Raw genomic sequence first — 144,179 nt, 5'->3', positions numbered from 1 at the left:
CTCTCGCCACCTCCGCTGGCACGCAGACTGACTAGCTGCACGTGGCAGGAAGTGTTTCCACCTACATTCCCACAGGGATGTCATCCACCACCTTCCCCAGCAGAGAAGGACAGACACCATTCCTCAGTTCCAGTTTCAGAAATCCCAGGGAAAGACTCTGACTGGCTCAACTTGGACTAGACACCCACCCCTTAACCAATCAACTGTGACCGGGGGAGGGGATCATGTGGGTTGTGTCACTTCCCACAGAACCACGTGGATAGAGCAGGAATATATGCAGTCTCCAGATAGTGAGTGTGCAGCTCCCAAAAGACAGGGGTGTAGGCGGGCCACAAAATAGCAGCACACTCTAGTTTCATCGCCAGTAAGTGGAAGAGGCTGGATTGGTGCCCAAGTCTGCTGGGCTCCAAAGCCCACATTCATACTTTGAGGCATACTGCCTCTCTGAGGTTCTAAATGTCTACTCCTGCATTAGGAAATCAGAGCTGGTCAATCAGACTCTCCAGAAAGTTCAAATTTATTGCGTTAGGCAACATAATACCCATGGATACTTCTGGCATCCAAATCCAGATGAAGCACATCGCTAGACTGGAAGCCGCCTCTTCCATCTTCTATTCCATGGTCATTGTCATCACTGCCTCTATCACCGCCTGCTTTTTTTAATCATCTTTTTTACCAAATTCTGTCCCCAGCCTGGCTGGAGAGTAGGGTTATCTGGTGAATTGAGTATTTCTGTACGTGTGATATTATTTGGGTTCCCAATTTTCTAAGTATGGAAATCATAGACTGTTAGCTAAAAAGGGATCTCAAAGCTATTAAATAACTCCTTCTTTTTCTTTTTTGTAGACGAGGAAATGCTGGCCTGGGAGGGAAAGTGATGTTCCAATGGGAACATCCACATCTCCTCATTCCTGGTCCAGTGCCAGCTCCTCCCCCACTGAATCTTTTCTGGATCACACTGCAACACAATATTGAATTGCATTATGATATACCAAATATAGCTCTGGTACGAAATTTTATTTTTAATGATGCAATAAGCACTTCTGTTTTTAATGGGTAGGAACAAATGCCATAAATTCCTAACTTACTCAAAGGAGTTCATAACATCCTACACCTCCTAGCCCTAGCTAAAATACTGCCGGCTGCTGAGAACACTTCCTTGGAACCCTCTTAAGTAAAAACCATTCATCCTCACACCCAGTGGACCTGGAACTTGAAAGTGTTGACAGTTCTCCAAGGGTCTTTCACTTTTCAGTATATGTTGCCAGCAGATACATTGACGGCTTTCATTCTGGACTTTATTTTCCAAGTGTTTGTAGAATGAGCAGGCTTGGGGAATAGAGATGATGTCTCTCTCCAGAGCAGAGGGCAGGCCATTTTACTGTCCATTATAAAAGATTCAGAGTCTAAGCCCAGGATTCCTCTCCTGAAACATAACCTAGTTCATATACATATATCACTTAAACCTCTTGGCATCACCCTGTAGGAATTGAGGCTCAAAGAATCCATGCAAGTGTTGTGAGTAATAAACTGTCCCTTGTCTCTGACTCAGGGCTTTCTTCCGCCAGCATGCATGAGACTGTGGCAGGCTGACTTGTTGTAAGATACCAGACCCTGCACAGTTCTTGAAAGAGAGGTGAACTCCATCCCTGCACTCCTTGATGCCACTTTCAGATCACTTCTTCTACCCTCTTGTTAGAATCCCTCATGCCATGATGCTTTGATCTCATCTGGCAAGACCACTCTAACTCTCTCCATCTCCGTCATCTACTAACCTTCTTCCAGTCCAGTAATATCTTTGACACCTGGCCTCCCCCACCTCAAGTTCTGCCATAATTTTGGATGACTTCACAGGTCACATGAACAACCCACCCAATCCCCTGCCTCTTAGATCCTCCATCACACCACCTCCTCTGAAGAACTCCCCTCCTCCTTAGCCACAGGCTCCTCATGGCCACACTCTGGACAGTGTCAACACTAGTAACTGCTCTACTTCAGAAGCTAGACCATTCTCTACTTTGATTATTGTCTTTTTCAGTTTTAAGAATTCTGTTTGATTTTCCAATCTATGTTGTTGTTTATAGTTTCCTGTTCCTGTAGATATTTTTAAGCTACTTTTTATTTCTTTAAACAGAATAAACATAGTTTTTTATAATCTGCGTCTGATAATAAAAGTATCTGAAGTCAATGGGTCTGTTACACCTACAGGTTACTCATTTCTCTTATTTCCACCCTATATATAGTTTGTTATCTTTGACACTGTATTGGTCATCATATTTGAAAAATTATTTATAGAGATATGTGTCTGGAAACCTTAGTCTAGAACACACCTTTAAACCAAAATTGAGACTTGAGTTTTCCTGAATCACCCAGATGGTACAAATCAGCTATAAGACCATGTAAGAGTTGGTTTAAATTAGCTCATCCTGCTTTAAGGCTTCTTAGGAAGCTCAGCTTATAGTGAGAAAAGCTTCCTATTAGACATTATACTTTGTGCTGGTCTTTGACTTCAATTTTGGTAGACAAAACAAAAGTTCAGTTTCACTAAGATGTGAAATTCTCTCAAGACAGAAACATTCTGTGTTCACTTACCTCTCTGACTTCTTTTGTCCCTTAAATCCTGGCCTGATAAATCCTTACCATCTTGTCAGCTCTTGTCACTTTTAAGAAGATTTTTTTGTATTTTACCCAGAATTCTTGGCTGTTTTCAGCATGCAGGATAGCCTAATTAACCTAACTCCCCATTACCTGGAAGCAAAGTTCTCATAGTCCATTCTCTATCAACAATCACCTGCATCTTTCAGCACTTTTCCTCCACTATTCTCACAGCATCTGTTTTTTTTTTTAATTTTTATTTATTTATGATAGTCACACAGAGAGAGAGAGTAGTCACACAGAGAGAGAGAGAGGCAGAGACATAGGCAGAGGGAGAAGCAGGCTCCATGCACTGGGAGCCCGACGTGGGATTCGATCCTGGGTCTCCAGGATCAGCGCCCTGGGCCAAAGGCAGGCGCCAAACCGCTGCGCCACCCAGGGATCCCACAGCATCTGGTTTTAACCTTTTGAGACCTCCAGGCCTTTGGCTTCTTCACTTCTCACAATATATTAGCCCCTCTGTCTCCACTCCCTTCTTTATATCCCGTGACCAATTATTTAGCCTGTCTTACAAAAATTCTTAATCCCTTTGCCCCATTTTCCTTCCCTTAAATCTACCTGGAAAAAAAAAATTAATCCTAGACCCAGTCCCACCTTCTCTGTTTCTATATTCATAGTGCTGAGTGCTTCTGGGGAAATCCACCCAACCACTCATTTTGATACTGTTCTTCTCTCATGGTCCTTGACAACTGCCATGCCCCCATCACTACCCATTAGGCATCCTTTACAACACAATCAGCCACCATACCGTACTGCCAGCAATTTTATTAAATTTTCCCCCTCATGAAGACCCTTACCTTCCCACCAACCCCCACATACTCATATCATAAGGTGCTTACACCTCCTGGTTCAGCCAAAGCAGCTGCATCTTCCTATTTCTCCACTAGCCTCCTATCTGCCAGCTAACCTACATCTATGTCCACCCTTGTCTCTTCCTCATCTGCTTCACAAAAAGGATTCTCCCCCCTCCTAAGGATCATCCTCTCACCTGGCTCCATCCCCTTCCACCTTCTCAGGAACCTCAGGCCAATAACTGAACTCAATCTTTCTCTTTCCTATGGCACCTTCCCATCATCATCTTGTAAACACACTCAAGTGTTTCCTGTTTTATAAAGGAGCTCTTTCCTTCAACTCTCCAGTCTGTCCAAGGAAGTGTTCTTGGCTCTGCTCCCCTAACATGGAGTTGTCACTCCTTCTACAAGTTCCCATTGTACCCCAGGATTATAGTCTGTTTCCTGGTACTACAATTCCGCCCCCTGCTCCCCCAAAAAACAATGAATTCCTTGAGGGCTGGGACTTTGTCTTAATCACTATTAAATCCCCAACATCTAGCATAGAATTTGTGAGAGGAATGGAAGAGGAAGCCCTGGGGTCATTGTTAGGCCCGGCAGCCCCCATTAATCTCTGTGTACTGGTTACCAGGGAATTCTGCTTTGATGGGAGGCCAGTTGGCAGAGTGCTAACTTTACAGTATTACTGATGCTATGCAATTCTTTTCAGTCTATGGAAATTCTGGCTTTATTTAGTTAGTATCTAATTTGCGGGTTAATAAGTCTTTGTCTGAAGGTCTTGGTGCACAGTGCAGGGCTAGGATCACCTTTCCCAGACTCCCCTGGGGCTTAGGGTGGGGAGATGAGTGTGTTTTGAGGCGCTGGCTCTTTGTACAACTTACAGGATCTCAGACTGGGTGTATTACTCATTAGGGTTTATTTACCTTTTGTGGTGGCCTAGAAAAAGCCAAACTTAATGAAGTGGTTACCAAAAGTCTTTAACATCATATTTTCCACAGAGTTCATAAAAATGTTGACAGTGGACTTTACTGCCACATGGCATCTTTCAAGGAGATGAACAAAAATGATATTAAGCCTATTGCTTTGGTTTTTTATAAAGTCTTCCCAGCAAGAAGCCCGGTGTGTTCTCATTCTCCACAGTAGCAAATAGGACCTTCTAATGGTTAATGAGTAAGTTGACCACATAGCCTTGGGCATGCCACTATCCTTCCCTGGGTCTTGGCTTTAGCACCTTAAATAAGAAGCTTGGATGAAACGAGCTTTAAGGTTATGTCTGTTTCTGAATAGAATGATGCTATTCTTTCTAAATTCACTCCCAGGACAACACACTGCCTTTGCTTTAAAGGGAAAGACAACAAAGAATATTCTTTTTTTCTCTGAGACATGATAGAAAAATGGGGGTGATAATAATAGCGCTGATCTCATAGAGCAGTGGTGGAGATGAACTGAGATATAGATACAAGTGATCCACGCCAAGTACGCAATAGGCATCCTCAGGTCACCCAAGCAGGTGCTAAGGGCCTGCATTAGGCAGGAAGATGTCCCTACCATGTCCCGCTTACCAAATACACATATTATCTGTCACATCCCAGGATGGCACATCCAGCAGGACCAAAAGGGAAAGAGGAAGAACACGCTGGGCTCCTTTCTCTGCCACCAACCATGGTTCCCTGCCTGGCCGTAGGCCCCCTTGCATGTATACATATGCCCACAGACATACACACATATCTCTGGAATAACACTGGACTTGCTTGGGGATTAAGATTCAAAGGAAATTGGAGTCCCTGGATGCCAACCAAGGGTCAAGCCCTGCGTCCTGCAAGGTTGGGTTCCTGATCCTGAATACCTTTCTCATCTCCCTCAATAAAGCACACATACTGGGGTAGGCCTGGTGGGGTCTACCCACTATTCATCTCTATTTCCTCCAGCTAATAGAACCAATTTTATTCAGGTGACTAAATTTATTTAGTCCTCCAAGATGAAAACTGATTCAACTAGTGGCACCTGGTTGGCTCAGCGGCTGAGCGTCTACCTTTGACTCAGGTCATGATCTCCAGGTCCTGGGATCGACTCCCACATCAGGCTCCCCACAGGAAGCCTGCCTCTCCCTCTGCCTATATCTCTGTCTCTCTCTGTGTGTCTCTCATAAATAAATAAAAATCTTTTTAAAAATTAATCACTATTTATTAAGGTGACAGCAGAGGCAGGAGCCTTTGAGGAGCATCAAGACATATCAAACCTGGTCACTTCCACCAAGGATCTCAGGGATCAGTTTCCAGGTGAGGAGCTATTCCTGTAAAAGGGGCAACCTCAGATGAATGGCCCCAGGAACGGTGCTCAAGCAGGCAGAATTTCACTCACTGAGCAACCAGATCTGACACAGAGCCCACAGAGCTCTGCCCTGCAGATACAATGGTGAACATGCTGGGAAGATCTGCCCTTCGTCTAATATGGGAGACAGACCAAACAAGTACACCCAGAAATAGGCAAAATAATAGCAAACTGCATTGAGTGCTACAGAAGACCCAAACAGGTTGGTGTGGTAGGACCCCAATGTTCATAGCAGTAACGCCCACAATAGCCAACCTGGAAGGAGCCACAATGTCCTTTGACAGATGAGTGGATAAAGAAGCTGTGGTCTATATACACAACAGAGTATTACTCAGCCATCAGAAAATACGAATACCCACCATTTGCTTCAATGTGGATGGAACTGGAGGGTATTATGCTGAGTGAAATAAGTCCATCAGAGAAGGACAATCATCATATGGTCTCATTCATACGTGGGATATAAGAAATAGTGAAAAGGATTATAAGGGAAAGAAGGGGAACTGAGTGGGAAAAATTAGAGAGGGAGACAAACCATGAGAGACTCCTAACTCTGGGAAACAAAGAAAGGGCTGCAGGAAGGGGAGGTGGCGGCGGGGTGGGGGGGGAGGTAACTGGGTGACGGGCATTAAGGAGGGCACTTGATGAAATGAGCACTGGGTGTTATGCTATATGTTGGCAAATTGAATTTAAATTTAAAAAAAAAAGGATGGTGTAGTACGTACTTAAAAGAGGGGTCTCATTTGGAAAAGTCAAAGAACACCACTGTGCAGAGGTCTCATTTAAACTAAGGCCTGTAAGGTAAAAAGAAACTGGCCAAATACCAAGTGGAGAGCATGTTTCAGGCACAAGGGACAGCATGTGTGAAGGTTCTGAGGCAGGAAAAAAAAATGACTTATTTAAGGAATCCAAAGAAAGCCAGTGTGCCTGGAATAAAGGGAGGAAGGGAGAAAGCTAAGGGCAGAGCTGGCCAGGCTCTGTGAGCCATGGCGAGGAGTTTAGCTTTCATCCAAAAAGAAGCAGGGATCTACTAATGGGTTTATGAGGTGATGATAGTCCCTAGGTAGAAAGGAAAAGAAGTAGCCTTTCAGGAGAAAGCAAAGGAGTCATAGAAGAAAATAGTGGCTGAAAACTAACCAAAGAATTATCCATAAAGTGCTTAAACCCTCCAAAATGCACAGGAACTATAATGAAGGGGCCATTTTAAAGTTCTCCCTCTCTCTGTCTGTTCTAAAAAATCCTTGAGAATTTTAAGCACTAATTAAAAGGGTGGCGGGGAAGGACACTGAGGAATTTTAGGAGACTTTAAACAGCTTGCACAATTAAAAACCACCCTCAGATCCAACGCCCACATGCCTCCTGATAAATGTCAGCTGGACAGCACTTTACATTGAAGCCACACAGGGTAGGAGTGGGAAGGGTCAGTTTAGCTTGGGGATGGCCATCCACAGACATCCCAACATGGCAAGTGACAGGGGCTGGCCGCCCAGAGAGTATTACAGGAAGGCAAATGCCTCTCCCCATCAAACGAGAACACAAAATCCCCCACCCCATTGCACATGAAAAGTTCAGTGAGAGTTTGAAGATATTAAGCCAGGATTTCTGGAAGCTGAGTAAAAACGACCTTGAAAATAAACCACATGCTGCTGCTAATTAATCTTAGTTCCTAGTTCTTTCCAATCAGACCCTGAACTATAATCCATCTTCATTACACTTCTTTTAAAGCAAAAATGGTGCATTTCCGCAAGTCTAATTAAGGAAGGAACATTATAAGACCTTGGGTCATAACTCTCTTTCTGTCACATACGTGTACATAAGTCTGCTACACACACACACACACACACACAGACACACGGAAGTAAATTATTTTTAAAACCCTCCATAACCTATTTACTTGCAGCTACAGGCAGGTCACTCAAGAGCCCAAATGGAGATGAGATGACCAAGCTGGGTGCCATCAGAGTCATGTCAGCCAGTGGTTCTCCCCACTCCAGTATCTCCACCTTGCACACATCTACCCAATATATTTCTGTACACACACCTAGTTGGCAGCCACAGACTCAGAGGAGGGCTGCCTCCACAACCCCACCCCTGGCCCCAGAGAATGAATCAGATGAGACTGAACCAGTAATGGCAATTGAATGGCTCTTTGACAGTGACTGAATTTAGAATGACATTTGACCCACTTCTTCTGACCAATTAGACAAAAGGAAAGGTCTGCTGGGGGGTTCTGGGAAATATTCTCTTCCATGATGAAAATGATGAGCCCTGAATGTGATTGGGTGTGTGAGGGTAAGATGCTCATCTCCTCAGCAGCCAACATAGTGAAAAACTAGTGACCCCAGAGAGGAAAGTGACCTACCAGTGTGGACCTGCCAAAGATAGGACTTTGGGAGTTTGGGAGAACTTGAGGAGAAAGTATTGGGATCGAGCTGTGTTATTTCCAAGGGCTTGTCTAGTCATCATTGTCTAAGCCCAAGATTTTTTTTAAAAGATTTTATTTATTTATTCATGACAGACACAGAGAGAGAGAGGCAGAGACACAGGCTGAGGGAGAGGCAGGCTCCATGCAGGGAGCCCAATGTGGGACTCGATTCCAGGTCTCCAGGATCACGCCCTGGGCCAAAGGTGGCGCTAAACTGCTGGGCCTCCAGGGCTGCCCTAAGCCCAAGATTTTGAGTTGGAATCCCAAAGAAAGATTGGAATGGTTCAGGATCCATCTTTGAGTTGGACTTCACATCATGGGTGGGGACCAAGTTGGGGTTTGAGGGATCTGGTCATAGGTGTTTCCCAGCTGGGGATGGATCCATTCCATTGACACATTCCTCAGTCCCATTTCCATCACTACCCCCACATCCCTGGATGAACCATAAGATAGATTTGAGTTTTCCCAAACTCAACTTGTTGACAGTTGGAGGGTTCCTACAGGCCTGTCAAAGATTAGTCATTGAAGTTCAAGAACCTATCAACCTTTAAGTGGCCTCTGAGGCTTACTGAAGTCTCTCTCATTTACCTACAACCTCTACTCCAACCCACTTACCTCTTCCCATCCCCCACTTATTGCTGCGGTAACTATCAGTCAAACCCGGGAAGAGCTTCTAATTCCAGTCCTAGCCTAAATTACACCAAAAATTATAGATTATAAAGAGAGATACATGTGCCTTTGAATTTCTTGCTTAGAAAATTTAACAATCCATCTAGATGATTCCCCATTGTCACATGATCAGCTCAACACAGAGAGAGCTGATTCTCATTAAGAGAATATATGCCAGTGTAGTTTAGAAAGTACCTAAGTTCACAGGTATGGGTGATACTCTCTTAAAGACTGAACTCACACACATAGATTCGTACGTATTCATGTACACGGTGTAAGACCCAGCCAGGGAATCTCTTATAGCAGAGCAGGAGAAGAGGGCTGCTGAGTGGCACTGCCAGCAGGTTGTATTAGAACTTGAAGGTACAAACCCTTCACTATACAGATGAAAAGCTAAATCTCAAGAAGGAAAGGGTATTGGCCTGAGTCCCAAAGCTCCAAGCTTAAAATAAGTGAAAACAAGTGAGTTAATAGTGGTGTTAAGGATGCTGGTTTCCTGCATAGTAAAATGGTAGGAATGACTTTGTACACTCTTCAAGGTTAAGCCCTGCTGGTGTGGTGAAGTTTCACAGAGTAGCATAGACACCTCTTGGATAGCCCCCTGAACTCCTCCATCAGTGGTGGACACAGCCAGGCATTCTAAGGTAGGCCCCAAAGGCCATGACTACTCTATGTGATGCTGGCCACTGGCCACAGCTCATTGATCATTGAGGACACACAGCCCAAAAGGGGTCAGAGACGTCCTGCTTCCCAGGACTTTGACATCCATATCAGCACACATGGACTAGAAATCTTTGGGGCTAGATTGCGCCAGTGGGAACAACCCAGAAGAGGATCTGGAAACTCGTGCTCCTGAGCCATCAGGGGCTGCCCCATTTTGTTCCAAATCTTAGTTGTTCAAGCCTTCCTTTGATTTGTGAGGTACCCCATCATCTCTCTAACAAATCACCTTTTTTCTTTGCTTAAGCTAGTCAGTGAGGTTTCTGTTGCATGCAACTAAAAAAACAAAACAAACAAAAAAGCTGAACCACAAGTCTGGTATTCCACAGGCACCCCCAGTTTGCTGATTCATGGACAGCGTGTCTGAGAGGTCCATGAAGATAACTAGTTATATGGCTTTAAATCCCCCAACACTGTTCACTGGGGCAAAATAAATTAAATGAATCAGGCTATACAGAGCATCAGCAACCCATGTTTTAAAGAGCATGCTGAGTTTTATTGAGAATATTTGACACTGTACATAAACTTTGTCCTAAATGGATGACATTTTTATTTAGACATCAATCAAACTCGGGGGGCAGAGGCTGGGTAAGGGGTCACTCATGCAGAAACCTTGGGCCAGATGTCTGGATCCCAAATGTAAAGTTCTTTCACTGTCCCAAGCACTGCAGATCCAGGAGTTAAGAGCTTGGATCTTTAATCTTTATCCAGCCACAAACTCACCCTTGAGCCTGAAACAAGTCATTTTGCCTCTCTGGAAATAATTTCCTCCTCTGTAAAATGGGAATGTAGAGATACATCATTTCTAAGTTCCCTCTTAACTACAAAATCCCCAAATTCTATTCAGCTAGTCATCGGATAGTTTTCTGTTTATTCATTTTTAGGCAATGATTCCAAAACTGGTCCTTCTAGGACTCATAGAAAGGGTTATATCTCAGGGTACCTGGGTGGCTCAGTGGTTGAGCATCTGCCTTTGGCTCAGGGCATGATCCTGGGAGCTTGGGATCGAATCCCACATCAGGCTCCCTGCTCCATAGGAGCCTGCTTCTCCCTCTGTGTGTGTGTGTTATATATACATATATATATGTATGGAATATTACTCAACCATCAGAAAGGATGAATACTTACATCGATGTGGATGGAACTGGAGGGTATTATGCTGATTGAAATAAGTCAATTGGAGAAAGACAATTGTCATATGGTTTCATTCATACATGGAATACAAGAAATATTGAAAGAGATCATAAGGGAAGGAGAGGAAAATAAGTGGGAAAAAATTAGAGAGGAAGACAAACCATGAAAGACTCCTAACTCTGGGAAACAAACAAAGGGTTGCAGAAGGGGAGGTGGGTGGGGCAACGAGGTAAGTGGGTGATAGGCATTGGAGAGGGCACTTGATGGGATGAGCACTGGGTGTTGTACTATATGTTGGCAAATTGAATTTAAATTTAAAAAAAATGTCTTACTCTTTAATTGTTTGATTTTAGGAGTCTATTTGTTATGCCAGCTCAGCTTATAACTCACATTATATAATTATAACTATATAGTTAAAATTATAACATCATATACCTAACATTATAACTGTCCATATTGCTCACCCCTTCATGTCATTCAGACCTGCTCAAATGGCATGTGCTCAGAGAAGCTTTGCCTGTCTGCCAATCTAAATCGGCTCCTCCCCTCCCTTTACCATATCACCCTGTTTTCTTTGGCTTCATAGCAGGTGCCTCTACCTGAAATTATACTTGAGTGGTTTTTTTAAAGATTTTATTTATTTATTCATGAGAGACACAGAAAGAGAGGCAGAGACACAGGCAGAGAGACAAGACTCCATGCAGGGAGCCTGATGTGGGAATCGATCCCGAGACTCTGGGATCAGGCCCTGAACCAAAGGCAGACGCTCAACCACTGAGCCACCCAGGCATCTCTACTTGAGTGTGTTTAGACAATGATCAAACTCTGGGGTGGCAGAGGCTCCTTGTCTGTCTCTCATACCAGAAGTTGAGCTCCATGAGAATGCATAGCATATAAGAGGAACATGCTCAGTAAATACTTGTTGAATAAATATAGTAAGCCAGGCCATGTTGGGAACCCAGGCTAGGAGGTCCTAAAGCATAAACAAACTTAACCAATCAGTTTCCAAATCTTGGGGCCATGTCACCTTGGGGAGCTTATTAAATGCACAGTTTCTTAATCTCAAGCCCAAAATTTCTACCCTGTCAGGTTTGGGCATGGAGTAGGAACCAAACCTCTGTGTGTTCATGCATGATCAGGTTTAAGAGTCAGTGTTCTGGCTCCCCTCGGGATCTGCACATGCCCCTCAGATACAAACTCAGAGTGTCCACACAGTGGAAATGAGGAGGCCTTCATCTAACCTCCAGTGGCTGGGGGAGATTGAAGAAAGACTGGCTCCTGGGGAAAGACAGTGTTCCTTGTGGGCAAGTGGGCATATTATTTAGGATATAGACTTGGCTGCAATGGACAGAGACCTCACCCCGCAGTGGCCTAAGCATCAGGGTAGATGTCTATTCCTCTCTGAAATCTGAGCTGGAAGAGGGGCATGCTCACCATTCCCTCTAAGGGAATGATACTAATGAGCCCACAGGGAACACAAACCCCTACCAATCACCATTGAGTGCCAGCTGCAGTACTTTCCGGAAAGACCTCCAGTTTGCTCCAGGGTGGGCAAGGGCGCAGCCTCCTGAATGACTCATAACCACCCTGTTGCACTCCATTACCACGTTTTATGGCAAGCCAGGGAACAGGCCTTCCACGTGTACGCTCTCCCCAATGAGCAATAAAAAAACGCCCAAGCACAAGAGTCAGATGTGCTGTATGTTAGGGGTTTTCTGTCCTCCCTCAGCCTCTGAGTGTCTGCCAAGTCCCATAAATTAGGCCAACATCTCCGGGCTCTGAAGCCGCAGAAGGAGAATCACCAGCAGCCAAAGCAGCAAATCCAGAGAAGAGGAAGACTAGATCAACACGGGGAGGAAAGTAGCTCATCCCTGAATTTCCCAAGCAGCCCTCAAGAGGGTTTTGTGCCACTTTGCAATTCCCTAGGGTGGTGATTCTCAAAGTGTGGTCCCTGGATCAGCAGCATCAGTGTCACCCAGGAACTTGCTAGGAGTGCATATTCTGGGGCCTCTATGCAGACCTCCTGCATCAGTAATTCGGGGGCTCGGACTAGCAATTTATGCTTTAACAAAGCCCCTTTAACCAGCCCTCCAAGGGCTTGAGTGCTCATAGAAGTTTGAGCACCCCTGCATTAGAGGCTTTCTTGTCTAACCAAAACCAGCCACACATTGGCAGGACAGGCAGGAGGAAGGTGAGGCCAGAGGGACACAACGTGTAAGGCTGTGCGCTTGCATGGCCCTGAGAGCGAGCACCTCATAGTCCCAGCCCTGTGTGGCAATGATATACGGATGGTCAGCGGCTATAGGGGGTGGTAGCTGGAGCCAAGTTGAGGCATTTGGACCTGGGAGAAGCGGTGATCTACAGGAACCAAACTCCACGGAGGCCACCCTGGGGGAGGGCAGGAACCCGGCAGGGTATGGACTTGTGCCTGGTAAGTGCTCGTGGTGGAGTATACCTGGGCCAGCTACGTTGTTCCCACTCTCCCGCTTGATGCCCTGGGCCAGCAGGGAGGAAGGTACCATGACCCCATCTAGCCAAGAAGGAATCTGAGGCCCTCAGAGCCCATCGTTTACGCAAACTCATCTGGCAAGTGAATGGTGGTGATGGCTTGGGGAAGGGGAGTGGGGACAGCACCAATGCAGGGCAAAGAGAAGGTGAAGGAGGGAAAGAGAGAGCTTCCCCCTTGAGGATTTTCCAGAGCCTATCCTTCTGTCCACAAAGCCCAGCCAGCAAATCTCTAGTTATAGCTTTTACAACTACCATGTTGGAAGTCAACAGCCTGAACAGCAACTATTTCCTTCTCTTTGCTTCCTGCTCAATCAGGCTTCATCCCCAAGAGGCAATAGGGACCCCATTGTTGCACAAGGGGGAGGTCCAGGCCAGGCACGCAGAGGGAGTGCAGATCAAGAGGTCAGGAGATCGACTCGCTAGATCTGTTCTAAAACACAGGATTTTGGAGCTGGAATGAACCTTAGAGATGATCCTATCTAACCCCATTTTATACACAAGGCACAGAGAGGGACAGTGGCGTGCTCAGGGTCACCGAGCAGATTGGTGGTTGAGCTAGAGCTGTAGTCCAGACCAAGTGCTGTCCTGCTCTTCAGAAACACATGTGACCTGGGGCGCCTGGGTGGCTCAGTGATTGAGCGTCTGCCTTTGGCTCAGGTCATGATCCTGGGGTCCTGGGATCGAGTCCTGCATCAGCCTCCCAGCAGGGAGCCTGCTTCTCCCTCTGCCTGTGTCTCTACCTCTCTGTGTGTCTCTCATGAATAAATAAGGAAAAGAAAAGAAAAGAAAAAAGAAGAAAGAAAAGAAAAGAAAAGAAAAGAAAAGAAAAGAAAAGAAGAAAGAAAAGAAAGAAAGAAAAGAAAAGAAAAGAAAAGAAAGAAAAGAAAAGAAAAGAAAAGAAAAGAAAAGAAAAGAAAAGAAAAGAAAAGAAAAAAGAAAAAAAGAAACACATGTGACCTGGTCTTGCTGGCCAGGGCTCTTCTGTGGACTGGGTGGGACCCATCACTCCTGCCTCCATATTTTCATGATTCTATTATCCCCTAATTCTATCACATTATTAGAAACGTCTTTCTCTCTTCTTCCAAAACCTGAGCTGCATATTAGTTGACATGGCTTATTCTGTGGTACCAAGCACCCCCACCACCTCAGCCTTAACACATACAGGCTTGCTCTTCCCTTCTAGATCCCTCTTCAGTGGGAAGTGAGCCTTCTCTGAGCCCAGAAGGAGAGAAGAACTGGCTATATTTGGGTACTGGTAATGTTGCCATAATCCATGACTGAGGTAGCGTGTGCCACAAAGCAATCACCCACTAACTCCTAGAAAGTGTGAATGAATGAACAAATGAGACAAAACAAGGAAGGAACAGAGAGGACAAGGGAAATATGGGCCTGGTTGTCCTCTGCCTATCTGATGGCATTCAATCCCCAGGCAACAGGGAAAAGTAGAACGAGCAATAAACACAGGGGCAGGAAGGCTGCCATAAAATCCTGGCTCTGCCAGCAGCCTGGCTGTGTGGCTTTGCACAGGTGTGCAATCATAGCTAAAATATAATGGGTCTCTCCTCACAGTTCCTGGCACCGATCTCCTAAAACCCTTGTAATTCCCTAAGTGATAGGAGCATCTTTAGTTCTTGGTGGGCTCCTGGGTAGGCGGCCAGGCACCAGAAAGACCAAACCATGACCAAAAGGCTGAAACTTCCATACCTGCTCCTCATTCTCTGCCATGCAGAGAGGGGCTAGAAACGGAGTTAATAACCCATCAGGCCTACATGATGAGGCCTCCATAAACATCCCAAAAGAATAGGGTTCTGAACGCTTCCAGGATACCCTACACATGGAGGTGCTGGGAGGGGGCCGCCCCTGGAAAGGTCAGGGAAGCTCTGCACCTCCCTCCCCATAGCTCACACTTTGTCTCTTCATCCGGATCCTTCATCATATCCTTTATTAAACTGATAAACTGACAAACAAGTGTTTCCCTGAGTTCCATGAGCTGCTGTAGCAAATTATTGAACACAAGGAGGGGGATCGTGGGATCCCTGGTCGGTCAGTAGTACAGGTGACAACGCGGGACTTGTGACTGACTCTGAAGTGGGGGCAGTCTTGTGGGACAGAAGACTAGGGGTTCTGGTACAAACTCCAGGTAGACAGCGTCAGAGCTGAATGGAATCGTAGCATACCCAGCTGGTGTCAGAGAACCAACGGGTGTGGGGAACATCCACACATTCGGTGACCAGCAGTGTGAGTGTGAGAGTAGCAGTTTTTCCTCACAACAGGTCATTTCCCTTATCTGGGCTCTGGTTTTCTTACCAGGAAAGTGATACAGTTGGGCTATCAGAAAATCAGCTCTAAGGTTTCTGCCAGCAACAACATTCCATCAGGCTACAACATCATACGACCAGGACAGAGCGCAGAAGGGGTCCTGCTGCATGAGTGTGTAGCTGGAGTTTGAGTGGAGCAAGTATAAGGATATGCTTAGGGAAAAATGACCCAAACTCAATGCTTTGTAGACTGAATTAATCATCAGTTGTGACTCAAGAATTCCTAAAGATGATGGCAAATGTGTTCTTTGCCCCCAAAGACATTATCTGAAGGAGTACTGGAGATTGTATCTCTCCTGGTCCAGGACCCTGGGCAGCCAGGCTTGCAACACTGAGTTGCAAGGGACTTGCACTTGGAGCCAGCTAGAGAGGGAAGTGGCTGGGTCTGCCTTCATTGCAACTCACCTACTCTCCACCCTCCCCCATACTTAGGCCCCAGGGAACTAACCATGGGCTTCATCAATGACCCACCTGTCCTCTGGCTTCAACTGATGAGGGGCTCTGGCAGCAGCCAGAGGACAGAGGAGAGTGAGGCTTGGGTGCCCATGCATCTCTTTCCCTCCCTGCATCCCCACCTCGGGCAGGCTGCGTCCCTCTGCTTCTCTAGATGGCTCTCCTTCCAGATACCAGTAACCACCCCTCCTGCCTCCCTGAGGCTTAAGAGTGGTAACAGCTCAGCCTGTACGAACCCCGAGCACAGCACAATCCTTCATGGCTCCCCTACACCTTCACCTTTGCTCCAAGACCCTCCTCTAATTGTCCTGCTATTAGTGGGCCACCAGTCTCCAGGAGGAACATAGACAAGGGCACTGATGGGAAAGGCAGACCAAAGAGATAAGCACCCCAGACTGGAGGGGGAAGGGGAAAGGAGACAGCATGTGGTCTACAAAGGCAGATCTTGGAGGACATAGACTTGCTCCCAGACCTCAGAATACGAGATCAGGGGAAATGCCCCCATCAGTAGGATACAGGCTTGTGACAATTATGGGGAAGAGTCATGTAGATGACACATTGCAAGGTCTCTGCCCCAACCAAGCCCTCTTCTCTGGGTACAGCCGAGCCCATAATGTCTGCTGAAGGTGGGCCTCAGTGGGACAGGCTGTGTGTGTGTCCCACCCCCTGCTGCCCCTGATTGGGTCAGGCACAGACAAGTGACACAAGCTGGACCAATCATATTTGCTCCATCTAGGACCACAAACAAGAGTCCCAGCCACTGAGTCAGTGAAGGACAGGTCAGAGAGAGCACATCCTATCCCATAGTTACTAACTTACAGAAGTGATCACTCTAGAAGATGGGAAAGACCAAAAACATAATGCAAGACAAAACGACATATCCATAGACCATTTACTATCAATGGATTTGGATTTTACCGTATCTTTTTATATATATATATTTCTTACATATATTTAGTTTATTAATATTTTACAAATTAATACATTTTTATTGATGTATATAATTTTACACATATGCAATTTCTTCCCAGCCTTTCTTTTTTTTTTTTAAGATTTTATTTATTTATTCATGAGAGACACAGAGAGGCAGAGACATAGGCAGAGGGAGCCTGATGAGGAACTCTATCCCAAGACCCCATGATCATGATCTGAGCCAAAGACAGTTGCTCAACCACTGAGCCACCCAGGTCCCCCTCTTCCCAGCCTTTCTAGAAGAACAAAGTAAAGCAGCTGGTTACTGGGAGTAAGGAGGAATGTGGGGGAGAAGGACCGGAGATTTACTGAGCACTGTTCTATACCAGGCTCAGTGCCATGTACTATATATAAACCTCACTTGTCCTCGCAACCCTCTAAAAGCAACTATAATTGTCCTCATTTTGGAGTTAAGAAAAACAGGCTCAACGGGGTGTTATATGCAGCTGACAAATTATTGAAGACTACATCTGAAACTAACGATGTACTATATGTTGGCTGATTGAATTTAAACTAAAAAACAGAAGAAGAAAAAGAAACTCAGCCTCAGAAAAGTTAACTTTAGGAGCATCGGACAAATGGTTTTTGAGCTCCTACTCTGTACGCAGCATGGTTCTAGGCTCTAGGGAATGTCTGTGAACAAAACAAATCAAAGGATCTGCCCCCATGAAGTGACACCTCACACCCCATGGAGGAGAACTGAATAGCTGGAGTGTATGGCCATCAGTTGACAAATGTCATAGAGGCAAGAGCAGCAGGGAAAGGGCAGGGGAGTATATACAGAGGGATGAGAGGACAGAGAAGAGCATCACTCGGTGCCAACAGGTACAGGGTTTTAAAGAGGTGGCAGCATGAGCCACACAGCCATCTGGACGAGAGTGTTCCAGCAAAAAGGAGCAGCAAGTGCAGGCTGGATGGAGGGGCCACAAGGAGGCCAGTGCTTCTGGAACAGAGTGAGCCATGGGGAGGAGAGTGGGAAATGATGTTAGAGAGGCTGCCAGAGGAAGCAGGACTCAGGTGCAGGGGAGCCTTTGGAGGGTCCTGAGGAGACCCGTGGTCTAAGTTGGGCTTTACAGTTGGGCTCTTTCCAGGCTGCTGAGCAGAGAAGAGACTGAAGAGGGGTGACAGGAGGCTGCTGTAATCATCCGGGGGGAAGATGAGGTGACAGCTTGGCCTAGAGAGACGGCAGGGGAGTCGTGAAAAGCAGACAGATTCTGGGTATGGCCTGTAGATAAAACTCACAGAATTTGCATGCAGGTGGGACGGGTATTGGCTAGAGAGAGAAAAGTCAAGGAATATGGCTCCGGAAACTTTTTGGTCTGGCGACTGGAAGATGGTGTGTCAGTTACCCACTGCTGTGGAACAAACCACCCCAGGACTGAGTGGTTTGAAACCACCATCTGTTCTGCCCGTGACTTTGTGGGTCGGGACTTAGGAAAAAGCCGGCTGGTAGTTTGTTTCTGCTCCTTGGGGCGGCAGCTGGGGAGGTCAGGGCAGCAGATGGACCTCCAAGGTGGCTCCTCTCTCCTGCTCAGCGCTCCGGGCTCCTTAGCCCCTCTCTCAATCTTTCTCTCATTCTCTCTCTCCCTCTGTCCCTCTCTCTCTCTCTCGCTCTCTCTCCTCTCCTCTCCCACCCTCCATCTCTCCTCACAGCATGGCAGTCCCCTCTTACATGGAGGCTGCCTCCCACGAGGCAGGAAGTAGAAGCTTCCAGGCTACCTAAGGGCTATGCCCCAGACTGGCACGGCGTCATTTCTACCATGTACTATCATGCAAAACAGTTGCAGAACCTCACCTATTTCAAGGGGGTGGAAAGTTAACTCTACTTCTTGATGAATGAGTAGCAACATCACATCGCAGACGAGCATGGCAGGGGCATCGGGGATATTTTCCAAGCCATCTCTGGTAAATACGATCTGGCCCAGAGGAAGTTAGCATTTTCTAAGACGGGGAGGATAGCATGGGTTGGGGGGAGGTCAGAACTCCAGTTTCAGGCATGTTAAGTCTGAGCCACCCATTGATCGTCTAGGCAGGGGTGGAGGATAAGGCCCCGAATCTGCCTTCATCCATCCACCCACCCACCCACCTATTCATCCGCCAGGCCTTTAAGGAACAAGCAGGATCTCTATGGTTGGCCTTTCAGTGCCCAAAGGGTTTAGAGAACTTTTATAGCTTTCTGCTTGGGAGGACAGGAGAGTGGAGATAAGATGAGAGCTCAACACAGCCTCCTCCCTGGCAATGTCAGGCCATTTGTAGTTATAATAAACCCTTCTGCTGGCTCCATTCAAGGCCCCAGCACCAAGGTGTTATAAAAAAGGCTCTGAGTCAATGAGAGGCAGCTGGTTGAAGCATTTCCCAGTTTTTCATATGACTCATAAATTTGTTACACGGTGAGGAAATTCCCTGAAAGCTTTTTGGCAGTCTCATCCAGTCTGACCAGTAGCTAAGAAACACATAACCTTCCAGTTAAGAAAAGGAAAGAAAACACACAAGGCTTTGACTCAGGGCTTAAATGGAGGGTCACTTTGAAAGCTTTCCTTACACTGAGTTCACAACAGCTTTCCCAGAGAGATCAGAAATTTATCAGGACGGTTTGCAGTTGCAAGCAGACTTCATGCTACGGATAGATCACCTGGAAGTGTGTGTGGGGGGGGGGGGGGTTGTCAGGGGGGTGATGTGTGTGCTTGTGCATATGCACACGCACATGCCTAAAACACAAGCCCCTGGATGGGATAGATAAAAAGAGAGTTGCTCCGCTGACAGGCCTTTCTCTGATGGCTGAGAAATGCATGGCCTTCTTCCCAGACACACAAATGCCTGTGCCTATATCCAGCAAAGCCAGGGCCAGGACAGTGCAGAAGCAGGAGTCAGACCTGTCTCCTGTCACTGCCCTCAAGAGAATGCTGCACACTTTGGGAGCTCATGTTATGGGTTGTAGAAAGTCACTGGTCTCTTCACTCAGGGACTAAGCTCAGACCAACTGCCTCATCTGTGTGTTAAAAATCAGATGATGGGGGATCCCTGGGTGGCGCAGCGGTTTGGCGCCTGCCTTCAGCCCAGGGCACAATCCTGGAGTCCCGGGATCGAGTCCCACGTCGGGCTCCCTGCATGGAGCCTGCTTCTCCTTCTGCCTGTCTCTCTCTCTCTCTCTCTCTCTCTCTCTCTATCATGAATAAATAATAAATAAAAAAATCTTTAAAAATCAGATGATGGTTATCTTTGGGAGGGAGAGCAAGGCAGGAAGGGGGAACATTTCTGGCACACTGGTGGTATTCTAGGTCTTGTTCTGGGTGGTGGCCAATAAATGTGTTCACTCTGTGCTAATCTGTCAAGGCTTTCTTTTTTTTTCTTTTTTTTTTTCTTTTTTTTTTTTTCTTTTTTTTTGTCAAGGTTTTCAATCACCAGACCTGATTATTCTCCTTTTTTTTTAGGCAAGTGACCTACTACTTGACCTCTTGGTGACGTATGATTCTTCAACCAATCTCTGCTCTCACAGCTTTCTCTGTAGAGGATATGTGTACTTCTCCATATGTATATTTCCATAAAAAGTTTATTTTCAAAAATGACCTTGTTAGATCATTATATTGTACACCTTAAACTTCTATGGTACTGTACGTCAATTATATCTCAGTAAAACTCGGGGGAAATTACCTTTTCTGTCTGAGCCTCAACTTTCTCATCTGTCACATGGTGATGGTAAAAAACACCTCACACCTCCAGGGGGTATGGCAAGGATTAGAGACATTGAGGAGGAGTGTTCAGCAAGACATCATCACATGGTAGACATTTGACACCTGCTGAAGCTACACATGACAAAATGTGTTCCTGTGTTAATCTCCTGCGATGTGACATGATTGTCACAATAAACCATGGCTTCTTTTTTCCCTTCCTTCTCATCTACCCCCAACCATGGACCACAAGGTGTCTGTTGGTTGTTTGGCACTGGTATTATTTCCATGGGTTAGACTTTCAGAATTAAAATACTAGGCCAAAGGATAAAGAAAAAAGATTAAGATTTGTAATATATCAGTAGCTTAACATATACTGAAAAACAGGACCCTTTGAAGACCTAATGGATGTCGCTAATGTTGAATAAAAACCACTACGGCCATGCTTAGTGGAAGGAATTTCTTGAGAAAGCCCTGGCGGTATGGAGGTAAGGAAGGGCCTGGAACATACGCAGACAGTAGTAGGGCATTAGTAAGAGCAGAAGCTAATGGATATGAGAGGACAGGGAAGCTTGCATTTCCTGGTGTGGCTTCAGATTTTAGCCAGAGGCAGAAGGGAGGAGACTCTGAGTTTTAAAGTAAGTATCAGGGCTGGAGCCACATCTCAGGAAGAAAGCAGCATGGAGGGTGGGGACTGAAAAGAGGGGCAGGCCAGAAGATTCTTAAATCACTTTCTTAAATTGTGGTAAAATATATAAAGTTTACCATCTTAACCATTTTCAAGTGTACAGTTCAGTGGAATTAAGCATATTCGCATAGTTCTGCAAGCCATCTCCAGAACTTTTTTCTCTTGCAAAACTAAAACTCTACTCATTGAATAACTCCCACCACTCTACCACCCTCAGATCACTTTTATAGGGTTTATTGACCTACTAGATGTAGAGTTGAAGAATATGGAGAGAATAAGATGACTCCCAGGTTTGGGGTTAGAAGGCTGGTTAGGTGGCAGGGCCACTAACCAATTTGGGGGATATAGGACACTTCACTTATCTCTTGCTCATAACAAACACCTCAAAACTTAGGGAATTCAAACAACAAAGATTTACTATTGCTCGTGATTCGGGGGTTAGCTGGATGCCTCCTCTGCCGGCTTTGTCTGAGCTCACTCATTCAGCTGTAATGAGCCAGAAGATGTGCCGGGCTAGAAGGTCTGAGCTGGCCTCACTCATGAGCCTGGCAGTTGGCACTGGCTGTCAGCTGGACCACTTTGGTTCTCTCTCAACTCACACCCTCCAACAGCCTAGACAGGCTTCCTCATATGGCAGCTAACTTCTTCCAGGCCTAGGCTTCAGACTCTCATAGAGTCGCAAGGTCAGCCCAGATTCAAGAAGAGGAGACGTAGATTCCACTTCTTGATAGGAGGAGCTACAGACAGCCGTATTTGATCTGCAACAGAAGAGGAGGACCAGGTTTAGCAGGGAAAATGAGTTTATGGCCACAGAGATAGAAGAGGAAGTTGACATCAACTCAAAGGAAGAGACTACCCAACCTAAAGGGAACATAACACTACAAGGAATGCAAAAGATAGGGTAACAGATGGGCCCAGACAGACCTAGATGAGGTGGCCAGAGGAGTAGAAAGAACTGGGAGAAAACTCAGTCTAGAAGCTGAGAGAAGAGGGTGGTTGACAGAATCATATGTTGCCCGCACGCAACTTATCTAAAATAAAGAAAAAACAATCACTACATGTGATGCCTGAGAAGACTCTAATGATCATGGTAAGGGAATTTTGGTAGAATGTTAAGAATGGACACGAAACTACTCCAGGTAAGCCCAAGGGTGCTGAATTTTCCCCTGTATACCCACGACACCTCACACCATGAATAGAGATGCTTGTGGTAGCACTCCTGGTGAGGGGGCCTTCCCCCTAGCCTGATGCCCCCGGGCTTGGTCACATGACCTGCTTCAGCCAATAGGAGGCAAATAGAAGTCCTGTGTGCCACATCCAAGCATAAGTTTGCAGAGCCACGTGCAGTTCCATCACTGCTCTTTTTCCTTCTAGGTGCTGCTGCTTCAGCCTGGATCCCAGAATGAACCACTGAGGAGTTGGAGTTGTTAGTTAACACAGTATAACCTAGCAAAAGCGGACTCATCCGGTGCTCAGTAAATGTTCATCGAGTTCCATCAACTAAAGACAAAATGAGGGGCACCTGCGTGACTCAGTCAGTTAAGCATCTGCCTTTGGCCGGGGTAATGGTCCCAGGGTCCTGGGATCAAGCCCCACATTGGGCTCCTTGCTCTGTGGGGAGCCTGCTTCTCCCTCTCCCCCTCTCCCTCTGTCTGCCGCTCCTCCCTGCGTGTGCTCACTCTCTTTCTCTTTCTGGGTCAAATAAATAAAAATTATTTTAAAAAAAAAAGACAAAATGATAAGAGCCCAGAATTGGAAATGCTCAACTGTGACTGAGGTGACAGAGAGAGGCCCCAGAGAAGGGAACATTTGTGCCAGACCCTGAAGTCTGGCCAAGATTTAAGAGGAAGCAACTGGAGAAGTGGTATGTTAGTGTCCCAATAACCAAGACCACGTATACTCTTGGGAGATTTTTTTACATTACAAATTCCGTATAAAAACTTTCTAGTTCCTATGAATTACTCATTTAATAGTCTGCTTTGGTTCTCTTTGGAAATATGCTTCAAAAACCTGTAACAGCAAACAGGGGCTGCATATTAATGGCTTGGCCCCGCTTATGCATAGGAAGGAGATCCAAATAAAATTGGAGTTACAGAGTAGAGAAAATAAAGAGGGATCTGAAAAGAGCCCCAGAGTCTTGCCTGAAAAAGACTGTTCTCCTTTTAAGAGACAGACATCCGACACCCAGGAGAAGCTCAGCAGAGAAACTGAGCCCCTGGAGAATGTGGACGACTGGGGCCTTGCAGTAATGATATGGGCCCCCCTTACGCTCCCCTCTTCCTCCTTGGGGCCTGGCTGTCTTCAAAATGTAGCAGGAAGGACACCTGAATGGCTCAGTGGTTGGGCGTCTGCCTCCAGCTCAGGAAGTGATCCCACATCGGGCTCCCCATAGGGAGCCTGCTTCTCCCCCTGCCTCTGTCTCTGCCCTTCTGTGTCTCTTGTGAATAAACAAATAAAATCTTTTTAAAAAAAAAAATGTGGCAGGAGAAGGCAAGCTGTGAACAGGTTGGGAGTGGATACCCTCTGGAATTCAAAGGCTGCACCTACTCCTCCAAAGGGTGTGTTCCAAGGCTTTGGGTGAGCAGCTGTGCTTGGGGTGACTCTGTGAGTGTGCCTATATGTGTGTGTGTGTGTGTGAGTGTGCGTACACCCGGTGCACGTTCAGTTTAGCAGAGGAAGTCAAGGCAAATAGTTTAATCACAACCATCCCTCGAGGCAATTTGGAATAATTTTCTCATTAGAGAATGTAACGTGCTGCATGACTAATGCTCAGACAGTAGCTTGCAGTCCCTGAGCTCACCACTGCTCCTCGGGCCTCTGCTCTGATGAATGGGGAAGGGCGTCCCTCCTGCCTTTCTGGGCCTGGGAAGGTGACTGGAGGCTGGTGGGGGGCGAGGGGGAGGGAAGGCAGGAGGGAAATTTCTTTTCAAATATAAACATGAGAAATAAAATAACGGGTCCCCCTCCCGGCTTGAAGCTGTGCCCTGATTAGAGCTGGAGGCGGCGTCACCCCCTGGAGGATCAGGAGGCTGGAGCAGCACATTCCAGCCCTGAAGGAGACAGAGTGGGAACCCTGCACGTCTCCCCGTGCCCCCCCATTTCCCTGGGCTCTCCACCTGTGCTCTCCGCAGGCCGTCCCCCTCCTTCCCTGTGCCTTTCTCCGGCGCGTCCCAGTCTCTCCTCCTGTGCTCTACTCTTCTCTCCGCATCCCTCGCCGCGTCTGCTCCCGGCCACACGGGGCCCCATGCCAGCCTCTCCATCCTTTTTCCTACCTTTGTCTCTGCTCCGTGATGTGTGTATGTGACCTCTGGGTTCAGAGCTCTGTGCTTGAGAAACCCCTGAAATGTGAGGACCCCAGCTCTGCTTGCCCACCTCAAAACCGTAATTCAGGACAGTCACATTGAAAGGACTCTTGAGGCGCCCGGGGGGGCTCAGTCTGTTAAGCGCCAAGCATCCAACTCTTGGTTTCAGCTCAGGTCATGATCTCGGGGTGGTGAGATCGAGCCCCCTGTCGGCCTACACACTCAGCCTGGAGCCTGCCTGAAATTCTTCCTCTGCCTCAACCCCCCACACCAAAAAAAAGAAGCAAGGCCTCTTGGCGACTTTTAGAGCTTTGACATTCCACGTGTAGCCCCGGGACCAGCAGCAGCTTCACCTGGCGCTGGTTAGAAGCGCTCTCGAGCCCCTTCTCAGATGGACTGAATCAGAGCCTGCATTTTATCAAGATCCCCAGGGGATTGATGCGCATGGTAAAATCTGGGAAGTGCTGGCTTCACTGCCTCATTTCAGAGGACATGCAGGGCCCAAGACCCCAGTGATACAACTCACCCTGCGTTAAAGACTGTCGCAGCCCCAAACCCAGGACCCCTGCTTCACCGTAGTCCACGCCCCACCCGTAATGAAAAGAAACCCTGTTACAGTCAAGATGCCTCTCATTTTAAGATGTCCAGTTTTCAAGGGGGTCCTTCAGAGACCACTTTAGAGAAGGTGTAGCCCCAAATATAATTCCTCTTTTTGCAGGGGTACCACCCCCATCACTTTTCTCCAACTCCATTAAGTTATGACCATTCAGAAAACCTGATAACACATGTTTTGGATGCACCCATTTTCAGGCCATGATGGGGAGCTGTAGAAAACGCCGAGCTCAGTTCTTGCCCCCAAGAAACATTTATTCCCAAGGATTCCCACCTGCTCCAAGATATGATAGCTCAAGTCCTCAGGTGCCATACACACTTATACTAATTATGTCCATGTCGGGACACCTGGGTGGCTCAGTGGTTGAGCATCTGCCTTCCAGCTCAGGGCATGATCCCGGGGTCCTGGGATCGAGTCCTGCATTGGGCTCTCCACATAGAGCCTGCTTCTCCCTCTGCCTGTGTCTCTGCCTCTCTCTGTGTCTCTCATGAATAAATAAATAAAATCTTTTTAAAAATTAAAAAGTACGCCCATGTCAGCACACACATAGGTTAAATAAATCAAATAACCAAGACTTCATGGAACGACTGGGGCAGATACAGTTATCAGGCAAGACTCGTCCAGAGCAAGAACTTCTCAAAACTTTCCTGAAAGTTGCTTTGGGGCAAACCACCTCTTCCCACACCCCACTTTTCCCAGTGTAAGAAAGCAACAGTATGCAGGCAGCAGGAGAGAGGCACCCATGGTAGTCCCCTCTTTTCTCCCTTTCAGGAGTCAGGAATCTGAGGCTCAATGAAGCCAGAAATGGAGAGTAGAGTGGACATAGAGCCAGGCGACCCCCAGCTCCACATTTCCCTGCTTCCGGCCCCAGCATATGGGGGTCAGGCTATGGAATCTCCATGCACGCCAGACAATAAGCTGCCAAGGCCAGCGCATACCAGGCACGTCACAGTGAGGACAGTCTCCCACCGTCCAGCCTAAAGGCTAGAAATCTGATCATAGGTGGAAGAAGCATAAGCTGGGGGGTCAGACAGACCTGCAGAACCCCAGCTGCCTCTTCCACTTGTGTGGACCACCCGTGGCCCTCAGCCTCCCTCAGCCTTCATCTGTGAAATAGGGAGCATCCAATGAGGGAAGGTACGCAAAGGCCTTGCAACGTGTGCTTGTCCGTGGACCGCAGGGGGTGCTCCCAGGGGTTGCTGGCAAAGTGTAAATATTTAAGAGACCCTCCGCAACTCCAGACCCCCGAGGCACGAGGACAGAGGCATGAGGTAAACCCTGGGATCTGCTGAGTGTTGGTTTTCATTACACGGTGCATGAGAACTCAAAGATCTGCCGGGCCTCCCCTGACCCCGAGCCCTCCCTGGCAGCTCACGGAGTCAGGGGCACGGGAGCACAGCTGGAACCAGTCAGCACCACAGGTGGGGACCCCTCTCAGCACCACCCCCAGCTGCCACAGGTTGGAGTGGGAAGGGGGCGTGTCAACACCAGTGAAACCACTTCACCCCCTACTGCCTCCCACTGAAGCCACTGGACAAGCCCCCACATGCAAGCCTGGTTGTAAAGGTGGTGGGAAGCGCCTGCGATGAGAGCAAGATTTACTCCGGTGCCCCTCACTCTCTTCACCAGGCCCATGTCTTTGGGGGAAAGCACCACCTGCTGCCAATACGTCACACACACCATTGAAGTAACTGCCCTCCCTTAATGTCCCCGTCCAGCCTCTTCCTGCCCCCAGTTGCCCAGACATCCACGCAGACCCTAATGGGGCATTCAGTAGCCACCCCCAGAAAACCTCAGTGACTTTACTGGAGTAGCCACTGGCTTTGTGAGGGCCTGATTTCTTACGTGACTCATTTAGAAGTCATGACTTTAAAAAGACAACTCTAAATTGAGAGGAGAAGGGCACGCAGAGCAGCCAGGATTTAGCAGGGAACTACAGGTTCCACGGTGAGAGGAAGTGGACAGGGATGGGGCAGGGAAGAAGCCCTGAGGGAGGAGTGGACCTGCCTCAGCTCTGCCCTATGTGCAAGACAACTGAGGGCAAATGTCTTCCTCAGTCACATTTGCCCAGGGAGGACAGATTTCCACATCCTGAGAACCCGGAATCACCTGGGCTGCGAGCCTCTTCCCATGTTGAACCTGAACCCACCACAGGAGTTTTGACATCAACTGCCATCGTCCCATTGTCCCTCATCCCTCAGAGGGCCCCCCAATCACTTAGGGCCTTCAGTGCCTCCCCACACAGAACCAGCTCACAGGAGGTGATGGGGGCATGACCACTGGAGACAGGTGGCTCCACTCAGTCACCATCTCTCCCAAAGGCCCAAACTCTGATTTTTTTTAAAGATTTATTTATTTATTTATTTATTTATTTATTTATGATAGACGTGTAGAGAGAGAGAGAGAGAGAGGCAGAGACACAGGAGGAGAGAGAAGCAGACTCCATGCCAGGAGCCCGACGTGGGACTCGATCCTAGGACTCCAGGATCGCGCCCTGGGTCAAAGGCATGCACCAAACCGCTGAGCCACCCAGGGATCCCCCCAAACTCTGATTTTAAAGACTACATGAAGGAAAGGATGCAAGTGTGCTTTGGTAACTGGGACAGTGAGAGCAATGTTCTTACGGTTATTTGTATCTTGACTTCTCTCCCTCTCTTGAGGGCAAGGATCTGATTCATTTATCTTTGAATCCCCCATATGGCACATAGGGCCATTCCTGGCTCATGGTAGGAAAACAAAAGACATTTTAGATAGATAGATAGATAGATAGATAGATAGATAGATAGATAGATATAGATAGCTGGTTTCATGGTTGGAAGGGGTGCAGCCAATATCCTCTGGCAGGCAGAGGATGAAGGAACATTGCCAAACCCAGGGAGTGGCCAGCCCTCCTGTGGACAAAGCCTGGAAGCTGGGCCCAGTTAAAAACATTGGACAGCATTCTAGTATTCAGCAATCAATATGGAATATTTCTCACTAAATTCAAATCAATCTTAAAAAAAAAAATCCCGGTGGAGTACCTCTCTGCATACCTTCACTGTCTAAGGCCTGAGCCATCTTCCCTTGGTCAATTCTTCAAACCAAGATTTGCCATAATGGTGAGATATAGGAAGAGGGAACTAGGGACAGGACTGGGATCCAGCAGCCACCAGCTGCCCGTAGCCAGTCCCCAGAATCCTGTGTGGAAAGGACCCAAGTGGGATCCAGAGTCCTGGCATCTGGCTCAGCCCTGGCTCCCTGACCGGAGTTTCAGTCTTCTGAACTTGCTGGTCCCCTGGGGCCCTTCTGGCACTAACACTGTGTGTGCAGGGGTACTTCTGATCTCTGGCTCTTATAGTGATTGTGGTCGAAGTGTCCACAGACTAGAGGTTAGTGAAGGTCCACACATCACAAACATCTTCTAGACACTACTGATGCTACCCTACACTAAAGCCTCGTTGCTCCAGGTGTGGTCCAGACCAGCAGTGTGAGCACCACCTGGAAGCTTATTAGAAAGGTGCCCACCCTAGACAGGTAGGATCAGAATCCGCATCCATAAAGTATGAGAAGCAGGTTCTAAGGTACTCTGAGCCTCGGAGGAGACAGCCTTGAGGAAGTGAGACGGTCCAGGTCCAGGGCAGAGGCTCAGAAGCCAGCAGGCTCTATCCCTGTGCCTTACGGAGGTGATGGCCACAGAACTTTGGCACATCTGTGCTTCAGCTTTACATTTGTAAAGAAGAGGGATAATGTTTGACCTATGCCCACCAAATACCAGATGGCAATGAGCTTCTCTAAGTCAACTCATTACCAGTTAAGTGCCCGGTTAACACAGGGGAGTTTGCTGCAGCGCCACGACAGCCCCAGAGCTGAGCACAGTCTCTGGCAGCCAGGAGGGGACCATCTTGAGAAGGGACCTATGGCCACACAAGGCAGAACAACACCATGGGGAAGGATAGATGAGGATTATGTGTTCATGATCCATTTGCTAAGTGAAAAAAGCAGGATTACAATCAATATCTGTAGTGTGATGTCAGCCATGTAAAAACAAACAAACAAACAAACAAACAAGGACACCTGGGTGGCTCAGTGGTTGGGCACCCGCCTTTGGCTCAGGGCATGATCCCAGGGTCCTAGGATCGAGTCCCACATCGGGCTCCCTGCAGGGGCCTGCTTCTTCCTCTGCCTGTGTCTCTGCCTCTCTTTCTCTCTCTCTCATGAATAAATAAATAAAAATATTTTTAAAAAATAAATAAAAAAACAAAACACACATATATGTTTATGTACAAATGGAAAAGTCTAGGGATCCCTGGGTGGCGCAGCGGTTTGGCGCCTGCCTTTGGCCCAGGGCGCGATCCTGGAGACCCGGGATCGAATCCCACGTCAGGCTCCAGGTGCATGGAGCCTGCTTCTCCCTCTGCCTGTGTCTCTGCCTCTCTCTCTCTCTTCCTGTGTGACTATCATAAATAAATAAAAACTAAAGACTCTTTAAAAAAAATGGAAAAGTCTAGAAGATGATAACACAAACTGCTTGTTGTGGATAACTGAGAAATAGAGGGAACTGAATTGGGGGCAGAGAAGAGGCTTTTGCTTTCTCAGAGTTGTTTCAGATGTTAAGATGGATCAGAAAAAAATACCATGCTGTAGAAATCCGAGGCATTATTACTGTCATAACTGATGGGACGGAAGGAATGCAGCGACTTTGCCCAGGAGAGAGAACACACCCAGAAAGTTGTGCTTCTCTCACTGGTGTTACTAAGTTCCGTGGCATCCAGACAATGGGCCACGGGGACAATGTGAGGCTCCAGGAGGTTCTCAGACTCAGTTCCTGGAATCAGGTGTGTTGTCCTGGAGTGAAATAACTCTCAGACGGCAGAGCATTTCCAAATATAAGTGTTCCCCTCCCTGTATGTCTGTTTCTGCTAAAATACTCTTGGTCTATAGCAGAAGAGAAGTCAAGATGGCATCCAATTTAGAGCAGAATTATATCGTACTCAGTCTTTTGACTTGAATAAATCTGTATCTCATGGGGTTGCACAAAGTCCTGAGCCCCACAGCTGTGGTTAGCTGGTGGCGGAGGCCTGTGGGGGGTTCACAGGATGCCAGGAGGGCTACTAAGGGGGCAGAAGGCGCTGCAGGAGAGCAGCCATGACTACGCAGCCGGGAGGTGGTCCCAGGGGAGGAAGAGCATCTTGGCACACCCTTGCCTTTGCCCAGAGGTGCCCAGGAAAGTCAGCTCTACATGAGTCATCCAAGAAGGGAAGATAAAGATTGGGGTCCAGGGGTTCCTCGAATGGCAGCCCCAGTGCCATCCACTCACACCTGCCTAAAATATTGAGCCTTGGCAGGATCAGAGGAGCCCAAGGGGAGCCTAGATAGTAGGGTCTTTGGGGGAAACCACTCCAGACTCAGGGCCTCCCATGAAGACAGGTATAGAAACCCAACGACTAAAGCCCTAGAGCTATTTCCAAATTCAATGCCTGACAAGGCAGGAATTCAGCATGAGTGCAGAGAGGTGGGGTGAGGTCTAGGAGGGCAAGGGAGTCAGGAGCAGGGTTAGCACCTAGCAGGGGGCAAACATCGAGGCTGGAGTGTTTACCACCTCCCTGGCACACAGTAGGTGCCCAGTACACAGCAGCGTGCTCTCCCCCATCTCCCCCGCTGCTCCAGGGCCTCAGCCCTTCTGAACTTGTCAGTGCTAGAGCATCTGTCTCAAGTCCAAGGATGAATGAGCCCTGATATCCCTGAGAGAAAGGAGCCCTCTTGACCCAAAAGGACAGGGCCAGCCAGGGCCCTGGAAGTCATCCTGACAGGGCCCAACTCCAACTCACTTCCACGTCTCCATCCCAGATCTGGTTGCCAGGTAAAACCCAAATGAAATATTGCATGGGACATATTAATACTAAATCATTACACGTGGTTTATTTGAAATTCAAATTTAACTAGTCATCTTGTTCGGTTTGATGCTGTTGTTTGCTTATTTGCTTGCTTGCTGGCTAACTGGGGCTAAATCCAAACCCAGAACAATTTCTGAGCAGGCAGGCATCAAAGATGTCATCATCCCTACACTGCAAAGAAGAAAGTGAGGGCCAGGATTTCTTTTTCTTTTTCTTTTTTTTTTTTCTTTTTAAGATTTATTTATTTATTTCTTCATGAGAGACACATAGAGAGAGGCAGAGACACAGGCAGAGGGAGAAGCAGGCTCCATGCAGGGAGCCCCATGTAGGGCTTGATCCCAGGACCCCGGGATCACGCCCTGAGCCAAAGGCAGACACTCAACCGCTGAGCCACCCAGGTGTCCCAAGGTCTGAGATTTCTTACCATGCTCACATTCCCAGTGCTGGTGAGTGGTGGGGCCACGACAGGACCCCAGGCTTTGGATTCCCAGCCTACCCTGACCCCCACAATAGCTCCCCATCTTCCCAAGCAGCAGAATCAGCTGAGGAACTTGGTAAAAATGAAAATGAGAGGTGCATCCTCAGGGGCAGGGGGAGGCGGGGGGTGACATGCTCCGCTGGGGAAACCCAAGGACTGTGTGTTTTGTTTCATACACCTTCACACTGCTTGACTGGTTCTCCTTGAGCATGGCGCTGCTTTTGTAATTTTAAAACTAAGAAAATAAATGAGCAAATGTTCCCCGTTGGAAGGGACAGGAGGTGGGTGTCTCGGGGGAGTGGAACCCAGTACAAGGGAAGGAGCGAAGCTATTTCAAAGTCTCTACTTTAGAGCTTTGTCACACACCCGAGAACCCAGCTCGTGGGAGTAATTGGACATGCAGACAAAGATTCCCTTATGTGGGGCCTGTACAGAACATGCTTTCAGAAAATATTTCATGTCTCAGGAAAATACTTGTGATGCGCAAAAGGGAAAGGACACCTAAGTGGGCGTGTGCTACTTCTCCAGATATAAAGGTATGTACAGTAATAAAGACAGGAAAGAAGTTTGCAAAAACATTCATGTGATTGTTGGAGGGGGGAACATTAGGGTTGATATTTTCTTAATTTTATAAAGGTTTTGAATGAACATTTAAATAATTTTTTTAAGATTTTATTTATTTATTCGAGAGAGACACAGAGAGGCAGAGACACAGTCAGAGGGAGAAGCAGGCTCCCTGCAGGGAGCCCGACGTGGGACTCGATCCCAGGATCACACCCTGGGCTGAAGGAAGATGCTCAACCGCTGAGCCACCCAGGCGTCCCTAAATACTTTTTAAAATAAAAATTCAAATGCTTGAGTTCTTCCATGAGGTAGAGTAAACCAGAATCTCAAAAGGCTGTGAATCCTAGAAATCTGTACTTGTTAAGTGTCTGGCTGGGCCCCTCTGCGCCTGTACCACATCCCTGGGTACCAAAGGCCGAGAGAGGATTCGAGCCTGTGCAAGTCTCTGCTCTCCTGATTCCTTCTGTCCTTCCAGGTGGTTCTAGGGAAAGAATGGCTGCAGGGGAGAGGGGGGGCCATCCTGGAGGAAGGCCACCTCCCAGGCAAATGCTCACCAGCATGTGACTTCCTCTAACTTGAAGAAAACCGAGCTTGGTGGCTGTATGGAAATGGCTTTGCAAACAGAATGGAAAGCAGGGCCTTTGAGAGAGCCAGCCCCGCAGCACACACCCAGAGTCCCTCCCTCGGAAACACAGTTAGAGCCTAACAGGTGGCACCACTGAGTGTAATTCAATCAGTCTTATCTATGAGCTAAGTAACAAAACTGTTTCACACATCACTCGGCCATCACGGGGCCACCATTTTGGACTCTGGAGTCCAGGAGGCCCTTGGGCTTTGCAAGAAGAAATCCGTGCATGATCAGACCAAGTCAATGAGTAGGTGAGGCGGTCTGTGAACATCTTAGCCAGGGGGTCTGGTGGCACCTGGGAGGCAGAACAGGCCCGCTTGGGTAGCTGAGAGCAGGTGAGGCCTAACCCCACCCTTAGCATCCCTTCCCCCATACACACCGAAGTGCCCAAAATGCCCTCCTACAGGTGCCACCACCCAGGCTCCCCTACAGGTCTGTTTCACTGAAATTCTCTCTCTCAATCCATCCTTTCTCACAAACTTCCAGCCCCTCAATGGGCAGGCTTGACTATGTATTAAGCAGAAAGAAAAATGATCAAATCAATTCACATAAAGGGGGACCTGGGTGGCGGAGTGGTTCAGTGCCTGCCTTCAGCTCAGGTCATGATCCCAGGGTCCTGGGATTGAGTCCGGTATTGGGCTTCCCGCATGGAGCCTGCTTCTCCCTCTGCTTATACCTCTGCCTCTTTCTCTGTGTCTCTCATGAATAGATAAATAAAATCTTTAAAAAATCATTAATTCACACGAAGGTGTGATGGGTCCACACACCGACGACCCCTGTGAGCCACAGAAAATGGGTAAGCCATGAAGAACGTCTTGGTTCCTGCCCCACTATGGGCTCAAGAGCCCTGACACCCCTCCCCGAGAGGTTCAGAAGAGAGGTTCTTCTAGATAACTGCCACCATCTAGAAAGGAGGCTTCTTCCTGGGGCTGCCTCAGTGACCATCAGCAGGCCCGGAGCCCCGAGGAGAGGCTCATGGGGCAATTACATCAGCACAGGACGCCTTTGTTTTGAGCTGAGGCTGGTTTTCCCACAAGCGACTGAAATAAATTACAGCATTTTCAACGAGGGCGGTTGAAAGCAGCACTCTTGGAAAAATCTCAGCAGCTGCTCTTTATTGGATTATAACTAGGAGCAAAACACCCCAAACCACACAATCGCCTGCAAAGGGGGGGAAAAATCAAATCAAATGCAACATTGTTGTAGGCTCTGGAAAATGTTTCCCCAGGAAAACCAGCCTGGGAACCTGGTCAATGTTCTCCAGCTCGACTGCTCGGGGAGACAGGCACTGCTCCTTGGGGGTCAGATACAGTTTGTCTACACACAGGCGGCCAGAGACACCGACAGGCAGCCACACACAGGCAGGCTGGAGACGGGGAACAGGCACGCCAGCGCAGGCAGCCGCCACGGGGCTGTGCAGAGGCCCCACGACGCGGTCCCACCGGCAGGGCGGCCAGCCCAGGACCAGGACACGCTGGGCCCTCTTGGCCAGCAGATCTTTAAAAAGAGGTGAAGAAAAGAAAAAAAAAAAAAAAAAGAGGTGAAGCCACTCTGGTTAAAGGCAAGCAATTCGCACTGTGCCCCGAAAGCCAGAGGCAGGCTGCGTGCCCTGGGAAGGCCACCGAGGCACTCCAGCCACTCTCAGCTCGGCAGCTGGCTTGAAATGGAAAGGGGGGGGCACTCAGCTGGGAGACCAGAAACCAGTTAGAAATTCTAATTGTCCCACCACCTCGCTCCATGAGCTCACACAAGCCATTTGCATTTCTCTGGGCCTCAGGTCTCTTATCTGTCAAACTAGGTATCATCTCATCTGTTTTCCCTCTTTCCAGGGTGCTGGGGGCAAGGGGTGTTGTGAAGCCTCAAATGAGAAGCAAGAGGAGACAGAAACGAGAACAGTGGTTGTTTGGTGGAGGTGGGGGTGGGATGGACCAGGAAGGGGCAAAGCGAACTAACTCTGGGCTGACACAGATGCTCTAGATCTTGACGGGGTACCAGTGCCTCAAGTACACACATCTGTCAGAACGCAGCAAGCTGCATGTTTAAGATCTGCGAATCCACTATGTTTAAAGATGGGGACTGAGGTTAAAGTGCTGAACAAATGAGAGCTACTCCGGCCATAAAGGAAACTCTACTGGCCTGCTGGGAACAGGACACTCTCAGGCAAATAAAGTCTCACTTCGCCCTTGGATAATAGATTATTTTGAAGTTCAGGTTCAATAGTTTCAGAAAACACATATGTTTGTGTCTAGTTCAAACTGGCTTGGTAGGTATTTAAGAAAAAAACAGTTCAATTCAGAGTTCAGTCGAAAAATAATAATATTTGGATTCGGTTTTGGGTTCAGTGAATCAGGGCAGTGTTTTCCAATTTGGGGGTCATGGTTCGGTTCAGTTCAAGTTCTTACATGAGCAGCCCAGCATGGGGCGTGGCCCCTGGGACGCAGCCAGCCTGGCCCACCAACCATTGTCTGCGCACTTTCAGCCCCTCCAGATCAGCTTCGGTCAAGGGGGCGCTTTCTGGCCTCTTTCCTGTGCCTTCCAAAAAGAGAAACCAGAACATAAGAGAAAGAGAAAATCACTAAATTCTCTGGCTATGTAAGATCAAATTTAGGTCCATATGGGTATGCACATGGGTGAGAGGTGGGGAGTGGGTGCTCGAGATCCCGCCACCCAACCAGGAGAAAGGGCAAATAGTCATGACATCCAGGCAGCTTACGCCCTGGCCATGGGGTGAGTGGGAGGGGCTGGACCCCCCCTGGAGGTGGTGGAATCCTGCGCCCACGGCAGGGGTGGACACTGTGTCCACAGCCAGGTCTACACAAGCACTGGGCAGATATGGGAAGTCCTTCCAGACCACCTCAAGCATAGGGCTGGCTCCTTCTAAGCAACCCCTCCACCCCACCCTGCATTCTTTGCCCCTGTTACTCCCAGTAGGCACATGTGTAGGATCAGAACTCTCTTCCTCAGACTTGGCATTTCTGTTGAGTAAGGTTCCCAGCTTTTTTTTTTTTTTTTTTTAAGATTTCATTTATTTATTCATGAGAGACACAGAGAGGCAGAGACACAGGCAGGCAGAGGGAGAAGCAGGCTCCACACAGCCCGAAGTGGGACTTGATCCCAGGGCTCCAGAATCACACCCTGGCACAAAGGCAGGCACTAAACTGCTGAGCACTCAGGGATTCCCAGGTTCCCAACTTCTATTCCCAAAGATCCCCTGCAGGAGCAGGCGCGGTGGGCAGAAGACAGAGCTCAGAGCTTCAGATGGAGGTTTCTGGGCATAGCATTTATGCAGTATGGCAATAAGTATGAGGGGAGCCTACCAAAAGAAGCGTTACCTCCCCCGGCCCTGTCCCCGCTGCTGCCCCCTTCTCTCTGGCCTGGCTCATCCCAGCCTCAACTACAGAACAACACACGGAAGTCCAGGCCTCTGCCGTCTGGCCCTTCCCTATCTCATCCCCCAGTGGGTCCCACTTTGCACCCTACTTTCCAGGCAGCCTGCAGATGTCATGCCTCTGTGCGTCTCCACATGTTATTCCTTTGCCCAGAAAGCCCCTCCTCTTCCTTGTCTTCCTGAAAAACTTCTCCTGGGTGCTTCCCAGGCAGAACTGACCACTCTGAGCGCACTCCAGCCTCACTCCTGAACCCACTCGCGCCGTCACTCTCCTCCTTCCTGATGAATTCTTTCCCAAAAAGCGTCTCAGCCCCCGACACAAACAGGCTTCTGTCCGCAGGACCACCATGCACAGTTGTGCAGTTTATGCACTGCACAAAGGCATCAGCTGAGGGAGCTAGGGGGATCTGAGCTTGCAAAGCTGTGCTGCTGAGAGCTGTGCACATTGAGGGAGGGAGGGTCCAGGGGAGGGCATTTTTCCTTCCTTCTCACCTGTAAAGGCAGGAGCAGCCCTGTTCGGCAGATACATGCAGGTCCCAGGAGTGGACAGTTGACACCTCGAGCAGCTGTCTTAGCAAGCTTGTCACTCATCCTGGGTGCAGTGCCTTGCTGAGGAGTCTGTCGGCTGCAGGACTGGGAGCTCTCACAGGTAGAGATGGAAGAGCCAGGGCTTCTCTCTCTAACACTAGTCCTGAGCACAGCACACAGCCTGGGTTGACACAAGTTGCTTTTACCGGATGGATCCAGAACCATGTGGATTCATTTGGGTTTCCATGCTAGCTCGAGTGTTTTCCCAGCTTCTTTCCCTGACATCACTTCACGATGAGCGATGACAGCTAATGCTGGCCCTGCCTGTCTCGCAAGGGAGAGGACAGTGACCTTCCTTCAAGATCTGCTTCTTTCTGCCCACCTGGTCCTGCCCAGCTCAGCACACACAAGTCCTGAGCTCATCAGGCTTAGGGCTTTTGTTCTTGTACTAAAAGGTATCTCTGAAAAACATCCGGGCTATGGAGGAGGTAGATGAAGTTATTTGGGCCTTCTTGGTGGTGTGGTCGGCCCCTCTCCAGCTGACAGGACCTGGCGCTATCTCCCCACCAAGCCCTGGCAGCCCCAGCAGTGCCCCCTTGCCTGGCCCATTGCACACCTCTCTGCTGCCTGTGCTCTCACTGACATGTCCCCATGTCCCCCAGTTTCCAACATGCTGCTTTCCTCAGAACTCCAAGCCCTTGAGGAGCTCCTGGGCTGCTGCCCCAGCTCGGGCAACCACTGCAGTGCACATTATAATTATCTGTGCCCACGACCCACAGCTGCCTACTGTTCGGGCCTCCCAGATTTGCCTTTGAAAGTCACTTCTCAACTCCCAACTACAGAGGCACCCAGGAGACAGCGGAGTGCAATGGAAAGATGGAAAGAACGCCGGTGAAGGGGATTTTCATTCAAATGTCAGCTCATCCCTCCCCATTCTGAGACTTTGGGCAGCTTGCTGAACCTCTCTGACCCTCAGCCTCTGCTTCTGAACAATGGAGATGACAACGCTGCCACCTATGCGGATTAAATGAGTTAACGCCTGAGAAGTGGCTGGTACCCAACGTGTTCCCGGCTGCCCTGGGCTTTCCAGGGCGTAGCACCAAAGTCGTGCATCCCAGTGTTGAGGAAAAGGGACCATTGGTCACCCCCTAACCCCATTCCGGTGAGCCACTTCCTTTCCCCCTACTATTCAGAAGAATAACTGAAACCCTACAACAGGACCCTCAGTGCAGCCTCTGGAGTCAAGAAAAACAGCCTGGGGAGGAGATGGACTCGGCCTGGCAGATCCAGGCTGGGCCCCTGTCTGCTACACTGGCAAATCCCCGCTCCAGCTGTCCTATCCCCCTGCTGGGCCCCAAGTCCCTGTCTCCGTTCTTCGGAGCACCGGCCTGGCTGCAGGGGGGACACCCAGAGCGGCCAACCTGCATGGAATTCTCTTCCGCAGCACCTTCCCAGCCTCTGGGGGCTTGGGGGCGGGGCTGTGACCGCTCCTCCTAGGCAGAGGTGGGGGCCTGGGGCCGGAGGGCTTCCAAGCCTGTGACTGCGGACGGCGCGGGAGACCCGGCCGGGCGGGAACCGAGGCTGCGGCGCGCGCGGCCGTCCGCTGGGGCAGCAGCGACACCTGCTGGGCGGCGCCGGGGGGGGCCGCGCTGGGCGGGCCCGGGCCTCCCTCTGCCGCCGAGCCTCCCTCTGCCGAGCCTCCCTCTGCCGCCGAGCCTCCCGCCGCCGCGGCCCAGCCCGGCCCTGGGGGGACTGCAAGGACGCGGACGGCGGGCCTGGACCGAGCCACGAGGCCCTGCAGCCCCCCGCCCCTTCCCCGGTCGCCTCCTCTCCCCTCGGAGCTTCCCAAGAACACATAGATGCCCAGGAACACATCTGAATTCTAAGAATCATCCCGTTCTCTACATCTTCATTCCGTTTTATTTTTTTTTTTTTATTTAAATTCAGTTTGCCAACATATAGTATAACACCCAGCGCTCATGCCATCAAGTGCTCTGTTTTAGCCGCAGCGCTAATAGCTGGTTCTCGCTCGGGGGCTTCTTCTGAAAATGAGTATTTTCGCCGTGAAGGAGCATGATGGGATGCGCTGCTGCCTGCACTCCAGCCTCCCAACAGCAGCTACCCCAAGATCAGGCCAGAGCAAGATCACAGGCGGCCATACGCCTCCAGGACTCATGATCTATGAGCAGGCTATCTTCCCTGGGCAGATGGGGTAACAGGCTCAGAGAAGAGGAGTGCCTTGCGGGGGCTCTCACAGGTACCTGCCACCGCTCTATGCCACACTTCAGGCTCCTGGACGAAGTCATATACCTGTTTGGGGATGTCATGATACCAAAGAGAGAAACTGAACACAACCCTAAATGTTTATCAGTAGCAGGGCTAATGATGTAAACAGTGCCCATCCACTCAATGGAATACTATGGAATACTCTGCTCGCCTTAAAAAGCAGGAGATATACATACACATATAGATATAAATGATGCTGTCTTTTGCCCATGCACACACAGATATATACATGTGTGTAGGCAGACTGCAAACCAATCTATGTCCTTACTATCAGTCGAGGTCCTACAAACCTGACATGGGGTGATCTGAGGAGAGTTTAATACAAAGGCATCTTTATAGGGCTAACGGAATCAGCAAAGCATGATGAAGCACCCACGGGTAAGCACACACACATGCACACACGCGCTCTACGGCCCAGGGAAGAGGCAGGTGTGGGAATGCAGAGAGGGGAAGCTGCCCAGAGCTGTGACCCAGAACAGAGACCCCAGCAGAGAGGTAGCTAGCCAGGGGATAAATACCAGCCCACTCACCGTGCCCCGCAGGGGCAGAGAGGGGCAGAGGAGCCGAAGTGGGCCTGGGGGAGTATCCAGGGAAGAGGCCACCCAGATTATATGCAGATGAAATTGTCCAAAAGAATACACAGCAACATGCTAACGTGCTAAGAGTGTTCCTCTTGGGGGCAGGAGACCAGAACTGCAGGCAGTTGGGGAGATGACACTCTGACATTTTCCATCTCTGCATTTGAATTGATAACAACCAGCATATATGAAATGCACAATCGCTCTGATGGCAAGAGCCCTGGGAGGAAGGAGGGTCACCTCCCCCAAGAGGTTCTGCCAGTCTTCCCGAAAGTCCAACCACCCTCAGCCCTCCCTTCTCCGAGCGCCACGTGGGCTCCAGCTCACTGTGGCCTGTTCTGGACTGTTCCACTTAAACAAGGCGTGTGTGTCCACGGCTAGACAGCAGCCACCTCAACATCCTTGCCAGCAGCCCAGCGAGGGGCACAGAGGAGGTGGCCGGTAAATACGCGGTCATGACAGACGGATGGGATGCACAGGGCGACCTGAGCCGTGAGTCATAAACGCAGTGTCCTCATCTCTCAGGTGCAGAGATGGATGGAGGCCTCGCTTATTTCCCAGGGCTGCTGTGAATTGGAAGCCTTCCGAAAAGGCAAAAGCACACCCAAACCCGATGTGTCAAGAGTAACATGCTTGGATTCATGCACCTTTGCAAATACTTTTCTTTTCACTATACAATTTTTTTAGTGCGTTTAAGAAGAGTGATCACTTCTCTTCATTTCCTGCCCTCTCCCCTTCACCGGGCATGAGACATTTCATTCAGGGTCGCAGATTCTGTTTCCGTCTGGGGGAGGTGGGCCTCGGGGGAATGGCCCCCTTTAGGAATTGATACCGGCTGGGAAATATAATCCAGTGTTTTCCAGCCATCATTTAGCAGAGAGTTGTCATCAGAGTGGTTTGCTCCCGCCCAACTCTGCCTCCCACCGGACCCCCTCCCGGACCCCGAAGGACCGACTTGGTGACTCTCTCATAGTTATGAACAAGCAAATCTGCGAAAACTTAGGAGGCCTCGGCTGAACCAAAACGTTTTTCAAAGAAACACTTTCCAGCCCAAGAAAGGTAATATCCTGGAGGGCTGCCCGCCTTCCTGCAATTAACTAGAATACCACCCAACGGCGCTTTTGTTGGCTACCATTTCCCGTGGAAATACCTCAAATGCTTTTCCTCCTGGTGGCTCAGCAACTAGAGACATGGAAACAGACAGCAGCTCTCAAATGGGACCTTTGTCTCTTTCCTGTTCAAGCCGCAGATGGGCAGCCGGGACCCGCGAGCCCTTCCTCTGCCGCCCACCACAGCCCGGGCACCGCGGGCAAGGGACAAGGGGCCTGGCTCCCAGGTGGCCTCTGGAGGCCGGGGGCCCGAGGAGGGGGAGGCCAGGCAGGGGAGGGAGGGGCACAGTCTTGAGGACAGGCCAGGGGTTGAGACTTGACCAAATGTTCCTTTAAGTGCAGCCCCATCTGAAGCCACCAGCTCTGTGACCTTGACTGAGTAACTGTCCCTTCTCAAGCCCCCGGAGCTCCACTTCCCTATGTGATAAATGGGGAAGTAAACCCATCTGCTGTGGAGATGAAATGAGGTAATGCTTGTGCTCCCAACACCCAGGAGGTGCTCACTACACCCCGGTCTTCACTGCGTTCTTTGGGTTGGAGCGCTGCCCTCCCTGGCTGCCCCACTGTCTCCTTTTATAATAGAAACACTCCAGGAAGGGGTAACGTCGGAGGGTTTCTGGGAGCCCATCAAGGAAGAGGAAAGGAGGTGGTGGTGTCAGGCAGAGGGGGCCAGAGCAGGGGAAACAAGTCAGAGAGCAGCCGGGCTAGGAGAGAGGATGAAGAGTAAAAGGGGGGAAAAAGAGGTGGGAGAAAGGGAGATTTGCAGCATGATTCATAAGCAGCATGGACACAGAGAGGTGAAATAATTCTAGGACTCTTGCCTTTGTATTATTTTGCTCATTTGGTACCATCCATCTCTGACCGGTTTTGGACTTGGGCAATGTATAAATTATTTCGTGTAAGTTGGATGTAGTCAATTTCAATATATAATTTGGTCAGAAAATAATAACAAATACACTCACTGAATTTCATTTTTTACTTCCTTGTGTGTGAAAAACAGGGCTATGAGGGGCACCTGGGTGGCTCAGTTAAGCATCTGCCTTTGGCTCAGATCATGATCCCAGGGTCCTGGGATCCAGCCCTGTTTCGGGGAGTCTGCTTCTTCCTCTCCCTCTGCCCCTCCACCCTGCTTGTGCTCTCTCTTCCAAGCTTGCTCTCTCTCTCTCTCTCTCAAATAAATAAACAAAATCTTAAAAAAAAAAAAAAGACAGAGCTATAAGCTGTTGATCCTTCATAAATCTAGTGTGTTGACTTTTGTCAACTTCTGAAAAGCAGTTAAATTCATAGTAAAAGAAGAAATCTTTGCTATTACAGAGCAAAACTTTGGATATTCATGTCCTTCAGACATCCTTAAGGAAGGAGGGACGCCTGGGTGGCTCTGTGGTTGAGCATCTGCCTTTGGCTCAAGTTATGATCCCAGGGTCCTGAGATGGAGCCCTGAATCAGGCTCCCCACAGGGAGCGTGCTTCTCCCTCTGCCTGTGTCTCTGCCTTTCTCTGTGTGTCTCTCATGAATAAATAAATAAAATCTTGAAAGAAAGAAAAGAAGGAAGAAAGAAAGAGAGAGAGAAAGAAAGAAAGAAAGAAAGAGAAAGAAGAGAAAGAAAGAAAGAAAGAAAGAAAGAAAGAAAGAAAGAAAGAAAGAAAGAAAAAGAAAGAAAGAAAGAAGAAAGAAGAAAGAAAGAAAGAAAGAAAGAAAGAAAGAAGAAAGAAAGAAAAGAAAGAAAGAAAGAAAAAAGAAGAAGAAAGAAAGAAAGAAAGAAAGAAAGAAAGAAAGAAAGAAAGAAAGAAAGAAAGAAAGAAAGAAAGAATTCAAAGCAGAAATAAAATCTCCAAAGCCTGGGTCTAAGAGGAAGAGACAGGGCACATCCATGGATCACCCGCCCTGTTGTACAGATGGTCCAGGGTGGCTGAGTGCAGACAGTGGGGAGAAGTGGCCACAGAAACTGGAAGGAGGAATTTTGTAGATAAAATTTACCTTATTTGCAATTTTGCTAAAAAAAAAAAAAGTACCACTAGTGCCAAATAACACCTTAGCAGATGTATTTGTTTTTGCCGACTGCTTTATAAAAAGATGTCACACAATGAAATCTTCCAGAACTGTTTTAGATCATCTAAGTTTTCTCTTTCTGAGAATTTTTTTCAACTCACTACAAAAGATAATAGAGAACAATTCCAAGCACTCATTCACACCACTCTGAAATGGATTGTTCATTTTCATGGGGAGCATAAGTGGGAGGTATGAACCACTATGATCATGACTGTTCAGGTTTTCTTATAGATTCGTGACAGGAGATCTGTATTTGGATAGTGCCCAGCTGTACTGGTTGGCAAAAAGCTGAAGTTCTTGTACAGTGCTTGGCAAATACCCCTCGCCCTGAGCCCTTCCCTGGGACTCCTGCACCTGTCCACAACCCAGCACCCATAGAGTTAGCACTTGGCATAGCCCAGGGCCCCTAGAATCTAGGCTCCTGCCCAACCAGCAAGATTCCAAGTCTACCTGCCTCCTCGACCATGGCAGCCTGCACTCCTTGGCAGTGGGGTCGACATCCTAAGTGGAAAGGACCAGCACTCCCAGCCCCACTCCCAGAGGCTGTAGCTGTCCTTGCCCACTGCCTCCGAGCTGAAGTCACCCTCACATGGCTGCATGGAGAAACTGCAGGCTCTGGGCCTGACAGTGAGAGGCAGAAGAGATGACCTAGGATGGCCCAGATCTGAAGGGTGTAGGTCCCTCGTCCCATAGTCCCTCCCTGCCGAATTTCACCTCCTTTGAATGGAACACATATGAAAACTCCTTGATCCCCAGCCCATCACTGCAATGAAGAATCTCTCTTTTTTTTTTTTTTTATTTTTTTTTTTTAGATTTTATTTACTCATGAGAGACACAGAGAGAGAGGCAGAGACATAGGCAGAGGGAGAGGCAGGCTCCCCATGGGGAGCCTGATGCAGGATTCCATCCCAGGCCCCCAGGATCACTTCCTGAGCCAAAGGCAAATGCTCAAGCACTGAGCCACCCAGGAGTTCCTGTAATGAATAATTTAATTAATAGAAATGAGAGTTGACAGTAATCTGACAACAGAGCCCGCGCGCCAATAGAGCCAAGCGTGCTGGACTACCTCTCATCTGCCTGAAACATTGGACTTGACCTAACTACACATGACATTGCAAGGAACGATTTTCAGTGATGCTGTGAATAATTGGAAATATGGAATATCTAGAATGCTGAGATAATTTCATAAGCCCTAGAAAATGTTTAATTGCTGTAAGTTTAGCAGAATCTGAGAAGAGATCAGCGTCATTTATTATATCACCGACATTCAGAAAGATTTCCCATTTACAGAGGCTGCAAGTTACCTAATGACTATAATTTAATAGAGCGATTTCTGGAAGAGCTTTCCTGCATCAAATCAAAGCCCAGACAGGTGCATGAGTTCAAGTGGGTCAGCCACATCTATCAAGAGCCCACAACAAGAGTCCCTAAACGTGAACAAATAATTTGGAAATTATCACATGTGTGTCATGAACCATTTGTGCTACAACTGAGAGATTAAAAGAGAATGTATGTTTTAATTTAGTCTGTCATTCTACAAAATGAGTTACAGGGTAACTCAAGTTCTGTTTCTTTGTCTTTATAATCATTGAGCTGTCAGTGTCCATTTCAGATCTATTGTTTAAAACAGGAGCACTCAGGGGGCGCCTGGGTGGCTCTGCAGTTGAGCATCTGCCTTGGGCCCAGGGTGTGATCCCGGGGTCCTGGGATCAAGTCCCACATCGGGCTCCCTACATGGAGCCTGCTTCTCCCTCTGCCTGTGTCTCTGCCTCTCTGTGTGTCTCTCATGAATAAATAAGTAAAATCTTAAAAAAAAAAAAAAAAAAAAAAGCAGGAGCACTCACCCAGGCAGTGGAGAGGAGGCATGAATTGCTCATCAAGCCTGAATGATTTTGGGGAGCTATGAACTTCTTCTCTAAACGAATGTATACACAGTCAGTTCCCATGGGTCGGGAGCCAACTGTAGACCTGGGGCGCTCTCCAAATTAACTTCCAGGGAGAATACAATATTTATTTCTTAAAGGAGAAGAAATTAAAACAAGCTAATTTAAAGCTCACTTGTATGTTACAACAACTTACAATGGCCATTGTTTGTGACATAAGCCAAGGAGTACTTACCACCACCATGGTTTGGAACTGCTTGTTGCTTTTGCCCAGTGATCATGAAAAGCCAGTTTTTATTTTATTTTCTTGTTGCTCTTGTTACTTTCATACTTGAGTCAGTGTACTCCCTTGCCGACTGCTCCCACCACTCACACCGCTGTCACACTCAGGAGAGTTCCAGTTTAGATGATATATCACTTGGTCAATAATTTATCTGCAGTTTTGTTTTTCTTAGATCGGGACTGGAGTGGGGGCAGAGGGACCGGTTCTCAGGTACAAGCAGGAGAGGAGAGGAGCGAGGAGCTACACAGAGAAGAGCCAGAGGCCCAGAACCTGTGAGGCTCAGCCCTGCACCTTCTGTTATCTGCCTCTGTGGAAATGCCACCCTGGTCCTGCTTCTCTCCTCCCTTGAGGTCATGTGCGAGCAAATTAAGCCTCTTTCATGTGACAACCTCCAAGTACTAAAAGAGGGCTTGTTATAGGTTGAATTGTGTTCCGCAACCCCCCAAAGATGTTGAAGTCCTATCCCCCAGGACTATCCCCACTATTTGGGAATAGTGTCTTGGCAGATGAGCAAGTAAAACGAGGTCATTGTAGACTGGGCCCTAATTTAATATGACTGTGTCCTTATAAAGGGGGGAAATTTGGACACAGAAGAATGAATGCACACAGTGAGAACACCATGTGAAGATAAAAACAGATAGGGCTGGTGTGTCTACAAGACAAGGAATAATGGGTCGCCTGGATGACTTAGTCTGTTGAGTGACTGCCTTCCACTCAGGTCATAAGTCCAGGGTCCTGGGATCGAGCCTCACATCGGGCTCCTTGCTCAGTGAGGAGTCTGCTTCTCCCTCTCCCTCCGCCCCTCCCCCCACTTGTGCTTTCTCTCTCTCTCTAAAAAAAAAAAAAAAAAGACACGGAATGCCAAAGATTGCCAGTAAATCACCAGAAGCCAAGAGAAAGGTACAGAAGAAGGTACCAACCCTACCAACACCTTGATCTTGGCTTTCGGGCCTCCAGAACCATGAAACATTTCTATTGTGCCAGAACTTGGCTACGGCAGCCCCAGGAAACTTAACATTGGGCTTTTGCCTCATTCCATCCCGTCCGATCAGGTCTTTCCTCAACTGGCTCTCCTACATCATGTGTTTGAGTCTCTTCTGGCTGATGGCCAGTTGCCCCCAAATTCACAACTCAACACAATTCACGCAGTGGAAACTATGCCAAGACCACTGGTATATGGGCCCCCCATTGGGCAAATTCTACCGTTCAGCCTCATCTCATGGATCATATCGTTACATTCGGCCCCTAAGGCTGGTGTACTTCTTCCCATTTCTCTCACTCATTCACAGCTGACCCAACCTCAGCAGGTGCTGGAAGCCTGGCTACACCTACTGAGTTTTAAGTAGCGCATTAGAAGAAATCATCTGCCCCTTTGGGGTTAACTTTGCATGTTCCGCAAGTCTAGAGATGGTCAAACTGGGACTAGTGGTGTCAAGGACCTCGGGACCTTTTATTCTGTTCTTACCCAAGCTTGGCTTCCTTGCTCAGCATCTCCTTGCGGTACAGTAGCTACTGTGCCATGACCTCAGTTCCTGGCACAAGGCTTCTAAGATCTCTTCAGACTTCCTGAGTGGTAGGGGTGATGAGAGTGTCTTGTTGTTCATAACAAGACCCTTTAGACCATACATGAGTTACACTAATGAGGTGACTCTTGGCAATCCCCTGGACAGCTTCGGGATGGAGAGCTGATGGCAGGAGGAACCAACCATGTGATTAGAGTGGACCTTTCAGCCCATCCCCCACCTTCAGCGAGGGTAAGGGGCTGGAGGTTGAGCGCAGTCACGAATTGATTATGATTTTAATCAATCATGCCAACACATGGAACCTCCTTAACAACTCCTAAATCACAGGATTCGGAGAGCTTCCAGAATGTGACTGCATCCACATGCTGGGAGGGTAAGGTACCCCAACTCCTTGGGGGCAGAAGCGCCTGTGTTTGGGAACTTTCCAGATTTCACCATATGTCACCTCTTCTTCTGACTGCTCACAAGGATCCTTTATCATATCCTTTTTTTTTTAAAGATTTTATTTATTCATGAGAGACACAGAGAGAGAGAGAGAGAGAGAGAGAGACAGAGAGAGACAGAGGGAGAAGCAGGCTCCATGCAGGGAACCCGACGTGGGACTCGATCCCAGGTCTCCAGGATCAGGCCCTGGACCAAAGGCAGGTGCTAAACCACCGAACCACCCGGGCTGCCCTATCATATCCTTTATAATAAACCAGCAATAGTAAGTGAAGTGCTTTCTTGAGTTCTGTGAACCATTCTAGCAAACTGTCAAAACTGAGGGGGTCATGGGAACCCCCAATTTGTAGCCAGTCGGTCAGAAGCCCAGGTGGCACCCCGGGACATGTGACTGGCATCTGAAGTCTTGCGGGACCGTGTCCTTAGCCTGCAGGATCTGATGCTGACCCCAGATCAGTAGCATCAGAACTGAACTGAACTGTAGGACCCCCAGTTGGTGTCCAGAGAACCAGAGAACTGGCTGGTGTGGGAAACAAAACCCCTACATTTGGTGTTATAAGTGCTGCGAATAAAAACAGTATGGAAAGAGGGAAGAAGGGGACATGGCCTCTTTTTTAAGAACACATCTCTCACCTGCATTTCTGCTTACATCCTACTGGCCAAAACCAAGACAGATGGGTCTTTTACATGTGGACTTGAAAACTTAACCGCCAGAGCTCTGAGCATGTTAACTGAGAAAGTGGGAGTTATTTTGGAAAAATACAAAACAGGCTTAAAGTCTAGGCCGTGTGTAGGAAGTCTGGGGCTTGTAACTTTGGATTCGTTTCCTAAGAGATGTGGGGAATTTATTTGTCAAGTAACTGTATTAGTCAGGATTAAGTTCAGCTGTAATAGAAAACCCCAAAGTAACAGTGGTTTGGTTCTGTTTCCCGTTGCTGGGTGTATTAAGTGACAGTAACACCTACCATTGACTGGAGGCCTGCTGCGTGCCGGCTGCCGGCTGCGGTCTTAGACACTTTACATTTACTCTTCACAGGACCCTGTAAAGGAGGTCCCCCCTTTATGAGCAGAAGAGACTAAAGCTCAGAGAAGGCAGGTAACCTACCCAAGGTCACACAGCTCTTTCATGGTAGAGGCCGCATGAACCCAGAGCTCTTTCCACACTGCTGCCCGTCTTGCCGGGGACAAATGCCACCCTCCCTTCTCCCCCATCAGCATAAGGGGAGGGAAGGTCATCACCCAGCTAACTATACAGTTGCCAGAAGCGTGTTTTTGCAGCGTGGCTTTCAGAACATATGTGTTAAGGGTTGAAAACTCCAACTGAAATGTATTTCCACACTCATCACCCCCACACTGCTCTTCCTGTTAATTTGTTTAAATACCACAAAGGAACATATTTTGGTTGTGCTTTTGGTTCACCAAGTACAAGTAATCAGCACATCTACTCACTCAGATACAAACCAACGCCAAGGACTTCTGAGTCAAGACGCTGTGGAATGATGAGTCTACAGGCACTCCCGGCCTCCCCAGCCAAGTCCGCTTTTCTTCCATAGTACTATGCTTGGGCTCTGAACCTGGCATGAGGCTTTCTCTAGGATCTTTCTTTCTCCATGAGCTCCGGTCAAGAAGCCGTGAAGAGCATGGGTGATAAGGAAGCTGTGCAGGTGTGGGCGCTCAGCAGCTCACAAGCCACACTAACGTGACTCTCATGACAATCCATGAGAGCAGAACAGCTGCATCTCACACAGAGAAGTTCAGAGACATCAAGCAATTTGCCCCAAGTCACACAGCCTGACAATAAACAGAGGCAGGCCTCAAGCCCAGGACACGTGAGTTTAAGAAAAGAACTTGTTCTCATTCCCAGGAAATTTCTCAATGACTCCCTCTTCCCATTCCCTTCTGCCCAGTGCAGCCAAAGTAATTGTTTACTAACTTCCAGACTTGAGGCTCATCTGTTGCCACGGGTGTCGGGAGTAGGAGACTGACAAGGGGATCTGGTGTTTGTGGGCCAGAGGGGTCAGGAGACAAGAGGGAGAAGGGGAAGAGACACACAGAGATGGAGAAACAGAGTCAGATACAGAGAAAGAGTGAGCAAGATATTTAGACATGCAAGTAACTTTTTTGGAGAGATCCTTGAGAAAACATGGTTCAAAGCAGCTCATGATCCAGCTAAGATGAGACACGGGGAGACATGAGGTCTAAAATACATGCAACCAGATGTCTGTCAGCAGCACCATGGGTGACAGAGGACTGAGCGGGGTAGGGTGGGCCGAAGTTGGCCTTGCTGGACTGGCACGGGGCCTAGTTAAAGGACAAAGACCAGCCTGAAGCCGGGGTGAGGCCCCCAGCTCCCCCAGCCCCAGGGCACAGGACTGTAGAGTGCTCCATGGCGTGGGTATTGCCATGATGAGTTGAATCCTTGTATGAACATCTCAGTTGTTTCCCAAACACAGGGCTGCAGTGGATTTCCCTTGCACTGCGGCTGGATCCGCAGATATTCCTAGATGTGTTATTGCTCCTTCAAAAGAGCATTTTGCAGGCATTCTTATTCCACTCTGTATTACAGGATATGATTTTTTTTTTCCTCTGCCACTGTGCTGATACAGCCCCAGAACTGCCCTCCTGCTTCTTTCCAGCCTAGTGACACAGAAATTGGTGCTCTGGTCATGTAGTTGAGGAAATGCAGAGAAATTAAGGTTTGCAAGCTTATTCTGACTTTTTCAAATGTCCTACAGGGCCTAAACAGGTCTGTACACCCCGTGCTGACTCTCAAAGACAGTGAAAAATCACTCTGTCCTTTATGTGGTGTGGGGGAATGTCCAGGGTTTTGGATGGATTGGCGTTTGCTGAGCTTGTTTGAAAATGTGTGGGGAGGTCACTGTCCTCTGGTGGTGACCTCCGTACACCCGGGATCGAGATGGCCAAGCACGCCCCCACGAGACTGAGACGTGTGCTGAGGGGCACCTGGGTGGCTCAGTGGTTGAGTGTCTATCTTTGGCTCAGGGCATGTTCCCGGTCCCGGGATCGAGTCCCACATCGGGCCCCCTGCATGGAGCCTGCTTCTCCCTCTGCCTGTGTCTCTGCTTCTCTCTCTGTGTGTCTCTCTGTGTGTCTCATGAATAAATAAATAAAATCTTAAAAAAGAGAGAGAGAGAGAGAGAAGTGGGCTGAACCATGAATGCCCTTTAGCTCCTGTCTCTCGCCCACGTCCGTACGGTTTAGTAAGCAAGGCTGTACCTAGGATCACACAGTGTCCATGTGATCTCAAATGGGCTTGAAATACACTAAAATACATTATCAAAGACCAACACACAGAGAGTGAATTCTAGACACTGTTTTACTTGTGTCCAAGGAGAACCAATCAACAGTGCTGACTAAACGAGTCAAAGGGAAAAAGCTTCTTACGGGCAGAGGGAAAACCTGCAAAGACAAAGTGTTTTGGATTTTAGGTAGGAAATGTACAGACACATTTTATATGTGCAAACCTGTACATAAAACGTTGAGCTGTAGAAAATGTCACGTAGAAGAACGTGAGTATCTTTGTGTTTGAAAATACCATTTTGCCGAGCTGCCAGACTAAGGCTGTGTTATATAAAACAGCCCGCATCAGGATTAGTTTCGAACCTGTTAAAATTGAATCTCAAAAGCAACACTAAACTTGTATAGCTTCATATTCCAATACAGTTTAAAGAATTCACTTCTGGGGGGTGCCCTGGTGGCTCAGCCGGCTAGGGGTCAGACTCTCAATTTAGGCCCAGGTCATGATCTCAGGGTGGTGAGATCAAGCCCCATGTCGGGCTCCACACTCGGTGCTCAGTGTGGGGTCTGCTTGTCCCTCCCCCTCCCCCTGCCCCTGCTTGTACTCTCTCTCAAATAAATACATAAATGGTTCACTTGTGTCATGCTCACCATGCCAGTTTTCTTCTAGAGAGGATAATACTAACATTATTGGAAGTGCAGGGTGACAAGAGTGTATTTTTTGTTATTGTTGTCATTTGCTTTTGTTGTTGCCGTTGCATTTAACTGAATGAGGATGCGTGAGTTTTCATCTTCGAAGCCCCGTGTGCAACTCCAACCCACTCCATCTCTCTCCCTCTCTCTGGCGCCCAAGCCAATCAGTGTGACACACACACAGTGCCATTACGGAATGAGATGGCCAGCATTCCCCATTGTCAGGTGTGACACAGGGCAGACAATGAAACCAGATCTTTGGCTTTGGGCTCAGGACATGGCCCACAGCAACTTAGCACTTGAACAAAATGAACACAGATGCTCTTGTTTTGTCTTCAAAGCCTCACAAAGTCCCAGGGCGCCCAGGACTCAGTCGGTTAAACGCCTGCTTTCAGCTCAGGTCACGATTCCAGGATCCTGGCATGGAGCCCCACGAGCCCGCACGTTGGGCTCCCTGCTCAGCAGGGAGTCTGCTTCTCCCTCTACTCCTCCCCCTGCTCATGTTCTTGCTCTCAAATAAATAAAATCTTTAAAATAATAATAATTTAACTACTACATGCTAGCAGCCAATATGCCAACCTTATATGACTTTCTAGAACAGCATTGCCCAAAAGAACTTTCTTTAAGCTCTTAAAATGTGGCTAGAATGACTGAATATAATTTTATTAAATGTAATTACAATGTTCATTTTAATAGCTATATGTAGCTGAGGTCCGCATATTGGACAGTGTAGTTCTAGAACCAGCACCTTTCTGAACCTTTATTTTTCCTTGAATTTCTCTTTGACAAAAAGTACAAAAATGGTAACTTACAGATACAGCAAGAGTTCTTGTTTTCCCCATCCTCACCTCGTAACTCCCCCTGCCCTTTCTATCATTCCCCCCTCAACCCAAGTTCTCTAGAGTTTTCTCGGGCCAAATATTATTTCTAATAACAGAGTTTTCTCACTCCAGTTATAATCACAAATCCCTCTGGGGGAAAAGTCTTATACTGAAACAAATGGCCTATCCAAAGGTTTCAGAAAATTGCTTTTTAAAAACTCTTTGGAGTGGATTATGCAGGGAAATGAAGTAAGTATCAGGTTGGTTTCAGTAAGTTATCACATAAGCCCCAGGAGCTTCAGGGCATGTTTTGAGAAGGCTTTTTTTCACTGCTCCCAAATAACGGACAAATTGTTGATATAATGAGTGATCGAAGGAAGGGCTGGTCGGCAGCCTTCAGAGCAGGAAGGCCTCTGCAGGGAGCAGAATAGTAATCAAGGCTTCCCAAGAGCAGGGAGCAAGCAAGCAGGAGAAAAACAAGCTTCTCCTTCATGGATAAGGCAGCTCCTGGGTATGGTTCCAGCAGTTTCCCAAACTTTAATGTGCATGCACACCATGTGGGGAATCATGTTAAAATGCAGACTCCCATTCAGTGGCACCAGTGATGCTGAAGCCACTGGGACAGAGACCACACTTTGTGTAGTGAGGCTTCAGGCCACAATGCTCCGGAAGTGCATGGAGACCATCCCTTGAGAACAGCCAGCAGTGGGTTCCAGTGCCCGGACTCCCAGCCCACTCCTGCCTGCTAGTTTTTCTTGAAATGATCATCCTGAAGCCTATCTTCTAGGAAATCAGTCCAGCTTCATAAATGCACCCACTGCAATCGGCAAGCAACAGAATTTTGTGAAGTTGCCAAAACCCAACCAAACGCAGAGGACCAAAGCCCTGAGCGAGCATCTCTCCTGAGTCTAAGTGAATGCATCTGCTCCATAAATTCACCCTGGCTCCTAAGGGGGTTGTGCTAGGTGGGGGAAAGTACTAGGAAGCCTCTCTTAGCACAAATCTAACCCCATCTTCCAGTCTTGTTTTGTCAGTAATAATGTTGATGTTTTCATTTATTTCTTCTTGTTTCCTGCTAATTCAGTCTTAACTGGGGATGGAATGGGTATAATTTGCCCTCTGAAACCACTTTACCTGCATCTATAAGATGAGGATATGAGGGACACCTGGGTGGCTCAGTGGTTGAGCCTTTGGGTCAGGTGTCATGATCCTGTCAAAATCTTTAAAAAAAAAAAAGGAAAAACAGAGCTATAAGCTGCTGATCCTTTATACATCTAGTGTGTTGACTTTTGTCAATTTCTGAAAAGCAGTTAAATTCATAGTAAAAGAAGAAATCTTTGCTATTACAGAGAAAAACTTTGGATATTCATGTCCTTCAGACATCCTTAAGGAAGGAGGGATGCCTGAGTGGTTCAGTGGTTGAGCATCTGCCTTTGGCTCAGGTTATGATCCCAGGGTCCTTGGATCGAGTCCCACATCGGGCTTCCTGCATGGAGCCTGCTTCTCCTTCTGCCTATGTCTCTGCCTGAATGAATAAATAAAATCTTTAAAAAAAAATGAGGATATGAGCACTCCTACACTTCTCATTTTTCTGAGGATTAAGTTAATGCACAGGCATTTAGCACTGTCTGCATCTTACAGGTGCTTACTAAAACACAAATTGTTATTACAGACACATTACAATGTTTGTTTCATAAATAAGTACAGATTGGTCTCCAGTAAGGACAGTCCTCTTGACCTCCAGACCCAATGCCTGCTTGATAGTTCCGCTAGAACCAAACTTTCATCTTTTCTCCAAAATCAGTTTCTCCGCATCTTCTGTCAGAGATGACCAACCCAGAGCTATTTTTTCTGCCTCCATATCCAGGTACTGACACTTTTCAATTCTGCCTTCACAAAACCTCTTGAATTCTTCTGTCTTCATTGCCCCCACCCTTGTCATCTTGGGGTAACCCCACCTTGGGCTCCAGCAATAACTTCTCACCAGTCTTCCTGCCTCCCTCTCTCTTCTTCCCAGCCCCACTATAGAAGTGGCCTCCAAGTTGGTCTTTCCTGAGCACCACTGAAGAAATTCGAAACAATTCCAATAAGCAGTTCCAAAGACTTTTTTTTAAAGCAGTGGCAGCATTGTTGGCAATAAGCGCATGTCTTCCTAAGGGGCTACTTGGGAAAAGTACACACACATGCACCCTGACCCTTACAAAATTGCTCCACAATCAATCATGGTATTTTTTTTATTTAAATTTGCCAACATACAGTATAACACCCAGTGCTCATCACATCATGTGCCCTCCTTAATGCCTGTAACCCAGTCACCCCATTCTCCCAACCTCCACCCCTTCTGCAAACCCCTTGTTTCCCAGAGTTAGAGGAGTCTCTCATGGTTTGTCTGCCTCTCTAATTTTACCCCCACTCAGTTTCTCCTCCTTCCCTTATGGTCCCTTTCACTATTTCTTTCTATTGTCTTTTTCTGACTGACTTATTTCACACAGCGTAATACCCTCCCATTCCATCTACGTCGATGTAAATGGTAGGTATCCATCCAATCATGGTACTTTAGAACCACTTCACAGGTACCATGTGAGAGAAATGCAGACAGACCTTCGTGGCCTCATCTGTACTCAGGGAGCCCCTATGAGGGCTAGATGGTGAGCCATTAACAGCTCAGTCTGTTGAGGGAGAGAGTTAAGATTCAGGTCAGATGAACCTGTTTCTCTGACAGCACTGGCTTTGTTTAGGTTTTTCCTTTACATATTTGCTGTTACTCTGTCATCAAGGAAAAACCATTGTTTCTATTTCTTCATTACCTACTAGGGATTTTAGGGCCTAATATTATTTTGGAATTCATCTAGTTCAAAATAAAGACCTCCAAAGAAGCAAGTTTGCTTGAACATAGCAGTGACACTTGAGATTGAACATGTTCTATTTCTGAGATTTGAAGGTCATGAAGTTTGAACCCAGTTGCTAGTTCCCTGGTTTAAAATAATTCCTCCACTCCACTAGGTGGCACTTGAGCCATGGTAATGTTGAGACAGCTGGGTGGAGTTTAGGGTCACACCCCATCGGCCGACAGAGACTACTGGAATTTGGGAGGTGTGCCATTACATCCCTACCCAATCATAACAAGCATGTCACTCCAGAACCGAGTATTAAAGGCAAGAATAGGGATCCCTGGGTGGCTCAGTGGTTTAGTGCCTGCCTTTGGCCCAGGGCGTGATCCTGGAGACCTGGGATCGAGTCCCAAGTCAGGCTCCCTGCCTGGAGCCTGCTTCTCCCTCTGCCTGTGTCTCTCATGAATAAATAAAATCTTTAAAAAATAAAATAAAGGCAAGAACAAAATACTTGATTATCATCAAAGCAATAGCAGAAAACCAAAGGTGACTTGGAAGTTAATTCCACCTAAGAATCTATGTCATGAATTCTCCATAGTTCCACTGTCTAGTTCCAGGCCCTCACCCCCTGAAAATGATCGCTTCTGCAGGGTGACTGCCCCCAAATCCCCCTGGCTTAGCACCTGGTCCCCATCTGCAGGCTCATCACTGCTAAGATCCCCACCTTCCCTCTGAGCCCAATTCTCCAAGGGGCTATCTTGTGAGGATTCAGAAGCCATTCATTCATTCAGGCTCTTAACTCATCAAGCAGAAGTGGCTCACTGCCAAGCCTCAGTTCCCATAGCCAAATACCACATTAAAACAAGGCTGCCGTCCTCTTTCTTCTTCTTCTATCAGATTATGAACCAATTCTGAACTTTGGAGGGCAGACACTGGACACTTCCATGGATGTTAAAAACTTCTAGATTTCCCAAGCAAACAAATCTTGAATCTGGGCAGGTTTTCTTGACGTCTCCTTCCTCAAATAAGGAATTTTAAATAAAACTATAGTTGGCAGACTTGACCTTTTTCGTTGGGAGATTAGGGAGTTCTCCTTGGGAGTAATGAAGTATCCATCACCCACATAGTTTGAATTGTTCTACTCTCCACCAAATAATAAGTCTCCCTGCAAGGGTTATTCTGGAAGCAGAGAGTAAATTGTATGTTTGATCTTGCAATTAATCCATAATGTGCCTCCTGGAGGCAAGCCATACAGATCACTTCTAAAACCTGGCCTAGGGATCCCTGGGTGGCGCAGCGGTTTAGCGCCTGCCTTTGGCCCAGGGCGCGATCCTGGAGACCCAGGATTGAATCCCATATCGGGCTCCTGATGCATGGAGCCTGCTTCTCCCTCTGCCTATGTCTCTGCGCCTCTCTCTCTCTCTGTGTGACTATCATAAATAAATAAAAATTATTAAAAAAAAAAAAAACACCTGGCCCAACTTCTGTTTTTTGGCCACTTCACTATAGCAGGACAATCTTCAGGTACATTCTGCCAAATGTTCTCTGCAAGGAGGGGCACGGGGCAGAAGATCAAGTGATGGTGGTGGGAAAGGATCACAACTGCTCTTCCATGAAATCTGTTTTAAGGGCAATCAGTACAAGATACACTCCCGAGGTACAGAAAGAACCTCCATAATTATTTGTGATTATTTATGAAAGGTACATTATTTAAAAAAAAAGAATTTCTTTAAAACTTCAGTTTATGCCAGTGTTCAGGGTGATGAGTCCCTGAAGTTTATTAGATACAGTAATATAAGGGGTTATTTTATTTAAAAACTAACAAGTGTCCTTGGATTCATTGTGTTTGAGATTTCTGATCTCACAGTGGCTGGCTACAGTAGAAACAGAAGGCCTAGAATCTGGACTTGGCTCGAACATCAATTTCACTATTTGGGCAAATCCCTTCCCCTCATGAGATTTTAGTCACCCCATATGCAAAGATTTGTATTGCACTAATTGCTATGGGTTCCCCTGTGACTGTATTTTGCTCACCTCTCTAATATCAAGATAGGAAAAAAAAAAAAAAAAAACAGCAACAAAATCTAACTGGTCACTTCTGCTATTTAAGTTGAAAAGCCTCAGAATCCAAGAATGATAAAGGACAGTGACACACTGCACACACCGGACACAGCCACCACCAGCCTCTTTCTCAGCACCACACTTCTGATAAAAGACCAGAGAACTGTGGATTCTGAGCAGATGTTCCTTAATCTAAACTGGCAATTCTCATTTGTGAGGATCTCAAGATCTCTTTATACTTTTAAAACTTGAGGACCCCAAAAATCTTTTGTGCGTCATACCTGTAAATTATTTACTGAAAGCACCATATACCCCCTGACTTCTAACTATACTGCAAAGCTATAGTAAGTAAAACAGTATGGTGTTGGCATAAAAACAAGACCTACAGATCAATGGAAGACCTAAAAGATCAATGGAACAGAATAAAGAACACAGAAATAAACCCATGAGTATATGGCCAACTGATTTACAACAAAAGAGCCAAGAGTATACACTGTGGAAAGAACAAGTCTCTTCAATAAATGGTGCTGGGAAAACTGGACAGCCACATGCAAAAGAATGAAAGTGGACTCCTATCTTATACCATATACAAAAACTAACTCAAAATGGATTAAATATAAGCCCTGAAACCACGTAACTCCTAGAAGAAACATGGGCAGTAAGCTCCCTGGCATAATAGGTCTTGGTGAGGATTTTTTTTTAATCTGACACCAAAAGCAACAAAAGCAAAAAAACAAACAAGTGGGGCTACATCAAACTTAAAATAGCAAATGAAACCATCAACAAAATGAAAAGGGAAGCTACTGGATGGGAGAAAATATTTGCAAATCATCTATCTGGTAAGGGATTCATACCTGAAATATACAAAGAACTCAATACAACTCAATAGCAAAAAAACAAACGATTAAAAAGGCGCAAAGGACCTAAATAGACAGATGGCCAAAGGGCACATGAAAAGATGCTCATCATCATTAATTATCAGGGAAATGCAAAACAAAACCATAATGAGACATCACCTCACATCTGTCAGAATGGTTAGTAATCAAGAAGACAAGAAATAGTAAGTGCTGGCAAGGATGTGGAGAAAAAGGAACCCCCATGCACGGTTTGCAGGAATGCAAACTGGTGCAGCCACTATAAAAAAACAGTATGGAGTTGCATCAAAAAATTAAAAATAGAACCACCATATGATTCAGCAGTTCCACTTTAGGGTATTTACCCAAAGAAAATGAAAACACTAACCCCAAAAGGTATCTGCATCCCTATGTTCATTACACCATTATTTACAATACCCAAGATGTGGAAACAACCCAGATAATCAATGGATGAATAGATAACAATGTGATACACACACACGTGCACATGCACGCACAGAATATTATTTGCCCATAAACAAGAATGTTTCCTTCTTAAGTACTCTCAGTCTACAAGTAGTGGCTCCTCTCTACATCTGTTAGTCCTATATTCTTTAGAGTTGTCTTTGCCCCTCTTAGTAATTAATCTCCTGTTACTAGTTAATAATCCTTCATATTAAATTTCCTTGTTCAAATTACTGGTACAGTTTCTTTCTCTTGATTGGATCCTGAACCCTAAATGATACCATCATCATCTGTAAAACTTAAAAGAGAGTGCCTATTTCCTAAATCACTAAGAAAATTAAAGCCCAGGACATTACAGTCCATTTAGGAAATGAGAGGAATCAGTGAGAAAGCATAAAACATGATCACAGAAGACCAAAGTCAGTAATTAACATAAAAGCAAATGGATTAGTCTCCCCTATTAAATTGCAAAAATTCTCCAAATGGGCTGAAATATAAAATCCAGCAAGACATGCTGTTTAGAAACAAAAAAATTATATAAAAGTTAAAAAAAAAAACTTATCAAGCAAATACAAACAAAAAAAGAATATTTCAATCTCAAAGAAGTAAATTTCAAAGCAAAAGTATAAAGGAGAAAAAGAATAACTTTGTAGACTAGTAAGTCTTCTTATGACCCTTAAGAGACCTAAGGATTTACATACTAAAAACAGTATCAAAATATAGGAAGCAAAAGCTCTAGACAAGATGAAATTGAGAAAAAGAACTATCTAGAAAACTTTAAGACAACACTATTAGTCTATGTAGTTTACACCCCAAAATAAGAAAATATAATTGAAGTGGTTGAGTGAATGTCCATCTCTGTCCCACACGAACAATAAAGCTTCACTTAAAACATCCAATGTTTTTTTTTTTAAATGCTGGGCCCCAAAACCTCAATTCTAAAAAGCAGAAACTACAGAAGACATATTTCTTTGCTACAATGTAAAAATGCTACAAGTAGCAACAATTAAAAAAAAAAAAAAAAGCCAACCACACAGAAATTTTTAAATATTCTTATTTAACCAAAATTTTAAAACACAATGATAAACTACTTGGAAAACAAGACTCAACAATGTAGCTGGGATGTGAACATATTTGAAATTAGAGATAATCAAAACCCTTCATTAGTATACAAATAAAAACAAAAATTAAACATCAGACTCAAAAAGTTACAAGGCAAAAAACTCTACAGAAAACAAAAGAAATACATATAAATGAGAAATTAATATATTTCAAAACAAATCACAAGTGGTAAATCCAAACACCAGGTTTTTCTGAAGGGAAAAAGATTACCTTTAACAAGTCAAATCAAGAAAAAAAATAAGGAATGGTAAAACTAAAGTCAATTTCTTATAACTTAGAAGTAGCAAACTTAATATAGATTTCTTACTCTCTATTAAAATTCTCTGCAAATAAGTGAGTTAAATTTCAACAAAATTAAGTTTTCAGGAAAAAGTATAAATTACTTAAATCTAGCAAATAGCACAAAAGGAGAAATACATTTTAAAACAAAATTTTAAAATCAAATTTAAAGATACTTGAATTTAAAAACAGATAACACGGTTGCAGAAGAAATTATCAAGAAATTACTTCCCAAAAAGGGGAGTAACTTTCAATTCAAAAGTTTCATGAAAGCAATCCTTCAATCTTTAATGGAACAAATCACTCCACTGATATAACTGTTCGATGCAAAGAAAAATATACAGTTATCCTATCGACCTTATACAGCTAGCAAAATCTCTATGTCAAAAATTAGACTGGGACACCTAGGCAGCTCAGTAGGGTGAGCATCCGACTCTTGATCTCAGCTCAGGTCTTGACTTCAGGGTTCAATCTCTGCATTTGGGCTTGACACTGGGTGCGGAGCCTACTTCAAAAAAAAAAAAAAAAAAAAAGACAACAGCCCAAAAGACTAAATTCACTTACATAAAAATGCAATTTTCCTGAATAACCTATTAGCAAATCAAATTTTATAGGGCCAATAGGCAGTCACATTTTAGGAGACATGCATCGCAGAACATCACATACTTCACAACTAATTTTCCCAGAAAAAGAGATATAAAAATAGGGAGGATAAAATAGTTGGACAGCGTATGTCTACACTTGCTGTTATGCTACTTTTTCTTTGGAGACTGTGTTTTCTTATCTCAGCATTATTTCTAATATTTCAAAGAGGAGATCTCACTCATGCTGGTGTTTTTATTGGCTCTATATCATATTTAATTTCTGTCCCAAAGTTGCTGAGACTTAAACATGCTTTTCAACACTAGTTTTAACACGACCACATAATGAATGCCTGTAGGAGAATAAGATAAATGTGAATGTGGAAACAGTTACCAAAATCACACTCGAGAGTGCTGCTGGTAAGGAACCCTGGGTTTTATGGGGTACAAAGATGATGGCAGAGCTGTTTACCAGTTATAGCTGCACTAGTATGTGCATTACTTCAAATTTTGAAAACAAAGTGAATCTACATTATTAGGTCAACAATTCTAAATCCATATGATTCAAGTCTACAAAGAAGCAAGTAAAATGTAAATCTTACAAAAAAAAATTTTTGTAATTATTCTACTTGACTCCAGGGTTTCAAATATGGTTTAACACTGGAAGATCTATTGATATGTCATCAACAAATTAAATGGGGGGGGGGGGGGGGACCTGTGATCATCATCTTAAGAGATATCCAAAAAGCATGTGCAACAAAATTCCAGAGCCAATCCTGATTCAGATTCTTTAGAAACTAAAAAAGGGGGGATTATTTCCTTTCTAGATAAAGAATAACTCAAAACAGCCAGCCACAAAGTAAAATACTATGGACATTCCCATTAAAATTAGAAACAAAACATCTACCATCATCACTCTTATTTAACACTGTTCTAAACATTTCTAACTGCCAACAAAACATGCAACAAAAATTAAACTAGAAGAAACACTATCATAATTCACAGATATCAAAGTGTTTTCTAGAAAACTCATGCGAAATTACCAAAAAAAGTACTAGAATTCAGTCACTAGATACTAGAAAAATATATAGTCTGATGAGACTACAGAATTACCACCACTCAAATCTTTGCACCTGTCCCCACCAGGACTGCCTCTGTCTTGGTTTGAGAGTATTACTGTTTGCCTGAATTCCCACTTCATGTTCCTCAACTAACTGCCTTCCCTGTCTTCAGCCTGATGAGACTTTATACAATGTTTCTAAACCAACTCTAATCATGTCATTCCTTTGCTCAGCATTTTCTCATAGCTTCCCATAATAGAATAAAATCCCTATTTCTTACCAAGGCCTTATAAATATGCCCCTAATCTATACCTAGGCCTTACTCAGATGCCATCCTTGACACTTTAGCTACATTGTCGTCCTTTCTATTCCTCAAATGCTCCAAAGGGGCTTTGTGCTAGTTCTTCTCTCTGCTGGCACTGCTCTTGAGTGGCACCAGAATAGCTCCTCCTAAGATGTTAATCACATCTTATCTTAAATGTTACCTCCTCAAAAGCTCTTCTGACCATCCAGCCTAAAGTAGCTACCCAGTCACTATCTCCCATCACCCTATTTTAATTCCCTCTTTAGAATCAAAGTTCATGATCTGATACCATTTTCCTAGTATACTGAGTATCTCCTCCCACTAATGTCACCTCCATGACAGCAAGACGTTTTTAACTATCTCCAACACTTAAATGCCTAGCACATAAGAAGGGTCACTCAACAAATACCTGAATTTTAATCGCCTAAAATTCCCAATAGACTATAAGCACCACCAAAAAAGGAGTCCTATCACCACAACTCTGACACTGGGTATATAGTTAATAAATACCTGATGAATGAATGAATGAATCCTTCTTTCCCTCCTTTTAGTCCCTAGGATTCTTAAGATTGGGAAATTTGCCTGGTAAGTCCAACATATTGTTGTAGCCAACTAACAGAGGTCCCAAATGATTTTATGTGAATTATAAAGTCAGGTCTTCTCACTCCTACCTATTCCCCAAATTCTACACTAGCCTAATTAAGATAAACACAAAGCTTTAATAAGGCCCAACAGCCTTACTGAAATTAATCTTTAACATGCCTTTGTCAAAAAGACATTTACAAGAAAAGAATTGGTCAAAAAAAATTGAACCTTTTGAGTCCTAATCCATAAATTGTGTAAGTAGCTGAGCAGAGAAGAGACATGCCCTAAAGTTATACTGGAAAAAAAAAAAAAACAACTGAGGTGTTAAAATGTTAAACTATCTTGTCAGTGTAATGAGAATGAGTACTCTATGCTAAAACTAACAAAGCCACAAAATGACTCCTCTTAAGGAATTAAGATACTGATTCGCCATTTTGATTACCCAAGAGTTACTCATTAAATATGACACAGAGGACATACTTGCTGTTTTGTGGGCACTCTAAGTATGTAATTACTTGAAACAAAAGGCTACACTCTCAATTTTTTATATTTTGTTTTTATTCAAGAGTTTACTCACAGGCAGCACTTTAAAATCAGGCTTTTAAAATTAAAGGCCAAAACTAAAAAAATTTTGCAAATATGACACTGCTAAAAGAATGATCGTCTTAATAATTTAAACCCTAAAATGTCCTGTGGAGTTAAAGTCTTTATACATAGACTGTGTAAGATCAATATCATTTAAAATAAACAACTGAAAAACCACAGATTTGGGCAAATTTGTCAATGAAGATAATCATCAGTTTCAGCCTTCCAGAGTATGAAAACCAGCAATTAATTCATCTTGTGACAGAATATAAACTATGCTTCAGAATTTGGACTTTAAAGTCTCTTTCTCCAGCAGCAAGTCAGCATATCTATGCTGAAGTTCTTTTTCTCTTTCCTGTTGTCGCTGAACATCTTCTTTCAGACACTTGAAGAGACAAAAATATTAAGTAATTATTTCATATGAAAGCACAGTGAAAATTAAAAATACCTTATCATCTTACAAACAGCTAAGCTAAGTCATGACTCTTAAGAGTGTAAGTATTCCCTCAGAGAAAGAAGTAACTACTTGTGCTATAAAAACTTGTACTGCAACCATTCTTTGGTCAAACGACTATCATCTTGATTTTAGCAGATTAAAATCTCTGCTGCCATCTCAAACAAACAGCCACTATTGTCCTATCAATACCCACAAGTGCACTTCAGTAAGCCCTGACTGCTCTTTATCTGATCAGTGACTATTATGCACACTTGGGAAATAAAGTTACATTAAATAGGGCCAAAGGAATTCCATGCTTTAGAATGACCAGCTATATTTCTAGCATCCTAAATTATAAAACAGACACTGGTTTAATGTACCTCAGAGAGCTATAAGAATGGGATGCAATTAAGTTTCAGGGGGACAAATCACAAGGGTTATTCTATTCCTCAGTGTATCGATATATAAACCAAAAATAAGTAAAGGAAAAGCCAGTGTATCCACCAAAGGCCTGGTCTATCCATCTATACACAGACAATTCTAGATAAGAAAGTCAAAAACTTCAGGCTCTCACTGAGAAAAGCCAGACAGTATCAACTTCAGAGGTAGACTGCACAGGAAAAAGAAAAAACAGAAAGCCCTGGTAATTCTTTGCAGTTCTCTTTTTAAGCAATGCTACAAGGCAATAATGTTACCTCTAGCCTCCGGGGAATAGCAGAATCTTCATGTTTCTTGAGTTCTTCAAAAGTGCGTAACTCCAAGTAAGCCTGCTCAATTTGGTCCCATAAGTCATTCAACTGTTTCATGAGCCCCATAGCACGAGATTGGTAACCCCCAAGCAAAATTTTCATCTTCTTCTCCATCTTTGCAGCTCTCTTGGCTTCCGTTGTCATGTGACCCCTGTTTATCTGGGGGTTGAGATAAGATCACATCAGTAGACTTGACAAAAGCAGGTTAAATAACAACTTAAAAAGGCACTGTTTACCTCCTCAAAGCAAAAGTACATTAGAATTTCGTGTACTGTACCACAAAATTTGGCCTAAGAAGTATTTGTCTTGCACTAGAAAGGTTTCATAGTTTAGTCCCACATTATCTGTAATAACTTGATATATCTATAATATATATATAACAGTATCTATAACTTGACCCATGATTCAAGTTCAAAGCAAGCTTGAATTTCATAGTATAAGAAAACTAATCTCTACTCCTGAAAATAACTTCTGCTATCATTTTTTTTAAGATTTATTTATTTATTCATGAAAGATAGAGAGAGAGAGAGAGAGAGAGAGAGAGAGAGAGGCAGAGACACAGGCAGAGGGAGAAGCAGGCTCCACACAGGGAGCCCGACATGGGAGGGACTCGATATCAGGTTTCCACGATCAGGCCCTGGGCTGAATGAAGGTGGTGCTAAACCACTGAGCCACCGGGGCTGCCCACTTCTGCTATCATTAATCTGCACTGATCTGGGGACTGGCAGAGACTCATCTTCACCATCTTTATCCCAAAAATGCACTTCTATACAGCATGATGACTACAACTAACACTATTGTATGATATAAAGAAATTTAAGAGAGTAAACCTTAAGATCACAAGAGGAAATTTTTTTCCTTTTTTTTTTCTTCTTTCTTCTCTTTATATTTTATCTATATGAGATGATGAATATTAACAGAATCTATCATGATAATCATTTTACAATACATGTAAATCAAACCATCATACTGAACATCCTATACAGTGATGTATATCAATTAATTTCTCAATAAAAGTAGGGAAAATGCACTTCTGTATTATACATCCAAGTACATTTTTAACAACTGAATAATGTCCAACTGATGAGCCATGCATGGTTGTAATCAAAATGTAACCCCCTTAAACAATAAAACTACTGGTTTATTTTTATAATGTTCTAATTCTAAGCTTGGCATAAAACTCATAAAGGAAAAGGAATGTCACATTTGGCAATGGAAAAAAAAAGCTTTTGTTTTAAAAAAGTGAAGACACCATAAAATTGAGAGATGACAGTTTTCCTATTAAATATGTATACTGAGCTGGGCTCAGTATGGGCTCAGTATGGGCTGCCTACTCAACTCCTTCTGAAATTAGGGGAAAAGAATTCAAACTCCACAAAAGAGAAGAAGGACATTAACAAAAGCAAGATATCAACAAAATTCATGAACTCATGCAGGGCAGAGAATGCCCCAGTTGAGAGAGTCCAAGGAGAGGGGGCCAAGAAGGGAACAGGTGTGTAATGTAGAATCACAGTCACATAACACCTACTCTAGATATATATTCTACATTCCACAATATAATCACTTTGTATTTTAAAGTAATCTGCAAATGCATGTATGTTTTCAACATACAATACTTAAAAAATTACATGGTCAGAGCCACAAAAAAATTAAATCTGCATTAATTTCTTAGGCGTGTCTGTTCTTTCCTCTCTCCCTCCCACAACTTACTTCCTCTCTCTCTCCATTCTCACCAACCCACCCCCATGCAAACTGATTCCATCAAGTGACTCCAACACTAGTTTGAAGATAATGTACACCCAAATGATAATCCATAATTCCTACTAGCATAACTATAAATGAGGAAGACAGCATGACAATACACATACCCTTTTTTTCTAAGATATTAAATGTAGAGGTACCAGAAATGGTACCATGGAAAAATACAGTCAAATGTAAAATAATTGATAGGAAAAACTGTACATAAGTTTTTTTTCTTTAATTTAGGAATGGGGGCACCTGGGTAGCTCAGGCAGTTGGGCATCTGTCTTTAGCTTAGGCCATAACCCTGGAATCCTGGGATGGAGCCTCACATGGGGCTCCTTGCTCAGCAGGGAGTCTGCTTCACCCTCTCCCTCTGCCCCTCCCCCCTGCTTATTTTTTCTCTCTCTCTCTCTAATGGATAAATTTTTAAAAATTTTTAAGATTTTATGTATTTATTCATGAGACACACAGAAAGAGAGGCATAGACACAGGCAGAGGGAGACGCAGGCTCCATGCAAGGAGCCCGATGTGGTTCTCGAACCCAGTACCCCAGAATCACACCCTGAGACTAAGGCAGACAGACGCTCAACCACTGAGCCACCTAGGCATCTCTGGATAAATAAAATCTTTTAAAAAATTAAATAAAATAAAATAATTTAGGAATAATATAATCATGAAAACAAGTAACACAGCTTTCCACAATAACAACTTTGAGGGCACATGAGTGGCTCAGATGACTGTCTGCCTTTGGCTCAGGTCATGTTCCTGAAGTCCTGTGATTGAGCCCTGAGTTGGACTCCCTGCTCAGCAGGGAGTCTGCTTCTCTCCCTCTCCCTCTGTGATTCACTCTACCTGTGCTTTCTTGCTCGCTCACATAAATTTTTTAAAAACTTAAAATTTTTTTTAATTTTTAAATCTTTCAAATAAGTAAAGAACTTTGAAATATCCACTTCAACATATAACTTCTGATTTAAAAATAAACACGTCAATCACAATGCTTTATGGTTAAAATTTGTTAAGAACACCAAAAAGGGCAGCCCAGGTGACTCAGTGGTTTAGCACCGCCTTCAGCCCAGGACCTGATCCTGGAGACCCGGGACTGAGTCCCACGTCAGGCTCCCTGCACGGAGCCTGCTTCTCCCTCTGCCTGTGTCTCTGCCTCTCTCTGTGTGTCTCTCATGAATAAATAAATCTAAAAAAAAAAACACCACCAAAAAAATTTAATGTTCCTCAAAATATAAAGTATAGTTGACCCCTGACCCCTGTGTTGACTCAACACAGGTTTGAACTGCACAGGTCCACTTACACGGATTTTTTACGGTACAATACTGTAAATGTATTTTCTCTTCCTTATGCTTTAAAGAACATTTCTTTTTTCTAGCTTAATGTAAGAATATAGTATGCAATACATATACAACAGAGAATCTGTGTAAAATGACTGTTCATGTTGTCAGCAAGGTTTCCCAGTCAATGGCCCAGTAGGCCATTAATAGGTAAGGTTTGGGGGAGCCAAGTCATACGCAAGTTTTGAACTGAGTACAGGGTCAGTGCCTCTAACCCCTGTGATGTTCAAGGGTTAACTGCACACATCTACTGGAAAAGTAACACTTCATATATATATATATCCATCTCCAGCTTAGTTCATTAAAAGTCAAAGTCAAATAAGCCTGTGGAGGAGGGAAAGAAGGAACATGTTGCATGTATATGCCTTGCCTTAAAAATGTGAGATGGATCCAAAATTAATTTAAATAAAGCCCCTTTAAAATCATTTTATAAAAGTTAGTAAGCTTGTATTCATCTGCAATTCATTTGAAGAATAAATCCATGAATAAATAATATCCTTTATAAAAGAGCCATTTTCCTCTAATAGGTAACAAATCAAAGTAAGTTCTATGGCAATGATATGTCTTTGAAGGAGACACTGTGCGAAGTCCTGCAGCACGTTAGAGTGGGGCAGTGAGTCACTCTTGCCACCCAGCACTGCCACCCTGCTGTTCTCAGTTGATACAAGTTATTTAACCTGTCTCCCTTTCCCCAACAGTAAAATGACAATCACTGCTAAAAGTTATTATGGGACTTAAATAAGATAATAAATGTAAAAGCCCTTAGCCTCCCAGTGATTAGCACAGAGGAAGCATCTAACAAATGTCAGTTCTGATTACAATTATGTTATACATACTAACAGTTTAACCATTTTGTTCTCCCCTCTCTAATGGACCAAGGGGCTAATGATGTGGCTTTAAAACGTTTAATTCCAACTTTAATAAAAAATGACCCAGAATCCTTCCTGGAAATAAAGCAAGGAAAAACAGCTATTCCTTCTTTTATTTATTTATATTTTTTTATTTTTATTCCTTCTTTTAAAAGAGAGTTTTGCCCCTTGAGGACAACCATACCAAGTAATGAGTACTGGAACATGTCTTCTCAAGCCAGTGGTTTTCAACCCCAGCTAAACTTTAGAATTACCTGTAAAGCTTTTAGAATCTACCAGTACCAATAACCTAAACCCAAAGGCCCTTTAAATAGTGGACCTTGGTATTTTTTAAAGCCCCTAGATGATTCTACTAGGCAATCATGATGAAGAATCCAGTTTCAACCACTGTTATTACAGAAGCTAGGTATCAACTGTTTTCTCTGACCTAGACCCACCAAAAAGTCCTCACTCCCAGTAACAAGTGAACTGAATCAATGAGCTGCACTCAGTTCCTTATAAATCCAGTATGTGCTAAGACACTCTAATATGTGGATTCAAACAAACATTCCAAAACCCTGAACATTAACAGCACGGAATTTCAAATTAATATACATAGCACACTTTTTTTGAGAGAAAGCAAGTGTGAGAGGGGAGGAGACATGGAAGAGGGAGAGAATCTCAAGCAGACTCCCTGCTGAGCACTCCCTCTCACCACCCTGAGATCATGACCTGACCTGAAATCAAGAGTCAGTACTTAACTGAATGAGCCACCTAGGTGCCCCTACACATAGCACATTTTAAAAAACAGACATACAAATTTTCATTTTCATTGGTTAAGATAATTCAATTAGCTATATGCACTGTACTCCACTGACATTCAATTTCCAATTTGGTACAACAGCATAATACTTATGTTCTGAAAATGTTTATTACTCAGTCATCAAGGCACATTTAGAATGACTGGTACCTTGTAACTGGGGAGTACATCTCATACAGTTGAGTCATTTATGCTTCTCAAACTATCAAAGATTTTAAAACTGCAAAGTTGCTAGCTACCATTTCATGCCAATAATTTTATTTAATTCAGCTCAAGCTTTATGTAAAATCTTCTGGCTCAAATATTATGCTAAGATTCCAAGCAAATATGGAAATAAATTATACAAAAATAATTAGGCACGGGCAAAAAAATTAATTTAGTCAAATAACTATGTAAATTTAGTCACTAAAAGTATAAGGAATTTTAACTCAGCTTTTAACATTCAATTTAAGCTCAGTTACCTTACAACTACCATCTGATCATTAAAACATAAAAGACGATGATTTGTACACTATGTAAAATGTGTATGTTCAACCTTCGCCTGCTCAATGCACTTGAGGAGGGAGAAATAAATGCTAATCTTTAAGGTCTGGCTTTTTTCTAGCCAAGAAACCTCAAACATGAAATGCACATGCATTCATGGAACAGAACTGCCTTAAATTAGTCCAACTTCCCCACCTCACACTTACATACCACAGAAACATTAAAGTCCAACAGGGTATAAGACCTTATTGTTTAAAATACAAAAAAAAAAAAAAATCAAGAGAAAAGAGACTGTGACTTAACCAAATTCATATTTCTAAAACTTTTTTTAAAAAATTAAGTATTAGCAATTGCCCTTCCTGAAGGACAACTTATTTTGAACAAAACAATACTGGCTTAAGGAGCTTGGTTGGTATGTTAGTGCTGAGTTACAAAAAGTTCTCAAAAGTTTTTTTTTCAAATTCTTATCTGTACTCAGAAATGCACTTCAAATTCTTAAATACTTTGTTCATTTGTCACCAAACCTACCAAATATGGTTATAATGAAAGCTTATGCTTTAAATTTACATCAGCACAAAATTTCTAATAATCCTGAATAAAACGCACTATTAGAAAACTATAAACAAGAGAAAATTCAAGTAGAACACTTGATGTAAAGCTGACTATATCCAAAATGAAAGAGTAAAATTCAATTCAAAAGGGGAGATGAGGGATCCCTGGGTGGCGCAGCGGTTTGGCGCCTGCCTTTGGCCCAGGGCGCGATCCTGGAGACCCGGGATCGAATCCCACGTCAGGCTCCCGGTGCATGGAGCCTGCTTCTCCCTCTGCCTCTCTCTCTCTCTCTCTCTCTCTCTGTGTGACTATCATAAATAAATAAATAAAAAATATTTAAAAAAAAAACAAAAAACAAAAGGGGAGATGAGGGGATCCCCTGGGTGGCTCAGCGGTTTGGCACCTGCCTTCGGCCCAGGGCGTGATCCTAGAGTCCTGGGATCGAGTCCCGCATTGGGCTCCCTGCATCAAAGCCTGTGCCTGTGTTTCTGCCTGTGTTTCTGCCTATGTTTCTGCCTCTCTCTCTCTCTATCTCTCATGAATGAATGAATGAATGAATGAATGAATAATGTAAAAAGGGGAGGGAATGAATAAAATTGTATCCACATATAAATGCGTAGGGACACCAAACTGACAAATTTCATGTACTGTACCGTAACTCAGTCTTATAACACAATGTTTGGAATTTGCTTCAAAATAATGGGAAAGGGAGAATAACATGGGAAACAAAGTGGCTGTGAGCTGATACTCCTAGCTGGATGATAACACTTGAGGACTCATTAATACTAATCCATATTAGGGTATATTTGAAAACTCCCAGAATAAAAGGTTCTATAAAATTCAAATTCAGTATCTACAGGAGATGCTATTTTGTTAAGACTGTATACCACAAACCATGAAATAATACGATGAAATATAAGAGACATCAAAATTTACAAGTATGTCAACAATTTCAACACACCAAAACGTATATATATCAAATGTTAAATTAAAATCCACAATTACATTAAAATCCATTTATACTAACCAAAATCTGAGCCGTAAGCCTTACTCAACCTCTCTGCGAAAATCATCCCATGTCTCAAATTTCAGACAATCACCAAAATTTACAGAACAAAATCTCAGCCACCCTGTTGTGCAAGGTTAACAGTTACTTCTTGATATCTGAAAGTATCAAACCAAGTTTAATCCAATTTAGGTAACACTAAGGGTGATAACACACCTGAAGAGACATGGGAGAATTTCCATTCACAAAACCTTGCTAATTGCTAGGCACACCATATCTCATTTAATCTTAACAGTATCTCAAACTCTCACTTCCGGGAGATAAAAACAATTACCCGCCCAAATATCACAGGTAAGCAACTTAGAGGCTCAGCGAGGTTAAGTAACTGGCCCTGGGCCACACAGCCACTAAGTGAAGAAGCTCCGGAGTGTGTCCTAATTGAAAGTTCAACACATTAGGCCACACCACTACTAATAAACCACTACTGAACATCTGTCTTGCCTCAGCCCCTGCAATGCAAACATGCCTGAAGAAATTCAAGCTGTGGGTCTAAATGGCTTAATGCCATCAGACAGTTCCCTGAAAAACAAGTTATTCTAGACACCCATAAACAAGATCTTAATTAATGGATCTGTCCATCATTCTTTCCTTGATTGAGACATTAGCCTACAGGAAAAGCTTGGACTTTCCCCAGCTTATACTTTTAAATTCCTAATTCTTTTATTCTTAATAAGCTATAAAATTATAAGAAAACAAACATCTCTCAGAAAAATTTTACAGGGAAGAAAAGGTTATTTAACAACTTTTTAAGAAGCTGAGCAGAATATAACTAGTATATAATTACCTGAGGATTTCAGCAAAGCTATTCTTTGCCACAACTTTATAGAAGAGAGCAAGTGATCAGGCTTTTTTAAAAATGTTATTTGTAATAATATACCATTAAGTTAACAAAGTAGTATACGGTGATTCCAATCCAGTTCTAAATACCTTCCTCCTTTCCTCCACGCGTGGATGCATCTGGTAATTTTTTCTATATGTAGTGATATACATACAAATACACATACACACACATATATATAAATATATACATATATACATACACACCCCTCAAAATGTTTAAGGCGATTATGTCTGGATGGTAGGCTTCTTTTTAAATTGTTTTTTAATATCTTCTTAAATTTTCTACAAAGTACAGGTATTATTTTTAGAAAAACGCCTACAAATGTTATTTCTTAAATGCATAGAAGAGAAACTGTCTAAAAAAGACTGGCCAGAGACCAATGGAAAACTGATGGTCCCCAGGAGATGAATCAGTGGAACCATAAGTGTTTCCTCGGGTCATTACAAAAGGGGGCTGTATGGGACTTATAAAAGTGTAATTGTTACTTTCAAACTCACTAAGTTTGTTAAGGTTACTAAGCTTAAGTAATTCCAAAATAAACACATTATCCTGGGTCTCCAATACTGTCTTCAGTTAAAGCCTGTTACAGTGAGGTTCAGAAACATTAAGAGCATCCCTCAGTGAAACTCTTGCTTGGGGGCCCAGAATATAACTTTATACTACTGGAAAAACAGGTTTAAGGATACCCAAAATAAATACAGAGTTGATGGCAGCTCCACTTCCTAGTCCATCATTTAGCAATATGATCCTATAGTAGTAACGATGTGGTTCAACCACCAAAATGTTTGCAAACAACAAGAGTCCATGAGTGCCCTTCCTTTAATCTCTATGCTATTCACTGGTATTAAGTTCTATCAGTGAACCTTCTCCATACTGATGAGCTGCAGGTCCAAGTAAGTGATTATTGCTACTAGCATCAACCCAAGTTAGCAACTACCAAGCTGCATCCCGATAAAGCAAGCTAAGCAGTGAGGCAAAACCTCACCAAAATCCTTTTCAAGAACAGTAATGGACCAACAAAGCAGAACACCAAGAGCACTTGACAACTGCATGAGTTAGGAAATGTCACATGAGACAAAGTCAACTCAATGTTGAGGCCTAACAGAAGCAACACAACTGTACCAAGGAAATCTCTGATCCAGCTCTAGAGTTCTTGAAAGAAACAAGAGCTCTGTCGATGCCTTTAAGGATCAAAGGAAAGAGCAGAACTCGAGAAAGGGAGCATTTCAGAGTATTAGAAACTTCTCTCCTATGCCCTGCGCTGCCCCCTCCCCCACACACCTCTGATGAGGTAGCATGAAACCTGCAGAGTGACTACAACACACAGGCCGTCACCCCAGGTTAGCGCAACAACTCAATCTGCACCGGAAGCTTTCACTCTTCCAAGTATTAAGAGGAATTTTTTCCTATGTAAAAATATCTGACTTTTTAACGAAAATAACTGAGAAAATATGATCCACTGTGCCAATTTTGCTGAAATATAACCATTCAGTCAGGAGTCCTCATAAGAGTTCTAGAAATACACTGAGAAAGATTTTAAATGTGTTATCTGTGTTAAGTTACTTTATTTCCAAGAAGCTGATGGTTACATAATATTTCTTGACTAAGTTGACTGTGCCAGTAAAATACAGGGAGAAGTATTACCTCTGGACCTAGTTTCCACCTCTAAGGAAAGCCTTTCCATTTTTATAGCTAACATGACAAAATCTACTTTTCAGCCAAACTTCCTCAACACGGCAGTTTAGATACTATTTCAAATACTATTAAATTTAATAGCAGGCCTAAATTCAGACTTCTTATTTCACTTTTGCACCTACTGGAAATTATTTCACTCAAAATAATTATGTCTTCAGACAATTTCCTATTTCCACTTAAAGTGGAAACAAATTAGAACACTTCAAATTCTATTTGCACTTCCCAAATACAGTAATGACTCATTTATCTGGCATCATCAAAAAATGAGGTTCTCCACATGAAGCATTTTCCAGATAACTGAAGTCCACAAGAGCACAGAGCTTGTCTGCTTTGTTCCTACTATATTCCCAGGGGCTTGGAGCAAGGGCTGGCACATAGCAGATGCTCACTAATACTCACTAAACATATGATTACATCAAATACTAAAACCGTTTTATTTTTTACCATCTAATAAAAATTTTCCTACTGTTTTAGCCATCCCTCTTTAAAACAAACAAAAGGAAAGAGATGACACTAAACAGAAATTAAATGTTTTATTTTTTAAATCTGGGGCATCACTACAAATAGCAATCATTCTACTCTCCTACCATACACCTACAATGCACTCAGAAGCTATTAAAATACCATATTTAAATAGCCTCAATATGCTATGCTTTCTAAAAACTTTTCCTTTCCTGATATTAGCTATCATTTCTGTTTGCTGCTGCTGCCGCCTTTACACAAAAAAATCTGACAGGATTCTAAAATTAATTCTGCCTCCAAAGCAGAATAAAATACATGACCTTGGTTACAATTCTGAAGTCTTTCCTGCTTACTTCTAACCTGTGACTACATTCTGATTCTATGCATTTAACAGACTCCTTTTACCATGCACCACATTCTACATAAAATCTGAGATGGTTCTTTCTATTAGTTTTAAATGAATATCTTAAGGGTTTTCATTTAAGTTCTACGTTTCAAATACTAATGAGTAATGGCTCAAAGACCAGCTCCAATATAAACCTCAGGGCATATTTTTTAATCCATTTAGGAGACACCAACCACGACAAAGCTGGATTTCATCTTGCTTGATACACTGTGATAGGGCCATAATTTAGATTCACTGTTCCAAAGTTCATGACAGCAAAAATCAAACACACTGGCAGCCATGGTGTATTGTGCTTGCACAGAAAAGCATATCTCCCTGAACCTAAGAGTGGAAAGAATAATTTAAGTATAGCATTCAGTTTATATAATACGACTGGAGTTCCTTCCCCACAACAAACTTTGAATAATGTTTATAATTTAGCAATCAACTGAAATGATGAAAGAATTACCACAATTGAAATAAAATATTTATGTATTTCAAACCAGTAGAATTGTGTCTTCAAAAACTAAAATAAGCTAACACAAACCTAGTTCTGAATTAGGGATGGATACAAATAAAATGGGGGATTTGTTTATTTGGGTTTTTGAGTCTCTTTTCTTCTTTTTAAAGATTTAATGAACTTTCATTTGAAATAAGTGTAGTTTACTAAATTAAAGGATTTGATTACATATTCTTTAAAAGTAACTAGCTGGGTAAACAATAAAGTAAGTTATCCAGAAGTCAAGAAAAGAAAAATTACTTCAGACTGTTTTATGAATATTCTTCCAAAATCACCAATCCTTCAACAAAAATAGTTCAACGGAAGATTTCAGTTCTTGGTACTGAACTGAACAAAGAGAACCACATGTTTTTAATGGTTGCTCATAAACGACCCAAATAAATCTCCAAAAGAACAGCAGAGGTTCTTTCTGTATTTTTCCCTTCAAAACTCACAAGACCAATTCAACATAAAAATAAAAATTACTGTACTTTATGGCACCACTCACTTTGTGACACATTTATTTGCTGTCATGAAAGTTAGTGCCTCAACAAAGTAAATGAGATTTAGGAAAAAAAAAACTTTTTTTATATCTTAAAGAGCACAAAATGTCCTTACCACTTGAGGCAGAAAAAGTTTACCCACCTCAAATGAGAAGCTTTTCAAACTGAGTGAGAGACCAAAGTATTTGTATATAAATGTTACAAGGAAGCTTTCCAAACAGCTTTCTAATCAATTATGATGTGACTTTAGATCAGGATTACACTGCTAACTACCATTTATAAATAAGAAACAAAGCCTATACAACAGAAAATATAACTTTAAATGTGACCACTGATGTTCTCCTTTCCCAGACTTTAAATCGTGAATTAAAAACACAGCACAACAGCACACCCTGCTGGAAGCTAGTAATACAACTGAGTAACTAGCATTACTTGGATTGCAAAGGTTTCAACCAAGATGAGAATTACTTCAAAGAGAAACTCATTACCACTAAATGAAAAAAGAGGCTCACAAGTGTTAACCATTAGGTGCCTATACATGTGGTCTTAAGGGTAAAATTAAGAATTAGAATAATTTCATATTAAAAGAATGCTTTTATTTTTTGTTCATTTTCCTAGCCCTCACAACAGCACCAACCACCCCAAGTGATATTATCATTTTTTTATTTTAACTCTAAGTAAAAATATTTTCCAACGCTTTCTGTAAAAAGAAATTAGGAACTACTTAGGAGGAAATTGAGGCCATTTCTGCATGTGATTGCCTATAGCATCCCTTGCTTCCCCATCCCATCCTGGCCTCAGAAACATCCCTGAAGGCCACCATTAGGAATCCAAAAGGCAGCCTAGTGGTCCATGAACCACAATTTACATGCCATTGGAAAATTGCCTACACAGATTCTGGAATTCAAAACACAAAGACCATATTACGAAACCATACACTAAGAAACTCCCATCTCGTACATTTCAACATTTCCTAGGATGTGTAAAAAATCACAGAAGCCACTGTCTAAGATAATCCAGCTTGGTGCTCTCTCTGCAACAAACTCGAAAGAATCAGAGGATGAACAGAGAGTAAAACAAAGTTTTATAAATGGGCTCCCTTGGCTATAAAATTTTCTTGGTACCACTGAGCTCCCTCCTTAGAGAAAACAAGCTATTTCAGCATTGATAAACATTGTTATGTGTGACTAGTGTTAACTTCTTGTCTCCTGCTCCCACATTTAAAAGGTTCTGTTTGACCTGTGATCACCTGGAGGGCACTCTTTATCATAAATTGCCCATTTATCAGCAATTCTGAAAAAGTCAAAGAAGATAGAACACTTCAGTGCAGTTTTCTCTCAAGAATTGCAAAAGCAAGGAGCACCTGGCTGGCTCAGTCAGAAGAGCATGCAACTCTTGGTCTCAAGGTGGTGAGTTCAAGCTCCACATTGAGTGTAGATTACTAAAACAAACAAAGAGACTTTTAAAAAAAGAAAAAGAAAAAGAAAAAGAATTGCAAAAGCAATAATCACCTCAGGTCTACTCTTCTGAAATTGTCTCCAATGGTATTATTCGGTTCATTATTTCAATCAAGGTACACTTTAAATTAGAATTTTAAAAGGATACCAACCTCCAGCCTCTTTTCCAGTGACTCGATCCTGTCCTTTTTGCTAGCTAGGTTGGCCCGTGTGTAGCGGCTCTGCCCAGGAAGATACAAAACTTGGCTGTAGCATTCTTCCCATACCTGGTTATAAGCTTCACTTGAGAGTTCTCCGTGGCTCATACCTTGTTTTACCACTTCCATCTCCTGTACCAGAACATCCTGGGCCTGTGTACAGTAATAATTTCAGTAAGTTTAGGTACTAGAATAACTTGCCATCAAGAGAGAAGTTTAAAAAACTAGTTTTTCCTTTCTTTGGGTAAAGAGAAGGAGTTTGGGTTAACTGGTTGTTTTCTTGGAAAGGGAGAAAACATCTAAGTTAAAATGAATTAAGAAGCCAATAAGCTGGGGCAGATTGATCTGAAAAGTCAAGCATCCATGTATCCTGAACAATATAAATATCCTTTGCCTTCAATCACTGTAATAAGAAGCAACCATTTCTCAGATATCTACTATACGCCAGAAACATTTCAACCTACATTATCTCCAAACACCACAACCATCTTACAAAGTAGTTGGTATTAATCACATTTTAAAGTTGATGAAACTAAGGTTCAGAGAGATTAATCAACATGTTCAAAAACACATCACTAGGAAAGGCAAGGCAGGATCAGGGCCAAGCCAAATGGCACCTGTGCTTGGCTAATTCCTTCCACTCTACCAATTGCCTCCCTACACTTTAGACTTCACAAGATTGTGAAGGGGAACTAGGCATTTCTTTTGATACATGCCTGTTTTCTCATTTGAAATGCCCCCAACATTGCCAGAGAATGAGATGGGGCACAGATCGGAAAATAATGGATCACAGACCAGCTTTTACTTACTACTAAGAAAGTTTAAGATGAAAGAATGAGGGGGATAGAATTGATAGACCTGAGTACAAATCATAGTTTTACCATTTAGGCAGCTGTCTGAATTTGCTGAACATCTCTGAGCCCATTTCTCATCTGTAAAATGAGGATAATACCAACCTATTTGTTACTGGGATTAAGTGATACAAAATACATACAGAGGCTACCCCAACATCAGACACAATGACTCCATGAGTAGAACACATAAACTTTTTCCAGCCCTTTGCCTCATGGCTAAAAACTGACAACTATCTTTTCATGCTTTAAAGAAAACTTTCAATCATTCTAGTACATCAGAAAATAAAACAGACCAAAGTATATTAAAATCAAATACAAAAGACTTAATGGAAAATCGTGTCTCTAGAAGATAAAGAATACACTTTAAAACAGTATCTCTGAGGGGAAATAATGAAAACAAATCAATTGTAACATCTTTAATGAAAATCTGACACTTCATAAGAGAAATGGTATTTCATTCCCAAACTGTACATAATAAAAATTTATAAAATCAGCTCCTATAATTATAAGAAGAGAGTATGACTAAGTTATCTTTAAACTCTCCATAAAGAATCTAAGTAAATAGCTGTTTCAAATCCTTTTTGGAACGGAGAGGAATATAAATACATACATAAAATATAAAAGAATATTTAAACTAGCCTGTAATGGTTTCAAATAATTCCAAAGCACTACGTATTTTTCAAAAACTTTATTAGAATCTATCCCCTACAGAATCTTCTATTAAGCTACAACAGATCATAATGTGATCCTTATTTTGGTTTCCATAAATACAGTAAACCCCTTGATCCCATCTTCCCCTATTTTCCCTCCGAAAAAAGAACACTGTTCAAGTACAGAATTCAGAGTGTAATTCTTAACCCCAGTCCAATGATTAAATGTGCTTGCCACAAGAGGCCCTCAACAGATGTCAGTTTCCCGTCACACTTACTAAAATGAATAACTCAGATCCTCAGAAATCACAGGCAAACTGTTTAAATATAAATCTAAATAAATCCTCTTTCCTTTCTCTATTTTCTCAAAATCTTTTAATAAACATATATTACTTCTCAACAAGGAAAATGGAAAGAATAAGACAGAAGAAAAGCACAAGAAAAGACAGAAAAAGGTATCTTATGGATTTCCTCCCAAGTATGCAATAGCAGATTCCAACAACGGGTCTGTCTGTTCCTCAAGGCTAAGCACTACAGAAAAAAAGACTAATGGCTAATGACCACTCTGCTTCCAACCATGGCACCCACTGTATTTCCTCATACCATGGAAGAAATGATTTCTATTCACAATCATAGCTGTTTGCTCTGTCAAAGCAGAAATAATCAAATGCATATGGAGAAGAGGCAGGAGAGACTTTCTACAGGAAAACGTTTCTCTATTTCCTTATCCAAAAGAATAGTGGGAAATCAAGTAAAAGGAATAAATTCAGTAAATGGTATTTCCTTTCTTTGACTAGGTGAAAGAAACATTTTGAATATGTGCTTGCTTTCTCATATTAATCTAAATGAGGTTTAAGTTTTGTTTTTTTTTTAAGATTTTATTTATTTATTGAGACACAGAGAGAGAGAGAGAGAAAGCAAGAGAGAGAGAGGCAGAGACACAGGCAGAGGGAGAAGCAGGCTCCACGCAGGGAGCCCGACGTAGGACTCAATCCCGGGTCTCCAGGATCACACCCTGGGCTGCAGGCACCGTTAAACTGCTGCGCCACGGGACTGCCCCAGGTTGAAGTATTAAAGGTATTCAATTCTACTCAGAAATAGCAGTTGAACACAGGAAGTGGCAATTGTAGCAACTGTCCATCAGGCATATACCCATAAAACAAAAACACCTTGCCACCTAAGCTAGTGTTCACCTGAAGAAGCTCTATCAAGAAAGGGGAAAGGGGCATGGTCAAGTATGTCGTCCTCCTAACACGTCATATGACCAGCTATCTCCTAATTACAAATTCATTTGTTTATAAATATCAGCCTCAGAAAATAAGCTACTGTTCATCTATGATACACAGTACTGAACCAATACTTTAATCAAGACCAAAATATTTCTGTTTAATCATACCTTTTTCAGCTCTTCTTTGGAGAATTTTTCATAAGGGTTGTGTTCCAGATAGGCAATGTGTTCTGAATTATTAGTACCAAATCCTACAGTTTTCCCTTTTTTATTTCCAGATGGTTCATAAGGATGATGTAGAAGGTCATAATGAAGCATTGTAATCATTTCTTTTTTGATTAGTTCTTCACTTTTTTGTAAATCTGTTAGAGGTGGTTCTACATTTAGGGGTCTTAGAATCGTTTCATTTACCTAAAATTTTAAAACAAGTACCATTAACAAACAGATCACTGCAATACTGATGCTATTACTTACTTGCCCTAGCATGAATTAAATAGCAGTTTTACATTTTAAAAAAAAATTTTTTTCCTTCTAAAGTCTTATTTGTACCAGTGAAACATTTTAAAGATTAGATCTGCAACTGCTTTACTACATTCCAGAAAGTAGATAAAATTTTGTTTTACAGACTTTATGAATGACATAAAAACAGCAATCACAAAGAAGAAACTTAAAACTTCCAAAGCCAGAAGTTCTAACACTTACTTCTGATGGTCTTGGCAGATCTTTCTGGACAGCTTTGTGCATTCGTTTCATTTCCTTTACACGTTCTGCCTCTCGTATAGCCTTAAAAAATTATTTTTATATCCATTATTACAGATATGCAATATTTGCCGCATTTCAATAAAGTTGAAAACTTTAGTCTATAACAACATGCATGCTCAAGAGCTAAAGCTGTAGAAATCTGTGTAAGTTTGTAGAAAGACAATAAAGCAACAGAAATCAGTCTATTCACTCTCTCATTACAATACAAACTAAGAATTGCCAACAGCTACTAAAGCATTCTCCAAGTTTACATGGCTTCATCCATCAGATAATCATTTTTTTCTGTTTAAACTGGAATCCTAATAAAAATCCTCGAAAAGAACACAAGCAGTAATGTCCCTGACATCAGCTGTAGCAACATTTTTCTAGGTAAGTCTGAGGCAAGGGAAATAAAAACAAAAATAAACTATGGGAATTAACATCAAAGTTAAAAGCTTTTGCACACTGAAGGAAATGATCAACAAAACTAAAAGGCAACCTACTGTATGGGAAAAGATATCTGCAAGTGACATATCTGATAAAATATATAAAGAACTCAACACCAAAAAACAAATGATCCAATTAAAAAATGGAAAGAAAGAAAAATGGGCAGAAGATGTTAACAGACAAAATTCTCCATGATGACATTCAGATGGCTAACGGACACATAAAAAGAAGCACAACATCGCTCATCATCAGGGCAATGCAAATCAAAACTACAATGAGATAAGGGCACCTGGATGGCTCAGTTGGTAGGGCATCTGACTCTTGATCTCAAGGCTGGTGGCTCAAGCTCCACATTAGGAGTGGAGCTTAGTCAAAAAAAAAAATTGTTTTAAGACCTATAATGAGATATCACCTCACACCTGTCAGAATGATTAAACTCAAAAACACAAGAAACCAGTGTTGGTGAAGGTGTGGAGAAAAAGGAGCCCTTCTGAACTGTTAGTAAGAATGCAAACTGGTACAGCCACTGTGGAAAACAGTATGAATAGAACTGCCCTACAATCCAGCAATCACACTACTAGACATTTACACAAAAAAAATACAAATATAACTCAAAGGACACATGCACGCTTATGTTTAGAGCAGCATTATTTAAAATAGCCAAATTATGAAAGCAGCCCAAGTGTCCATGGATAGATGAATGAATAAAGATGTGGCATATGTATGTTTCTGTGTATATATGTATGTATGTGTGCATATGGATAAAGAAGATGCAATACACACACACACACACACACACACACACTCTACAGTGGAATATTATTCAGTCTTTAGCCATAAAAAGGAATGAAATCTTGCCATTTGCAACAGACATGGATGGAGCTAGTGCGTAACGCTAAGTAAAATAAGTCACAGAAAGACAAATGCCATATGATTTCACTCATATGTAGAATTTAAGAAAAACAAAACAAACCAGCAAGGAAAAAAGAAAAAAAGGAAAGGGAGAGAGAAAAGAGAGAAACCAAGAAACAGACTCTTAACTATAGAGAACTAACCAACTGATGGTTACCAGAAGGCAGGTGGGTGAGGAGATGGGTGAAAAATAGGTGATGGGGATTAAAGAGTGCACTTGCTGTGATGAGCAATGGGTGATGGAAGTGTTGAATCACTACACTACACACTTGAAACTAGTATTACACTGTATGTTAACTATATCAGAATTAAAATAAAATTTAAAAATCAAAATTAATAATAAATTTGAATCCTAAACCTAGAGGGGACTCTTAATTGTTCACCCTGCAACACAACCCTCACTTCCACCCCAAAAGTTACTGATTTTTCATTTAAAAAGCCAGCCAATGAAGGTGTTGGTTTCCTGATTCTTAAATCATGAATAATATGGGTTAATATATTAGATTTCACAGCATTTCTTAGAGTAAATGTAGAACAAAACTAAGAAAACTCAACACAAGTATTATCCTGTATTACCCATCAGAAAGCACATTCATATGGTTTCTAAAATATTTCGTATTGATGCTATTCATGCTCCAGTTCCATGAAAATTACTCAATTTCTAAAATCATCCTGAAATGGACTGTAGCCAAGAATACCTAAAAGGGGTCACATGATCTCAGTTTTAGATCAAGATTCACCACTTTCCAAATATGAAAGCTAGAAAAGTAATTAAACCTGAGCTTCTTTCCTTTTTTCTAAAATGAAGCTAATACCATCTCTCTTTACATCACCAGGATGGTATGTGCAAATTAGTAACTATAATGTATCAGTACAAGGTGTTACTAATATTATTCCGATACATTCTAAATTTCCAAATCCACTTAATTATTACTTTATACTGACCTAAAGTCATTTACTCAAGCAATTCAAGATGTACTTGTTTTTAAGACCAATCAATAACATCTTTTCTTGGCTAAAGTGAAAAGCAATGTCTAAAAGACTATATATGGGGCGCTTTGGTGGCTCAGATGGTTAAGTATCTGACTCTTGATTTTGGCTCAGTCATGATCCTGGAGTTGTGAAACCGAACCCTGCCATTGGGCTCCACAATCAGTGCAGATTCTGCTTGATATGCTCTCTCCCCTTCTCCCTTTGACACCCACCGCTTGCAGGCTCCCAATCAATCAATCTTCTTTTTAAAAAATAAAAGTCTATGTGTATTTTAAACAGGTATAACAAATCTGAAGGAGGGGGACGCCTAGGCGGCTCAGCGGTTGAGTGCCTGCCTGCCTTTGGCCCAGAGCATAGTCCTGGAGTCCTGGGATCGAGTTCCCCATCAGGCTCCCTGCATGGAGCCTGTTTCTCTCTCTGCCTATGTCTCTGCCTCTCTCTCCGTCTCTCATGAATAAATAATCTTCAAAAAATAATAAAATAAAATACATCTGAAGGAGGTATTTAAATAATTATATATGCACATATATATTACACACATTTTAAGAATATCAAGATATTCTGAGTATATTCTTAGTTATGTGACTCTATGTTATTAATGATGTTATTCACTTTAGAGCAATCTTTTCGAATAGTGATAAAACTCTGAAGTAGAAATCTTGACACATTTAATGACCATTCATTCTTTCAGCCTACTGACACACTCAGCAACTTCACACTTCCTTTCTAGCACAATTATGCACCTGCTTTCGAGCATCCACATCAGCAGCATCTTCAATGTAAGTATCATCTATTTCACGGTCTTCCAGCTCCTTCTCAGCATTTTCTGGCAGAACAATTTCAAAGTCATTCTTAGGGGCAGGAAGACCCAACAACCCTAAGCGGAGATGTTCACGAGATTCTCTTTCCTGTAGAAAAAAATTGGTCCTTCTCAATTCATACACATTACGAATTCAACCAAAATTCTTTAAGAGTTTCTAAAAAATAATCAGCCTAATTTTAATTCTAGGAAAATGATCCCTAACTTCAGAGCTGAAACAAGTTTTTTGTTTAATTTCTATCTCACTTTCTTTTCTAAATTAAGATCAAAAACTCGGATCTGTGATCAATACACTTACTCTGGGATATTCTAATAGAAGGTTTGGGAATTACGTCTGTAGGGACAGAAAAAATCCTTTAGGATTTCCATTTAAGGCAAACATTTCTGACACTGAAACTTAACAGCAAATAAGAACAAGTTCAAGTCAATTTGTTCTTGGACGAATAAAACCTAATCTGAAAAGATGCTTGAATTTTTCTGTATTTTTAATAGAAATTACTATGTCATGGGGCATCTGGCTGGCTCAGTCAGTAGAGCATATGACTCTTGACCTCGGGGCTGTGAGTTCAAACCCCGTGTGGGGCACACAGTTACTTAAAAACAAATAATTAAAAAAAAAAAAGTGAAGAAAAAGAAAAAATTACTGGATCATATGATGGCCAAAGAAAATAGTCTACACTTCCCAAAAGAAACTGCCTGGTACCCAAAATTTTCCCCAATACATCCTTGGCTTACCTTTCCAGTCTCATTCCCCACAGCTCCATTACATGTATGGTAGCTGTGAGGACCCAATAAGCTGCTATGTCCAAAACATGCTCCATGATTACTCATATCGTGGTCTCCTACTGAGACAGCCCCCAATCTCCTTCTGGGCATATCTCCTCAATGAAGGCTTTCCAAGTGCCCACTCAACAAATGTGATTACTCCTTTCTTTGGTCACCCTAAGCATGTTGGTTTTACCCAGAGAGCTTATTCTGTTCTTATATTACAATTATTTTCAGACTTGGTTTAGTAAGTACACCAATCTCTCCAGAGTATAAACTTCCTTAAGACAAAGGATTATCTTTAACTTCAGATTCTTTCAAGTCTCCAGATCAGCGCTTTGCACACATTAGATTCTTCATTTGTTTAGATAGTTGTCATATAGCTTTTTACAGTTGACATTAGTTGATATCAATTTGTGCATCAAAAAAATTCTAAACTGGGATCCCTGGGTGGCGCAGCGGTTTGGCGCCTGCCTTTGGCCCAGGGCGCGATCCTGGAGACCCAGGATAGAATCCCACGTCGGGCTCCCGGTGCATGGAACCTGCTTCTCCCACTGCCTATGTCTCTGCCTCTCTCTCTGTGACTATCAAAAATAAATAAAAATTAAAAAAAAAAAAAAATTTCTAAACTAACCAAATCTATACATGAAGTTAGAATTAACTTAGAAACTGAGAATAGGCCAATATCATTGGAACTCATTAAAAAAAAAAAAATCTCACGATGATTTTCTGTAGTATCACATAAGATTCAATAGCGACTTAATAAAAGCAGCAATAAAGGTAGAAATAAAACTGTGACTTTTAAAATTAGCTGTCTATATCAGCCTGCAAAATACACAAAGGAAAACTTCACTAAGATAAACAATAAACATCAACTTGGCTTTGAGATCTAGACTATTCTTCTAAAAGTATAGAGCAAACAGAGGAATCAAGGCTCAAAACCTAATTTATGAGGCATTCCAAACTCAAATTTTATTTTAGAGAACTAGAAAAAAAGTATCATTCAAGAAAGTAACCTATTAGTAAATGGTAAAAAATGAAGTAATAGGAGATACAAGGAGCATTACTATCAGCATAATCAATATTCACAAACATACTAAGTAAGCTTATGAGACCAAAAGGTTCCCCTTCTCACGTCCTCCAAATCATTCTCCTTTTCTGGCATCCACAGGTGTATAGTTTCTTAAGGTGTATGTAATATGCACCAACAAGGGGAAATATTTTAATATAGCACCCATGAGACAGAACAGTTTTTTTTTTTAAAGAGTTATTAAAAGGGAATTGACATATACCATCTGCTTCACATAAGAGGGGTCACTGTAGTCTGCCATTCCATCCTCAGGATTAATGTTTAACTTGTCTCGAAGAGGAGTTCTACCCGGGGTGGAGTTAATAACTGGTTTGGGAGTTGTCCCACTGCGGGGAGTCAACCCTTCAGATCCATGAGAAGGGGTCCTACAAAGACAGAAATTCTAATTAATAAAAGTGCCAATTTTATCTGGATTATACTTTCAAAAGTTTTTCACATAAACTATTTTATGTGAAAATCATTTCCACATTATTTTGTCAAAGGATAAAAGAAAGAAAGATTGCAGAAATTCTGTCTCCCTATCTGGTTTTTAAGTTAGCTCTCTAGGTTCAAATACGGGTTTAGTCAAATAGCTTAGTATTTACACATAGTATTTTTATTTTAATGACTTTAAGTTATTACATTTGACATTTTCTGGTCTTGCTAAACTAGACCCACCAGAAATTACTGCAAGCTTTCCTTTATGCACTGCAAGGTGGCTAAGAACACGGTGGTCAGCCACTATGCTCAAAGACCCCCAGGAAACTCTTTTTTGAGTTCAATATCTTCATCTTATCATTTGCTCCTCCCCGCCAGGATCTGTTGGCTAGAGCACCACTATCACTAGCATTCAATTCCCTAGTTTCACCCTTAACATTTTGTTTGGAAACCAAACACCAGGCCTACATATGAACAGTACTGAGTGACAGCTGAGACTCCCTTAGGAATAAAGTCCACAGACTCTGCAACTTGTATTTTAATTGATCAAAGCCTTTGTTGTTGTTATTATTATTTCCTGTATCTTGGCTCTGCTGCAAACAAGTGGTGCTGCCAGACAGGTGTTCCCAAAGGTGAGGCGAAGTGTTATTTTAAGACATGGTCCCTGCCCCTCAAGAGCTTACAATCTGGTTGAGAGACAAGACACACACAGGAAAAAGAGCAATTAGGCTCTCTTACAAGCCTTGCAAAAGTATTAAATATTATATAAGGATTTGGCCGCCAATGCTTCTTGATCCTGCTGTTGGGTACAGTTGGAACAGTCTGAGATGCTTCCCATACTAAACAACAAGTAGGAGGACATGTCCTAACACTGAAAATTAAAGTAAACCTCAAAGATTTTTCAACCTTAACAGCTCAAATTTCATTTCAATATGACTTGTTCCTACAGCATTTTACAAACTCTTCTTAAAAAACTGACTTTAAACAAAAAAATTGCGACACTGAACTATGACCTCTAGTTAATGATATGTACAAGACCATCTGTGTTAGATGTGAAATGAATGGAAACCTGCAACTTACTTTGAAATGCATTAAAAAATTTGATGGACCAATGGAAAGATATGTAATAAAGCAAATACAGGGGGCAACCTCGGTGGCTTAGCGACTTAGGGCCCCTTTCAGCCCAGGGCGTGATCCTGGAGACCCAGAATCGAGTCGCATGGTGGGCTCCCTGCGTGGATCCTGCTTCTCCCTCTGCCTCTTTCTCTCTCTGTGCTTCTCATGAATGAATGAATGAATGAATGAATGAATGAATGAATGAATAAAATTTTAAAAAATAAATAAAGCAAATACAGTAAGATGTTAACAGCTATAGGATCTAGGTGATGATTTTCCACTCCATTCTTTTAACCTCTCTGATTAGAAATGTTCACAATAAAATACTGGGAGAAAAGCAATAGTAATTCATACAGATAAAGGACTACAATTTTCATAAAATTCAACAAATGATCATTAACAACGGACTTATTTGTCCTTTTAAATCAGGTAAAATGGGACGCCTGGGTGGCTCAGCAGTTGAGCATCTGCCTTTAGCTCAGGGCATGGTCCCAGAGTACCAGGATCAAGTCTCACACCGGGCTCCCCTCAAGGAGCCCGCTTCTCCCTCTGCCTATGTCTGTGCCTCTCTCTCTCTCTCATGAATAAAATTTTTTAAAAAAATCAGATAAAATATACTCAGAAACAAGGTGACAGCATCAGAAACTCTGAAAAAGAAGAAAGTTCCTTGTAGCTTTAACCAATTCCTGGATATTATTATGCTATGTACTACTATGAATGAGAAAAAATCAAAAAGGCAAGTTAAACACTTTTTCCATTCTTTATCAACATTACTAAAGAAAACACGTCCAACCCTAGATTCAAGTTTTTCAAAAAGATTTATTTACCTGAATGGGGTAGAAAGAACTGTGTTTGGAGTCTGTACAACCTGCCGCTGAGGAGTCACACCTGAGAAGTCACTCTCGTGCAAAGGGGTATTAAGACCACCTTTTAATGGGGTGTCCACATTGGTCAGGGCCATGAGGTTCTGAGCTTCCTGATAAACAAGAAGGTAAAGAAATGTGTTTTAACAGTTCAGCCAGGAGAGAATTCTCTCTCCTGGTCCTACTATACAAATCTCAAAAGGGACAGAACTCATACGTTTTCTTAATACCAAGAGAGAAAATGAACTCTGCGCCATGGGAGAATTTAGTACTTCCATTTCCAGTTACCAAAAAGACCTGACGAAGGGGTACTTGGCTGGCACAGTCAGTAGAGTATGCAACTCTTGATCTCAGGATCATGAGCTAAAGCCCCACAGTGGGTATAGAGCTTACTTAAAAAGGGGGAAAAAAGAAAGAAGATTTCAATCCAGAATTCTATACCCAGTTATACTAGCAACAAGTTAAAAGGATGCAACGTCTTAAAAATTCCATCTGCCATGAACCCATCCTCAGAAAGTTACTAAAGTAAAGATATGCTTCACTATCAAGGGTGTAAACCAAGAAAACCAAAGGCATGGAAGCCAGGAAAGAGGCAATCCAAGGGACTTTCTGGGGTACCAGTAAATCAAGAGAACAAGCTGTAAACAACAGTAAAGAGTAATCAGTACAGAACAGAACATTCAGAAATTCTGGGAAACATTTCTTCAAAAAGCTAAGAATATCTAAAGTTTGATCAGATTACAGGAGATTTATACAGACAGTATCAAGTCCAGAGTTGAATCCATGCTAAGTAATCAGAAAATTTAGCATCTGAATAAAATAAGCATTAACTCAAAGAAAAATATAATGTACAGTATAGTACTTATAAGGCACTTTGTAGGCTCAGCAATGAATATGGTTTACACAGTCATATGGCAAACCATGAATACAGAGCTAACCAAAATTATCATATAACTATAGTGGAACGCAAAGTGTGTGTACACATGGTAAAGGAAGAGGGTGGGAGAGCCAAATGTTCAAATTCCCAAGTGGAAAATGGCTAAAACTAAAAATAAATCAATAAATAACAAATGTCCTAGCAATAAGGTAGTAAAAACAAAGAGCTGTAATTGGTGCCTCTTGAGAGCAAGCAATGAGGAACACAAGTGTCTCCCTTACTAAGTTTATAGGAACTTCTTGATTCCAAATCAAGACCTTAAAATTATATTTCTGGGGGCGCCTGGATGACACAGTTAGGCATCCAACTCTTGATTTTAGCTTAGGTCATGATCTTAGGGTCATGGGATGGAGTCCCCCTTCAGATTCTCTCTCTCTCCACCCCCCCTCCCTCTGTTCCTCCACAACCCACATGTATGTGCTCACTCTCTAAAAAATAAAAATAAAAAATAAAATAAAATTCTATTTCTAACTATTAAAGAAGAGGAAATGAGATGAAAGGGTGCTCTATAGTGTTTTGTTAGGTGTGGCTATTCTCTGGAATAAATGCCCTAAGAACACACAGAGCTGTACACCTCATGTATTTATGAAAGAGAGGGAAATAATACTAATGGCAGGCTGTCCCAAGCTAAGTATAGAAATGCAAGGAAGTTTTAAAAATCACTACTACAACTTCTGAAACCAATACTGACTGTATGTGAACTAAAATTTAAGTTAAAAAAATAATAACTGACTACATACATCTGCTTTCTAAGATTGCTAAGCAATGTGAAATTTTAAAATGTTGCACTTTTTTCAACTGGTGCAGATAAATGAAGGAGGCAGGGCTGACTTCAAAAGAAAAAAAAGGGATCCCTGGGTGGCGCAGCGGTTTGGCGCCTGCCTTTGGCCCAGGGCGCGATCCTGGAGACCCGGGATCAAATCCCACGTCGGGCTCCCGGTGCATGGAGCCTGCTTCTCCCTCTGCCTGTGTCTCTGCGCCTCTCTCTCTCTCTCTGTGACTATCATAAATAAATAAAAAATAAAAAAAAAAAAAGAGAAAAAAACCTATGAATTAATAAATGTAAAAATGAAACCACCTAATTACTTAATCTGCTAATTTAGCTTCCCTAATACAGAAATCTCTAGGATCTATGAATTCTAGGCTCAGTTTCAACTGAGTTTGTCAGAAACAAACTAAATCACTTACCATTCTCTTTGTCAGAAACAAACTAAATCACTTACCATTCTTCATAACACTTTCAAGAACAGGTGTCATAAGACTGAGGCTACTATGACAGCTTACCTGCAGAATTCTATCCTGGGAAGCTGGTGTGCGAGGTGTTCTAAGAGCAATACTGTTGTTGGTGACATTGTACTCAGACAGAAGAGTACTGGAGGCAGAGTTTGTTATACCAGATTCCTCAGCAGTCTGACGTGCAATTTCACTTGCTTGGCCTACTTTCACCACCTCTTGGAGTTCAGCATCTGAAATCTAAAAAGACAAATGTGTGCACGCACTCTCTCTCTCAAATAAATAAATAAAATCTTTTAAAAAGAAGGCAGCCTGAAGTTCACAAAGCCAAATACCACCTTCATGCTAGTCAGCTACAATAAGAGGCCAGGAGGCCTAACCTGCTCATAAATTGTTTATAGCTGACAAAATTACTTAGTAAACCATTACAAGGTATAAGGCCTAATCTAATTTATACAGAGAAGTTGTTACTTATTTATCATACTATATTACAATGACTTATTTTTATGTGGCTCACCTATTACACTGAACTTAAGGGCACCCAATATCTAAAAACCTGGCACATATATCCCCAAACATTTGCTAAATAAATGATAAGCATAGGAGTTCACACAATAAAAAAACTTTTATCAGATTACCTGAGGGGCAGGAAGTACTAGTTTGCTTCTCTTTTTAGTAAATTCAGAAACACCACTAGTCTGAAGAATAGCTGATGGTAAATCAGATTCTTTTTTCCTTTTCAAATGCTGCTTATCTTTTTTTCTGTCTCTTCCTTCTTTTTCACTATCGTGAATCAAAATAGATAAGAGAATTTGTAAAATTATATATAATCAATAACAGTAAAAGCCACATACTCATATACTTTGAACAAAATAATACCATTTCTAAGAAAATTATTGATAAAAAGACAAAATCCAAATGTTAAGTTGTGCCCTACACCATCACTTACCCATTATATTCAAGAGAAATTGAAATTAAATAATTCTATTGCTATTCAAAATAGTTTGATCAGATTACTGGAGATTTACACAGACGGTATCAAGTCTAGAGCTGAATTCAGGTTACCAAATTGTTATTTAAAATAGCAATAGATTTATTAAGAAAATAAGATATAGTACTAACTAACTTATGTACCAAATATTAAGCCTACTTAAAGACTATGATGATAAGCAAAATTATAATTTCAAAAGGAAAACAAAACTACTCACATCATAATTATATTCTTACAAAAGTATATATGTGACATATGAAAGTGAAGAAGACAAGCATACAAAGTAGAAAATAATTATATGAAAAGGATGAAATTAAAACACTGCATTTTAAAATTTTTTCTCTTTAAAATTGTTCTTCCGAATGTGCCTGGGTGGTGCAGTTGGTTGAGTGTCTAACTCTTGATTTCAGTTCAGGTCATGATCTCGGGGTCATGGGATTAAGCCCTGTGTAGGACTCCACCCTCAACGGGGAGTCTGCTTATCCCTCTGTTTCTTTTCCTGCTTCCTCTCTCTCTCTCTCTCTCTCTCTCAAATAAACAAAATCTTTAAAAATCTGTTCAATTGTTCATTATGATTCTTTTTTTTCATTAGGATTCTTCTTAATTCACAATGTTTTTTAAAGGATATTTAAGGCCTGACAAATGGTTACAAAGTCTAACACCAGGCTTGAGGCTACCGAAGAAAACTCCAAGAATGCCTCCTCCCAATCTGCATGTCAGCAGCCTCTTCCCCATCTAGCCTGCCCATTCCAGATGATCTGCTCCCATTTCAACCTCTTCATTTACAAAGGCTACTAAAATAAGGCCTTAATTTGAGAAATAAATACAGTGAAGTACAGCCAAGAAAATCCTGTTTCACAGTGCCTGACATCTGTTGTTTAGTACCAATTCAACAGAAATGGAAGGTCAGTGAGGGAGTTGAAAACTGAAACTCTTTGACAATCAGAAAAGGTTCTCCCCACAATATTCAGATCCAAGAATAGAGAAACCCTAAAAATCCCTAGAAATAGGCAAAATCCTCTACCCTTAGACAAACATTTTATAAATACTTATTTATCTCCATTAGGTAAAACGATTTAAGTATGTATGCAAAGATAACTTTTTCTTTTAATTTCATTCTAAGAAAAACAAGATAAAATTTTCACTAGAAAAGATAAAAAGAACCAGATCATATTTTGACAGATTTTTCAGGCCATTAGTAAAATAACTAACCCATTCACAAATGTACATAAACGTTAAGATGGTGACTCAGTGAGCAGACAGTACAGTAAAAGCCAAGAGCTGACATTTCAAGAGAAGCAAACAGCCATCTGCGCCAAAAACATGACAGCAAGGGTCACTGGTTTTCTCAGAAAGGTGAATCCAGTAAATAAATAAAAACAACTATGTAGGCCACATTGTCCTAAATAATAAAAATCTGTCTCTGACAAGGATAATGCATGACCCTCTACAAAATTCCTACTATACTTTTTCATTTTCAAAATCAGAAAGGCAACTTACGATCTTAGTTCCCCATCAAGATCCTGTTGTCTTAATTTTCTGAAATCTGCATCAAGAGCCTGGTAGTTTTCCTCAGAAGTATCGTAGAAACCAAGTGCAGGCTTTTTTTCAAATGGGATTTCGGCATTATAATCAACTCCTCTCTTCTTTTTTCTCTTCTTCTGAATTTCTATGCCAGCTGCTCGAAGTTCTCTTCTCTTCTGGAGGGCCGCAAGACGCCTCAAGAAAAAGAACACAAGATCACTTTGAAAATCACATACCATGGGAAAGGGATAGATCATCCAATAGAGCTAAGAAAACTACCTGGTTATTTGGGGAAGAAATATTTATATAAATCCTCACCTCACACTATTCACCAAGATCAATTCCCCTTTCGAATTAAAGGTACACACATAAGCAAAAAGAAAAGCCAGAAGAAACTACAAGTAAATACATATCCTATCTCTGGATAGGAATGCATTCACTTAATAGAAGTTAAATAAAGGGCAGAGGAAAGATTAACAGCTTTGAATTTTTTTTTTTTTTTTAAAGATTTTATTTTAGGGCAGCAAGGGTGGCTCAGCGGTTTAGCGCCACCTTCAGCTGGGGCCTGATCCTGGGGACCCAGGATCAAGTCCCACGTTGGGCTCCCTGCATGGAGCCTGCTTCTCCCTCTGCCTGTGTCTCTGCCTCTCTCTCTCTCTGTGTCTCTCACGAGTAAATAAATGAAATCTTTAAAAATAAATAAATAAATAAATAAATAAATAAATAAATAAATAAATAAATAAATAAGTAAAATAAAAATAAAAAGATTTTATTTTAAATAATTCCTATATGGGGCTTGAACTCACAATCCTGAGATCGAGTCACATGCTCCACTGACTGAGGCAGGCAGCTGCCCCAACAGCTTTGAATTTTAAATGTTATATCTCCACAATTCTATTTTTTTTCAATCATGAAGCAAAATTAACAGGCAAGTAACAGGAAAAAACATTTGCAATTAATATTAATATTGGCAATGGTTAGATACAAGGACTCTGTGCAGGCTTTTTGGTTTTTTTGTTTGTTTTTTAATGTATCCTAAGGGGGAGGGAGCAGAAGGAAATAAATAGTTCACTAAGGAAAAAATGCAAATAGCCAAAATGATAAAAGGTGTACTTAGCTAATAAAGAATCAGATTAAATTAAATACCATTTCTTCATATCTCAGTAAGTGTTCAGGGTTTTTTTGTTTTGTTTTGTTTTGTTTTAATGGCAAATATCCAAAAAGTGGACAGTTACACTGATAATGGAAAGCAAATTGGTATAGCTTTCCCCAAAGAGAATTTGGAAATACACATTAAAACTCTGAAGTTGGGATCCCTGGGTGGCGCAGTGGTTTAGTGCCTGCCTTTGGTCCAGGGCGCGATCCTGGAGACCCGGGATCGAATCCCACGTCGGGCTACCGGAGCATGGAACCTGCTTCTCCCTCTGCCTATGTCTCTGCTTCTCTCTCTCTCTCTATGTGTGACTATCATAAATAAAAATTTAAAAAAAAAATTAAAAAAAAAAAACTCTGAGGTTTCTCACATTTTTTAACCCAACAATTTCACTCCTCAGACTTTAGCCTAAAGAAATAAATAACATGAACAAGGCCTTAGCTATAAGACTGCACCGAGCATTGTTCATTAGCTGATAACTTGACACAATCTAGACATCCAACAATAAGAAATTAGTTAAGAGCATTTACAGCACAGCTATAAGATAGGATATTATACAGCCATCTGTATAACTTTAGAAAATCTGTAAATCTACTTTGCCATGGAAAGATGCTCAAGACACACCAATGTGTAAAAACTGCTGCCAAGTTCACATTACACAGCAACATGTAAAAATTACATGCCCATCTACCAGCGAACATATATGCATGTAAGATGTAAAACAGGTCCACCAAAATATCAACAGTAATAATCACTGGAGGTTGGAAATTCATTTCATCTTTACTTTTTTGTACTTTCCCATGATGCTATAATTTTAAGGATTTAATAATGAAAAAAGTTATTTACAATATTAATGAGGGAAAATCAGTATGCAGAGCCTTATACTAGAAGTTGCTCCTCTATACTGACGAAAATTAGAAAAAAAAGTTTAAGTCTCTGGAAATGAAAAACGTTTAAGTCTCTGGAAAGGATCCCAAGGAGATACAGTATATGAAGAAACATTTATTCAAGTAAATCAAGTAATAGAGGATTTCAACTACCCGCACCTATGGTGGTATCAGTCTGTACCTTCTGTTTAAGTTCTTCTTTCCAGCTTATCTCTTAACTCAGGCAAAAGAAAACAGCCCCCTCAAGCAATAAGGACTGCCCTGAGCCAGCAAGACTCTGCATGACTGACTCCAAGACAGTGATCCACTTGCCCCTTCCTGCCCACCTGTACATACCCACTGAACTTTGTCGCACATTTTCCTTATATAAACCTGGAAATATTTTTGGTACATTGGGAACAGTCCTTGAGATGCTAGTCCGTGGTCTCCCTGATGGTGGCTTCACCAAAATACATTCCTTTCTTGTTTCACCACCCCTCATCTCTCTGCCTTTGGATTTTGTCAGGACCGAGTGGTCAAACCTCGTCTGTTTAAAGCCAGGTGCTCTTTGCATCACAGCACCCTAGATACAAATCTAGTAAAATTTGGTTAAAAGAAGTGAGAGGCTATGGTGTCTGAATTAAGACCCACTTTCGGAAAAAAATAAAAAAAAATAAAAAAAAAAGACCCACTTTTGGGGATGCCTGGGCGGCTCAGCAGTTTAGCGCACGCCTTCGGCCCAGGCCGCGATCCTGGAGTCCCGGGATCAAGTCCCACGTCGCACTCCCTACGTGGAGCCTGATTCTCTCTCTGCCTATGTCTCTGCCTCTCTCTCTCTCTCTCTCTCATGAGTAAATAAATAAAATCTTTAAAAAAATAAATAAATAAAAGACCCACTTTCTCTTCTTACCCCCCCTCTCAGCTCTCATAGATAGAAACTCTACTCCACATTGATGCAGTCAAAACCACAAGGTTCTCTCCCCCGTACAGTTCCCAACAGGAGGGCTTTCATTCCAGGAGGGGCAGAACATCAGCAATTCTCATCCGGCCTCCAGGATCCTATTGCAGAGGCTAAATTTCAACAAGAGCTGCCCAGAACCAGGGCCACTTCCTTCTTCTGCCCAGACAGAGGCTCTACCTCGAGCACAACGCTGCTCAGAATACTGGGGTTCCAAGAGCCCTTGCCCCAGCTTGTGGGATGAGGCTTCCACACTAGGAGAAGCAAGCCAAGGAGACCTGGTACTGCTGCACACACCGAGCACTCAGTTCCTACAGTGGGCATATCAGAGACAAACATAGCAGAGCCCAGGGGTAGAACACAGAACTCCAAATCTCCCCCAAAGAAACCGACTTTTCTGCGCCACAGAGTATGGAGAAATGTTCAAGCTTCAGGACACTCTCAAAAACAGTGGAACTTGTAAAAGGTAACTGGGAAGAAACTGACAAAAATCACTGGAAAGTACAGGCTAAACTGTAGGTAACTCCAGTTTGCCAAAGAAAAAAACAAAGAAAAAAATGGGAGGGCCTTCCTGAGGTCCAAACAAATACCAAAGACTGACCTCAGAAACTACTCCTTCAAAGGAGCCCAAATGTAATTGGATCAGTTTGTGGAGCAATTTATGCCCCATGACACTGTTGAACAATACAGCAATCAGCCAGCAATCAGAGTTTAAAAACAGTGTAGGCAGGGAAAAAGATGTCAAAGAAAAGTATGGTCAAAACGACATCATCCCACCATCCGACGGTGACTGTGGGCATACCTAAGCCTCACAGTGAGGAGCAGTATCAGAGAGAGGCTTTTCATTTCTGAGGGGAGAGAGAAAGACTTCACTAAAATACTCCAGTCACTAAACAAACAAGCAAGTAACAATAACAGATTGGGGATGGAGAGAACATAGCACCCAGAATTGCTACAATATATCATATAAAGTGTCCAGTTCCCAACAAAAGCCTTGAGACATAGAAAGAAACAGGAAAGCATGACCCATATACCAGGGAAAAAAAGCTGGCAACAGAAACTGCCAGTGAGAGCAACCAGATGTCAGATTTAGCAGACAGACTTCAACAGAGCCATTATAAATATGTTCAAAAAACAAAAAGAAACTGCAGGAGGTATGATGAAAATGTTGCACAGAATAGAGAAATAACTTAGCCAAATAGAAAATGTGGAGTTGAAAGGTATAAAGCTAAAATGAAAACTTCACTACAGGGACTCACCAATAGATGTGAACCAACAGAGGAATTAGCAGACTTACGGAGAGATGGGTTAAGATTATATGAGCCACAGAAAAAGAAATCGGAAAAGAGCCTCACGGCAATGTGGGGCATCATTAAGTGCACCAACATATGCACAAAAAGAATACTAAAAAAGAGAGAAGAAAAGGAGAATAAAATATTCAAAGAAATAATGGCTGAAAATTCACAAACTTACTGAACCTACACATCCAGAATGCTCAACAAACTCCAAGTCAGAAAAACCTAAAAATGTCGGCAAACAGAAACATCATGCTAAAAATGCTAAAAGCCAAAGAGGCAAGGAGGAAATCTTGAAATCAGCAAAAGAATTTCATGGCTTACAAGGGAACTCCAATAAAATTAACAACTAAGTTCTCATCAAAACAGCATATACAAGATGACCCAATTTTATACAAATTTACTGTGTATGTAACACCTAAATGTACCCCTGCATTGAAAGAAAGGTCTGCAAGGACGTATTTACAAAGTACAGTAATTTCATTCTTTAAATACAGGACATAAAGACTTCAAATTACATCAGAGAAAAAAAATTTACATCAGAAAACCTTTACAATAAAATGTTAAGTGAATATAACCAAGGTATATAATAGCATCATGTCAACCCCTCCCCCAAGAGAAAATAAATAGCACAACACAAGAGGAAAAGTGTATTACTCTCATAACCAATAAAAAGCTTTAAAACAGATCTGTAATTTAGCATTAAAGGAAATAGGCCTGCAATGTATTCTGCACACAAACCAACCTATTCTAAAATACATATACAAATTATTAAGATGTACAGACTTGGGGGATCCCTGGATGGCTCAGTAGTTTGGCGCCTGCCTTCGGCCCAGGGTGTGGCCCTGGAGTCTCGGGATCAAGTCTCACGTCAGGGCTCCCTGCATGGAGCCTGCTTCTCCCTCTGCCTGTGTTTCTGTCTCTGTCTCTCATGAAAAAATAAATAAAATCTTTAAAAAAAAAAAAAAAAAGATGTATAGACTCTACAAGAAATCTGAGATAGTACAGAGTAAATTTAAATCTGCCAAACAGGGATCCCTGGGTGGCGCAGTGGTTTAGCGCCTGCCTTTGGCCCAGGGCGCGATCCTGGAGACCCGGGATCGAATCCCATATCGGGCTCCTGGTGCATGGAGCCTGCTTCTCCCTCTGCCTATGTCTCTGTGCCTCTCTCTCTCTCTCTCTCTCTCTCTCTCTGTGTGACTATCATAAATAATAAAAATTAAAAAAAAAAAAATTAAATCTGCCAAACAGTATTTAAAGCAAGCAATACAAGTTATACTCAGAGAGAAGCATCCTTGGTCCAATCTACATGGTGAAAAGGCTCAAAATATTTGGTCTCCAAACACGAATGGAAAAGTGAATTTTTTTCAACCCTACTCACATTACTTAACCTTAAGTAGTATACAAGAGAGAAAAATGACTAAAACTGGGCAGAAAATCGAGCAACTCCTCTTGGTTTGTTTACTGTTCCAGGCCATTCATACCCCCCCCCCTTAAGTAACTATTTTGGCCTATAGACTGGCCAATTATGCCAACAAGCACCCTCAAGCATGAAAGAATCCTCCATCCCAGGATCTGGCACTTCAAAAGTCATTAGTGGGGAAACCAACAACACACTAGTCATCAGGTCAGGAAGCACTTCCCCATGTGGGGAGCAAAAAGGGCAGCTGTGTAGGCTGAGGAGGTTATCCCAATGCCTGAACTCCTAAAGCTAATAAGAAGCTCTTATAGAATTGAGATTATCCTTTTACCTGCTTTACCTTGGTTTCTGGGCGATTAGAAATTATGTCAATCATAGATCTAACCAAAACAATAATGGAAGGGAAAAGTGGAGAAAACCTGCAGCAGGCAGCAATACTTAATTCCACTCACTTTTGAAATGAAAATTTCTAGGAGAGTCTAAAATTTGGTTCAAGGCTCACAAACTCCTCCATCAGCCAAGCTTCCTATTTCACAGCCAGTGCCTACATAACAGTAATTGAGAAGATGAAGTGGCAGTCATGCAAAAGTCACATAGCCTTGTGTGTCCTCTAGCCATGTGATTCCAAGACGGCTAGAACAAATGAAGCTCTCGTATGTTAGTTAATAGAACAAATCTAATATATCAAATGACTATCTGAGCGTTACCTCTGCCTACATCTTTTACTTTTTACATCTTTTTAAACGCATTTTTTTTCCCTGTATCTATTCTACAACAGTTAGGGGTAAAAAAAAGACTTTTCCAAAGTATAGAGGTGCCTAACTCAGAGAAGCATGCAACTCTTTATCTTGGGGTTATGGGTTCAAGCCCCATGCTGGGTATAGAGATTACTAAAAAAATAAACTTCAAGAAAATTTTCCAAAGCATAAAGGAACTAAAGAATATTAGCAGAATTGGCATTGGACAACTAATTATTACTCATCCAATAAAGTTGCTAAGTCAGGTTTACTGGGCCTAAGGATACATAGACTAATTGTTCAACTATGGATGGAAACAACCATACCTTGCTTCTTCCAATTGTTTCTCTCTTGCTTTCCTCTTGGCTTTCTTTCCCTGAGTATTTGCCAGGCGGGCTCTAGCTTCAGAAAGCATCTCAAGTTCATCTGCAAGAATATAGAGAAAAAAAAAAAACTAAGTTCTCCAACAGAAACAAGGTATGTGAGAGACAAACTGTACTGCTTAAGAAGAGAAAAACCATAAATGTAACCATTATATGGTGTTATATAATGGAAATAGCCTGAGTTTTGAAGTCAGAAAAACCAAAGTTAAAAACGAGGCCCAGTACTTGGTAGCTATGTGACCCTGGTTAATTTACTCTCCCTGACCATGTTTATCATCTATAAAAATAAAATAAGTACTATTTCACAAGAATATGGAGAAGAACCAAGTAAAACATAATAGGTAAAGCATATTTATCATATAATTATATTCTTCATTATCATCAACTGGCACAGCACCAATCATGAAAAACTATCATAAAAACTACTATTTGGGGTACCTGCATTGCTTAGTCAGTTAAGCGTCTGCCTTTGGCTCAGGTCATGATCCCAGGGTCCTGGGATTGTGCCCTGCATCCGGCTCTCTGCTCAGTGGGGAGTCTGCTTCTCCTCTCCCTCTGCCTCTCCCCACTGCTCATGCATGGGTTCTTTCTCTCAAATAAATTCTTTTAAAAAAAAAAAAAAACCTACTATTTAATTACAAAGAAATTTATAATCTCCATTAGTTACACTTTTTCCCTCAGAACTATTTCTCTCTTCTAATACATTTCCATGGCTCCTAGAGTAAAACAGATTTAATTACTGATGCCTTAAAGCAACTCTTACATAAGGCTGTCCAGTGGAATCACAAGAGAACTTTAAAAAAAAATACTCAAAATTCCAGAATTACCCCCTCCTGACTCCAGCTTACTGACTCTGAACTCCTGGGGGGCCCTGGTAACTATGTTTTTAAAAGTTCACCAAATGGGGGTACCTGGGTGGCTCAGTCAGTTAAGCATCTGCCCTCAGCCTGGGTCATAATCTCAGGGTCCTGGGATCGAGCCCCACATCGGGCTCCCTATTCAGCAGGGAGTCTGCTTCTCCCTCTCTGCCTTGCTCCTAATCTCTCTCAGTCACTCTCTCTCAAATAAAATCAATCTTAAAAATAAATAAAAATAATAAAAAAATAAGAGTTCACCAAATGATCATTATGCAGGTGGAAATCACTACCTTTAAACTTTAAAATTTTTAAATCTCAACAAATATCCACTGAATGCATCACAACAACCCTGTAGGGTAAGATAACTTATTATTCTCTATCTGGCAAGAAAGAGAATCAAATCTCAGAAAGATTATATGACTTGCCTAAGGTCAAAGAGGTAGTAAGAGGCAGACATAAGACTAAAATCCAGTTCCTTTGATTCTTGACTCAATATCTGAAAAAGGGATCCTGAGTCTCCCTCATAATACTGCAGTGCTGTCTTTCCACAAAGATTAAATTACCCGCCTGAAGTCAAAAAAGTTAATCGGACTGGAACCCCAAATCCTGTCTTGCCGCCACCACCTCTCCCCATCGAACAGGAAAGAGAAAACAGACTCCCTCAATGGCTTACTACTAGCCTTTAGGAAATCTACCCAGAAAAAAAAAAGAAAGAAAGAAAGAAAGAAAGAAAAAAAAAAAGGAAATCTGTCCAGTAGCATTACACTGCTTAATTTATTACATGAATTGAAAAATAAAAATAAAAAATAAATTCTTCAGGAGCATACACTCACTCACCCTCATCCATATCAATTGGATCAGGCCGCGCTGGTTTTGTTTCTGGATTTGGATCTATTTCTCCAGGTTTAAGTTTTCGTGGATCATCTGTTGTTTCCTCTTCGTTGTCTCTCTGTGCAGCTTTATCCCTAGAAAAAGGCCCAGAAAAGTTAGTCACACTATCCTATCATTCAGTCTTAGCTATACCAGGTTTTCTAGCGCTGGCACTCTCTTCTTTCAAAAACCCAACAGATGGGCATTCACAAAATAAAGTGATTCTACTATTGCTTCACCTGAAAGAGATGGTATTAAAATTCTCATTTCAATGAGTGTTTCCTTTCACTATAAAATACAATCCAAGTAGCTCCTTAATCGCAAATACAGGAAAGATTTACAAATAAAAACTTTTAATAAAGACTCAGGATATCCCAGTTACCTCTCTTTTGACTATGGGTGATTATTTGCTTTTTTTACAATTTTTTCCTCGACTATCCAGAATAAATATATATAATTTATATATTTCTTCTTTTAAAAAGTATATAAGAAGTATATAATTTCAATCAACCACATGAGACTTAAGAGTATATATAATTCAATAGTTTTAGTTCCTTTGCCTTTACTCAGATCTGCAACTGTATGTTTAAATACAGAACAGTGCTAAAAGTTTATTGGCCTCCTTCAGGAAACATACACACATTTTAATACTACTTTTGGAAACTGACTTACAAAAGAAACTCATAGTGTTCCAAGCACTGGGCAGCTGTTCTTCCAATGATTGGCGCAATAGTCCTCCACTGAGTTGGCATCAACTTGGCCAAATGCAAGAGTTTTTCTTCTTCTTCTCTGGACCACTCTGTTTTCTTAATGCTTGGATCCAGCCACTCATACCTATCAAAAAGATACCATTTTACACACTATTCGGTCATCTAGCATGAATATCCTATTTACACATTAGATATACTAACCTCTAGTGTCTGAAAAACACAAGCTAACTCTCAGCCTTTGATTATGAAAGCTGTTCTTCTTTCACAACCGATTATTCATTATTTGGTTAACTTTATCCCATTCAATATTCCCTAAGTCACCAAATTCTACTATACTTTAATTATGCAAGACTAGTAATGCTTGAAAAAGGTAACCTAAACGAAACATGATCATATGCCTTCTTTCTCAACTATCAAATGTTTTTTATACTTTATTAGAGGTTTTGAAATTATCTGAATTAAGACAATAACACCTCACATTTTTTGTGTTTCTAGTTTTCATAGCACTGTCTCATACTTTGATACAGTTTCCACAACACCTTGGCTTACTTCAAACATATGACTTACACTCATTAACTGCTTTCCAACATCACATGCTTTATTTGGAGTTTTTAAATTTAAGTAGAACTACTATGCCATCCTCTCCTATCACGCCACCCAACCCACCTTTTCTATCCAGTCTATTCAGCTGGCAAATAAGATATAAGCCTTATTAAATACTGGGGCAGGAGCTTAGCTCCACCAAGAGAAGCAGAAATCAAAACTTCAGGCTGACAACCATCTTCCTCTTTGGGATTCAATCTCTACATTCTGATCCTTTCTCCCACCCAGGTGCCTAGGAAATTAAGTCACTCTCATACAATCCAAAATATGATCCTAGCACCACATGGGTCAAGGCTGGCACCAGACCATTCATGCCATAAGCTTAATGTTTACACTATCCTGTCTGTGACTTAAAAGGGGACACCACAGATGCAGTGTTCGGTTAAGTTATATTCTGAGGTAGCAAACATACAGTATTTCAACTGCATTAATAAGGAAACTCAAGTAACTGTGAGCTAGCCTAAAAAATTAACCATTATTTATCGTTAATTTCTTTGGGAAAGTAAGTTCTAAATCAACTTATAAATTTCTGGAACATGATCCATTTATAAACTGGGGTCCATCAGTACTAAAAGTAAATTTATTTTAAGCCTCCCAAAACACTCTCAAGCACATTAACTCTTTTGAATCTCATATCTCTGTAAGTTAGGGCCAAGTATTACTATCCCCAATTGGGGACAGGAAAGAGGAGATAGAAAAATGGCTTGTCTAAGATCACACAGGAAGCAAGTGACAGCTAAGGCTTAAATCTAAATTCCCATCTCCCACACCATACTTTCTGTTATATCACATTGCCTGCTTTCTTTGGCAAGGTTCAAAGAACTGACATTTTCCTCATCATAATTAAGGTCGCTTTCTGTTTTCCACTCATTAAGTGGTACATACCATCTGGCTTTGCACTGCTTTGCTGATTTTCTATGCAGCAATGAGGCAATCCTAGACCACTGGTTTTTTCCATATTTCATTACTGCTGCTTTCAGAATTTCATCCTAAAAAAATTGTCAAAGAAAAACAATATATTCAATCATAAAATTCCAAGTGAGAAAAGACAAAATTTAAATTAACTCTGACAGTATTGCTAGGGAGAAAGAGAAAGTCATAAACACACACACACACACACACCCCCTAGGTTTTGGGGGGAAAAGGTACAAAACTTCATTTATTATAATAATAAACAAGCTAGAATTGGCAAAATGCAAAAACTTCAGAAGAAATCCCTCAGAAGGACATCCTACCCCTCTTTATACACAACCCCATCCCCAACCCAATAAACTAGGAGTACAGCCCAATGTGAGAAACCCTACTTGGCAGTGATTAACAAAAAGTACACGCCTGTGTTTGGGTGTCATCATCCTCAAAAGGATACAGCTCAATCATTTATTCATTCATTCAAAAAACATTTATTGAACACCTACCTTGCACCAGGACTTGTATACTGAGGAAAAGAGAATGAAATAGACCTCATCCAGCCCTCAAGAAGCAAGTCAAGACTCCGGTGAATCCATTCTCCACTCCAATTTACAAAGGTCATTTTCTCTCCAGTCCCATAACCCCTGCTTCGACCCAAAAGTCCACATTTCAGGTCTAACCTAAGAATTAAGTATTTCTTCCCTGCTGCACCAGTCAGCTCTTCCTCCAGGCTCTAGTTCCTGTTTCATCAGGGCACCCATTCTGATATGGAATTCACCAATTCCAGGGGAGTCCAGAAAGGTAAGCCACAGACACCAAGAATAGTGTGCACTTGGGGCATTTAACTTGAGGCTTTTTTCCACACTGAACTTTAGATACATGCCTCATACAGGAGCCATTCCATTCCACCCCATTCCACACACACCCCACACTCCCCCCCACCCCCCATCATCAGAGATTTTTAAAGACTGCAGGGCTTTGGCCACTCTACAGGAATCCTGCTGTTATTTGATTTTGTACATCTGTCTCTCCCCCAGAAGTCATCTCTCTTCCAATTTAAACAGCCTGGTTCCCTCCGTGCAAGCTGTGAGACAAGGTTGTCACTATGTGTAACTTTGTTACAATACTGCTAGACTTAAACACATCTTCAACGGAGTGCATACAGCAGTTACCCACCCTACTAGATTCATCTCTTGCCAAACAATCTATTTCATGTTGGTTACTATCCTAGGTTCTAGGGGTCCTCTTGCAGCGCTGTTTCCTGGGGGAAAGCAGTATCAGCTAGCAGTTATCAACTAGCACCTAACTGAAAGACTACTGTGTGCCAGATTGCTCTATATGTTGACTCGTTTCATCTTCAAAATAATTCTTATTCCCATCAGAAAACTGAGGCTCTGAGAGCTTAAGAAATTTATCAGCATCACACAGAAGACTGTGATGCTTGCAAAAAGGCAAACCATTCTATACCAAGTGGATGAAGGAGGTGCCATGGGACGACGGGGGGTGTAACTCATTTTTACAGAGTGATTGGGCAAAAATTCCAATAGTTTCTGAACTGGCCCTGAAGGATAGTTAGAAACACGTCAAGCAGCAGGAGGACATTTCAAGAAGGCACGAGAAGTAAAAAGACACGATGCCTGAAAAGATACGATGTGCTCAGGAAACTGACAAATCCAGCGCACGCTGGACACAAACTGCACCGAAATCCTGTTCGTTATTTTACTCCTTCCCTACCGCCCTTCGGCTAGCCATCAGCATCATCCGCTGCAGTCCTGGAAGCAAATAACTACTGCGGGCAGTTTGTCCTCTCTGGCTTCTTATCCTAGCTGAGGCGGAGCGACAGGAAGGCACAGGCCTGGGGATCCGTCGTGAGGACGCACAAGTCATGCCTTAGGAACAGGTAACCAGAGAGCTGCGGGCGCAAACGGGCTCTGAACTTGGCACTCAGGCTGCCCCAAGCCCCTGCAAGGAAGTCCATGAAGTTGTGGCCACAGCACTTCCCTTTACGTGAGTTGTCAGAGCGGCACGGTGCCGGGGCCGTGCGGGAGGACGGAGGGACGGAGGACCAGCTCTCGCGGAGGTCCTACCCCGCCCCCTGCACGCGGCGAGCTCCTCCAGGGCTGGGGCGCGTCCTCAATTCGACAAAAACATTCACTAAGGGCCTAACAAGTGCCTCGCACGTCAAGTGGTTAAATCACAGTCCCCGTCCTCGGGGCGCTCAGGCGGCGCAGGGCCGGACACCCGACGAGGACCCCGAGGGGCGGCCCCGCGGGCCCCGTCCCCACGCAGACCCCGCAGGGCATCCTCCTCGCCTCCTGGACCGCCGCGCGCCTGCGCACAAACTGCCGAAGGGGGCGGAGGGCAGCGGACGGCGGGAAAAGGGGACTTACCTCGGTATTCCTCCACACGCCCCCCTTGATCATAATTCGAGGCATCTTGGCTGCGGGGTGTCTCGGCAAGCGGCCGAGAGGAGCTTCACAGAAGTAGTAACGGCGCTGCGGCCACGGGACCTAAAGCCGCCACTTCCTCCAAGCGCGACCTTCTGGTTTGAAGAGATCTGCGCAGGCGCAAGGCGGGGTGGGGGGGGGGGTGCGGATAGGGGGAGCGGTGTAGCAAGTCTCGCGAGAATGCGGTTACTGAAAGGAACGAGCGCCTTGCTAGAGCTCCAGCCTGGAAAGACCGACGGAACGCCGTCCAACCCCTCCACTAAAGCGCCCCCACGCCGCGCGCATGTCCAAAACAGGTTGGAGGAAAGCACGGCTCTCGCGAGATATCGCGGGCGGCTCTTCGCAGGGAAGGTGGCGGTGAGATTGATCGTGACGTCACCTAGTGGCGAAGAGAGGGAACATCACGGGTGCAGAAATAGCCCAGATGTTCTAGGAAGAGCTTTGTTCGTTTATTGTTTTTTTTTTTTTTTTTTTTCATTTATTAAGTTAGCGCTTTACTAGGCATTTAACGAATAGGACTTTATTCGCAGAATACTCGGGAAAAGGAACTAGCTTAAGCCTAAGCTTTTTAATCTGTAAAATAGAGATACTAGTATAGCAACCTCATAGGGCTGTCCTAAGGATTAAATGAGATCATAAACCTCGCCAGTCCAGTGTCTGAGACATTACTGCCCCCCAAAAGTGGCAGCTGTTGTTATAAGAAGGACGACCCCAGATGACCGGTGATTATCCCAGAAACCTGCAAAACTATCTTGTCAGTGTTTTTCGTACATCGCTATTCAGTCCATGTGGATTGATAATGAAGAGTTACCGTTGGCAGGCACTGGTATTCAGACAAACTCGGATCGGATTGAAATCTTGGCTCTCTCATCAGCTTGGGTAATAACCTTGCTGAATCTCAGTATCCTCATCTGAAAAGTTAGCCATTTTGGAGTTGGTTTTTTATTATTTTTTTCCTTTTTTTTTTTTTTTTTAATGATAGGCACAGAGAGAGAGAGAGAGAGAGGCAGAGACACAGGCAGAGGGAGAAGCAGGCTCCATGCAGGGAGCCCGACGTGGGATTCGATCCCGGGTCTCCAGGATCGCGCCCTGGGCCAAAGGCAGGCCCCAAACCGCTGCGCCACCCAGGGATCCCGGTTTTTTATTATTTGTAAGCAAGATTCCTAATAAATCAGAATTACACCGGTCCTCTCTCAAGAGCCATTTCTAGATCTAACATTACAAGGGTGCATGATGATGGCTTCTCCTTCCCTCTCAGGACCACCTTTTACCCTCTATGTAAACCTCTGTACCAACGGGAAAACGGTGCTTCTCCAAGGAGCTTTATTCCCACTTGCTGGGAAATTGTCACAAAATACTGATGTTTTGGAAACAAGAGATATACTACAAGAAAGTGAGATCCACCATGTCTAGGATGTAAATCGTGCCCCCTTGGAGCATGCATTGTGCGACCTGCCTCACCGGGACAGAGCAGTCCTGTCAAATGTCCTCCACTGCACCCTTGAACATGCAGACTGCATGTCTCACTTAAGGATTCAAAAAATGCAACATCACGCCAGGTCCAGGATGTCTAAAACCAGATCTAGTAGCCATGAACACAAGAGGCTGTCCTCTTTTTCAGCGAGAGGATAAATTTCTTATTGTTAGTCCCACAGTTTGTTATTTTGTTACAGCAGCCCTAGGAAATGAATACACTCCTTTTTAACATAGGATTTCCAAATGAATTTGACCCTGGAAATCTTTCTTCTTATAATATCTATTGATATTTAGGAAACATAGAGAAATCCTGGCCCATGAAAAAGAAGCTGGAGGTCCATCCAGCTTACAGAGGAGTGACAAGAAATGTTAGCAAGAGGGTTTGTAGGTTGCATGTTTCTCTACCTTTCACTTCTTCCTGAGGCACCAGCTTTGACTGGGCCGACTTTGCTTAGCCAAGAAAACAATCAAAATTCGAGTTCCCTTCTTGTTTTTACCATCAAAGTGTGCAGGGAAGGGATAAATTAGGGTCAGAAGCCTGTGACAGGACCAGCCGGTGAAGCCCGCAGGATGAATGTAGGGGTGGCACACAGTGAAGTAAACCCCAACACTCAAGTGATGAATAGCCAGGGCACCTGGCTGGCCTACATCATCTTGGTGGGACTGCTGCATGTGGTTCTACTCAGCATCCCCTTCTTCAGCATGCCTGTTGTCTGCACCCTGACCAACGTCATCCATAACTTGGCTATGTATGTCTTCTTACATACGGTGAAAGGGACACCCTTTGAGACCCCTGGCCAAGGAAAGTCTCAGCTACTGACACACTGGGAACAGATGGACTTCAGGCTCCAATTTACCTCTTCCCGCAAATTCCTCAGCATCTCTCCTATTGTACTTTACCTCCTGGCCAGCTTCTACACCAAGTATGATGCTGCTTACTTCCTCAACACAGCCTCATTGCTTAGCATACTGCTGCCTAAGTTACCCCAACTCCACGGGGTTCATCTCTTTGGCATCAACAAATACTGAGGGATAGGGCTGGGGATAACACTGGACCAAAGGGCTAGAACATCCTTTCCTTCTCTGTATTGTCTTCTGTATCTTGAAAGCCTGAGAACTATATAACCTTTCCCAAACTCCAGAAAGAGAACAGATTGGAAAATGGGGTTCCCGGGGCCCAGCCCTAAGAGCAGATGTTTTTGAATCAGGAAAGGTAGGAAAGATAAGGGCTAAATCACTCTCCCTCACAGCAGGAAGCCATGTTTAAACAGCTTGTTTGGTAACTGAGCAGCTTGTTTTGTGATTTTTTTCTAGGTCTTCTACCCACACCACTTTCCAGCTCTGTTTTGCTATGTATTTTCCTTATAATATACTTTTTTTTTTCCAAAAAGAAGGAGGAGGAGGAGGAGGAGAAACCTGTGACACCGCTAAGGCATTAGGGGCTGGGAATAGCCACTCTCATAACCTTCATCATCTCCCCAAATAAACAGATACAATTTCAGTAGAAACACTGCTATTTTGCAAATATAATTTCAAGACAAAACCTCTAGCCCTGCCCTGTTTACCAGATTGCTACCCCTAAGCCTCTCCCTTCCATTTAGAAATCCTCAGCTAATGTAGGAAGAAGCTAATGTCTGAGTAGAAATGGAATTCCACACACCCTAAATACTAGCAATTCATACCGTGATGCTAAATTGGCTTGGGTTTCACCTACTGATACTTTGTGATGGATCCAGTTGTAGTTTGTAATTTTTTTCCCACAGGTGTCCATATTCACTATTTCTAGGGAGTCCTCTGTGTCCTGAGGTGGCAAATTGTTCCCGAAGAGATTTTGTTTTCTCTCAGGCCACAGAGGTTCATCTTTTTTAGCTTATTTCTTGGTTTGGAATCAATATTCTGATCAGGTCATTTATAGCTAGGCCCTGCATCCACATGGCACAGACTAGGGATTTATTTCTCACAAGACACTTTTCTACGTTCATGTACCACACCCCTGACCCATATACCCAACTACATCCCAAAGAGTTCCGCTTGTGTCACAGCTACCTCAAATTCAATTTCCCAAAATTAAGCTCCTCCATAAAGCCTATACTTCTCCAGCATTCCTTATTTTAGTCAACAGTGCCAGGCTGTCATAGATGATGGTATAAGTAGTTCACTGCCCAAGGGACAAAAGGGACCTGAAATCTAGCTTGCACGCGGCTTACCAGGCACTGCATCTGCACACTGTGTCCACCATGAGGGCATCTTTCTCTAAGTGTCTAAAGAGATCACATGTTGCCCTGGGAAAAGCACCGCCATCCACCTTGTGGCCACTTGTCCTTTTCCCATAGCATCCCCCACCCATATCCAAGTCATTTCAGATTCCTGCACTTCTACCTCCTAGTTAGACCTCAAAACCATCTCCTTTGTGCCACTTCTGTAAGTTGCCAGATTTTGCAAATAAAAATGCAAACTCCCAGCTAAATTTGAATTTCAAACAAAAAAAAAAAACACAGTTTTTTGACTCGTGTGTCCATTCTGTCCCTTTTCTAAAAGGGCCCCAATTTTTACTCCAGCCCACACTGCACCCAAAATAAAGAACTCATTTCTAACCAGATGATCAGAGCCACATGCAAACCATCACCACTGAAAGCTGCCCCAATAGAGTTCCCATATTTGGTAGAGACAAACACATTTCCTTAGAAATCAAGTCATTGGGATATTCAGCTTCTCATACGCTATGAGGCTGGGCCCTTCCATGCACATTAAGAAATGTTTACTTTTTACATACGTATTTCTTACAAAGTCCAGGTTGGGGAGGCTCAGTGTTTACTCTTCAAGTCAGCAGGGGCCCCCCACCCCCCAGGGTAACCCTTCCTAGAGTTCCCCAGCATTGGAAGGACACCACATAGGTTCCCACATCCTTTCCCAGAGCCCACTGGGAGGCTGGCCAGTAGACCATCCTACATCAAGCCCATTGCTCAGTTTCAGGTCAAGGCATCACTCTGTCCTGAGTTTCAGCCTCTCAGTCACTGGCATAATCTGGAGGAGCTCTGGCTCTAACATACTTCAGCAAGTCAAATCCTATAAACAAGGCTTTTTATCTGCTCAGCTTCTGAGGGCCAAATGCCTCAGAGCAAAAGGAAACAGTCTAATCAAACTGGATACCTCATACTGGAAATGTAGACAATGAATGGAATGATACAGACTATTCGTAAATCGTGCATGGAATGTAAATTATTAGCATCCTAATATCTTAATATTTGATAACTGAGAGTGTGGAGACTATAGCAACAGAATTGGAATTGTCTTCATTTAGTTTATTTGGACTTCAGAGCCCCTAGCACTAAACAGAATATTCCCTCCACCATAGGAGCCCATTGTCATTTTTCTCAGGATCTGAAATTAGAATACCTTGCGTACAATGCCAAGTTGTTACCCTAATTTTTTTTAAGATTTTATTTATTTGAAAGACAGAGAAATAGCATCAGAGCATGAGCGGGGGGAGGGGCAGAGGGAAAAGCAGACTCCCCACTGAGCAGAGAGCCCGACATGGGGCTCCATCACAGGACCTGAGCCAAAGGCAGACACTTAACTGACTGAGCCACCCAGGCATCCCAAGTTGTGACTCTAATGAATTTATTTGGAAATGTCATGTACAATCTGTTTCTATTAAGCCTGTGAGCTGCAGTTATTTAAAGAAATGAACATATGCACACACCCACATGCACACCTGCACACCCATGCTATTTACCATGGAACCTAAAGTGAGGTGAAGGGAATTTTCACATCTTAAAAGATCCAATATTTTTGTGCCTAGAAAGAAGGACTGGAATGACAGTCCTTCTATGTCATCCACATATTTTTCCATTTGGCCATTTGGTCTATGCATTACTCTCTCCAAGAGATGCATGCACATGCCTTATGTCCTGCCCAAAGTTAGCAGTGGAACTCCTCACCTGCCAGCTTTTGTCAATGCCATGGAGTAAGTCCTGGCCACTGAGATGTGCCCACAGAGAACCCCAAATCCAATAAAAAATTACAGGAGACGGAATGTGGCCCTGCAACTCCAGGAGGTCAATTATTCAATAGCTTTCTTTTTTAATCATACCTACTTCAGTTTAGAGCAGCATGCAGGAATTATATAGACCTCCTTGAAATTTTGAGGCTGCTATGCATTTTCTAAAACTGTACTTCAGCTGCTTAATACATTTACTGGGACTTTGGAGGGACTTCTTCCCTTCAACACACCAGAATCCCCTCTGAGAGCAGTTTCCTGTTCCACCTAGATAATCCCATATGGAAATTCCTGCAAAACAATTTTTTGCATATACACTGTGTTTTCCATTACCCATCCACACGGGTGGTTGCAATTGACCTTTTCATATATTTTAAATAATAGAAGCACAAAAACTTTTTTCAGGAGTGAATGTATCTGAGAACATCTGTTGACGCCTTCTTTTTTCTTTCCCTTTCTTAATTACTTGGTCTTATTTTCTTTTCTGGATTTTGTTGGGGATGAGCTTTGTGTCCCAGGGGCAAGAGAATCAGCACAGAGGCATGCTGATGCTAACCCAAGGAGTGGTCAGACACAGTTGTTGGCAATATAACCACCATGTTTTCTGCTAGTTGGTCCAATGATGTGTATGAAGAAAGCACGAATGTACTGTGTTCTAAACCTGCTTCATTTACTCTGGCTATGTCTAGAGATATTGTTTTGACAGGGAAAGAAATCATATCTCGTGTCTTGGGCATTTTGAGTGTCAATCTGCACCCCAATTCTCTTTCCACTTTAAGGTTTTAGGAGACCAGACCTGCACCCCCCATTAGCCAACCAGAGGGTCTCCTTGGCAGAGCAGACTGGCTATGAAAATGCCGAGTCACTGACTTGACTACAGAGGGTCACAGCCCATCTATATACAGTTGACTTCTGTTCCCATCTTTTTCTCCAAGTATTTGCTTCTTATCTGATTGATGAAAGGCCCTAAGATTCAGGACTGGTACTTACTGAGCTCTCGTTCTGCATGGTTTTGTGAACAAAACATCAGAAATGGGGAATGGAGTTGCAGGACAATGTACCGAATTACCACTGGCGATCCAGCCTTCACATCTTTCTGACATGTACCAAATGAATAGTAGAGAAAAATCTCAAATAGTATTAATAAAATGAGAACAATTTTACCAAATTAATGAAAATTTCATACCTGCATTCTACCATTGATTTGAGAGCATCCTTCAAAAACTAAATTTAATTGAATAAAACTGAAGGCAGGCTGTCTACCAGTAGAATTGCATCAGTATTAAGTTCCCTGAATTTGGCATTTGTATTGCAACTGTTGGGAGATCTTGACCTTCAGAGATACATATTGAAGTATATAGTCTATAGGAGTAAAAGGTTATGACATCTGCCACTCATTCTCAAATAATTCCACAAAATAATAATAGCAATGAGAGAGAGGGAGAGAAAATGCACAAATTTTGACAAATGTTAACAATTGTAGATTCTGGGGGAAGGATATGTAGGTAGTTGCTCATTGTATGATTCTCACAACTTTAAGTTTGAAAATTTTCAAAATATAAAGTTAAGAAAAGCAAAGCACAATGATTACTCATCAAAGTCAAACATTTGATTTAGAACAGTCACACTGACAGAAGTGGTCAATTGGAAGAGGCTCTCCAGACTACAGTCAGTGCATGCTCTGTGGGCCTCTTTCTGTTCAGGGTTGTCTTGGGGAATCCAAAGAACCTGTGAATAGAGGCATGGAGTTAAAGGTTGTGCTCCATTATAAGACTAACCATGAAAAAAATAAAAAAATAAAAAAAATAAAAAAGACTAACCATGCTCAACCAACACACTCAACTAGCGATGCCTGGCCATGATTTCGGCCCAAGGAACCACGTTGGGGTAAAGGACACCATCCACTCTGGGAAAGGCTTTGCCTTCTCTCCTCTCTACTGCAAAGCCTCTCAAAAGCCTCTTCTGGGCTTGCCTTCAGTTTTTATACTATTCTATGAAGGTTCTTTAACCCACCAGCAGGGAGCAAATTGTGTATCAAGGGGGACGCTGGTTGCCAATTGTCAAGCTCCTCAACCTCTCTTATCTCATTCTTCAGCCTGTTGGCCTTCTCCTTCACCCAGAAAGGCAAGCTGTAGGAAGAAAACAACCCTGAGTTTGAGTTTGTCCGATGCAAAATGTACAAACACTTTCAGCACATAAGGAATTACATCCTCCAAAGTAAGAAGTCCTCCAACTTAGGACTGATGACAAAATAAAACACCGTGTTAGTTTTCAGCATTTGTCTCTCTCCCAAAGTCAGATCTCTTTTCTGCCCTTCTCTGCCCAGAGATCTGACCCCTGCAACTTGCATCACCTTGAACCCATCATATGCCCCTACCTTTGAGCTGGGCTTGGCTAATCCACTGGAGGCACCAGCAGGAGACCAGAAAGCAGGGAGAAGTTGGGTGAATTTCTCACCTAGCTCCTCTACTCCCGTTCATATCCTGAGGTACCCCAGCTTTGGCAGTGGCTGCATTTTCCACTGCCACAACCTCTTCCAGAAAGTCTTTTTCCATCTCCTGCCACACTGAGCAACAAGATCACTCTTCTTGCTGTTCAGACCTGGGAGTGGTAACAACTTCCCACTGGAGAGAGCCTCTGACTGCTTCACCCTTTCATGTAAGTTCCCTCAACTGTTTATACATCTGTAAACAGCCCTTTCATTACGCTCTCTTCAGAATCCCATCTGAGTGTGCTTTGTTTTTTTGTTATGGCCTCAGCTAATGCAGACGCTTAGCCTCCTCCCAAGTCTGTAGAGATTTGAAAGGACATATGCTGGGCTACACTGCGTATGTTCCAAGAGTTACCAGGAATTGTGACTCCTGATGAGTCAGAGAAAAGAGATGAAGAATCATTTCATCTTTTGGCAGCTATAATTTTCATACATCTTGGGAGAAATGCACCATGATTGGAAAAATGCCCCAATAAATCTGCTAGTGATGAGGAAGTCCCTGCAAGCAGGAAACAGGGGATGACCACATGGGTAATAGGTGGGAGTCAAGGGTCTCATGTAAAACTGACAGACCAATAGTAGAAGCCCAAGTAAGACCGGTAGGATCTTACTTGGGCAATATAGAAAGATTCTAGCATAAAGAATCACTGGAACAAAACCACAAGCTTTCCTAAACATCAAAACAAATAATTTCTTTAACTTTTGTTGAAGCAATCAAAACAGTAAGCCTCGTGGTAAAAATAATATAATATGCATAATAATTGTAACAAAATATGATAGAATTGAAATCAAATATGTCAAATCATTAATTCAAATTATCTTAATTCACCTATTTTTTTAATTTTTTTTGAGAGAAAAAAACACAAGTGAGTGGGGGGAGGGGCAGAGGGAGAGAAAATCTCCAGGAGACTCCCCATTGAGTATGGAGCTTGATGTAGGGCTCCATCTCACAACCCCGAGATCATGACCCAAGCTGAAATCAAGAGTCTCAGACACTTAACCAACTGAGCCACCCAGGTGCCCCTCCATTCACCTATTAAAGAAAAAAAAATTTTTAGGGTGGCTCACAAAATCAAAGTCCAATTCTGTGTCTAAAAGACAGACCTAGGGGCACCTGGGTGGCTAGTTGGTTGAGTGTCTGCCTTCAGCTCAGGTCATGATCCTAGGGTCCTGGGATCAAGCCCTGTATTGCTGAGCAGGGAGCCACCTTCTCCCTCTGCTGCTCCCCCTTGCTTCTGCTCCCTCTCTCTGTCTCTCTCTCACTCAAATAAATAAATAAATAAATAAATCTTTTTTAAAAATAAAAAATAAAACACAGACCTAAAACAAAGTGATTTGAAAATCTAAAAACAAAAAAATGGGTAAAAGTATATTAGTCATATACAAACAAAACAAAGTAAGAGATGTAATCTTTATATCCAGCAATGTATAATATAGGACAAAAAGCATTAAATGAGAAAAAGAAGATTTTTTTAAAAATTTAATTACAGTCAGTTAACTTACAGGGTTATATTCATTTCAGGTGTATAATTTAGGGATTCAACAATTCTATACATTAGTCAGTGCTCATCATGACAGGTGCCTTCTTCAATCCCCAGGATTTGCTTCACCCATCACCCCACCCACCTCCCCTCTGGTAACCACCAGTTTCTTCTCTACAGTGAAGAGTCTGTTTTGAGTTTATCTAAAAAGAAGATATTTTTATAATGTTAATGGCTACAGTTAACAATAGAGACAGAAATATATTAATATTTGCACAACCATTTTCAGTCCAAGCTAGGTCAAATGAACAATTTTAATCAAAAAGATAAATCTGGGGCACCTGGGTGACTCAGTCAGTTAAGCATCCAACTCTTGGTTCAGCTCAGGTCATGATCTCCTGGTTGTGAGATCAAGACCCACTTTGGGCTCTGCTCTCAGTGCAGTCTGCTTCAGGTTCTCTCTTCTTCCCACTCACATGCTCACTCTCTCTCACTCTCTTGCACATGATAAATAAATAAATAAAATATTTTTTAAGTAAATCTTCTGGGTATGTATCTAACTTTGCATCTTGATGAAATAGACCACCTTCAAATATATAGAGAGACAATCCTCAAATTAAACATGGTCACAATGAAGAGTTGTTAAGTTTCATAAAATAAAAATAATGAAAACAACATTTTCTGGTCATTAGATGATAAAAGTAAAAATGAATTACAAAATAAAAATCAAAAACCTCTTTCACTTGGAAATTTTAAATCAAGTAATGTTTTAACCAAAAGAAAGAGACCAAAACAAACTGCAGAATTCTTCAAAAAAATAAGGATAATCTAGGGTGCCTGAGTGGCTCAGCCAGTTAAGTCTCCAACTCTTGATTTTGGCACAGGTCATAATCTCAGGGTCGTGGGATTGAACCCTATGTTGGGCTCTGCACTGGGCATGGAGCCTGCTTGGGATTCTCTCTCTCCCTCTCCCTCTCCCCCTGCCCCTTCCCCCTACTGTCTCTCAAAAACAATTTAGAAAGATAGATGATGATGATAGGTAGATAGATAAATAGATAGATAGATAGATAGATAGATAGATAGATAGATAGATATAAAAAATATATATATGGATAATCTACACATCAAAATTTATAACATATAAGCAAAGCAGTGGTCAGAGGCACTTTCATAACCCTTAGTATAGATATTAAGAAAAATTTAAAAATTAATTAAATATCCCATTCAAAAAATAGAAAAAGAAGGGCACCTTGCTGACTCAGTTGGTAGAGCATGCAACTCTTGATCTTAGGGGCATGACTTCAAGCCCCACACTGGGTGTAGAGATTACTCAAAAAAAAAAAAAAAAAAAAGAGGAGTGCCTCAGTGGCTCAATTGACTAAGTGTCCAACTCTTGATCTCAGCTCAGGTCTTGGTCTCAGGTCATGGGTTCGCACCTCACATTGGGCTCCAGGCTGGGTGTGGAGTCTACTTTTAAAAAGGAAGAAGGAGGGATCCCTGGGTGGCGCAGCGGTTTGGCGCCTGCCTTTGGCCCAGGGCGCGATCCTGGAGACGTGGGATTGAATCCCATGTCGGGCTCCCGGTGCATGGAGCCTGCTTCTCCCTCTGCCTGTGTCTCTGCCCTTCCCCCTCTGTGACTATCATAAATAAATTTTAAAAAAATAAATGCAAAGGAAGAAGGAGGAGGAGAAAAATAAACCAAAATAAGCAGAAAGGAGGAAATCATAACAATAGAAGCAAAGGTTAATGTTTTAAAAACAAAGAAAGAGACAATATGTAAAAAGAATACTAAAATTTTTAAAGCTGCTTTTAAAAGAACATATACACAAACAAACCACTATCTAACCTAATGAGGAAAAAGGGGGATAAAGCACAAACACACAAAATAAATGAAAAGGGGAAAACAACAAGTGAAAGAAGAGAGGAAAAAAATTTTTAAATATTTTATTTATTCATGAAAGGCACACAGAAAGGCAGAAACATAAGCAGAGGGAGAAGCAGGCCCCCTGCAGAAAGCCTGATATGGGACTTGATCTCAGGACCCCAGGATCATGCCCTGAGCCAAAGGCAGATGCTCAGTTACTGAGCCACCCAGGTGCCCTGAAACTTTTTAAATAATAAGACTTTTTGGAATAAAAAATAAATTTGAAAATGTAAAAAATTGATAATATTCTAGAAAAATTAAATATATGAAGATCTTGAACATAGATTTTGATCTACGTGTTGAAGAATAAGTATGTTCCCTCTGTACCCAGTTTGTTGAAAGTTTTTACCATGAAATTTTGGCGAGTTTTTTCAAAAGCTTTTTCTGAATCTGTTGAGATGATAATGATTTTTATCCTTCATTCTGTTAGTGTGGTAGATCACACTCATTGACTTGGGGACATTGGACCATCTTGCATCTCTGGAATAAATTCCACTTGATTATGGTATATGATCTTTCTAATGTACTGTTGAATTTGATTTGCTAATCATTTGTTGAGGATTTTTCATCTATGCTCATCAGGGATATTGGCCTGTAATTATTGTTTCTGGTAGTGTCCTTGTCTAGTTTTGGTATTAGAATAATGCAGACCTCATCAAATGAGTTTGGAAGTGTTCTCCCTCTTCCACTTTTTTAGAAGACCTAGAAAGAATGAAATTAACTCTTCTTTAAATGTTTGAGAGAATTCACCAGTGAAACCATTTGGTTCTGGGCTTTACTTTGTTGGCAGGTTTCTTTTTTGCTTTTTTTTTCCTTTTTTTTTTTTTTTTTTTTTTTATGATAGTCACACAGAGAGAGAGAGAGAGAGGCAGAGACACAGGCAGAGGGAGAAGCAGAATCCATGCACCGGGAGCCCGACGTGGGATTCGATCCCGGGTCTCCAGGATCGCGCCCTGGGCCAAAGGCAGGCGCCAAACCGCTGCGCCACCCAGGGATCCCCCGTTGGCAGGTTTCTAATACTGATTCCACCTCCTTACTAGTCATTAGCCTGGTCAGATTTATTTCCTCATAATTCAGTCTTGTTAAGTTGTATGTTTCTAGGAATTTACCCAGTTGTTTCTAGGTTGCCTAGTTGTTTAGAGTATAATCTTTTTAAAGATTTTATTTATTTATTTGAGAGAGAGCACAAGCAGAGTGAGGGGCAGAAGGAGAAGCAGACTCCCCACTAATCAGGGAGCCCAATATGGGGCTCGACCTCGGGATTCCAAGATTATGACCTGAGCCAGAGGCAGATGCTTAACTGACTGAGCCACCCAGGCACCCCTGGAAAGTGAAATTTTTTATACTGATACATATCGTTTTCTAGGTCTAAACCCTACTTGGGCAAATAGCTGAGGTTCAGAATGGAGCTGAACTTAAAATATGAAATCAGAGGAATGATACTTCCCCCCAAGCATGAGACTATTCCGATGGGTTTTTCTCTGCCTCTTCAAACTCTACCATCCTCCCTGGCTGCATTCATTTAAGCATGGGTCTTTCTTTTCCAACAGCTCTTAGGTTTTAGAAATCAGGGACCCTGTCTTTTTTCTCCAATAAAACTCCCCATAGTGCATACCTAGCACAACACAGGGCCTCTGGCAGGCTGTCCATTGTATTAGCTGAAGACGTGGGCAACCCAGCTGCCAGACTCCATAGTACTTGCCCTCCAAGTGTCTCACCAAAAACCCTCCATACAAACTGCCCACCCCTGCTGGTGTGTTAAAGGTCCTCTGTGTTGGGTGTCTATGAGCTCCTCCATAGGAGAAAATTATAAATAACTGATGACTTCGTAAAGATCGGTTAGTATAAAACACGGTGAGAGAACTCACGTAGGAATTTGTGGAAGAGGCTCAAGTGGAATAAATGTATCATATTTCTTTTCATAAGGCACTCTGGAAAAAAAAAAGGCAACCATAACATTGGTACGGCTTCTACTTCTATCATTGTATTCAATAAAATGTCTTATTTTCTGGTTTTAATGGCCACCCATGGGCTTCAAAACTGTAAAGCTATAAAGGTGATAATTCCTATTTTAATTTTTACTAAACATGCTTAAGCCAAACATGATTAGTTTTTAGTTTTTTAAAACATTAATGTAATATGCCAACTCTTTTCTTTTAACCTAATGAACCTCCCTTTCTCCTCAGTCGCTTCAGTCTTAGTTCCAAGTGTACATCAATCCAATCAGAAGTCACTAATAAACAATCTGATTCTGTATGAAACTGAAAAGTCTTCAGATTTGTGGTGACAACTAATAGGGGCAAAATTAACAACCACCTTTTGGTAGTCAAGATCCTGTGTATAATTTCAATTACACATATGCATGTGTACAGACACTAAGGAATGAGAGATGAAAGTTTTTAGGAATTATCAGCAACCATGTTTTGTTGGAATCTACTCCTTATGAAATATACCTCATATATAGTACAGAGAGATTCAATTCCTTTAAAATTAGTGAACTAATCCTGGCATTCACATACACTTACATGGAGAAATTCACTGGTGGGAGAGTTGATCCTGTTTTGTGGAAGTCTTTACTCTGTTCTGGGTACATATATGGGTTATCTCCTGGAGTTAACGTTGGTATTCCATTCCTAGGATCAATATCTGTGAAAGATATTTAAAAACAAGATCATAAAAAGGACTGAAGGCAATCCAAAGATATGCTCTATAGATATGACAATGGAAACGAAAATTTCATGTTTTATTACGAGGTACATATTATTATGCTGTTTGTGATTGTCTTGCCTTGAGAAGACGAAAAGTGTGCTTGAGAAACGCTGTGTTTGGGAGATTTTCCAGAAAGTGTCATGATTACCTCACCCTGGGAAAGAAGAATAGCTTAGGTTCAGATGGGATGTTTTTTGGTTTAAAGTGAACGGTGAATCAAAGGTATCTGCAACGAATGAGAAATCTGCTTAAAATCTGAGCATTGGTGCACTTTGAATCCCTGTGTCCTATAAAGCTTAAGAAGAAACTGTAATTAGACTCTGCCTCTCTGACTGGATCTCAGAAGGAAATTAGCTAATGAGGAAGAGCTATAGAAGACAAAAATTATATTTTCAGGCCAATTTCCTTACAACCCATAACCACAGACCACATTTTGTTCTTCCATCTGTGACAACAAGTTAGGTCTTTAAGGAACTCCACCAATGGCCTCATCATAGCTAATGGGTTAGAGTCAACCATTTATGAAACATATTTTGATTGGGTTTTTTCTATAATAAATGTGTTGAATTTGGCTCTGATCATGATCCTGGGGTTCTGGGAATGGCCCTGAGTAGGGCTCTGCGCTCAGTGAGGAGTCTGCTTCTCTCTCTGCTCCTCCCCCAGCTCGTGCTCTCTCTCTAATAAATAAATTAAATCTTTTCTAAAAAGAGAGAGAGGGATCCCTGGGTGGCGCAGCGGTTTGGCGCCTGCCTTTGGCCCAGGGCGCGATCCTGGAGACCCAGGATCGAATCCCACGTCAGGCTCCCGGTGCATGGAGCCTGCTTCTCCCTCTGCCTGTGTCTCTGCCTCTCTCTCTCTCTCTCTCTGTGACTATCCTAAATAAATAAATAAAATATTTAAAAAAAAAAAAAATAAATAAAAAAAAAAAATAAAAAGAGAGAGAGACTTGAGAGACATTTTAACTAATCACTCAGTGTGGATCTTATTTGACTCCTAATTCAAACTATAAATATGTTTAAATTTTGTCATTCGTGAGGCAACTGAATGTTTGAACACTGAATATTTAGTGACATTAAGGAATTATTCACTTTTTAAGATATGAAAATGGTATTGTGGTCATATTAATAAAAATAATCCTTATCTATAAGAGGTACACACTGAAAATATATACAGATGCAATTATCTGATGCCTGGAATTTGCTTTAAAATAATCCCTGGAGGAGAGGGATAAAAACGAAACAAGATAAGCCGCATGTTGATAATTGCTGAAGCTAAGTGATCAGGTAATATTATGCTCTTCTCTCTAGTCTGACATATGTTTGAAAATGTCCCCCCAAAAAACCTTTCCTTTGTAATAAAGGTAAAATAGGGATTATCAGTGGAGTTAGGGGAGAAAATATGTCATTCAGGAAGAAGCCTCTCAGAAACTTCAAATATAAAGACAATACTCCATTTGTTAAACGGAATAAGAAGCATGCAAGTGATTGTGATAATTTATTCTGTATACTCAATAAATATTTCACAAGTATACCTCTACATTCATTTAGTATGTATAAAGACCATAAAACAAAGGAAGGAAGGAAGGAAGGAAGGAAGGAAGGAAGGAAGGAAGGAAGGAAGGAAGGAAGGAAGGAAGAAGGGAGGGAAGGAAGGAAAGAAGGAAGAAAAGAATAAATAGAAGGGTAATAATAATAAACAAAATTCAGGATAATGTTTACTTTGAGTTAGAAGGGAAGTGATAGGCTAGGGTTAGGATTTGAGTCAGTCATGATCATCCCATTTATTTTTTTTTTTTTTTTTTTTTTTTTTTTTTTTTTTTTTATTTATGATAGTCACACACACACAGAGAGAGAGAGGCAGAGACACAGGCAGAGGGAGAAGCAGGCTCCATGCACCGGGAGCCTGACGTGGGATTCGATCCCGGGTCTCCAGGATCGCGCCCTGGGCCAAAGGCAGGCGCCAAACCGCTGCGCCACCCAGGGATCCCATCCCATTTATTTTTTATAAATACTTGCTGCTGGCCCATTTCTAGGCAGTGAGACACAGGTGGAAGGAAGGCTCCTAAGGACCATATGAGAAAAACTTCCCTTCATTCTAAAAGGGGAAGGCAACAAGAGAGATTCCTCTTTTTCATGTTTTGAAATATAGGCATGATGCATGGAACTGCAACAGTTCTCTTGTGGCCATAAGATGACAAGTGTGAAGACAAAAATTCAACACAACTTAGAATAGCAACACAGAAAGACAAAATGAGTCTATATCTTTGATGACATCACTCAGCAACCAGTCCATATAGGCCACCTAGATTCCAAAGCTTCTTGTTAAATATATAATAAATATCTTTTGATTTAAGCCTGTGATAGTTTGGTTTTCATCTTACCGTGACCAAGAGCTTCCTAAGTACTCTACAGCTAAACTTAGTCCCTTCCTGATTTTTCTCAGTTGTTTCATATTTAAATAAATCATTTCTGTTCTACCGTATGGCTGCATGTCAGTTGGGAGTGAGAAGGGTGTGTCCAACAGGCTCATATGACGTCGGGGCTTTGGTGGAAAGCTTTGGGTCACTGTCCGCAAACCACACTGGTATCTGATACCCACCTTATCTCTGCTACTCTCTGAAGGTTGGCATTTTATTTCTGTTGTCTGCTAAAATGTGTCATCTAGTCTGATCCTCAGGAAGCCAGCCTCCTCCACAATGAATCAGGTGAGGCATAAATCTGTTCTATGATCCCTGGCCTGATAGTCCCCAGTGCACCATACGGTGATCTCCCAGCATTTCAGTTGTGAGACCTGGGCAGCTCTTCTGGCTTGCCCTCTTCATTTCATCCTTTCTCTGTGTCTAAACCTCCTCTGTCTTCATGGGGCACAAATGCAGCTGTTCTTTCACATCTCCTGGGTGGGTGAACCCCTGAGGCTGGTTTTCTGCCCAAACATTGCCCACAGCTCTCACTACTCTGTTGCTCAGTCAGAGCAGATGCCATTCACTCTGACGCTGGAGGTCCTCCCTCAACCACACTCTGAAGCAGAAACCCCAGCTAGAGCCACATCTGATCACCTACTAGATTTTGGTGTCAGGAATCAAGCAGGATGCAGGACTCCTCAAGGCTCCCACATCAGTGACCACTCTCCCGTCTCCCTTAAAAAGGTTTCTTGGGCATCTCTATCCAAACAAAAGCTTTGATCTTCAAAACTATTTGCCCCTGCTACAAGTTTAAAGGTCTGTTTTGAAACTCAGAAATGAGAACTTTCAGGGACGCCTGGGTGGCTCAGCAGTTGGGCGCCTGCCTTTGGCTCAGGTCATGATCCTGGGATCCAGGATCCAGTCCCGCATCAGGCTCCCTGCGAGGAGCCTGCTTTCTCCCTCTGCCTATGTCTCTGCCTCTCTCTCTTAGTCTGTGTCTCTCATGAATAAATAAATAAATCTTAAATTAAAAAATAAATCTTTAAAAAAATGAGAACTTTCTCTTTTTTTCTCTTTGTATTCCTGCCACAGCAATACATTCAGCAATAGCTGCCTCCTATACAGGTATTTCTAGAGAAAAATGTGCAATAATGGTCCATTGGTACTCAGCAACCCTAGGATCTTTTTTCTTTTTGTAAATCTATTTTCGGTAGGTTGGGACAGATAATTCACCATGTTACAAATATATATATATATATATATATATATATATATATTCATCTCAATTACTTTTAATATAATAAGCTATGAAATAAAGTGTGCACTTCAGGCTAGGGTTTATGGGATATTTTCCTTTTGAAGACTATAATGCACAATTTAAATACATATGATGGGCAGCATCCAACTGAAACAAAAATTATTTTCTTCAGACATGAATGAAGGTTTCTATTAATAAATAGCTGAGAGAACTTATCTGAGGACTTAAATGTCACATTAGCATTTTCTGAAATTCAGAGAAAAACAAAAATGTGGATCAGCATATGTTGGGAGTTCTTTGCCAAAAAGTACAGTCTGCCAACCATCCTTTCTTCACTTTCCTTTCTTCCTGGCTGCACTAGAGTGACATAGTGACCCCAGAGAGCTGACACCAGCCACGGAACATTGGGCCTGCAGAACCCAACTCAAGAGAGTATTTTTAGGCATGGCACAGTCAAGGTCCAGGAAGAAAATATTACCATATTTCTTCCTCCCAAAGCACTTGTCCACTATTCTCTCTGATAGAGACCTCCTGTTGCCAAGGAAGACTCCATTAAAGAAACACTGCTTTCCAACATGGTAGGTGTGGATATTGCTGCTAAATCTCGGGTAAAATGTCCACTCAGGACGATGCCCATCTTCTGCAAGACATCAGAAATCCTTCCATCAGCATCTCTCCCAGCCTCACATAATGCAATTAAATGACAGAAAAGTTGTCCCAGGGAAACTCTGACTGTACTGTACTTTATCAATGTATATAATTCCTTGCTTCCACATCAGGGTCAGGGTTAATCTCTGGGGGATTAGGTTCCAAAAGGAAGGGAAGTGGAGAGAAAGGTATCTAAGAGGCCTCTTTTTTTTTTCCTTTTTACCCACTCATCCAAAAATAAAGCCAATTTTATGGTTGGAAGTGATATACGGAATGGGAAGCTCAGAGAGTTTTATAAGCACCTGTGATCCAACCTTCACTCTGATAAGCAGATAGGAGAAACAGAAGGCCCATCAACCAGGGAAAGGCCAGGCCAACCATGGCAATTCCAAGTCTTCTGTGTAAAATGGGTAGGTCTATATTAGCCACCTAGATTTATATGTATTCACACAGAAAGAAATCCATGATCTCTTATGTACTACTTTCCACTAGTGCAAATATGGTTATATATATACTACAACCTATATATACATAAGTACATACATATACACAAAATTCCTCATGGCTATGGGGAACAATGGGGATACTGCTGGAAAACACTGGAAAAGGGGTTTTTATACTCTAAATATTATTTTAAAACTTTGCCATGGTACTTTTATCATTTTTATATAAAGCCATGTCAGTTTTGAAAAATATATAATGATAGCTCTGCAGCAGAGTCACTGTAAGAATTAAGACAAAATGTGTCAAACACCTAGCACTTCCTGAGTCTTCAGTGAACAGTGCCCAATAGTCTGGCAGACTTCTGGAAAGCCCTGGACATGCAGGCAGGCAGAGGAGGTGCTATGACATACTCACTTGTCTGTAATTTAAGCAAGCTGAACTCCTCAGGATATTTATCCTTCAGGTCCTCAGGCAATGATGTTTCAGAGGAGTGAACAGAATGTGAGGAGGATTTCAGATCCAAATCTGCAGCAAGGCTGGAAAGAGGAAGAGGAACAATTAGATTATTCCATGTTCTTAAATGGGTAGTTAGAACCTGATTTTACACAGTTTACACTAGAACTACCCTCACAATAACGAGGCCTGCCCCTCCATAAATGTCCACATCCTATCATTTATTTACTCACAGTCTGATGGGACTGACACATAGTCAAAAGAAGCATCCTAAAAAACAGTGTGATGACTCTCAAAAAAATATAGTATCCCCATATAACCCAGTGATTTCACTCCTACCCAAAGAATTGAAAACAGAGACTCAAATTCTTGTAAACAAATGTTCTTTGCAGCATTACTCACATTAGCCACACAGTGGAGACCACCCAAATGTTCACTGGCAGGTGAACTGATAAGCAAAGAGTGACATTGACATACAATGGAATATTATTCAGCCATAAAAAAGAACGGAGTTCTGATATACGCCACAACATGAATGAAACTTTAAACATTGTGCTAAATGAAATAGGCCAAATACAAAAGGACAAATATTGTATGATTCCATTTATATGAAATATCTTAATAGGTAAATTTGGAGAGACAAAAGGTAGAGGTTAGTAGATTAGGATAGTTAGAGTACCAGGGTCTAGGGAGAGGGGAGAATGGGGAATCATTGTTTAATGGGAACAGTGCTTCTGTCTGGACTAATGAAAGTGTTTTAAAAATAGCAGTGAGGGATGCCTGGAAATCTCAGTGGTTAATGTGCCTTTAGCCCAGGGCATGATCCTGGAGTCCCAGGATCAAGTCCCACATCCGGCTCCCTGCAGGGAGCCTGCTTCTCCCTCTGTCTATGTCTCTGCCTCTCTCTCTCTGTCTCTCATGAATAAATAAATAAAATCTTTAAAAAAAAATAGCAGTGATAGTTGTGCAACATTGAAAGGTAATTAGTGCCAGTGGGTAAAAATGGATAAAATGGCAAGTGTTATGTTATATATAATTCACCCCAAATTTTTTTTTAAAAAGGAATGAAGTACTGATAATGTTGCAACATAGATGAATTTTGAAAACATGACAATGAATAAAAGAAGCCAGACACCAGGGCAGCCCGGGTGGCTCAGCAGTTTAGCGCCGCCGTCAGCCCAGGGCCTGACCCTGGAGACCCGGAATCAAGTCCCACATCGGGCTCCCTGCATGGGGCCTGCTTCTCCTTCTGCCTGTGTCTCTGCCTCTGTCTCTCTCTCCTCTCCGTGTATTCTTATGAATAAATAAATAAAATCTTTAAAAAAAAAGAAGAAGCCAGACACCAAAGATCACATATTCCATTTATATGAAATGTCCAGAATAGGCAAATCTATAGAGATAAAAAGTACATCAGTGGTTGTCTAGGGCTGGGGCGATAGGGGACATGGTGGGAGTGGCTGCTCAAGAATACAGGCTTCTTTTGGGGGTGATGAAAGCATTCTAAAAAAATTTTTTTAAGATTTTATTTATTTATTTATTTATTTATTTATTTGGAAGACAGAGTAAGTGAGGGAAAGAGAGCACATGAACAGGGGCAGAAGGAGAAGGAGAAGCAGACTCCCTGCCAACCGGAGAGTCTGGCTTGGGGCTCAATTCTGGGCCTGCAAGATCATGACCTGAGCCAAAGGTAGATGCTCAACCAACTGATCCACCCAGGTGCCCCAAAAATGTTCTAAAAACCATTGAATTCCACACTTTACAAGGGTGAATTACACACTATGTGAATTACATTTCAAGAAAACTCTCACCAAAAGATATGCATGTTTGATAAAACCATTAAATGGAAATGAAAAATCAATAAATATAAAGAGAAGAGGAAGACGTAATCAAAAAGCAAACCTAAACTGAAATGGTTGTAATAACAGAGCATTGCGTTTAGTGCTGAAGTTCCTGGCCATTAGGAAAAAACCTACAACAAACTATTTTTCAGCAGAGAAAGCAATCACTTCTGGTTTAAGTGATGTTGCATTTGACAGGTGGCCTCAGACAGTGTCTTTAGGTATCTGTTATCAAATCATGGAATATTTTCTTATAATATTACATCACTCTCATAGTTGAATAGCTTCCAAGCAACTTCATGATCCTCGTCTCATTTGCTCTTTGCTAATACCCCTATGAAGTAGGTAGGATCAATATAATAATTTCCATTTGAAAAGGAAATGGACCACAGAGAAGGTAATGCTAAAAACACACATAGACAGGGTCAGAGCTGGATCTGCAGTCTAACTTTTTTATGGTGCCCAGAAATCATAAACAACTATAGTACAGTAACTCACAACTCTTATATAGCACGATCTCTGGTTTTAAATTTTATTTTTTTTAATTATTTATTCATGACAAACACAGAGAGAGAAAGAGACAGAGACACCGGCAGAGGGAGAAGCAGGCTCCATGCAGGGAGCCCGACGTGGGACTCGATCCCGGGTCTCCAGGATCACGCCCTGGGGCCAAGGCAGGTGCCAAACCACTGAGCCACCCAGGGATCCTCTCTGGTTTTAATAAACATATGAATACAAATGTCCTTTAACTTTTATAACATGCAGATAGAGCAAAATTGCAATAACTCAGAGTCCCCCTTCCCAGTTCAGAACATACGATAATTTTAATATTCGGGTGATATATGTCTCACCTAAATATTTTTTAAAGGCTTTCCTAAACAAATTATATAGAAAAGTTCGCAAAGATAAAAGGAATTTTCCAAAAAAAATTTAGAACGAATAATGTTTGTTTACTCAACAAACATTATGGGATCCCTGGGTGGCGCAGCGGTTTGGCGCCTGCCTTTGGCCCGGGGCACGATCCTGGAGACCCAGGATCGAATCCCACGTCGGCCTCCCGGTGCATGGAGCCTGCTTCTCCCTCTGCCTGTGTCTCTGCCTCTCTGTCTCTCTCTGTGTGACTATCATGAATAAATAAATAAAATCTTTTAAAAAAAATTATCTAAGTACGTTTTGTGGCAAACACCATTCTAGACACTAGGAATTCAAAGATAGTCTCAGCCTTCAGGAGCTTAAGATCTAGGGGGAGAGGGCACCTGGCTGGCTCAGTGAGTGTAACATGAGACTCTCAGGGTTGTGGTTTCAAGCCCAATGTTCAGTGTAGAAATTACTTAAAAATAAATCTTTAAAAAATATATTAACATTGATTCTCTAAAAGGTAAAATTATCATGATTTATAACATTGTTTTTATACTTTCAAAATTTCTACAATGCACTTACTTTCATTATAACAAAAATTGTTTTTAAAAAAGGCTTTCAAAACTTTTTACCGTAAAGAAATCTAAACAGAGAAAAGCACTTACAACAAATACAGTTTTACAAATAATTGTAATGCCAGCCTTCCCCTCGCACTCTTCCCCTCACCCACTATTCACCAGAAACCATGTGTGTGTCCCCATCCTCAGGAATTAACCACTATCCTGACTCTGACTCTTATGGTAATCATGGCTTTGCTTTTCTTTAAGATTTACCACTACGTATGTATTCCAAAAAATATAGTTTAGTTTCGCTTGCTTTTGAACTTCATAATGACAAGCTTGCACAGGCAGCACATATTGTACGCCATGGAGTCTTCCAATCACTTTCCATGTATTTACTTATTTAATCCTCCAAACAATTCTATGAAATATTATCTCCATTTCATAGATGATAAAACTGAGGCCCAGGAGGTAATTTTCCCAAGTTCATACAGATGAACTTGCCAGAGCTAGGATTTGAACGTAAACAGTCTGGCTCCAGAATCCATGCTCTGGCCAAACATGACATGCTACCTCTCAGAATGTTGGGCTTTCTGGTCAGAATTTACCCCAATAGTTATGGTCTTCATTGCACCTTTACTTACTCTAGGTGAACAGACACTTTGCACGGGCCTGGAGGCTCACTCACACTAAGACATGTTTCAACAGAAGATGAGGGGCTGACCTTTCTGCCAGAGGGTGTTGTGTTGGCAAAGCATCCCTTAGATTCCAGAAAATCACTGTGTTTAGTACCTGAAAACACATCACCATTGGATTTCATTAAGGAAATGAAATGCCTACCCCTCCCTCTTGTTCCCTAGATTATATAAATTAGTTTCAAAAACTAACATTTATTGAGCAGTTATTGTTATTGTGTATTGGGGATCATGTTAACACCTTACACACATTATCCCATCTAATTCCCATAACGGCTCACAGACATAAGTATTGCTTATCCTTCCATTTCACTAAGGCACAGATGAGGTTAAGCAACTTGCCTAAGATCATACAGAAAATACACACCTAGGTCCAGATTTGATCACAGCTCTTGTGACGCTAATGTCAAAAATCCTAACTACTATGCTAGACCACTTGTCCCTCCAGAGTCTGCCTACCTTGAATTAAGTGGAAGAGAGAACATCTGAATCAAGCTATATATCTGTACATTGTATTGAGCATCTCAAGACAATATTCCAAAGGATTTATTCATGGAAAGACTGATGAATAATCCAAAGAAGTGCCATCAGAAACTTCCATGGGTTCCCCTCACACTGTAGTTGTCATTAATTTATATATACGTCTTCCCCACCAGACTTACTATGATGTCTTATTCACCTTCGCAGCATCCAGAACAGTGTCTGACACAAAGTAGATGCTCAACAAATATTTGAGCACATAAGTGAAAAAGAATTATAACTCCCCAAACCACTTTCAATTACAAATAAGGCAGTCCTGAAAGCCAGGGTTGTCAGCTAGAGAATCATAACTATTATCTTCACTCTGCTATACAATTACTGATTCGTGAAAGTCAATCTGTTCTCTCATTATTTTATAGAGCTGTGTGCCTGGCCAGTCACTTAAAAAAAAAAAAAAGTCAGATGAATGGTTATTGCATTTCCATATGCATAACTTTACAGAGCATAGAAGCTCAATAGATACAATGTAACCTCTAGGTATAAGGAAATTATAAAAAGTAGGAAGCAGACCTCTGTGACTCTCCAGTAATTTCCCTCCCCCCCGCCAGTATCCCCATTCTTGGGTTTTTCAGGGTATGGCATAGGGACTTCCTGCATCAAAATTACTTGGGAAGCCTGTTAAAAATACAGATTCTCAAATCCCATCACAAACCCACCGAATTAGAGTCTCCCTAAGTGAGGGCTGGGAACCTGCATTTTGAGTAAGTCCTCCTTCCTCTGCAGCAATTAGGCTCATGTTCTGCAGTGATATTGCTTCTCTTCAAGTCTAGCTCCACCACTGCATTCTATCCCATCCCACTTGCTGATTCACAAATGCACAGAATTTCTCGAATTTGCTTGGTTACGAGGATCACCCTGGGGCGCTTGTTCAACATACGTATTCCAGGGCTATGACCCAGACCTACAGGGGAAGACCTGGGTATCATTTTGGTTAAGAAGCATCTCAGTGATACTCAGAGCCAGGCAAACATAGGAAGAGTTATTCTGGAATATGCCACAGTACCTAGAGCAGTCCCAGGTAAAGGAAGGGTCAACAGATTGCTTGAGGTGTGAGTAGCTGGGTGAAGTGGAGTCCAGGGGAGGGGCTGAAAAAGACATGGAGCTATGAAGAAGAGAGCACAGGTTCCCAGTAGCCAAAGGAGCAACCACCCACCTACAAGCCATGAAAGTAGTGTCAACAAATGTAACATAGACCACACTCTGACCACAATGCAATACAATTAGAAATCAATAATAAAAAGACAGCCAAAAAACATCCATAAACTTGGAAACTCAAACCACACTTCTAAATATTTCATATAAAAGAAGACATGGTGATGGAAATCATGAAGTGCTTAATGGTCAATGACATAAGTACTATAAATCAAAACTTGTGGTTATCCAAGTAAAGCAGTAAGTAGAAACTAAAGCCTGAAATGCATTTACTGTATATCCTGTATTTCACCAAATATGAGGCACCAGCAATTCTAATAACATTAGTATTTTATGTACCACAAAGAACAAAGGCTGCCAATTAAACTGTGACAGAATGCTTTATTATATATTTATTGAATCACTCTCTCAGACTTAATTTTAGATTTTAAGCATGGATCATCCATGTGCATGTTCAAAGAAGGAAAATATAAGCAAAACAAATTGGTTCGTATAAGCCATTCTGAAACCTTGCATTCAAAAGTCTGATTACTGAATCACTTTTCAACTCAATCAGCTATGTCCACATTTTCCACCTAAATTGACCTCAATGCAACAAGTATGTGGGTGATGCAGCACTTCTTAAATAAGTGCTCCTCAAAGCCTCTGGAACATTCTTCCAAGGCACTGACACACCTTCTGCATTATTCAGTGCTCATTCAGCAAAGTTTCTAACAATGACTTCACATTTGCTGCTGGGCCCACTCAACTTCAGAGATGACAACTCTGAAAAATGTCCATGGTAGAACTGACTGGTTAAAAAACAAAGATTCCAGGGATGCCTGGGTGGTGCAGTCAGTTAAGCATCTGATTCTTGATTTCAGCTCAGGTCATGATCTCAGGGTCTTGAGATCAAATCCCCCGTCAGGCTCTGTGCTCAGCACGGAGACTGCTTGAGATTCTTTCTCTCCCACTCCTTCTACCACTCCTGCTGATACACCCTCTCTCACTGTCTCTCTTTCTCAAATAAATAAATAAATCTTTAAAAACAACGAAAAAACAAAGATTCCAAAAGTAATGAGCTAAACTTGCAATGCAATAAATAAGGAAAAAAAGAATAAGCCCCTCAAAATGATAAGAAAGGATATAATAAAATAAAAACAGAAATTAATGAAATGGAGGTGGGGGGTTGGGGTAACTGGGTGATGGACATTAAGGAGGGCACATGATATAATGAGCACTGGGTGTTACATAAGACTGATGAATCACTGAACTCTACCTCTGAAATGTCCAATTACTTGTTCAAGGTTACAGAGCTATAGAGTATAATTTATAAAATGTAGTTTGATGTTACAGTAATCAAGATGGTATGGCACTAACCCTAACAGATAAATCAAGAGAACAAAAGATAAAATGTACATAGAATAAAGTTTTATGTAAAAGTGGCATTTCATATCTTTAAGGAAAGAATTGATCATTCAAAAATACTGTTGGGGGGATCCCTGGGTGGCGCAGCGGTTTGGCGCCTGCCTTTGGCCCAGGGCGCAATCCTGGAGACCGGGAATCGAATCCCACGTCGGGCTCCCGGTGCATGGATTCTGCTTCTCCCTCTGCCTGTGTCTCTGCCTCTCTCTCTCTCTCTCTCTCTCTCTCTCTCTTTCTGTGACTATCATAGATAAATAAAATCTAAAAAAAAAAAAATACTGTTGGGGGCAGCCCAGGTGGCTCAGCGGTTTAGCGCCACCCCAGGGCGTGATCCTGGAGACCTGGGATCGAGTCCCACGTAGGGTTCCCTGCATGGAGCCTGCTTCTCCCTCTGCCTGTGTCTCTGCCTCTCTCTCTCTCTCTCTGTCTCTCATGAATAAAAAAATAAAATCTTTAAAAAAAAAACTTGAAATAAAGGATGTACCTGGAGAAATGATAATTGAATGTTTACATAATCTTAGCTTGGGGAAGTTATTTCTAAGATATCAAATACAAGCAAAATAAAGGAAAAGATGCATAGTTTTGAATGCATATACATTTAAAACTTCCAGGACATCTGGGTGGCTCAGTGGTTGAGCGTCTGCCTTTGACTCAGGGCGTGATCCAGGGGTCCAGGATCAAGCCCACATCAGGCTCCTTTCAGGGAGCCTGCTTCTCACTCTGCCCATGTCTCTGTCTCTCTCTGTGTGTCTCTCATGAATAAATAAATAAAATCTTTAAAAAAAAAACCTTCCATAGCAAACTATAAACTGGAGGAAAGTTTATAGCATACACAATAAGAAAAAGAGTTAACAGTTACAACAAATAATGAGTTTTTATAAATGTATAAGATGAAAATAAATACCCAAAGAGAAAAAAAATGGTTAAAGGACATGATTAGGTAATTCATTAAAACATACACACACACACACAAATAGCCCATACACATTTGAAAAAAAAATCCATCCTTCCTAATAATCAAAGAGATGAATTTAAAACAAGATACCAGGGCATCCCGGGTGGCTCAGCGGTTTAGCGCCGCCTTCAGCCCAGGGCGTGATCCTGGAGACCTGGGATCGAGTCCCACATAGGGCTCCCTGCATGGAGCCTGCTTCTCCCTCTGCTTGTGTCTCTGCCTCTTTCTCTGCATCTCTCTGTGTCTCTCATGGATAAATAAATAAAATCTTAAAAAAAAAAAAAACAAGATACCAGTATTTGCTATGAGTTTGCAAATACCCAACGTTGGCACAGCTTGGGGGAATGGCATTCTTGTACATTGCTAGTGGAAACATCTCCATCTTACTAAAAAGCACTCAGCCATATGCATCCTCCAAAGCCTGTGAGAAGTGCACTTCTGATGCAGTGGTTCTACTTCTAGAAACATATCTATGAAAAAGGTATGAAATTTACCTATAAGTGGTTGACTTTATTTTTTTTAAGATTTTATTTACTTATTCATAAGAGACAGAGAGGCAGAGTCATAGGCAGAGGGAGAAGCAGGCTCCCTGCAAGGAGCTGGATGCGGGACTTGATCCCAGGATCCGGGGATCATGCCTAATCATTTTTTAAAGATTTATTTATTTATCTTAGAGACAGAGGAGAGAATGCATGTGGGGGTGGGGGAGCAGAGGAAAGAGAGAGAGAATCTTGAGCAGGGCTCAGATTCAAGCCTTCTGTCGAGGCTCGATTCCACGACCCTGAGGTCATAGAGTCAAAGTCAAAAATCAGATGCTTAACCTACTGAGCCACCCAGGGCCCCAGTGGTTGCCTTTTCATAGCATGTAAACATTCTAATTATATTTGCTCTTAAAGGACTGGAGAGTTCACCAAAGCAAGAACTGGTTGCTATGGATTGTTGTTTTTTTTTTTTTTTAATTTTAGGACCAAATTTTAAATATATTACATAACCCTGAACAGCAAGCGGTGAAATCGTGTCTACAAATTTAGCATATTTCCTTGTTTGCTTAAGAAGTTTTGTGTTGGCAACTGTCTAGAAAGCGGCCTGTGGTTCCTGTAGCAGGCGAAGACTTGTCTGACAGGCAAGGCAGGTAGGAAGAGCCATCTCTCTGCTAAACAGGCAAAGAGCACATCCTCCAAATTGAACTGACTACAGGATCATTCTAGAAGTAACTAAGCCTCAAATCCAACCTGTAGACACTTAAACATGGCCTCCGGCTGCCTCTCCGCAATCCCTCAAGTAGAAGAGTGCTAGAATTGCAAGTCTGACCCCTCACATTCTGACAATGATGCTCTCTGGTTTTTTTGTTTGTTTGGTTGGTTCTGTTTTGTTTTGTTTTTTTAAGATTTTATTTATTTATTCATGAGAGACAGAGAGAGAGAGAGGGAGGCAGAGACACAGGTAGAGGGAGAATCAGGCTCCACACAGGGTGCCTGATGTGGGACCTGATGTAGGACCCGATCCCGGGACCCCAGGATCACGCCCCAGGCAGAAGGCAGGAGCTACACCGCTGAGCCACCCAGGGATCCCCCAACTCTTTGTGTAAACAAGTAATATCCAATTACTTCAAGCAAGTCCATTACCTCCCCAGCCCAGCTCCCATCACCTGCCCCACCTCTATCTAGCTCACTGGGCTGCGGTGATACCAAGCAGCTAGGGTACATCCTTCTTGAATTGATAAATGTTATTCAAATTCAATGTCCAGTAAGCCGAATGGTAGGAAACTCTAACAAGTTCGCTAAAACACTATGATTCAACAGAAAGGACCTGAGAGAAAGTTCTGGCAACAAGAAAGGAATTTAGGGAGAAATGGAGACTTTAGAAGAAAGTCTGTTTCTTTGGTACCATCTGTGGAATTCACGCTAATTATTTCCATTTCTTTAGGCAGGAATAACACCTTACATAACCAAGGCACTTTCACATACTTGTCATCACAGCCGATTTACACAATAGCATGGTCTGGCAGCAGAAAATAATACATTAAGCCAAGTTAGCTTAATATGGATACCTTTTAAACAAACACTCAGTTTCTCACTCCTGCTTATCTGCTCAACAAACAACCTAAGTGTATGTAGGACCGTGGTTTTTAACCTTTTTTTTTTTTGGATCACAGAGTCCCCTGAGAAGTAATGAAAGCAATGGGCTCTCCTTGCTGGAAAAATGCACATACACCCACAGTTTTGCATTCATCACCAACTGATTCGTGGAGCCCCTTCCTGCTCGAAACCCATGAACTCCATGTTAATCTGAGCTCAGATACGGTCTGCTGATGGGACACACCTACAGAACAGAAAAGGAAGTCATCCACCTTTGCTTGATGTGCTCTGAGGAATCTCAGGGTCTGGTGCTCTTCTAGTACCCCTAACTCAAAACCATGAAGCCCCTCTACCCCACCTTTAAAACAACAGCTCCCTCCATTACCTGAGCTCAACCTGGAAGCTGCAAAAAAAGTCTGGAGCTTAAAGTTAGAATCCCAATGCCTTTGTCTCCTTCACCTAGCCACATTGGGCAATTAATGGTTCTAACTCCTTCTGCTCTTCTGGTCTCCACCTCTGGGTGGGCCCGGGGAGTCATACTTCTCTCTCCATGCAAAGGAGAAGGAGGAGGAGGAGATTGGAGATCAGTAATACAAAAGACTGAGGACCAAGCAATGATCTGATGGGGCAGAGACAGAACATTCTACAATGTTCCCTTTTTGCAGCCTGCAGGCTACTCACCTATAAACGCCAACCTAGGCATATACTCATTCCAAGGTTTTCCGAGAAACTATGGCTGTTCCGCTCCATGATCCTGTTCTCTAAAGGCAGTGTGCCTCCAAACACCCTTCTCAGCCTTCAGAACTGATTAGGGAGCCACCATCCATTATTTAATTTAAACCTTTCCTTAAAGTATTCATACTTTCCACCTGAGCTGCCCCAGCCCATAAACAGTGCCACAAATATACTAATAGCTGAGCAAAGGGGGGGGGGGGGAGTAGTGGATGAAAGGGTATAGGTTTGGGGGACCAGAAGACTACTGTCAAATCTCAACTTCACCATTTATTGATTGAAGTCCTGGGCAACTCAAACCTCTGGCTCTCTTTATCATTAGTAATATACTCCTGGGGCCGTTATGAGATCCAAGGAGGTAATTTTGAGAATCTCAGCTTTGAGCTGCTACCTGCCTCATCAGATCTTGGCTTAACACAGAAGTGGGCTACTATTCAGGGAGTTCTTTCTATGTGCTCGCAAACTGGCCTGCCTTTAAATTTTAAGTGGTCTGAACTTCTCAGCTTTAGTATGCTTGGATCTGGGGACCAAATCCACACCCAGCCCTCCTGACTTCAACTCAACTGTATCTCTTCTCCACCACCGTCATGTCAGAGTCTCTTTTCTCTTGAACCTTCTCCAGCTCTCTGCTGCGTGTCGCTCTGCAGATGGAGGGGAGATGATAGTCCCGTGGAGAGCTTCCAGCGTGCATGGACTCGGCTATGCATGTGCTGATTTTAAGTATTAAAAGCAATCCGGAGACAAAGAAAAGACCTTTGTAAGAAAGGCATCCATCAAAGCAAAGAAAGAGAAAGTCCACAAGCCCTTGAAAAGCCCAGAGGGCAGGGCTGACGTGTGCATCAGAGCCTCCCTGCCGGTCTCCCTCTCTCCCTCTCCCCGGACTTTCCTCGCCCGGACGTCCCCCGAGTTCCCCTGGGGTCTGTCTCCGCCCGGGATCACTGCCCCGCCAGCCCCGGGTGCTTCTTCCCTTCCCATCCCCGGGCTTCCTTCCCCCGTTCCCCCCCTGCGGAGACCTCCACCGTCTGCGCTGCGAGACCAACGCACCACCCGGCGGGCGAGGAACCCGCGTGGAGCGCGAGGGCGAGGGGCAGCGGGGCGGCCAGCTGCGCGGGGCGGTGGGGGGGGGGTCCCCAGGCCCCCGGGGCCGCGCAGGGCTGTGCTCCCCGCCCCTGCCAGCTATGAGAGCTGCTCAGTGTTTCTGGTTTGTTTTTGTTTTTGTTTTTGTTTTTGTTTTTGTTTTTTTAAGAGTTGTGATTTTTCTCCAAGCAGATATCATTATTGGAACTGTAGCCTCTGGTGGCAGTTGAAAGACAGGCCCTGCACAAAGCTTGCAGATGCCTGTTCATAATTGGCATTGATTAGGCAAGATCACCTACCACTTTTCTGGGCCAGGCGCCCTGCTGGATGTTATCTTCTCTAAGCAGCCAGCTGCATTTTTCAAAATAGAAAGCTGAATTTGAGCAAGGACTTGCTCAAGGTCACCCAAAAAACTGAGATTCATTTCCAAGTTTCCTCCCTCCAAATCGACCACTCTTTCCATCATCCCGACTTGAATGTGTCTCTAATTCTTTCCAGCATCTAATTAATCTTGCATGGAAAATTTTTCCCCAAGTCTGGTTTAAGTCCCTCAATTCAAATTCAGACCTAATTTCTCCCTTGGTGAAGTGGAGAAAAAATTAGATTGTGTTTTTCTTCTTCTTTTTTTTTTTTTTTTTTTTTAAAGATTTTATTTGTTTGAGAGAGAACGTGAACAGAGCGGGGAACAGAGGGAGAGGGAGAAGCAGACTGTCCCCCTAAGCAGGGAGGCGGACAAGGGGCTCAGTCGCAGGATCCCATGATCATACCTGAGCAGAAGGAAGCAGCTCAACCTCTCAACAGATTGAGCCACCCAGGTGCCCCCATGTTTTCACTCTTAATAACAACTCCTTACCAGTTATAAAAGAAATAAATGGTCATTGTAGAAATCTTAGAAAATATAGAAAAGCAGATACCCAGAATCCCACAATCCTAATAAACCACTTTTTCTGGATATCTATTGATGTATATCAAATCACCCCCAAACTCTGGGGCTTTAAACAACTATCATTATTATCTCCTGATTATGGGGGTCGACTAGGCTAAGCTAGGCTGTTCATGTTTGGGGTCTCTCATGAAGTTGAAGCCAGAAGGTGCCTGGTGCTTCCCCATCCACGTCTGGTGACTTGTGTTGGCCATCAGCTGGGACCTCAGCTGCGGCTTTGGTGTACATTTCTAGCAAGTTCCATGGTAAGGTCAGTGGGACATGGCCTGGTCTTTAGCTCCCAATTTCCCACTCTGACGTTCAGGACTCCATTTCATGTTCACTGACCGGGCTCAGCTCTGAGAAGGGACAACAGATAGAAGGCAGGGTGGTGTAAGCAGGTTAACGAGGCAGGCTGCTGCAAGCACCAGATGGGGAGGGTCCATTCCGGTTCTTGCTTGGCTGGGATGCCTCCTGCAACCCCAGGCCCTCAAAAGCAGGTGGAACAGCTCTAAGAATTAGGTGCCCAGGGATTCAGAAGAAACTAGATAGCAGATGGGGAATACTATCAAATAAACTCTACCCTATTCCTTTTGGCCAAGGCCAAACACAGAGTGCCTGAGAAATTTGAGCCTTAAAAAATGGCATTATCTGATGGCCACGTGGTCAGGGACACTGGTAAAAAGCCTCTTGTGTTTGGTAAGCCTCAGGAGCTGCAAGCTAAATTGAGGAGGGGGTCTCAAACATTACCTCTCCCCCCAACAGCACCGCAAGCAGCCCATATAGGGGAGCCTCCCTTCCCCAATGTCAAGAAAAAGTCATCGCAAACCTTCAGTTAGTATGCTTGTCCCACAAGTACCAGCAGAGGGCAGTGTAAACCAGGCCATGGGAAATACAAGGCGACAGAGTCTACAGCTGCCTTCAGGCTGAGGCATCACAGGACCTCAGACAAAGAGGGCGCTGGGAAAAGGAGGGTAGAGTGGATTATTGACATGCAATCACCTTGGAAGACCTTCAGTGGTAGGCAGGGGGGCTCAGCAGAGACGAGGGAGAGGGAGCATTAATGACCTGAGAACCCACTAACACTACCAGCACCCAAATCTTCAAAGGGCCTCACCGATCAGTTCACGTCTGGAAACGGCTCCCAAGCACCTGCTATGTGCCAGATTCTGCTAGGGGCAGGGATTCAAAGGCGAGTAAAACCCAGCCCCTTCCCCAGGGGAGTGCCTCTGGTATGCCAATCTCTTTAGGTTCACAATCTCATTTAATCCTTACAATAAAAAAAAAATTTTTTTTTAAATCCTTACAATAGTAAAGTGCGGGAAGAACCATCCCCCTGAGAAAAGACAGACTCCAGGGGTGAAGTACTAGTCCAGTCATAACTGACAAAGGGGGAGTGTAAACTCAGTCTCTCTAGATTCAGAACTGAGAGTCTCACCACTCTCCGAGAGCCTTCTTAGTACGTGCTCTCAGCAGGGAGAGGGGCCATTTGCCATCTCTGCATAAGCCAGGCTATTCCCATCCTAGGCTGCCGGAGTGCCCGGGAGAGGCCTGGGGTGATGCTTGTCCCCAGAAGCACAAAAATCCCCTTGGCCCAGATATCAGAATAATAGAAACAAATAAGATTTTAAAATATATATAACATGTACAATATATAAAACAGACACACAGAGTAAGGATACCAGCAAATGGAGTGCAAGGCCTGTTCTCTATAGATTCAGAAGGGAGAAGGTTAAATTTGATGGGGTTGTTGTAAAATTCCTTGAATACGTTTGGACCCAATGAGAAATGGTCTCTACAGATCCCTCAGTAGAAGAAGGAGGCGAAAGTGGGGTATGCTATGTATCCTCATATCCACCCTTTGCCCCTCCAGGTCCACTCCCCACTGTCCCCACCCTACTCTGTGCCCAGAGACTGACCAGTATGGAATACATTCCCCAGATCCCTTGGGAGGTAATGGAGAGAAGGAAGAAGGGAGAGGGAGGGAGCTGTGCACCTCTACACAAGCTACTCGGCATCTCTGAGACTCAGTTTCCTCATCTATAAAGGGGGATAATAGTAGTACCCACTTTGAATGGTAATGAAGAGGATTAATGAATAAACACACATGAAGCACTTAGAATGACATGCACATGGTAAGAAACCAGCAAGTGTGCACTTTTGTTAAGAGCATTTCCTTCTAATGACTGATTTCTATAACGAAGGACAAGCTCAAATCTGATGCAAGAGGAACTGAACAGCATTTGGCCTATTCTCTTGGGGAAGGAGAGAGGAGAAAAACAGTAGAAGCATCTTCATTGTTGCACGTTGTTGACGAATTAGAGGCCTTTGGGAAGAGAGTAAGGTCATCCCCTGCTCACCACAGGCTCTGATAAGAGGGCTGCAAAATCCCCTTGCATCCCCACGCAGGTACTGAACCAGGACCAAGGACAAAGAGCCTCCAGAAGGACTGGCTATTGCAAGCAAATGCCTTCTGGGGCAGATGGGCTCCTCTACACAAACTCTAAGAAAAATGTAAAAATGGTTGGGCAGAGAGCCTACTGATCTGAGAAATTCTCCCCCAGAAAAAGAGAGTACAAGACAGAACTAGAGCAATCATCTACAGTGGATTAGGAAAATAAATGCAAGTTAGTGTGTGAGAACAGCCTAGCTAAAAATACCCTAGCTGAAGTTGTGATAAGGGTTATCTGATCCTTTTTATAAACCATAGGTGTGACAGAGGGGTTACCCAGTTCATGGTGAAAGAGCCAACTAGAAAATAATGCTACCCACAGCTCAAGCTGGTGATAAGTTGGGTCATGGGTCATCCTACTGAGCTCTGCCATCTGCTTCTTCAGGTCCACTTCCACCTTTTTTTCCCCTACAGGCTTAAGAATAAACAGACTTCTCTGAGAAAAAGAGAAGAGGGAGAACAAAAGCCAGTAGATTGCCTGATGTGGACTGAAGAAGAAAGTAGTAACTGGTGGGAGAACTGCTTTCGCTCTGAGTGGTGTCAGTGAGAGCTTGAGACTTAGTCAGGTGTTACAATCCATTGGGTGGGACTCCTGTCTTTAGAAATATCTAGGCTCAGAAAAACAAGATATATCAATGCCTTCCTAAACATTGGATATCAGCTGTTACAAAATGGCAGCACGGTCACTGATAATAATTTATGGAGGGCCTCACTCTGCACCAGGCATTGTGTCAAGTGCTCACTCTCTCTCACACTTCAGGAAAAGTCTATGGGGTAGGTATTATTACTATTTTGCTCTCTAAATCTCAGTCTGAAAAGATTAAATAACTTCCCCAAGGTCACAAGATATTTCAGATCCCGGCTCACACCAACCGTATGTGCTCCAGAGAACCAGTTCCCTGCTTAAAGTTAGGGCACATCCCAGAGCACCTGGCCGGCTCAGTCAGGAAAGCATGCAACTTTTGATCTCAGGGTCATGAGTTGGATCCCCCCCATTGGGTGTAGAGATTACTTAAAAATAAAATCTTTAAAAAAACATTTCGGTAACTGGGTAATGGACATTAAGGAGGACACGAGATGGAATAAGCACTGGGTGTTATGTAAGACTGATAAATCACTGAACTCTACCTCTGAAAGTAATAATATATGTTAATTAATTGAATTTAAATTTAAAAAAATTTTGGTGGTGGTAATACCCCTCTGTCCTTAGATTTCACATGCCCCACCTCTCCATTATTGCTCCATCTACATATTGCAACCAGGAGCCCAGGTAGACCCTAAAATTGGAAGTCTACACCTTCCTAGGAATCAAACACCGACTCCCTCTCTGGAAACCTCTCAGATAACACTGAACAATGACACCAGAAAAGCCCAGTGCTCATCAAAGGCACAGAGAGGCTAGGGTGCATGCATGCGTGTGTGTGTGTGTGTGTGTGTGTGTGTGTGTGTGTGTGTGTGTCCTGTGCCACTGCCCATCCCAACATCTAAAAGAGCTCCGGTTCTAGTACTCCTTGCCTCTCATCCTCACCTTATTCTTCTTGGAGGCCCTTCCCAACTTGTTTTTTGTTCAGACCCCACCATCACTTCTTTCCTTCCTTAGGTGTCAGCCATCTGCTTCACTTAGTCTTTTATTCTCTGCTTCTGCAGTTTGGGCTTTGTATCAGTCATCTATTGCTATAATACTGCTCTGTAACAAACTTCCCCAAAACAAGTTTGTTTTGGCCCACAACAAGCATATATTTGACCACTCATGAACTTAGAGGCCTTCAAGGTCAATAAGCTTTAGACTACAAGTCAGCCTGGCTCCAAGGTGCAGCTCAGATTCAGATTTGCTCCCTGAGATGGGTCTCCCCAAGGCACACGCTTCTCATGTCCAATGGCATAAGCACAAAAGGACTAAGTGAAATGACATACTGTCACTTCCGCCCATATTCTGTTGGCCAAAACAAATTACATGGGAAAGACTAAAATCTCTGAAGGGAAGACATATACTCCATCCATATCATTGATGGGTAACACAGAATCAAATTGCACAGGATGTGGCTGTGTACTTTTAATACTGGGAGGGTACCGTGTGTTGAGGACAATAATTTGATCGAATGAACTTCATCCATCCTCAGTAGTCCCTCCAAAACACCCACGTGGTTTGAGGCTGTTTGTTGGTCCTTGTTACTGTAACTTTGTTAAAGATTTTATTTTTATTTATTTATTTGAGCCAGAGAGAGAGAGAACAAGCAGGGAGAGGGAGAGGGAGAGAGAGAGGGAGAGGGAGAGGGAGAGGGAGAGGGAGAGGGAGAGGGAGAGGGAGAGGGAGAAGCAGAGAGCCTGATGCAGGGCTCAATCCCAGGACCCCAAGATCATGACCTGAGCAAAGGCAGATGCTTAACAGACTGAGCCACCCAGGCACCCGGGTCCTTGTTACTGTAAAGTAGAGGGAGGGGCAGGCTCAGCGGTTTAGCGCCCCCTTCAGCCCAGGGCCTGGTCCTGGAGACTCGGGATCAAATCCCACGTCAGGCTCCCTACATTGAGCCTGTTTTGCTCTCTCCAGCTCTCTCTCTCTCTCTTTGTGTGTGTCTCTCATTAATAAATAAATAAAATCTTTTTTTAAAAAAAATAGAGGGAAACACACTTTCTCTCCTGTCTTCTCCAATTCCTGTGACAAAACTGTGATCCACTTTTCTGAGGCCTGGACTGCTCACTGGGTTCGTTCTATGGGGCTTTGGAGAGAGTAAGGCCTCACCTGCAGGGCTGCCCACTTCCTCCAAAACAAATGTCCTCATGATTCTTGTGCCCCAGAATAAGGCATGGACACATTCTCCCTACACACTCCAATCTTTTCAAATTCCTATTCTGCTTTCTCATTTCCCAGAAACACTCCAAACCAGATGTGCCATTCCCCCGGATGAAACAGGTCTTTAAAAGTTCCAAATGTTCCTTGCTCAGCTACCCAGGATTCAGATTTTGAGAAGGAATCGGGGCAGGCAAGAGGCAGAACTGCAGACTTTGCACATTTTTCTTTTAAGCAGAGACTCTTGAATACAAAGCCCTCATATTTAGGGAGCAAGTCTTTCAGAGCAAATGAGGAAGAAAAATTCAGAAATCATCACTATTGGAAGCAGCATCATTCAAACACAGCTTCGATTTATTCTAAAGGATGGCATTCAAACCACTACTTAACCAGATCCACTCAAGGGGAAGGAATCCATTTATTACTGTGACAGGCAAGAGACGTTAACCAGGAAGCCCACAGCCCCTGCTACTCACACTGGAGACCGTGGTCTGAAACTGAACCATTAGCTGCAGAGCAGTCTCTCCTGGTGATGACAAGAAATGAGAGAAAAATCTATGAGCACAGCCTTCAAGGCACCCTTGCTGGCTGGGGACTGTCATCACACAGCTGGACATTAATAAATTTACACCAGTAAAAAGAAATGAGAGGCACATCATGTCTAGTCTCAGAGCCAGAGCCAGTCCACTTCATATCAGAAGCCCATGGCCCTGTAGGAGGTCCCAGGAGGACTCAAATACATAGAGAAAGAAAGTAGAATGCTGACTGCCAGGCACTGGGGAGGGACAGAGGGAGCTGGTGTTTCCTGGGGACAGAGTTTCAGCTGAGATGGATAAAAATGTCCTGGAGAAGGGTGGTGGTGATGGTGGCACAGCACTGCAACTGCACTGAATGCCATCCAGTTGTACACTTAAGACAGTTAAAATGGTAAGTATGTAGCTTTTACAATAAAAATAAATATTTTAAGCCCACAATGATCAGAAAATCTGTCCAGCAGTTCACCTAAGTGCACTTTCTGCATCTATGTTATATTTCAATGACAAGGTTTAAAATGGTAGAGAAATAAATGTGAAGATGAGAGGAATCAGTCAGTTGGGCTCTGCCCCAGGCTCAGATCATGATCTCAGGGTCCTGGGATTGAGCCCCACATTGGCCTCCTTGCTCAGTGGGGAGTCTGCTTCTCCCTCTCCCTCCGCCTGCCACTCCCTCTGCTTGTGCTGTCAAATAAATTTTAAAAATTTTTAAATCTTTAAAGAGACGCCTGGGTGGCTCAGCAGTTGAGCATCTGCCTTTTGCCCAGGGTGTGATCCCGGGATCCGGAATCGACTCCCACACTGGGCTCCCTGCAGGGAGACTGCTTCTCCCTTGGGCTGTGTCTCTGCCTCTATCTCTCTCTCTCTGTCTCTCAAGAATAAATAAATCTTTTTAAAAGTTGGGCTGAATTTATTTTTAAAATCTTTTAAAAAATAATAATAAGTGCTGTGAAGGAAGTCAAACTGAGTAGAAGGACAGAAAACATGAAGGGGGAGATAGGGCTTGCTAGATGAGGCTGCAAATTTCACTCTTTCCTAAGAACATCAGAAAGCAATTTCATACTTCTTTTTTGTTGTTGTTCTGCAG

The 144,179-nt window shown here is 42.8% G+C and overlaps 3 protein-coding genes across 4 annotated transcripts; 1 reads left to right on the top strand and 2 right to left on the bottom strand.

Moving 5' to 3' along the window:
* Window positions 1-62,306: 62,306 nt before the first annotated feature.
* On the bottom strand, window positions 62,307-105,375 carry CDC5L (cell division cycle 5 like). 2 transcript variants are annotated; one of them, XM_025418922.3, is made up of 16 exons: window positions 105,167-105,375; window positions 102,753-102,856; window positions 101,227-101,388; window positions 100,522-100,649; window positions 98,771-98,870; window positions 91,992-92,210; window positions 90,139-90,283; window positions 89,552-89,740; window positions 87,295-87,443; window positions 85,137-85,299; window positions 83,003-83,167; window positions 79,869-79,949; window positions 79,335-79,577; window positions 76,390-76,587; window positions 63,487-63,699; window positions 62,307-62,740 (listed from the first exon to the last, which is right to left on the bottom strand). In XM_025418922.3, the coding sequence occupies exons 1-16, from the start codon at window positions 105,209-105,211 to the stop codon at window positions 62,636-62,638; spliced, it is 2,409 nt and encodes an 802-aa protein (XP_025274707.1). In that variant the 5' UTR covers window positions 105,212-105,375; the 3' UTR covers window positions 62,307-62,635. The 2 variants fall into 2 exon arrangements, 1 of the variants encoding a protein (XP_025274707.1); XR_007401137.1 differs by lacking the exon at window positions 62,307-62,740 and adding an exon at window positions 73,973-74,120 and having other exon boundaries at window positions 63,532-63,699.
* A 126-nt stretch (window positions 105,376-105,501) lies between these two features.
* Window positions 105,502-108,133, top strand: LOC112641199 (ORM1-like protein 2). The gene has a single exon (XM_035697524.2). It carries the CDS (start codon window positions 107,270-107,272, stop codon window positions 107,726-107,728), a length of 459 nt encoding a protein of 152 aa, XP_035553417.1. The 5' UTR covers window positions 105,502-107,269; the 3' UTR covers window positions 107,729-108,133.
* Window positions 108,134-112,283: 4,150 nt separating this feature from the next.
* Window positions 112,284-136,252, bottom strand: SPATS1 (spermatogenesis associated serine rich 1). Its single transcript, XM_035697522.2, has 9 exons — window positions 135,885-136,252; window positions 134,723-134,832; window positions 128,489-128,556; window positions 124,470-124,591; window positions 123,442-123,603; window positions 119,121-119,241; window positions 118,464-118,526; window positions 112,713-112,828; window positions 112,284-112,427 (listed from the first exon to the last, which is right to left on the bottom strand). The coding sequence occupies exons 1-9, from the start codon at window positions 136,009-136,011 to the stop codon at window positions 112,399-112,401; spliced, it is 918 nt and encodes a 305-aa protein (XP_035553415.2). The 5' UTR covers window positions 136,012-136,252; the 3' UTR covers window positions 112,284-112,398.
* Between the last annotated feature and the right edge of the window lie 7,927 nt (window positions 136,253-144,179).

Source organism: Canis lupus, chromosome 12 (genome assembly GCF_003254725.2).
Source record: "Canis lupus dingo isolate Sandy chromosome 12, ASM325472v2, whole genome shotgun sequence".
Classification (NCBI taxonomy): domain Eukaryota; kingdom Metazoa; phylum Chordata; class Mammalia; order Carnivora; family Canidae; genus Canis; species Canis lupus.
The sequence above is the reverse complement of the archived record's forward strand: the minus strand, read 5'-3'. Positions and strand labels throughout refer to the sequence as shown.

What these genes read in the sequence shown, in the direction of transcription:
- CDC5L (XM_025418922.3), bottom strand. Translation starts at nt 105,211, where the DNA reads ATGCCTCGAATTATGATCAAGGGGGGCGTGTGGAGGAATACCGAG. An exon ending in AAACAATTGGAAGAAGCAAG is followed by an intron (nt 92,211 to 98,770) that starts GTATGGTTGTTT and finishes CTTTTTCTTGAG; the next exon opens with GCGTCTTGCGGCCCTCCAGA. An exon ending in TAGTACTTCCTGCCCCTCAG is followed by an intron (nt 89,741 to 90,138) that starts GTAATCTGATAA and finishes TTGTCTTTTTAG; the next exon opens with ATTTCAGATGCTGAACTCCA.
- LOC112641199 (XM_035697524.2), top strand. Translation starts at nt 107,270, where the DNA reads ATGAATGTAGGGGTGGCACACAGTGAAGTAAACCCCAACACTCAAGTG.
- SPATS1 (XM_035697522.2), bottom strand. Translation starts at nt 136,011, where the DNA reads ATGCACGCTGGAAGCTCTCCACGGGACTATCATCTCCCCTCCATCTGC. An exon ending in CTTGCTTAAATTACAGACAA is followed by an intron (nt 123,604 to 124,469) that starts GTGAGTATGTCA and finishes GATGTCTTGCAG; the next exon opens with AAGATGGGCATCGTCCTGAG. An exon ending in CCACCAGTGAATTTCTCCAT is followed by an intron (nt 118,527 to 119,120) that starts GTAAGTGTATGT and finishes TTTTTTTTCCAG; the next exon opens with AGTGCCTTATGAAAAGAAAT.